This window comes from Lipophrys pholis (genome assembly GCF_963383615.2).
Source record: "Lipophrys pholis genome assembly, chromosome: 4".
Taxonomy (NCBI): Eukaryota; Metazoa; Chordata; class Actinopteri; order Blenniiformes; family Blenniidae; genus Lipophrys; species Lipophrys pholis.
The window spans coordinates 2,384,422-2,520,909 of record NC_137637.1 but is presented as its reverse complement, the minus strand read 5'-3'; the positions used below and the strand labels follow the sequence as shown (position 1 = coordinate 2,520,909).

Here is a 136,488-nt window from a genome sequence, read left to right as displayed (position 1 = left end):
AGCCTGGCTGAAAGCTCCGATAATGAATATTTAATCAATAATGACTCAAACGAGTGGTTGTAATGTGGAGAAAAAAAGAAGAAGAAAAAAAAAGTCGCCGGTGATAATGAATTCATCAGAAATGATCTGTCCCTCTTTTTTTCGGCAGGCTGATTGAAAACTGTTCAAACAATGAAACTCTGATCACATCCAAACTGCCGACACAAACAATAGAAATCTGCTGCTTGATTGCAATCACACCTCAGTTTATTGTTTCTACTAAACCCCTGTAGAAACATTGAACACGGCTGTGTGACGGTGCTGACGGTGTCAACAGTCCTTTCAAATTCTTAGTGGGGGGAAGATGCTCTATAATCTGGATGTCAGGTGAAGTTAGCAGCACTGCTGTTTTAGTGTGAAAGTAAACGGTAATGAGTTCCTAGAAACTTTAGTTACTATAACATCGTAGCAATACAGTAATTTCAGGACTATTGAATATAAGTCGCACCCACCAAATTTAAAAAGAAAAAAAAAGAAAGGTCGGAGTTACATGATGCACCTGAACGCATCACTGATGTATCAGAGGCATGAAGCTTGTTAACCCGTAAAAATCTATAAATTATTGTCATAATAATTTCAATAATATTGAAACCTCTACAAATACGTTGTCATGCTCCAATGAATACTCAAACGTGTCTAATTACTTTTATTGAATATTAAAAACAGCCTTTTGAAAAGCAGGAACCTGTGAATGTTAATAACTTTTCAGTATTTTTTCCTTTAAAAAAAAAAAAAAAAAAAAGATTAATCCATTATGGAAATAGCCGTCTGAGAGCTTTCTTTTCCCCTTTGTTTTTCTTCCACTTCACTGCTCAGCCAGACTTTTATTTCATTTTTATTTCCTTTATTGATTCAAAGCCAGACTGCTGTCTGGGGCTGCTTTTAATGTTTAAACCAAAACAAATATTTAACCTTTATATTCTCGGTTATTCAAAAACTCTCCCCGAAGTGTTAATGCGGCGCTCAGTGAGTCGCCGATTGGACGAGACGGTTCATTAAAGTCTTTATGTGAGGACGAGCTGGACGCCACAAGATCACGGTCTGGATCTATAAAGTCACAGGAAACCGCAAAGGATCCGCTTTTCATTTCTCCAGGACAATATGAGGTCAAAAAGGTGTGACAGTCTCCTGGAAAATCCTTAAACAAAAGAAGCACCTGAGGACAAAGAAGTCCTAACTACCTGTTTGGCGCGCTCACAAGTCGCCGTTGTTATAACGCCGTCAGGCATGAACACTTTAATGCCTCCGCTTTATCGTTCGGCAGCGAGTTGTTGTAGCCCTGCCTTCCTCCTGCAGGGCGGCGGCGTCACGCTCAAACCTCCAGGAGTCTGAGAAGCTTTGTTCTTTGTCGGTTCGGATCTGCTCCGATCCTCACTGTGTCCTCTGCATGAATCAACTCGCTTCGTGCCTTTGTGTGTGTGTGCGTGCGTGCGTGCGTGCGTGTGTGTGTGTGTGTGTGTGTGTGTGTGTGTGTGTGTGTGTGTGTGTGTGTGTGTGTGTGTGTGTGTGTGTGTGTGTGTGTGTGTGTGTGTGTGTGTGTGTGTGTGTGTGTGTGTGTGTGTGTGTGTGTGTGTGTGTGTGTGTGTGTGTGTGTGTGTGTGTGCGTGCCTGTGTGTGTGAGACAGAGATAACCTCTCCTTCAGACAAAACAAATACATGCAGGAACCCAAACACCGGCAGTGGAACAAAGCGACTGAAATGAAGCAAAGACGAAACTAAAACAAACTAGAGCTACACTCGGTAGAGCGCAGACCTTCACCAACGCCACATTCGTTTGCGGAACCGAGTGAGCATCACTAGCATGATAGCCATTAGCTCATATCGATGCTAACTATGTAGGTCAGGTAGCAACATCACTGTGAAACACTGAGCAGGAAACGTCTCCATGGCAACAGACGCTGATCTCCTTTGATCTCCTCGATGAGGTGCCTCTCTCATCCGCTTTTATGGGACTTTTTTTTTTGCAATTTCTGGGGAATGTATTTGGAAAGGGTTTGTTGTTAAAGTCCCAAAAGCGAATCGATTGGTCCTTAGATGATGACAAATCATCCCTGAAAATTTCATGCAATTAGGGTGAGTAGTTTTTCCGAAAAGTTGCTAAAATACATACAGTAGAACTTCTGATGAGGGGACCCGGTAAGAGTGACACCCTGTACTGAGCGGACACATCGCTGTGCACCGACACACATTTAACTGTTAACACACCGTGATGAGGGGACACCTGCCTGACGCGGACAACAGACAGGTTTTCAAGGTGGATGACGAGTTTGACTTTCACCTAACAGCAGAGAACAGCGGGGGCCAAAACCCACCCGGAGGCTCCAATCGAGTCTCACCAAGCAAGGAGGTTTTAAAGGATTTATACAAGTTTGTTTTTGACATTTCATTGTATTTTGCACCAGAATGTTTCATTAAATTTGACTTTATGTTGAGATTGTAATCATTTTCAGTACTAACTGTTTGATGTTAAAAATATAGACAATTTCATTACATACACTGTGACCACAACAAAGAAAAACTTTGAAGTGTAAATTTAAAGGTTATTATATCAATATTTTACCAGTCTGGTCCACCCAAGATGAAACTGGACTGTATGTGGTCCCTGAAGTAAATTAAATCTCATAATTATCTTGTATACATCTTATATACATACAGTATATATGTATACGTATATATTGTATACATCTTGTATTGGTTCAGTTATGTGCTTTTAAATAATCATAACATATTTGGTGTTTGGTTCCTTTAATATCAACTGGTCCTACAATTTGTCCTCGTGACCCTCCGAAGAGGGGACACCTGTCTTCAGGGGACACTTGCCCTTGGATTGTAGGGCGTCCTTACATCAGAGGTTTTACTGTATATACAAACCAATAAATAAATACACACCGACGAAAACATAACCTATTCAGTGGAATAATGAAAGAAAGTAGAGTGAAAAATATTTGGACTTGCAGTCGATGTGAACTTAGTTTAGGAAATAGTTGTTCTGCACATGCTCAGTAGATGTACAAAGTTTCCTCCATGGTGTCATGACTCCCAGTCCATATTCTCCTGGGACTTGGGACTTTTATTTTCACCGTCACCGTAATAACAATCCAACTTGGTCGTCTGTCCACTAGAATGTCCGTGTTCTCTTATTGTTAATGCTTAGAGCCCATTGTTCTTTGCTTCGTGTGTGTGTGGTTTCATTACAAAAACAAACAGCAGCACCCGCTAGAGGCCAAATATGAAAACTACATTGTGCAACTGGGTCTAATTTTCAATTCATTATGTTTCCATGACCCTGTCCTCACAGTGAAGTCGGAATCATAAAGAACAAAAATTCAGGAGTAACTGCAGAATGGAATAAAGTCACGCAAACTCCTCTTCTGAAACACTGACGTACATGTGAGGGATAAAAAAAGATTTGTTCAAGACAAACAAATCCCAGAGCATATGGAACTAAGTAATCATATCGGGATCGCACAACTCACCATTATCACATGTTAGCCCATCAATCAATACAATTGATACAACGTCCTGAGTTTGCATGATCAAACTGTGTTTAATAACCGACTGAACGATCAACTTCTCACTCATTTCAATAATGTATCTGTGTGGGAAGCCTTCTGTTCTCCGATTCCCCAAAACGTCTCTGTGTGAGAATTGTTTACCATTTGACGGTTCAACGGACGGGAAACAAGCTGGGAATCTGGCTCCGCGCCCTCGGAGCACAAAACGATATCCGGGCCTCACGTATGAGCGGCGATGCCAGCTGGCAGCGCCGAGCGTCTCTTCGCTCAACGAGGTGTGGGAGGTTGTCGGGCACAATGCGAGCGGCGACTGCGATTCGGATGCAGCCAGAAATCTGTCAAGTGCTCAGGTGCGACGGGAGGTTTTGTTTCAGGAAACGAGCCGTTGGAAGTTTCACTTCCTGTCTGACGACTCTATGTACAAGTTGGGGGGGAAAACGGTCTTGAAACGACCTCCTTGTCTTCAGACTCACCTGTGAGCGTGGCGACGTTCCGTCCAGAAGCTCTTACTGGGAGATGAAAGAGAAATGACTTCCAACCTTGAGGAGACACCTGCATCTGATCAAGGTTGTGCGGCTGAGTCCTCGTGGTTCTCATGCGCACTTACGCCACACATTCAAGGCCAACGACAGACAAATGCTCTCCAGGTGCCCCTCACTCATTCGGCCAATGAATCATTGATGGTAGATTCTATAGACGGAGTCAACGTCTCAGCTCTTGAACATGTAACGTCCGGAGCTTCAAAGCAAACCACCCCGTCAGCGTTATCGACAAACAGTGACACAACCAGCGCAGATATGATAAGACCAGCCTGGTGTCTCAGTTTGCTCAGTGTAACTGTCAAACATGATATAGAGCACAAACATGGTTCAATAAGTGATCACAGCCACCAGTCGCTATCGAACCGGAGCAACACAACGATTGGCTGGAATCCTGCAACCCGTCACTGAAGCTCCACCCCTTTGGCAAAAACACATTATCAACTACACAATGGAGGAGCTCCTGTCTCTCTCTGTTAGCATTAGCATTATCTGAAGCTCTGGTACCATTTCACTGAACTTCTGTTTGCTGGAGCTTTTATTTAAAAAAAACACTCCGATCCTTCTGAACATGAAACAAGTCCGGCCATAAGTGACATTGTATCCAGAGTAACATCCAGATTATGTAGCATCTTCCTCGTCTAACATCCAGATTATAGAGCATCTTCCTCCTAACATCCACATTATAGAGCACCGTCCTCCCGTAACATCCATATTATAGAGCACCTTCCCACTCTGATATCCAGATTACAGAGCATCTTCCTCATCTAACAACAGATTATAGAGCATCTCTTGGCAGATTGTTAATACACTGGTCTGCGGGTTGCATGTACTTCACTTGGAGCAGAGTGTCTAAAGTGTCTTTGTGGATGAATCCTTCTGAAGTGTTGTGTTGCGGCTGGAAAGCAGACTGCAGAGCAGCACACTGTCAGCTTCCCACCTCGTGTTGCATGACTTTCCTTTTCCTCCTGGAGCTCCATTCTGCTATTTTCTCAGTCAACACTGTGTTGCACACCGAGCCAACATTTGCACACCGACTCTGCAGACACTGAAACTTTTCTTTTTTTGGTGGTGGTGGTGGGGGTTGGGGGGGGGGGGGGGTGAAAACACAAGCAGCTGGTGTGAACGAAAGGTCAAAGTGAATGATTTTAGTCGCATCCAGCTTGTTGTGGATGCCGTCGAGTGAATAATCAGAAGTATGATAACTTTGACTAACAGCATGATCGAGCCATATTGCTAAATAATTTTGTTTTATCTGCACAGAGGCTTTTATTTACTCACCTCTGCTGAACCGAAACCATTAGAATCATATCTTTAATGTGCATGCTAAATGCAATACAGTGTCTGTGTGCTTTTCTAGCCCGTTGCTCTGTCTAGACACGCTGTAATCTAGTTGCTGTGTGTACATGTGTGTTTGTGTGTGTGTGCATGTGTGTTTTTGATAGATGGAGAAGGAAATAAGAATGGCTCATGCATTGTGCCTGAATAGTTGAATATGTGATGATAATTATGAGGAATACAAACATGAAGGAGCAATCAGAGTGGTGTGTGTGTGTGTGTGTGTGTGTGTGTGTGTGTGTGTGTGTGTGTGTGTGTGTGTGTGTGTGTGTGTGCGTGCGTGTACGTGCGTGTACGTGCGTGTGTGTGCATGCAAATGATGTGGTCCCAGCTGTTTCCTATGAGCCAGAGGGCAAAAGGAGGCAGACACAGTCCTCCCTGCATCTCTGAGTGCCCTTGTGTGTGTGTGTGTGTGTGTGTGTGTGTGTGTGTGTGTGTGTGTGTGTGTGTGTGTGTGTGTGTGTGTGTGTGTGTGTGTGTGTGTGTGTGTGTGTTTGTAGGGGTCAAGCCCACGGTCATGAGCGTCTGTGTGTGTGTGTGCAGACTGAAGTGTCCATTGTCTAGACTGTGTCTCGCAGTCAGGACCAGCTGACTTGTTAACGACTCGGCCGTCTCGTAGCGGACCTTGTGGGAAAACTACGTCACACCACACACACACACACACACACACACACACACACACACACACACACACACACACACACACACACACACACACACACACACACACACACACACACAGTCGTAGACACAAAAATTGCAGAACGCATTCAGAATGCAGAAACAGGATAAAGTCTCCAGTGACATCAGCACATTTGGCATCAGACCTGAGATAATGCCGACCAGCCGCCACTTTCTCATACATGAGGAATCATGTACGCTGTGTTTACAAGCAGGCAAATGCATCCAAGAAAACTCCATTTTGAAGTTGTTTGCTTTGCATTCACACTGATACTGATACAAGATTTTGCATACGAGATGCTGAACTGTCAAATATCATGCATCAGGGCTTTTTGCAATGGCTCTTTTAAAGGTGAGCGTATTCTGTGTTTGCAGCTTCTGTTGTGTTGAGCGAAATGGCACCAGTCAGCTGTTTTCCAAACGTTTCTGTTTTCAGTGGCTCTGAGCACCGTTGTGTCAACGAGGCCTCGACCTCGTTTACCCAGAGACATTGGGATTGGTGTGAGGAGAAGATGCAGCAACAATAACAATAATTTAGAACAATGTGCTGAAATTGCATTGATTTTTTGTCATAGATCTGAAGAAGAAAAAACATATATATTACCTAAACTTACACATTTCTGACATTTTTTTTCTCTGCCTTTTTTAGTGCCTCACACACAATTAGAATAAAAAACTTTATTCATCCCTTTATTTATATATATATATATATATATATATATATATATATATATATATATAGAGAGAGAGAGAGAGAGAGAGAGAGAGAGAGAGAGAGAGAGAGAGAGAGAGAGCGTATGGAACATGCATTTGTGGGATGTGCAGTGCACAGCTATACTAAACAGTGAGGAATATTACGAAACAAGGCAGATTCAGAACCAGCCCCCACTACTGTGACAATGAACCTTTCACTCCTCCCCTCCCCCCTCCTCCCTCCATCTCTTTTCCTGACCTGCCCTTTGACCTCTGGCCTCCCAGACAGGGGGTGAGGGAGCCTGTCTCGCTCACCCCCGCCCTTTCCCGCAGATGCACAGCAGCATTGGTTTCATATGCAAAAGAAAAACACCATCAGCCAACCTGCATTTGCATGTTCATCTGAATATCTGAATCCAAAATGAAGGTGACGTCGTGCACGTTTGCAAAATGCAAATCTGTTTGGCACATCGGACATAAATAAGAAACTAACATCACATCAGTTTAACTCATTAACTGATTGTTACGTTTTTGTTAGTTGAGGTTATTAATAAATACAAATGGTCCATAAAGAGCATCATGAACCTTCTCAGGACTCGTTTACACGACGTTTCAAGTGAAATCACATCGTTTTTGCCTTTTTTTGTTTAAGAAAAGCTTCAGGTTAACACTGCAACATTTTGAAAATGATATCTTGTTACACTGAAAGCGATGTAGTTAGCATGTTGGGCCACTAGTTGGTGCTGTTGGTTGTTGTAATGAAACCACACACACAAGCGCGCAGAGGACAATACACTTTAACAACGTCAACAATGTGAGTACGCAGACATTCTCAGACGGAGACCGAGCGTTTCCAGAAAGTTGTGTTTCTCCCGTTTCTAAGACGACGGAGTCTGAGCATTTCCACAATGTACTGCGTTGGGCGTCGTTTTCAGAAACTTGTGTTTTCAATGGCACCGTAAGATTAAACAAAACTTTTTTGTTTACACGTAAATGGAGTTTGAATTAAACACGTCAAAGTTTCATTGTGCAGCCGGATCATTTCTGCATCTGAAGCCTTTAAAGAAAAACACCTAGAATTAGTTTTTCACAAACGGTTGAAAAAAAGACGAAAATACAGAAAAAAGTTTCCTGACATTAGTTTTGTAAAGATAAATGAAATATGGGAACATACTGCTTTAATGGTGGTTTTCCAACCATTTATTGGGAAGCTGTGACCCATTAAGGTAAATTAGCAATAAAAAAGTTGCAAAAATGGACATTTTGAAGCCAAAAATATGTTCGGTAGTTAGTCAGTCAGTTTTTTACAAAGAAAATCCTCCACGATGTATATCTATTTCTACGGTCTTTAAAACATTATAAAAATCCTGAATTATTAACATGATTTGGTTGAAATGTTCAATTTCATCGAGCGACATATAAAGAGTTAAATTCCAAAAAGCATCAAATAACACCTTCATGTGCCATTTCTCTCTCATAATTTCAAAACAAACTGTTTAAGATCACACACACTGGTGAAGCCAGGCTACACGCTCATATTCTCACTTCATAATTTACCTCCAATGCATGTCTTGGGCCTCAAACCGGGGATTTCTCCCCTTGAGGTCAGAGTGCTAACCACCACACCAACTTTTATCTAATATACAAAAGCTTCTCCAGTGTTTTCCAAAAACAGCAAACTTTGCTGCCGTCTAATGTAATTTAAAAGGCATTTTTTTCAGCCTAATGTGCTCCAAATCAGCAGCTGATTCTGAGCTCTTAAAAGTCTAGACATCCAACTCGTGACTCAGACTAATTAACAAAAGCCAAGAGAGCCTTTAATTTCTCTTTAACACGTGCGTCCGATGTTAATGTGAGCGTTTAGAGGACGAGACAGTCCTGCCTCGACTTCCCCCGACCCAGACCAATTAATACAGGACAAGACAGCAGCGTTTTCCAAACTACACAAACAGACAACAATTCAAGTGTTTTGAAGACCAGACGGCTCGACGGGGGGATTTTTATTATTTTTTTTCTTCCTGAGACTAATTAATGAAAAACAAGAGGCCATCTCTTCCACTTTTGCCACATGACAGTCTCTGCCTATAGCAGGCAGACATTCATTGCTTTTATTTATAGAGCCAGCCTCTCGGTCCTCAGACGGTCTCTGTATGGATTTATTCACACAGCGAGACAGACATATAGAGCCAGCTCCGACTTGAGACTAATTAATGGGACAATATGGACCCAGCAGACTGCGAGGGCCTCAGCTGAACGCTGTCGTCTATGCAGATCATATGCAGAGAGCACACACACACACACACACACACACACACACACACTCTCACACACACAACCCCCTTTGCCAGAGTGTCAATGACCTTGACCCCCAGACGCACCCGCCGCATGCATCTACATATATGCATGATGAGAAAACGCTGGGTGACGTTTGCTTTCGTTGTCTAGACCAGAAAACAAAGAACAGCTGAGAGGACATACAAGATGCAATAAGAAAGCTGAGAGAAAATAAAGGCAGAGCTGCAACTTAAAACTATTTAATCGGCTTGTTTAAACTGTCTTGAAACGTATCGACGTTGCGTGTTGTGAAGTGTGTTTACACTTTGGTTTGAAAGAACTTGCTCCGCCACACAAGCAGACGCGCTGCAGAAACAGGTTTGGTGCAGTTAAGTGCCGGTTAAAGACGTCTGTCGGGATGTCTGCGCGCCTCTGAAGTGAAACTGAAAAGTGCTCACATGCTTTACCAATACTTTGCTTAAATTGAATGTAGATTCAACTCGTTTTATAGATCTTAGTCAGACTGCTTTCTAAATATCAGCCTGGCAAAAGCTTATAGAAAGAGGAGAAAATGCCAGCAAACTGATATAAATGTAATTTGTTCATGTTTTCTGGCTTCAGTCTGTAGTTGATCCATTCATCTGGTTCATATTGAGCCGTTTTCTCATGAAGCAACTAAAAGTTTAGATCTGGCAGACCTGCACCGCACCGATGCCCGTTTCAAGTTTAAATGAATTATTTTTGTGTTTTTGTTCCAGGGAGGTTTCTGAAAAAGATGTAGTTAGCATGCCAGGCCACTAGGGGATAGTGTTGTTTGTTTTTGTGATGAAACCACACACACATGCAGCAGAGAACAATACGCTATAATGCAAGAACATGGACTTTCTAGTGGACAAATTTCCAAGTTGGATTGTTATTAGGGTGACTGTCAAAATAAAAGTACCAAGTCCTAGGAGAATATGGACTGGACATCTACTGAGCATGTGCAGAACCACTAGTTACTACAGCCATGGTGAGCATGTGCAGTAGAGTTGTGTTTTCAGTGGCTCCGAGACACCATTATTGTGGAAAAACTTCTTAATAATGAAACAGGAAATTAAGACGAAATATATTTTTTAAATTTGGTATATCTTGACTCTATGTGACTATGTACAGTGCCTTTGAGTATTTTGTAAACAAATTAAATGTATAATCATCATTATTACTATTATTATTATTTTTATTATCATCATCATCTTGTATTCAAAACAGACGAAAGGCAACACATTTAATGCAATACACGACCTTATTATCAATATTTTGAGTGGTATCATTTATTGTATATAAGACAGTAGATAAAACACCCTAAACGCATTAAAAGTTTTGCATTTTGAAAACGTTGCCATGGCAACGGGGCCTGAGCTTCCCACCTTTTCTCTTCATATATTAATGCAAACCTCTAAACCGCATCTCTCCCCTGTAGCCTTTGCTCCCTGGCGTCTCTCTGAACCTTCCTCCAGGACCTCCGGCTTTGCAACCAGAAGTTTTCCGTCTGTGCGTCCTTGTCCCGTCATTCTTCCTGCAGCGAAACGCCGCCGCCGCCTCGGAGCCTTTCTGCCTGCTAACTCTCTCCTCTCCGCCGTCTGCTGTGCTCGCTCATGTGGGAATGTTTGTCTTTGACGTGGTGCTTTATAAATAAAACTGATTTAAAGTGAGTTTCTCGTCAGTCGGCAGATCGATTAATCGGCTCCAGCTAAGATCAACAGCGATGAAGTGGATCGGCGAGGAACGAAGGGGAGGACGCAGGTTATCACTTGTCAGACTTCTGTCGACATGCCCTGCGGCAAAAGCATTAAACCCAGTTATTCAAATAGGACTGTGGTTACTGCCGTGCAGCTTCCAATGTCATGTGTCATCTCAAACCGGGGAAACAAAGAGGAAGCAGCTGAGAGGACTTTCTACATCCCAGACAAATTACTGTGTACGTCGTACACAACGATTAAAGTGTTTTGTGTTTTTGGGACGATGCCAGCTGTCAATCACACAGACCAAAAAATAATAACAATATTAATAAAAAAGGAAACAGGATGAGATTGCAGCAGGCTCCAAATCCACATCAAATTGAGCTCCTTCTCCACCACGAGGAAACCAAATGGAGGAAAGATGTTATTGATAGAAACTTTATCAATCCTCCCTCAGCTGACTATCACAAGACCACACGTACACACTCAGAAGCACACACTGGCACAGAGGAAATTAATAGACAAACGGAAGCTCACACGTGCGTGCCTGCACGCACGCACGCACGCACGCACGCGCACGCACACACACACACACACACACACACACACACACACACACGCTCACGCTCACGCTCACACTGAGACAGCCAGACAGAGAGGTTTACATAATAAGTCTAGGAGGCCAGCCAGAACAGACTCAATCATTTAATTTCCATGAATCACTGAGTGAGAGCGAAAGAGAGAGGAAGGCGGAAAGCGAGAGAAAGAAAAGCAATCGTTGAGAAGTTAAAAGCAGAGAAAAGAAAAACGCTCCCTCGTAACTTTAAGCTGTGTTGGAAAACATGGTGAGAATTTACTGGTATGAGGGAAAATGCCACATGATTCTAAATACACACGTGTATAAAAATGTGTTGTCGACATTAAAGTTGTTGTCTTTTTCCCATTTTTTCAATTATACAACATACTTTTACTCCACGAGCAGTCAAAGAACTGGACAATTAAAGGAGGTCTCATTAAGTAAAATCCACTTTCTGCTGGTTCTCCAACAGTACTAATCGTCCCCATAGCTGGAATGACGTCCAGACGTCTGTCCTCTCTCTCCCTGGCTTGTTTCAGGTTTTAAAAAGTGTATTGCTCCAACCAGCCAATCAGAAATCAAACCCTATATAGTGTCATCGGGGGTTTAGCCAATACCAATCAAAGTAGACCCTTCCTTTGACTCCTCCCACAATTAGGCAGCTCTGCTCTGGCACATGGCACCACGAGAGGAAGTACTTCCTCCTCTTCCCAAGATGGGCATGTGTGGGTGAAGCCAGTCCAGCTCACACAGACACAGCAGATTCTGAATGCAGCTCCTATGATCCAATATTCAAATGAGGAAAATCAAGGAGGAGCTAGAAACTTAGAATACTGAAGGTTTCTGGACCGACCAGACCAGGAGGAGGAGGTGAACAGCTGGATTATATGAGTCCTTGAAGCAAAGTAACTCAATTAAACAATCAGGTTTGCAGTACTTCTGTCCAATTCGATTGAACCGATCGGAATGCATTCAAGTCTGAGGAGGCGGCACAACTGATCAATACGAGAGGCTCTTAAAACATGATATTGTCTTTTCCTGATCACGCTCTGTTTCTTTGGTGTCGCAGTTTTAAAAGACACAGAACAAATTCCATATTTGTTGCACATACCAATCTGATCACTTCTGTCAGAACTGATGTCGTCATTAAAGAAGATTTGACCAGAAAATGAAAACCACCCTGGAATCGGAGCTTGTGAGAAAGTAAAAGACAAAACCGACCGAACTCCTGAATCTAGTTGGTGTGGGCTTGTGCAATCCGAAGGCAGACTCAGCTTGTCGCCGGCACACGTCGGTTCTTATTAACTTAATGTTTTGCATTATTACTAAACTCGCTCATGCTGTGCTTCGTTTGTCTCACAACATTTTGAGTGACATTTGGATTTTTCTATCTTGAAAATAAATATTTGCCAACACCACATCCTGAGGCTCAAAGTGACATTTATGAGCATGTAAACGCTACAGTGACTTCCTGCAACTTTTGCTCCTGTAATCATTTATTCTTGCACTTTATGCATATTTTCTCAGGCAAAGACAAAGTTTCTTGGCACCACAAACACAAACTGCAAATCCTTTTCCTGTTTTCTCTTAAAATAAACATCATCTGAGTCTCATGGGAGCTTCAACAGGAAGTGACAGAGTGACACATGACAGTCACCGAATGACACAATGACACCGACACGGATGATCTTCACATTTCAGATTGATATTTTTGTGAAGCGATAAACACAGACGTGTCGTTTGCCCCTTCTGACAACCTTTGTGTAAGAGCTGTATGCAGATGATCCCGATGTAGAGATAAGAAGTCCTAACAGGCGACATAGAGACGCTCAGGAATATTGATGGCATTGACAGTATATTATACCGTTTTATGCCCAGTTGTTCTTCATATTTTTGTTTTGAAAACTTAGAAAAAAACTTTTAAAAGTGCGTTTCTCAAACCCGGGATTGAAAAAGCACGCAATTAATACTTCAGAGCTCCAGTATTTATGAGAAATCCAACTGCACTGGGTAACAAGTACCTACTATTACGTAATCTGACGAGCCGCTAATTGACATACCGAGCTAACCCAAGCTCACAAAGCCTGAGGTATCCTACAATTAAACTATTATATGTGTAATAAAGAACATGCCATAAACACACAAACGCACCAAATAAACAAAGTTAAAAGGTAAGCTAGTTTGGCTCCCTAATAGGGGGATACTTGCCAAATCTGGCAACGCAGGTCAACGTGAAGATCCATTTTCAAATGGTTGTTAAATACGAGCGACAGAATCAGAATTGGTACCACACATGTTTGGACCACGGGTCTGGTGTGAAAAACATCAGAACTGCAGCTTTCAAAACAGGTTGGATTTGAGCCACTATGAGCATAAAATCTGAATTGGGTCCCATTTCCCTGCAGTGTGAACGAGGCCTAACCGAACCTGAAATACTGAGCTTATTTAACCAGACCTGAGCTAACTTTAAAAAAAATGGAGGTTCCCTATCTAGACACTAAATAACCTTATTGATTAGAAGACGAACGCAAACTGAACTAACGTAACACACTGAGCTAATCCAACCAATCCAACTTGAGCTCAAACCTAACCCTAGCTTTCCTAAATGAAACCTAAACAAAACCTGAATCAGTTATCAAAGGTAATATAAATGGTATTTTCATATTAGTTAAAAAAGAATAAAGAAAAGACGATCATCAGACTCCAACCCCAACCTTGAGTCAATAAATTGTCCAACTCCAAGTTCAATCAGTAGTTGGGTTCCACATCTGGCCCTGCCCAATGGTGAGTAAGAAAAGGTAAATGTGCACTGAGTACAAACGAGTCATCAAACTGAAGTCAGGAGGAAGAATCCCTGTGTTAATCATTAAAGAGCAAATGTTCGAGGTTCAGAATAGAATCAATCATGTGGCTGAGCGTTCGCTTTGCCTTTTGGCCAAATTCAGCGCGAAGCCCACACCGCCGTCACCTCCTGCCCACTCAGGAACACTGCGGTTCCTTTCCTCGAATTCAAGAACCAAAATAAACAGCGCTACCCTCCAGCTGAACTCACACACACTCAGCCGTGCGTTGTAGGAACATTTATGTCGGCCATTAAGGCCCACTGCCGACGTGCTGATGTTCGGACCTCCAGACATGTAGCGGCAAACGTACAGAGAAAGACCCGAGCTGCCGGTAAGAAAGGATTCGTACGAGCTGATAGCGGCAATGACTCCACCACACACACACATATACACACTAACACACACACACTAACACACGGCAGTCTGTGAGTAATGCTGATGTCATGTGCTTTGACTAGCAATGTCTGCTGCTCTGAACAGATGTGGTTTTGCATTTTGTGTGTGTGTGTGTGTGTGTGTGTGTGTGTGTGTGTGTGTGTGTGTGTGTGTGTGTGTGTGTGTGTGTGTGTGTGTGTGTGTGTGTGTGTGTGTGTGTGTGTGTGTGTGTGTGTGTGTGTGCGCTCTCGTATGCCAGAGGGGTGTAACAGGTACATGAAACCCTACAATTACAACGTGTGAGACCCAGATGAAGGAAGGATGTGCAGTAGAGCCGTAGAGGAAGAGAAGTGATAGTCTGAAGTGAGTCAGGGGCTCGCGGCTCCTTTCACAAGTCTGGGAAGTTTCAATTCAAATCAATTCATCTCGAATCAGGGACATAGAAGTATGTGAAGACTTTAAAGTCAGCTGAGAGAGGACTTGATCCTCCCCGTGACTGATTCCATGTCTTCCTTATTCAGTCAAAACTCTCAGCTGAGTCGCTGTGTCTTTTTAATAGTTTGGTTCTTTTAGCTTCTTGACTTGAAAATAGACATTATATTTAATTGAACCTGCACTAAATGATATTGTACAAGTATTTACAGTCTGTTTTTGGTCGAGTCTTTACTCTATAAACCACACCGAGGTGATTGTTCTTACATTATACGATCTGTTTAGCTTTTTCTTTGTTTCTTTAGTCGGTCAGTTTCGCTCTTCAGTTATTCATTTCTTTGTAATCAAAGGCTTAAAATCTGGCTGCAATGTGGTAAAATGATGGGATGCTGCATTATTTAAGTGCTCTGTTTTGTCTACTAGCGATTCAGTCAGAAATTGGCCGTGTTATTAAGATAATTGGCTTGTTAGCCGTCCGTTACCTTGTCTGCCTTTCATTGCTGGTTAAAAAAAAAGCTTGCCACAATTTTTTATTTTTTTTTTGCCATCTGTGTTTCTTTATCGGCACACTTATTTCCAGGTGGCTCTAACGGGGCACGAATGTCTGACAAGTGGTTGTTTGAAGCTCGGTGAAATGGGGGCAGTTGGTTTTTGGCAGTTGGTGCGTCGGCCAAATGGAGCATCATGCACCTGTTTAATTTCACTTTTCCATCGCCTTTTGTTGGCGTGCTTGTGAGAGACGCTTCTAATTATTGGCAGATTTCGATTACAATTACAGATGTGCACAATCTGATATTTAAATTTTTGTAACTGGAGCCGATGTTTTATTGTCAATTATACCTCTGAAACATGCAAACGACATAAGAGGTACTACATGAAGCATGTCGGTGGAGGAACTAAGCCTTTAATGCAGCTTCTAAAAAACGAGGTTAAGTGAATGAACTTTGAATGAAGTTCGCAAAGGTTTGAAACATCTTATATCTCACTGTCTCATGCAAACAAACAGCTGTAGAGATGACGAAGCTGATGTCAAATTACACGCTCCTGGTGTTGCAATTGGCCATGCAGATCACACAAGTTGTGCAATTAACTTGTACATTGCATGTTTCCGGACGAGACTCGAGGTCATACTGAAAAGGTAAACCGATAAACGAAGCACGGGAAGGTGCTGAGGCTGGTGTCAAATTACAAGCCATTGATGCCGCTAACATTTTAAACTCTTTCGTTGCTTTGATTGGCTTGTTTCAGACACACAAAGAGCTTTGAGTACGGTACAAGTGAAACAGACCATGAATAAAGGAATACAGATGTTTCCATTGAGAAACAATTTGCCTGCCAGATCTATTTTTAAGATCTTTGTAGGAAAAAAAGAAAAGAAAAGAAAAACCAAGAGAAACCCCTTCTCTTCTTATCACGTCTACATCGTCCTTTGATCACAACTTGAGGATTATCCTGTTTTTTACTTTGTTCTCCAGCGTCTTTCATCTCTCCTGTCACACTCCAGTGCAGACTGCCCAGCACAGCTGAGACGTAATCTTGTTTTGTTTTTTTTTTAATAAAGGACAACGCATCATTAGTTTCAGTCTGTCAACTCCCACACAATCTTCAATTCTGCAGAAACTCTGGTGTTTTTTGCTGCCATGCCTCTCCTTCTCTTCCTCCTGACACCTTGTTCGCTTTCTCCAAAGTTTTGACATATTTTTCTTCCTCCCTCCTCTCGTCTCCGCTTCCCTCTTTGGTCTCGCTGTTTCCCTCCTTCTGTCTTCCAGACTAAACATCAAGTCTGTTTTCAGACAGAGGAATTGTGTGTGTGTGTGTGTATGTGTGTGTGTGTGTGTGTGTGTGTGTGTGTGTGTGTGTGTGTGTGTGTGTGTGTGTGTGTGTGTGTGTGTGTGTGTGTGTGTGTGTGTGTGTGTGTGTGTGTGTGTGTGTGTGTGTGTGTGTGTGTGTGTGTGTGTGTGTGTGTGTGCATTCTTATCTCTTCTTTCTCTTACAAGTCCAGGCAGTCATCTCTGCTACACGGAACACTTGCAATACGTGGCCATCGATAATATTACATTATTAGTTACATGGTATTTTAGTGTATTTCAATGTGACTCACAAAGAAAAGCTTGAAACGAAAAAAGAATAAAATCCGGTTGTTTGATTTAAGATGCAAAAATGTGTGTGTATTAAAATAACTAGAAGTGATGAGATGATTAAGATCTAATAAGAAACGTCGGAACAACAATGTGAAATCTTACTAAATACTTCATGTTTGACGAAATGATTCAGGTCCAGTAAAACTGTGAGTACCATCCAGCCAACCATCAATTCATCCATTCACACCTTCCCTTTATGTTTGTCTTTGGAACATTTGTTTTAACGTTTGTTTTGAAATTAAGCCATTCAACCATTTATTCAGCCATCCAGGCATGCAGTCATAATTCCTTGTTATTTCATCATTCCAAGGATTCAGCAATCATCCATCCATCAATCTGTCTTGCCTCCATCCATACATCCATCCATCTATTGCACAACTTTCTAGCTGTCCATATATCCATCCATCCATCCATCCATGCAGCCATCTATAAATATATCATCCATCCATCCATCCATCCATCCATCCATCAATCATCCATCCATCTATCCAACTTTCTAGCCATCCATCCATCCATCCATCCATTCATTCAGCCATCCATCCAGGCTGTATGTATCATGTGCACATGTGGCAGTGTACAGTCCAGTCATTTCTGATTTACATAAAACAAGTTCATTTCACTCTTCCAGTGGCTTCCAGTAGTTTGCAACTAAGTGGAAATGATTGTGCAGAAATCTTTGTTCTCCTCAGGAAAAAAAGTGCAAAACAGTTGAACAATCAGCCTATTGAACATCAGTAAAATAAATCCATTAGTTCGTCAAGCAGCTGCAGTAAAACATCTGCAGCGAGTGGTATCACTTCTCCTGCATGCTCTGCCACAACACTCATTATTGTTACAATCACTCTATTAAACTACTTTTTTGCCCCCGACTTCTTCAGTGCATATGTGGCTTGATTGAGGCAGCAAATCTTCAGTCATTACTCCCATTTAAATTGGTTTGGCAGCACTCAAAGAGCATCTGCTTGGAAAGGCGTGTGAAGCCGCGAAGGCAGTATGGAAAATAAAGGACTGACGACACCAGCATGAACCCTTCCTACACATGATTAGGCAAACGCATTACTCACTGGCTTCTCAATTATCTGTGCTTCCAAATTTAAAGCTGGAAAGCCATGAAAACTCTTGTCAGAATATCTCCTGCACCATCCAAGAAAATACACAGATGAAATAGGAATTGATTTTTTTTTTTTTTTCATAGAGGGTGAAGGAAAGACTATGGAGTCGTTGAATCACGCTTCTTTTTTTAAGTCTGTAACAAATTGGTTTTCAAAGAGCATCGGGAGTTTTCAAGAGGCGGCGAGTCGCGTCATCATCTGAACTCTATTTTGGATTAATCTCTGAGGCTTGAGCTTTTGGGTCAGGCCATAAAAAGATTATGTCCTGTTTTGCTTTTTGTTTTTTGGACTATTTTGTGTTAGTTTATGATGAAGACATTCAAAACCGTCATATTAATTGATAATTAGATGACTTGTAAATTGATTTGCACAGACGATGGCAGAACATCCTCACAGATATGAAGCCGGGACTCTGATCTGTTAACTCATTCAAATTGCTTTTTTTTTTAAATTTTTTATTTTTTTCAAAACTCTGAGCTTTGTGACTCAGAAGAAGTCGAATCCAAGAGAAATTGTTGTGATATTGAATTTTTCATCATTGAAGCAGTAGATTTTGACTTTGAAAAAAAGAAAAGCAAAAAAGCAATAATAATAATTTGAAATACTGAACTGCTACAACACCTCACCTGTCTGTTAAAAATGAATCAAAGTTATGAGAAATACCAGATAAAACAGACAGAATCATCCATCTGTAATGAAAATGATTGTTTACTGCAAATTTAACATGACTTCACTTTTAAGAAAATCCTGCTCCGAGGTGTTAGTGAGAGAAAGAAATGGAGCTGTAAGGTTATATGAAGGATATCCAAACCAGTGAATGAGAGTTCTACATTATCATATTTGTTTTAAACTGACCAAATGTTACACGACGTATTTCTTTAAACTGTATCTTTCACTTCTGAGAAGAGTTTGAACATCCTGCTTTCACATCCTGTATGTTGCAGGTGTTAAACATTTTCACTGATGTCATGAAAAAGTGCCCTTGGTGTGAGAAACAGAATTACAACATATCAGCATACAGCATCTCTTTTCTGTGGAAATGATCAAATATCGTGAGCGTGTTTCACAGCTTGCGCAATTATATGTCTATAATGAAAGGTTTCCACTTCTGAGCCTTAGAAGGTATTAACTGTTCAATATAGCCAACAAATGCTGAGTCACATGAGATGGACAAAAAAATAAAATAAAATAAAAAAAACAGACAAAAAAACCCCAGCTGGCATCAGTTTGGGGCAAGAGAAAGAGCACTGTTATACTATGACGTCATCGACTCGAATGTTTGTCGCAAATATTCCAGGACATAATCTTACAATGTGTGGGCCTTATGGAAACAGTTTGGACACACACACACACACACACACACACACACACACACACACACACACACACACCCGTGCAGACAGACGTCTGGCTTTGCTCGAATTACGAAACCCCCCCCCCCCTTCTTCCTCTTCCTTCTCCTCCTCTTCCTCCTCCGGTTTCCACCGAGCAGACCCACCGTTTCCTCCCGTGCCCAGCTCCCGGTGCCCTCCCCGGTAACCGTCCGAACACTTTCACGCTGCTTTTCGCCGTTTCTCAGCTTCACTTCTTCAATCCGCCGGAGCCGAGCGTAAAGTTGAGCCGAGCGCAGCCCGCAGCGGCTCCGCGGCTCCGCGGCTCCCCAGACAGACAAATCAACCCTAGAATGACTTCAGGTCACATTGAAAGGCGAGAAAACCAGCCTGGGGGTCGTGGAATTTCACTAAACCGAGAGGAGGGCTCGGGATTTCAACCCGGTCAGGGCAGATGAGAAACGTTCAAGTTCAAAATCAAAGCGCAGAGACGCGTTTTCCTCCAAAATGCCACAAAGTAACTGTAACGTAGCGCCAGAAAGTAACATCAACCGAGTCGTTCCGTGAGGTCAGAAGCTTCATAAGTGTCACACGAAGACAAAAACCCGACAAACAAGCCCTGGAGTGTGAAGTTGGAATAGAAATAAAAAAAAAAAAGGTTTTCTCTCTCTCTGCATTTTGTCCCCGCGGAGCAGCACGAGCTCCACCAACACGATTTCAAGGTGGGAAACATGAACGTTGAGTGATAAAAAACACACGGAGACACAGAGAAAAGACATTAAATGCAAAGTTACTCACTGATTTCCATGGTCTGGAGGGACGTGTAGCGCTTGCAGTTACAAGTACAGGAGACATTGGCGGCGGTGGCGTTTAAAACACCCATCAAGTTCAACATCTAAAGTCTCCCAGAATCAGACATAAAGGCTCCCGCAAGGAAAGGAAAACACGCAGGAGTCGAGGAGGAGGAAGGAGGAGAGGAGAGCGAGGAAAAGCGCAGCAAACTCCCCCTATCAGCCAAAAAATCCTCCCTTTTTCTGCGCTCTCGCTCTCTCTCTCTCTCTCTCTCTCCCTCTGCAGCCTCCTCTCCGTCTGTTTCTGCTCTTCTTCCTCCTCTATCTATCTATCTATCTATCTATCTATCTATCTATCTATCTATCTATCTATCTATCTATCTATCTATCTATCTATCTATCTATCTATCTGGATCTGCACTTCAGCTAGTTTCGATGTCCGATCCCTTCCTTCAGGAATCAGCTTTTACGCATCCGTCTTTTCCGCCGAGTGACCGGCGACTAAACTACCGGGGGGGGAGTCTGTCTGCTCCTGTCCCCCCCCACCCCCCACCCCACCCCCTCTCTCTCTCTCTCGCTCTCTCTCTCTCTCTTTCATTTCCAATTTCCACTGGCTCTTTAGGCGCATCACACGTCTGCCAACGCAGCCTGACGCAAAGGAGATCAGAGGGGAAAAAGAAAAAAAATCACATGTGTAACAGAAAGAACATTTTTATTTGACATGGATGTGATGTCTGAGTTCAAACATTAGAAACATGTTTCAAAACTGTTTTCGCCCACTGCTGGCATGTTGTGTGCACATTGAAGTGTTGATATGTTGAAAAGTATCCTCACAAATGATGTGAATATAATCTCAGAGATTAAAATGCTTCACACCAACAGAACCGGGCCCTTCAGATCCGCCGCTGACATGCGTTTCGGGTTATCAGATTACCTGTGGTGAGCCCTGAGACTGTTTACACTTCTTCGTATCATGCGCTTTGGACTAACAACTTGAGATGGGATTGAGTTACTACTTCTGCGTCATTTCCGCTAAATGACCCGGTGCTCAGTTATGAGGCACCGTGTTGCTGCAAACTTCCCGGTGTGGACGTCCATGTTCTTTCCCATAGTCTCTTTGGAAAGTTTTTAAGACGATACAACTCAGACCGGCGCAGTCTCTTAAACGAAAACACAGCGCAAATTGATGACGTCTGAGGCCCCGTCCACACGAGACAAACAATCGGTTTTCTCCCCGTCGTTCTTAAAAAGTTTCCTGTCCACACGGGACACAGCTGTGTCCAGGCAACAGCATGGAAACTACACAAAATGATGATTTTCTTGCTTCTGTGGGTTCTTTTTTTACTGTTTTTAGTGCTGTAAAGCACCTTGTGACTCATGTCTGTGAAAGGTGCAATATAAATGAAGCTCTTTTCTATTCTATTCTAGTACATATGCCAGGCCTATAGGTGGCACTGTAACACTGCCACAAAAACACACCAAAAGTGGAAAAGAAGACACAGAGGAGGCAAAAATGGAGAAATCAACAACTCGAATATCTGGCCTGATTGAAGCAAATATTGTCAGTATCTTCTGCAGCGCCCCCTGGAGCAGGTCGTCCGCCATTGTTGTCATTGTTAAGTGATGCTGCGGAGAGGGTCGTGGGGTCGAGAGGCGGGGCGATGACATCATTGTTTTCAGCAAATGTGCATCTTGCCCATCCACATGTCAAAGCTGAGCGTTGCACATCAAATGTCTCCACTCTGGAACCCGTTTTCAAAACAAAAAACGTTTTCAGGCTCCGAAAACGCTGCGCCGTGTGGAGGACCTGACAAAAACGATGCGGTTAGTAGTAGTAGTAGTAGTAGTTTTTTTGGTCAACCAAATACAAAATGCAGCAACAAAGAAAAAGCAGAAAAATAAACAGGAAGACCGAAGGGTTTGGGCTGAAGATGAACATATTTTGTCCAACCCTGTACATCAGCGGTCTCTAACCCTGGTCCTCCAAGTCCTCCAGGTCCTCCAAGTCCTCCAGGTCCTCCAGGTCCTCCAGGTCCCCTCTCCTGCAGGGTGTAGCTCTCTCCCAGATGTAACACAGCTGATTGCAATGAGGACCTTGTTATTGGGCTTTTTCACCACCTAAGTGATGACATCATCATTAGATTCAGGTATGCTGAAGCAGGGAGAACTAAACATGCAGGACAGGGGTCCTCCAGGACCGGGGTCTGAGACCTCTGCTGTACATAATATACAGAAAGCTTCTGCTGTTGAAGTAACAGAAACAAAAACAACAAAAACTTGCTTCTTTTTTTTTTGCCATTCCAGAGAAACCAAACATAAACTGTCCTCTAAGGATCACAGTTACTTTTAATCTCATCCTTCCTCGATAGTTTTCAAAAGTGGTGAGCTTTAACTGCCTATTAAATATTTTAAGATTATCCAATTCTTTTAAGTTATCGTCCAGGTTCTTCCAAAAACTAAACCCTCCTTTGGAAACACATCTACTTGTTTTATTTGCTCTTGCCATATTTTTAACAAAAAACCCAGTGACCCCCGAGGCTGTATCGACTCGCTCTATGCTTGAATACTTCTGGATATGAGGTGGAAGATTATAATTTTGCGCCTTATACATGACAGCTAGTGTGTTAAGGTCGACGATATCGTGTATTTTTAGCATCTTTGGTTTGGCAAACAGGAATTGTTGAATCACAAGAGTCCTCTGAAGTAAAAAACTAAGATCAATACTTGTTTTATAATTATTTCCTCATATTTCCACACCATAATGCACATATGGAAGAATGAGGGCGTTATAGAATAAATTGAGTGAATTTTGATTCAGTACGGATCTGATTTTACACATGATGCCAGGATGTTTTGTTAATTTATATGCGGCTTCCAACTGAAATTTTCATCAAAAGTAATTCCTAAGCGTTTATTTACATGCACTTCTTGAATTTGTTTGCGGGTCATTTTAATGTGGGTTTCATGAAACAGTGTTGTCATGTGGACGAGGCCTCAGAATTCAGTACCGTCCTGAAAAGCATTGGTGACGCATGCTGTTCACGCTACAAAGCCTCTGGGGCACTTTGGTGCCTGTTCACACTTGTCTTTACCTCTGTTGTCATGAACCATCAGGCACTTTATTTTTTTTAAAGTTAAAAATTGTAGTATAGGAAAGTCGCAAAAGTGATTCTTTTGGCCATAAAGGTTGCAGAGACCTGAACCATACCAATAAATCACAGTGCATTAAACACCATCCAGATATGGAGGTTGGTAACAATTAATTTGGGAAATAGCCCAAATTATCGAAATGAACAAGATATTTTTGATTGATTATTTATCCAATGCAATCGGTTGGTCGGGCCAGTCACCCAAATACCCCATGTCACAAATGGTTTTGCTTTTTGGTCCAACAGAGATATGACAAGATCACAAAATAAAATGTAAAAACGACCCTACAAATCTCCTGCTATTACCTTCACAAATCAATTTAAATTTTCTAATTGTACTTAAAAGTGCTCATCAATTAGAAAAAATAAAATGCAAAAAGTCTTACTTGTGTAAACGGGGTACAATGCAACTTTCTGAAAATGCTTGAGCTCTGTCTCCGTGCAGACTGCAGAAATACTACGATGATGGAAACACTGCCACAGTGCAGATGCACCATGGCCACACCCACCAGTGGCCCGACATGAAAACAAAACGTTGTGTTTAGCGTTTCTGCAGCTGCCGTGTTTACGGACATCGTTTTCAGAAAAGCTTTCTGAAATGAAAACGCAAAAGCGATTTGTTTTCCCTCGAAACGTTGTCGTGTAAACGGGGCCAGAGGCGGAGCTTGTCAACAGGCAAGACAAGCCAGCTGCTTGAGGCCCCCAGGCCACTAGGGGGCCCCCGAGGGCTGACCAACTTTCAGTTTGTGACCATTTTGATTTGATGTGTGTGTGTGTGTGTGTGTGTGTGTGTGTGTGTGTGTGTGTGTGTGTGTGTGTGTCCTCTGGGGGCCAGACAGCGTTCCGTCAGCAGTGTGATTGACGGGCTCCGAGGACCAACGGGGCCCGACTGTAGCAGCTCGTCTCATCTGAGTCAACTTTCTAATGAGGTCTTCTGAAGTTTCCCGCCGCACCTTAAGGCCGTTTTATTGCCCAGCTGGACTCTCCCAAGCTCTAATCATGTAGACAGAAACAAGTTCATCAAAATCAAAATCCATCGCTGGGAGGGCGTGAAGGGAGACGTCGGTTAAGAAAAGAAGGAGATTACAAGGTTTTCCTGCATGTCTGCTCTGGAAAACAAACGCTGTCTGAAGATTCAGGAGAGACTGGATTCAATCGCTTCAACCAAATGACAAAATGTCCTCAAAAACATGTAGAGAAGATGTGTAGGAGAGGATGAAGTGGGTGGAGACCAGTGTCAGAGCTGATGTGTGACGGAGGTTTGCAGGGATGATGAATAGGAAGGTTTAGCAGACAGTGGAGATGTTTGGTTTGGAGGCGGTGGAGAAGACGGGAGGCTGAGCTGGAGGTGGATCATATCGTCATCCAGAGCGACCAGGATGGATTCGACATGAGCAGATAGCAGCTGAGCTTCAGATCAAGTTTCCCACAGTCACATCCGGGATTGCTTTTCTTTGCTCAAACAAATCCTCAGTTTTCACCTTTTTTCCCACCAAATAAAATTTGTCTGGAGCCGTTAAACATGTTAAATATCTGCAATGAGGAAAACAAAACGCGACACATACAAAAACAGGTTGTATTCATCAGGCATCACTGGTACAAATTAGACATACTTTATTACATTTTGTGGGTGTTTGGGTTATTTTTGAGGATTTTTCTTGTTCATGGATTTTCCCACTTTTACCATTTCATGTATTTTAGCTATTTATGGTGGTTCTGTGTTTCCTGATGTTTAAAGCAGTTTTAGCTGAAGTAGCAGCTTTTCTTAACTTTTCCACTTCCTTTCCTTTTTTCCCATTTATTTATTTTCCTCCCCAAAAAAGTGTTCCAGCCATTTTAATCATTTTAGTTTGACTGATTTCTCAAATTTTTTAAAGCGTGATTTAATTTATTCTATCAATGATTAGCAATTGAAGCTATTCTGGATATTTGAGCTGTTTTCCCTTTTTTAGCTGCTTTTATCCTGGAGATTAGACCATTTTGGACCCATTCCTGAAGCTTCTTGGAGCCGCTGCAGAGGAGCTGAGGAGCCACATGTGGCTGCAGAGCTGCAGGTTGACCTCTGGTCTAGTAGATTCATCAGTCCGGTCAATCCCAAAGTTCGTACCTCATTTGGTCGCTTCTTTTTTCAATTTTCTGCTGCAAGTCACCTTCAAACTTTCTCCATTCATTCCATAAAAAAACCAATAATGAAGGATCACTGCGCTCGCCTTTAGCTCTTATGGATTTGTTTCTTGACATATACTGTGAAAACAGTAAATATTTATTTTTGGATCGTGTGACACTGTTCAATTATGCGTACGTTTGAATTTGGCCAGCAAGTCATTGTAAGTGAGAACTGGTTCTCGATTGACCTACCTGGTAAAATCAAAATAATGGTGCTTTCAGGTTTTCTCTTTTGTGTGGAACCAGTTGAGTAACAGAGTACTTTTGGTAAAAGGACAAGACATTCACAAAATGTCTTCCAAAACCAATAACTGAGTCTATTTGACTGGTTTCAACTGTTTTGAGACAGACTTCTTAGTGCGGGTCACATTTTTGGATATTATTGTTATTTAAGCGACTATAAATTGGAGCTTCCAGGGAACCAAGTCTGCCCGAAAATACACATCAACCACAATGTGTTTGGGCTTTCACTGCCCCCTGCTGGTCACCATCAGAAAGCCTGAAAGGTTCAGTCAAAGAGGATGTTTTCTATTGACCAGTTAATAAATTATACATGAAACATTGTTTTCAATATTGAAATGAAAAAAAGAAGAAAGACAGTAAGTAGCTCCTATATTCCTTTAAAGGGATGGCATAATGGGTTATTACAATTTAATTAAATTTGATTTCTGAAAAAAATCACCTTCAATATAATTATATTAAAAGTAATTATTACTTTTAACTCTTGAAATGGAAAAACTTACATTGTTTTGGAAGTTAATCAATGTCCAATTGATGTTACTGCAAATGATAATACCAGATCAGTTGTCTTTCATATAGTAATTTTGTTATATTATTATTATTATTATTTTGTTGTATATAAGAATTTCATAGTGGAAATGTGGCGTTATAATGTGCAAACTGTGTTTATTTAAATTGTTTGATGTTGATGTATGTATTACTATTATGATTTCACTTATTTTGAGGATTTTGATTTTGTGGTATCTGTATTATATTTCACAGTTTTATCTATCTATAGTTGGGTGATATGCTATCTCATATACTAAAGACATTGGTATAAACAACTGAATATAACTAAGATAAATCTTTAAAGATAAAGATAAATCTGAGGAGGAGTAAATTTACCTTAATTGAATCTGTGAAATAAAGATTAAAAATAAAGTTAATGTCTCCACACAAAGACACACCCTATTGAAGTCAAAAATATTTGTTGAAATCACAAGACTCTGTGATTTCTTTTGTTTTTGGGAGGGGACACAAATAATCTAAGTAATGTGAGCCAATGTTTTGAAATTCATCCACATAAAAAACCAACAATCTTATCTTTATTGTATTTGAAAACACAAAATACTACAGTACCCATACGCCATCAGCGTTCCCACTAAGCTCACTTGACTAGGATTTTTTTTTTCATGTAAAAAAAAAGAAAAAAAAAAGTTGTTTAAAGCCGTCATATCATCCATCTTTTCTCCTCCTCCTCCTGGTCTGGTCGGTCCAGAAACCTTCAGTATTCACAGTTTCTAGCTCCTCCTTGATTTTCCTCATTTGAATATTGGATCATAGGAGCTGCATTCACAATCTGCTGTGTCTGTGTGAGCTGGACTGGCTCCGCCCACACATGCCCATCTTGGGAAGAGGAGGAAGTACTTCCTCTCGTGGTGCCATGTGCCAGAGCAGAGCTGCCTAATTGTGGGAGGAGTCAAAGGGAGGGCCTACCTTGATTGGGATTGGCTAAACCCCCGATGACACTATATAGGGTTTGAGTTCTGATTGGCTGGTTGGAGCAACACACTTTTTAAAACCTGAAACAAGCCAGGGAGAGAGAGGACAGACTGTCTTCACTTCTGGGGTGTCAGTCCAGGTATGGGGACGATTAGTACTGTTAGAAAACCTTTAGGAAGTGAATTTTGCATGATATGACCCCCTTAAACAAAGAAGAATCTGACTTGATCATCATAAATATATTTTGCAAAACGTTGCCTAATATTTTCTAAGTAGATCTAGTAGAATATCAATGTTTTCCATTTCTTTTATAATCCTCCTCCCCTTGATGAAGCACCACTACATCACGTCCTGATGTCTGTCCCATTAATAAAAGACAACAATGTCCTTTCAGACGGACTGGAGCAGTCAGAGCCTCTGTGGCCGTCGCCTCTTTATCCGCGTAACGTAAGACCAGAGACAAAGAGCGTCTCAATCCGTCGCTGTTGTCTGCCGAGGGGTTTGGCTCCGGCATGAGGCTGATAATCAAACTGGCAATGAGTCAATTTACCGTCTGAGGAGGTCTGAGTCACCCGAATGGACAACCAGGTGTGGTCATCCATTGTGTCTCTGCCTCTTTCTCACTTCTCTTCCTTTGAAGACTGAAGTGGGTGAATCATCGGGTTGAGGACTTGCTCTTTCTCTGCCCGCCTGACTCCGTCTGAGAGCGAGCCCATCAATTTATCACCGTCTTTTCTGAGGCTCAGACAGAAAATGGCACTGTAGTGAAAAGTGGGGAAGAGGGGGAGTCCGTGTTTTCAGGATCTGGTGAGAAGATGAAACACAATCCACCAAGGTCAGTTTGAGTAATAGATCCTTGAGTTTGGCTCATAGTGGCACAGCTTGTTGTTTTGTTTTTTTTAGTGTGAGACATCAGAACCACGCAGTTGTACGTTGAGAAGTAACTGCAGCCTGCACAAAGCAGAGGTGTTACATGGAAGCCATGAGGCGGGAGGTCATGGTAATCCAAAGAAGTACAAATTATAAGACATTTCTCTTTCTCTGTGAGTATAATGGCGTCTTGAGGCAGATTGCTAAACCCTCGCTGCACATGGCGAAGACCAATAAAAGAGCAAAGGCTTCATCCTGTCATGAATGTGGTTTCTTACAAAGAGAATACAATTGTTTTTGAGGGAAAGGACATTTCAGAACGCCACTCAAACGCCACAGACGATCACGACATGATAGAACAAACCTGAATAATGTCCTCAGTTTCAAAAGGTTTGGAATCAACAAGAAGAGATTCAGTAGCACCGGCCGATAGTACTCGATAAGTTAGAGTACTATGGAGGAAATGTTGTGTTGCTAGTATGTCCTCCATACTGCCACTCCGAAGCAAATACAGATAGATAGATAGATAGATAGATAGATAGATAGATAGATAGATAGAGAGAGAGAGAGAGAGAGAGAGAGAGAGAGAGAGAGAGACTAATGATAATGTAATAATAACATGTAAGCATGATATAAACAATAATAGTTAAAAAGCATCAATAAAGTACCAATATATTGATAAAGTAACAATTAAGTACCAGTAAAAGTGGAAACGTGTCAATAAAGTAGCAGTAAAAGTAGAAAGAGTATCAATAAAGTAGCAGTAAAAGTATCTGTCTCTAACTGATCCCCGGTGGTGTTGCCAGGTTACTGGTCGAGGGAAACGTTTGGCTCCAGTTCATCACCACATGAACCAACATCCAGACACGGGGTGTGACACCGTCTGCTCTGACGTTTCTTTGTTTTTAAATGCATGTTTTCATTATCTTGCTGTTTTCATCTATTTATTGATTGGTGTTTTAAGTTGCTGTGTTTTCTACCTTAAGCATGAATTGAAGCTCTGAGATTTTATTTATTTATTTGCCTGCAGTGTTTTTATCCCCCGTTGCCCCTGAAGAGACAAAAGACACACGGATCAAACCCCCAGTGTCAATCAATCGCCAGCGAGCAACAAGTACAACAGGCAAGAGGAGAAAAGGAGGAAAGCGGAAGCCAGAAAGTGAAAACGCAAGATTTTTGTTGCATTTGTGGTGTCAGTGCTCGGAGTCACTGGCAATGCAACTTTTTGAGAACGGCTCCCAAAGTGGAACTTTCTGAAAACACACCAAAATCCTCATTCTCCATATTGACGGCAGAAACGCTGCTGCTACGCATGTGCACCACATAATAAGTAAATAGTTCTTCTGCACATGCTCAGTAGCAGGACAATAGGCACAATGTGGTGTCATGACTCCCAGTCCATATTCTCCTGGGACTTTTATTTTGACAGTCACCGTAGTAACAATCCAACTGGGTCGTCTGTCCACAAGAATGTCAGTGAACTCCTGTTATTATTAATGTTTATTTGCGTATTGTTCTGTCCGGTTTCGTCACCAAAACAAACAACAGCACCCACTAGTGACCCAACATGAAAACTGCAAAATGTGAAGAAACTTTTCTGCATAAATGCTGCGTTTTCACTTGAAAATTTATAAACTGTCTGTGAGATGACCTGTAGAAAAACTCAACGCAGAATCCTAAAGGAAACCAGAGTTTGTACCATTGTACCATCTTATTGAGATGCAAAAAATACCCAAATAGATTTGTAATGATGACTAAAAAGCCTGCATGTAGAGAATTAAACTTAAATAAATTGATAAAATTGCAAATTAATTATACTTTTGTAATTTCCTGCCTTTTCCACTTCTGAAGTGAACTTTTCATCACACAACGTGTCCCTGAACTCACCATCCAGTCGCTTATCTCATTTATTTTCTGTTGTTTGGTGCTGAGCAGGTCGAGTACAGAGCTGCCGACTTTTTTTGTTTATTTTTTTTTTCAATATCTTTTCCACTGAAAATAGCAACGTGAAAACAATCCTCCGGGGCTCAACATTGTGCTGAAACCCACACACATCCCCGGTTGCAGATCCCAGTGACGAGGCCCCCTGCAGAGGGAACCGTTCTTATCACGTCGTCACTTAATTCATCAGGAAAACAAGTTGAACCGACTTCCCTCCAACTCGTCACCAGGCTGGCAACAAACATTTCATTATTTTCTTCATAAATAAGCATTTCTTAGAAAGCACATCACAAGAGTCACAAGAGAGTGAGAATAATAATGGGCTGACTGCTCGCTGGCACAATATGTGCATGTTGTTGTGTATGATGTAAAAATAGGACTGAAACAGTAAATGATCCATGTATATTTTGCACTTTGTGATAAAAGCAGAAGGAAAAATAAAGAATTGACAAAAGAGAAATTTTCTGAAAATGTTTCATATTAAATAGAGGAAATGAAAGCAGGAGAAAAAAACCCAGCATGCTTTTTGGACTTTTCATTGTATTTTGCTCCAGAAACTTTCTTAAAAACAACAGGATGTTAAAATGGTTTAAGTGAGACTTTTCCAAAAAGTACTTTATTTACACGCCAACACTTCAGGTGAGAAGGCAACGTTTTTGTGTTTTCCTTTCAGGAAGGATGTTCGTTTCCACGGAAATGGCAAAAACAATGTAGTTTTCACGTTGGGCCTCTAGTGGGTGCTGTTGTTTGTTTTTGTAATGAAATTATTACACAATACACTATAAAAGTTAACAATGGAAAAACTATATACTAGGGCCGTGGTGTTCAAGTGCAGCAGCAGCATTTGTGGGATTTGATTGGACTTTTTTAGAATTGGTATTGTTTTGGGTTTTGTTTGGTTTTTTCATTTTTTTTTTCATTTCTCTTGTAAATTGACAAATAAAAACTCTTAAAAATCTCTTGTTTTCATAAAGTTTACTGTTGAATGTTAGATGATGTTTGTATCGAATCTGTCCAGTAGGGACTTTTTACAATATTTTCACCTTTTTGTGATCGATTAGATTTCCTCTCAAAGTGGAAGAATCTGTGTAGTTTCCATCTCCATGTTTTTTTGTTTAAGAATATTTGTTCAAAACGATGAGTAGAAAAAGGGTTTCTCTCCTTTACCACTGTGGACTTTTTGACATGGACACAAAGGTAAAGCTGATAACGTTACAAATGGCCGCATTCCACTTCGGTGAGCCAGCGGCAGGGTCTCTGGTTTTGTCTGCTTGCTTCCTGCAGAGACAGATTCATTAAATGAGTTAAATATGTTAAAACTCTCATTTCAATGGATCATTTCGGTGTGTGTTGATTTTTCGAGATTTCTCACTACGTGGACTCGTTCATATTTCATGTTTACGTCAAAACTGAGTGGGATTCTTTGTTTGCAGCAGGATGATTTCTTCTCATGAGGGTTCTGTTCTCGTACACGTATCCCATGACAGTGTGACAGACTCGCATGTTTCGGCTTGTCGCAGCGGGAAAAAAGCATCTGATAACACGAAATCTGCTGCATTCCATTTCCTAACAATCTCATTCTTCATTGTGCTTCTTCTTGGTGTTTTTCTTGCAAACGTTCATCTTTCTTATTTTACCTCTCATGTTACTGCCTTCGCGGCATAGTGGTGTAGTGATTCGCTCTCCACCCTCACAGTGGAAAATATCTGGTTTGAGGCCCCGTTTTCACAGCAACGTTTTCAAGTTAAATTTCAAAATGTTTGTGGTCCGTTTACATAACTCGTTCTTCTGCACATGCTCAGTGGAGACAGTCAGAACAAAGTTCCTTCCATGGTGTCACATGAAAACGATGCGTTTGCTGTGAAATGTTGTGTAAGCACGGTCTCAGAGATACAAAAAAACAATAACAAAAAACACACAACCCATTAACAGATCATGTAGTTTAGGGGCGAGAGAAACAGCACTGTTATTGGAATTTGAAAGTTATTTGAAAGAACAAAGCACCATTTGTATGACAAATCATATCGCAAATAATGGCATATGGCGCATTTCACCTGGCATCACGTCGCCGTACTGCTGACCTCTAGTGGCTGGAAAGTGTATCCTGGAAAAATAGGACCTGTGATTATCTTGATGGATGGATAGATAGACAGATAGACAGATAGATAGATAGATAGATAGATAGATAGATAGATAGATAGATAGATAGATAGATAGATAGATAGATAGATAGATAGATAGATAGATAGATAGATAGATAGATAGATAGATAGATAGATGAGGGATGGATGGATGGATGGGTTCCGTCTTTTCTCACACTGCACCTCTCTTCGTGAGTGTTTTCTTTCTCATCCCCCACTTTACAGATTTCGTTCCACTCGTCCTCCTGCCTCTCCGCTTCTCCCTAAATTTAATTCGATAAGCAGGGAGAGACGCAGAATCGCCAAGACGAAGGCGAACAACAAACTCCCTCTGTTTGTCTGAGTCCAGGTGTGCAGCAGTGTGTGTCTGATGTGTGTGTTCTGGGTAATAGCCGTCACAGTCTTAGGTGGCGGCCAATCCCGTTGCAGGTGGGATTAAAGAGGGATTAAACGTGTTTCTCCATGAAAGCAGACAGACAGACGAGCACTAATCTGACTTTAGCCCTGCACCGAAAAACGGCAAGCTTGAGCAACCACGCTCTCCCGCGACTGTGTGTTGTGTGTTCTTAGATGTGTGTGTGTGTGTGTGTGTGTGTGTGTGTGTGTGTGTGTGTGTGTGTGTGTGTGTGTGTGTGTGTGTGTGTGTGTGTGTGTGTGTGTGTGTGTGTGTGTGTGTGTGTGTGTGTGCGCGTGCGTGCGTGCGTGCGTGCGTGCAAAGGAACCAAACGTGCTCAAACAACAGAAAAAAAGAAAAATGTTATGTATGTATGGGTTGTCAGGATTAGGGTTCAGGGTTAATACCACACTATAGATTAGGGTACAGGGTTAATACCACTCTAAGGATTAGGGTAGAGGGTTAATACCACACTACAGATTAGGGTACAGATTAAGTTTTACTGTTAGGGATTAACAGGTAGAAACCAATTAAAAATAAAAGTTCCACTATTACTAACATTAGCATCAGCCTGTATTCACCAGTAGATGAAGTAGCATAAACACACAAACTGCCTTTTACTGCTACTATGTGCATGTTGGGAGTTGATCCAGTCATTTTGTTGCAATAACATCCAGATTACAGTGTTTTCATCTCACTGGGGTAACTTCAGATAAATCCAGACTATAGAGCACCTTCCTCCTTCAACATCCAGATTATAGAGCATCTTCCTCCTTCAACATCCACATTATAGAGCATCTTCCTCCAATGACATCCAGATTATAGAGCACCTTCCTCTAACGTCCAGATTATAGAACATCTTCCTCCACTATCATCCAGATTATAGAGGATCTTCCTCCTCTAACCTCCAGATTATAGTGTTTTCATCACACTAATTGATGTAACGTCAACTAACATGTGATTTTGTGATTTAAATATTTCAAATTGAAAAGAAGGTATCAGATTGAACGTACGCGTGCCATACATCAGCTACACTTAACCAATATGTACTCTGGCGAAATTCTAGTCGAATATTTTCTGTGAGAGTTTCTGAATATGAAGTGTGACACGTGAAGCTGATTGGATTATTTTTTCCCTTGTGTTTTGCTGGCGTCCAAATTAATACCTCACCTCAGACGATGTTACACACTGAGACACTTTGTGGAAAAACAACATTCACATTCTTCTAATAAATTATCTTCATGTCTCGGTGATCAGACCTCAAGCTGCCCTGCGAATAATGACTGCGGTCTCCTGGATGCCAGGTGGGAAGGAAATGATAAATAGACTGATATATTCTAATTATTTTCCACATTACCAGACAACATTTGCTTTTCATTAACCACAATGTTCAAAAAAAAAAAAATAACCCACTTCATACTGTGAACAAGAGGATCTGGAAATGAGAGGAATGGCAGCAGTGCGTGAGCTGCAGCCGTCAGACAACATAAACGCAGACCTATTAAAGCTGTTTTAATCCGGGTGGACACGTCTGGCGTTGACATGTGGTTTTTATTCCATTTCCTACCGACAGCCAGTTAAAAATCTTTGAACTTTTGACCACAAGCTTTTCCCGTGTAGGCTTCTGAATAGAAACCCACCAAAGCTGACGCGAACGTCTGATTGGAATATGATTTCTGTCGACTTTCCGAGGCGTCCGCGCACTTATTTCTTTCACCCGAGCATCTGCGACTTGAAGGGCTCCAGCCTGGTTTTTTTTTTGTTCCATTTTTATTCGCTCCACGCTAAAGAGCAGGTGCCCTCCATCCAGGCTCGGATCCTGTTTCACTGCAGACGAATGAAGACTCTGCAGGTGCACGAGTGTTTATCAGTCACGAGGACGAGGCAAAGGTAGACGGCGCTTTGAGGATCTGAATTCGTCCCCAGAATAACCTCGAGGGTTTATCAGGTGCATCCGTCACACTTTTTAAATTGCTCCGTAATCCTAAATTTGCACGTACGAGTGTTGGGAAGCTTTCAAAAGAGGCTCGTATAGAATATATATTTACATTTCTGTGAGTTTCATCTCTTCAATGTTATATTCTCTTCTTTTTTTTTTTGTAATGCAGAAGTGACACAGGACTGAGGACAGAGCGGTGTGGAGTGCATTCATGTGAAACAGGGACATGGACTCAACCTGACAGACCGACCGACGCAACACAGCAGTGCTCTGGTGTGAGTGGAGGCAGACGGGACACAACAACACACAGAGGGAGAGGAAACACAGACAACGCCACCGCTGTCGAGTATGTTCTTACGTAAAGGTGGAGTCGACTCAGCTGCTCCTCCAGACGGGGTGAAATATAAACCACATCTTCAAACTGTTTGATCTTATAAACCAGATTAAAACTTTTGACAAGCGTATGAAATTCTCTATGATATCAAGAACATTTTCGCAGCTCCCCAGCTCCTGACTTATTTTTCTCATCCAATTAAACAAACAAAGCAACAGTTATTAGAATGCAAATGACAGAAAGTTGAGTATTAAGTGAAATCATTGTCCTATTGTCTCTATTCGCGATGCTTCTTTTCATTGCGTTTTCTATGATGCTGGGTTTTTTTAGTTGGGAGGGGTCACATGAGCACATGAATGTGTGACTTCGAGTCGTTGAGTATGTTGATGATCAATCTGAGGATGGCAGCATGTAACCGAAGCCATGTGAGTCGAAATCATCAGGTGAAGAGAAAACCTCAAACAGGAAAGTTACGAGTCTAAATTTGATCCAAAACTCTCTTTGAATCTGAGGTGCTGCAAGAGACACACACACACACACACACACACACACACACACACACACACACACACACACACACACACACACACACACACACACACACACACACACACACACACACACACACGCATGTTTGAGTCAGAAACTAAAGTCATTTTCAGATAAATAAACAGAGATAATAACCTCGAGAAGAAGTCTTGGTATTTGAAGATTATAGTTGTTTAAGTTGTTCACCTTCTGCAGCCTCAGTGTGAATAAATGTTCCCTGTAACTCATGGAGAAGTTGAGATAAAGAGCGAGCAGAAGATGCAACTTTATCAACACAGGATGCAAAACAGACTTTAAAACCTTGTTAACACAACTTTTCAAGTGAAAAATGCATCGTCATTCATCCATCGCACACTAACTTTATAATTTAATACAAGCACAAACTTTGGTTTTCTTCATATTATTGAGTCACTTTTGGTTTGTCTGCTTTTTTTTTTTTTTTTTAAATAAGGAAAAATACAGGGTACATTTGAGATTGTTCGGCACAGAGAGGAAACGGGACGAAGCCGTGAAAAATAGGAAGTTGTGTTGAAATAAGCCGGAACATTCTGCTGCTTCTGTTCTCTGAGAATAAACTCTGCGATAAAGGGTTGACATTTGACGAAAAATCTGTGTGCTTCAGGATATTATAAACAGGTTCCCGCCTGGCTGCACACACACACACACACACACACACACACACACACACACACACACACACACACACACACACACACACACACACACACACACACACACACACACACACACACTGTCACCCTCTCGCTGCAGCAGCTCCGTGAGGTAATGTCTGTCTGTGTCTGTGTCTGTGCAACACCCTGCAAGAATAACAAATCCACTTCTCCCTCTCTCATCCTTTTTCTATCTCATTATCTCACCCTCTGTCTGTCTTTCTGTCTGCCCCCCCCCCCCCCCCCCCCACCTTTACCTCCCTCACTCTCCCCTCCGTCTGCACTCCACCCCCTCTCTCCCCCACCTCCGTTTGAGGCTAGACACAGCAGACTATTAAAAATGTCCTCTGTCGAGAAGAGATTGTGTTGTAAACAAAGAGAGGGAGAGGATGAGGGAGTCGGGAGGGAGAGGCGGGGAGGCTGCGGAGAAATCACACAAAAACCAACAAACCAGGAAGCAGATCATACTCAGTTACATCCTCAGTCTAAACACCGAGGTTTGCATTGACCTTGCCTCCAGACATCCTCCAGCATGTCAGCAGTGCTGCGTGACAGTTTCTTTCATAACACCCGACGGTGGCGAGAGACGGAGAGTCAAGTCCGAACGGGGTCAAATGGATGTCAAGTCGGCGTCTGGGCTGACTCCTTGAGGCTGGAGACCAACTACAAAAACATCATCCATTATTCCTCCTGTGTGAGAATCAGCTGATAAAACTGTAATCACACGCCTTTGAAATGCTGTGGAAGATAAACAAATAAAGTGGGTACAAATTTGTCTCCTTGAAATCCATTAATGAAAAGTTAAGATCACAGGCTGCACATGGGAGAAGGTAGGATACATCCTGGACAAGCCACCAGTCCAGTCAAATCAGAAATCTTTAAACGAGTCATATCATCCATCCTTTCACTTCCTCCTGGTCTGGTTGGTCCACAAACCTTCAGTCTTCAAAGTTTCTAGCTCCTCCCTGATTTTCCTGCATTTGAATATTGGATCATAGGAGCTGCATTCAGAATCTGCTGTGTCTGTGTGAGCTGGACTGGCTCCGCACACACATGCCCATCTTGGGAAGAGGAGGAAGTACTTCCTCTCGTGTTCTCCCATTGACAATGTTGAGAGCGGATTGTTCTCTGCTGCATATGTGTGTAGTTTCATTACAAAAACAAAGAACAGCACCCACTAGTGGCTCCACATGAAAACTACATTGTTTTTATATTGTTGTCGTGTGAACAGAATACTTTTCAGAAATGAAAACTATGCATTTTCACTTGACTCGTTATTGTTTAAACAGGGCCTCACAACTAAATAGAGCAATCCCAGAGTTTAACTTCTGTAGCGACCTTAATATGACCAGTACTTTCAGTAACAAGTAATCCAACGCGTTACTATTTCCAAACCAGAGATCAGATTAAAGTTATTATCCAAGTCACTGTGCTATTGTATTGCCATCACTATTGCAGCGTCCAGCAGGACGAGTTTCTTGTCTGTAAAGCCGCTTTATTACTGAACAGAACAGACAGAGATTAATCGGGCTGCTCCATTCCCTGTACTCCAACCGGGCACACACACACACACACACACACACACACACACACACACACACACACACACACACACACACACACACACACACACACACACACACACACACACACACACACACACACACACACACACACACACACACACACGTAGTCTGGCTCCCGCACCTTGCCCGCCCCCCCTTCTCTATTCTCAGCCAATCACAGGCCAACTCGCTCTAACGATGCGTTCAAGTAACATATAAGAATAGGAACCAACACAACATCATCATTCAATCGTTGCAACAATAAAATAACTGCAGAGATGTTACACTATTTATTAATGGATTTTTTCTAAGTAAAAATATATATTGGTAGGAAGTCCCCTCCCCACACACACACACACACGCACACACACCAAAACCACCGGGTGGGGTAGAGTTCAAGAGTTTTGTGGAATAACTGGGTGTCATTTTTATGTTGCGATGTTGGGGCAGGATGTCGGCACACTTTCAAGGTGACTGTGTCAACACTGGCCGGGGCTGCTCAGGGGGAATTTTGTGGCTGAACCAACTACAATATAGAAACGTTAAGCGAGGGGCCTCCCTGAGGCTTTGAAGAAGAATTGTGCTTCATTAATCCCCTTGAGGGACCACAAACACACACACACACACACACACACACACACACACACACACACACACACACACACACACACACACACACACACACACACACACACACAGGGGAAAACATGCAAACTCCACACAGAAAGGCCCTGGGCTGTACTTGAACGTACAACCTTATCGCTGTGAGGCGAGCGCGTTAACCACTGCGCCTGAGCCCCCGTCACATCCGTTCAGTAACCCCACCTCCATGACTGAAGCAGAGAATTATCACCTCAATCTGCAGCTTCACCCGGTTGTATTGTGAGGTTTTCAGCTCATTGTTTGGCTGTCTGGCCTGCAACTTTATTTTGTTTCACTGTTTTCAGCCCAGCAGGCAGCTGCTCGCAGTTAAAAGGATCTAAAAAGCCACTCTGTCTTACCTGCTCGGCAGCAGACTGCAGGCAGACGATAACTGGGAGCTTTTAACTGCAAAAGGCACAGATTTCTCCCAGGAGTTGGTTAAAAAAAAAAAAACACCACAAGCTGCTGAAATGAAGGTGGATAATGAGCTTGCATTTATCAGGGGGACTAAAACATGATTCAGCCGCACAATAACTGCAGCTTGTTCATTCGTACAGGAACATGATCCTTTATTCAGGTGAAAGGATAAGAGTTCTTCTTCTGCCACTAATATTGGTCCCATGCTTCAGCTGCAATGCCCCCTAGTGGTTCCTGCAAACCGGCGGTGAACTGAATCAGACACGTCAGCACTCCTTCATTTAAGCCTCTTTCTCACTCGGCTGCATCAAACGGCGAGCGGAATTCAGGAAAGAGTTTCCAGTGTATCTGGAAACGTTTGCAATTTTTCTCGTTGATTGAAGTTGTTCAAAAAGTTTGCAGGAGTTTTGGTGATTGCAGATACCTGGAATAAGATTTATGAGCCTCCGTCATGAGACCGTGGTCTTTACCCGGTTAGCAGTGTTGGGAAAGTTCAGTTTCTATAATGAACTAGTTAAGGTTCAGTTCACAAATTTTAAAAATGAACTAGTTCAGTTCATAGTTCATAATTCAAAATTTTGAAATAAATTCACAGTTCCAAAAATGAACTAGTTCTTCGTTCTTTTTTTTTCTTTTTCAATATGTTGCTGCGAGCTATTACCCTCAGAATACTGGCATTTCTCCATTCAGTCCACATTAGCAGCCAGCTGCAGCTTCCCACCCGTACACTTTAAGCACCGTGTTTCCCGGACTATTGACTATAAGCGGCACCCACCAAATTTAAAAAGGAAAAAAAGAATAAGAAATGTCGGAGTTACGTGATGCACCTGAACACATCACCTACCTATCAGCTGCGTGACGTCGTTAACCCTTATAAAGCAGAGTCGTCTGCTGCAGATATCAAAGCATGTAAAAAAAAAGAAAAAGTAGTGGCTTATCATCCAGAAAGTACGGTAACCATATGAAGATGCAGTATTAATGGTGGAGGCAGAGTCTGAGGTAGTGCTGCTGTCTTCCATTTGTTTTTGCCGCGATGCTTCTCATTTTGATGACGCATGCTGCGGTGCGACTCTGTGGCTGCTGTTGCCAGATTGGCTGTTTTCCCCCTACATGTTAAGGCCCGTTTACGGTGAGCTTTAGACGGGTTTTGGACTGGAAGGCTCTATCTATGGAAATCTGGCAACTCTGTTAAACAACGTTGGACTGTGAGAGCGCCGTTCACAAACGCCAGAATGAGCGCCGCTCACAGTGACGTCCATCAGGCAGAAATAGATACATTCAGTTCACGTTCACGTTCACGTTCACGTTCACGTTCACGTTCACGTTCACGTTCACGTTCACGTTCACGTTCACCTGGAATATGAACTCGTTCATTGACTGAGGGTTCATTGAACTCGTTCAGGCACAACAGTGCCGGTTGGTGGTCGTCTTCCTTCTCGATTTCTCGAGGGACACAGTGAAGAATTCTTTGTTTTGTTTAAAAGACCAAACTCCTATCTGGTGATTTCCATGAATGTTGCCGAGGATCCATGCAACATTTGGGTGAAATGTGTGAAAAGTACAAATTACACAATATTCCAAGTAAAAACGGTTGCTAATTTGTGCATTTTATCACTTTTTTGTCTCAAACTGGTGGCACAGTTGTTATGCACGATATCTGAAGTTTTTATTTCGAACATGTAAAAAAAGCAAAAACTAACAAAACATTCATTTACATAAACAATATAGAAGGGTCAACACCATATGTGCCCGTGTCTTTAACAACATATACATACATGTTGGGTATGTGCAGATATTTGATATGCCGATATTTTAAAAACATATATTTTTTTGCCAATGCTGATACAGATATTCTGCTGCAGCACTTTATACTGACAACATTAGGGGTAGGGACGTTTACCCAGAAGCGCCAAAAAGCACAACGTGACAGCAAAAAGATAAAAAGTTGTTGTGTTGTGGCATTTTGCAGTTGGCCCTTCTGGGCCACCATACCCTTCACACTTGAACCGATACAGTAGTGATACCCCATACCTGGGAATTGATACCATTACTCAACGAAACCAATTTTTGGTACGTTTGTTTGTTTATGTGGTATGAAATTGTTTAAGAATAAAATCATAAAAAGTTTCAATTTAATATTTTTCAATATGTAAAATTTTGCAAATACATCTAAGTCCAACTATTTGTATTGTAATGACGCAGTTGTTTCACAAATTGTTTCAACATGAAAACCCTCAACTACAACTATGCAATGTTTTTTCTTAACAATGCACAAATTAAAGCCCATCTCCACGTCCTGGACGAGGCTCCATGGAGGCAAATAAGTTTAAAACAAATGAGAATCTCTTCAGCCTTGAGAAAAATCTAGTGTTCACCAGGAGTATTTCCTCCGCTACCCTTGTACTTTGAGTCACAAATATATACAGCGAGCGTAAACTGCATTGCATTTCGAAAAGTGGAGCCGTACTTTTGAGCGCTTTCTCTCCGCCACACTTCCTCCGTTCACTGCTGCTGCTAATGACATCGCAATGGCACCGACGGAATTCGGTCGGTACCTTTAAAAGTATTGAATTCAGTACCCATCCCTAATTAAGGCCCCTGCTCACTTTAAGGCTTCACATTTTTTCAGTCCCCATATAATGAGGTTTTGGCTGAAAAATGTGGAAATGTCCTCTAAATATGTTCGGTTTATGGTGGAATATCCCTTTAACAGAGGCAAAGCAGGGATGGAGCGGAGGGAAAGAGCAGGCGACACAAATTAAAAGAAAAAAACGACATCGTTGGGCTGCACACACACGCACGCATGCACGCACGCACACACACACACACACACACACACACACAAAATGGATGTTTTATTTGATCCACGAAAATTAAAACCAGCAGGTAAGCTGGTAAAATACACACTTGCATTCAGATATGAGCTCAGAGACACAGAGATGAACACAAGGTTTGGACAGAGATGTTTTACACACACACACACACACACACACACACACACACACACACACACACACACACACACACACACACACACACACACACACACACACACACACACACACACACACACACACACACACACACACACACACACACAGTCTGGTGGGCTGTTTTCATCTCAGCATGCGGATGTGTCAGAGCTGGAGTGTGTGGTGGATTTCATGATGTCATTGTATAATCAGACTAATCTGATTACACTGTGACAGATCTGATGCCTCTCAATTTCCTGTCTGTCTAAGATCGTACATCTGTCTTGCCGCCCGGAGCCCCGGTTTCCTCCTGAGTGTCAGATCTCCGCCGCTGGCAGGCGTGTAGGTTATGTATCCTACGCAGAGCGCTGTGCACCTTTTCCATGTAACCACACCGAGCTGTGATTGGTGGCGCTGGATTTCCTCTTGTTGCTGCACTGCTTTCTGCTCTCCGTCTCTTTCCTTCTTACTTTTGAGTTACAAACGTTTCACTTAAAGCAACTGTACTTCAAAATGGAGTATTAGCTGGAGGTAATTCACCAACGATTCGCCACACAAGCAAACCGTCACCGACTATAATCTGCCCTCTTGCTGCTGTTGTACTTCTCTCAGTTCTCTCTGTTTCTGGTTGTTTCGGTGTGGAGTTTGCATGTTCTCCCTGCACCTGCATGGGTTTTCTTCCATTCCTTCCACCATCCACAGACATGCTTGTTAGTTTATTTGCTGACTACCTCGACAAATTTTTGTTTAGGTGACCACTTTGGCTTTCGCCCTCGTAACTTTGACGACTGAAAGTTAAGACCTGTTTACACGACAACGTTTTGGAAAAGTTTTGCTGCGTTTTGCGTCCATTTACACGACAACCGGGCTCGGAGAAACTGAAAAACGCAACTTCTCAAAGTGGTGGACCTGCACTCTTAACAAAACCCAGACTGATGTTAGATGTTTATTAATGTATATATTTAGGTTTTTATTATTTTGCTTATCTGGGAGAGAAAGTTCCACGCAAAGCTAAAAGGACGTTATATAAATAGTCTTTGATTTTAAACGTAGTCTCTCTGTGTTGAGTCGACATTAGTTCTGTGGTTTTCCCTGAATAAATATCCATTACAAGCTTCAGTCTTCAGTAGAAAAACAATGCGATTAATCGCAATTAATTACAGAAAATTGTGCAATTAATTAGTTCTTTTTTTTTAAATCGATTGACAGCACTAGAAAAAATCCAACTTTTTGAAAACGCTCCAACTCTGTCTGCGTGGAAATGGGAGGCACAACATTTCTGAAAGACTCATGCAAATATACAGTAAAGCACCTGGCAGGTGTGTGTCTCCTCAAGCGTTTGATCCACTAGTTTGTAAATGCATTTGCACCGCAATGCGACAAAAGTTGAGCCCCGTTCAACACTTTTGATAGACGTCTTGCATGATTTGCCCTCTGCACTGCAATCCCCGCTGCATCACGAAAGACACTCCTTTCAGATGAAGAAGGGAGTGGATTTCTTTTGGGGGTTTTCAAACGATGTGGTTGTGACCTCAAAGAGAAAAGCCCAGTTCATCCTGTCTGCCCCAACAGCTGATTGACCTAAACACCTGTCTGTCCGTGGCGTGGTAAGTGCACGTCTCGCTCACGTCTGTCTTCTGGTGGTTTCCGTTCTGTGGATACAGACTAAATGAAAACGCACACACAAACACACTCGAGCACACACAAGCGTAGGAAGGCTCCTTTGGAAGTCAATATTGTTTTAGCAGATAGAGAATATTCTTTCATCCTAAACTGCAAAGAAAAAAAAAGAAAAGTCCCAGTTTAAAGGCTGAAACTGCAGTGCTGGATAAGCCTATTACTGTGTGTGTGTGTGTGTGTGTGTGTGTGTGTGTGTGTGTGTGTGTGTGTGTGTGTGTGTGTGTGTGTGTGTGTGTGTGTGTGTGTGTGTGTGTGTGTGTGTGTGTGTGTGTGTGTGTGTGTCTTACCTCAACGATGAGTAATCAACGTGTCCAAAAACCTCCCAGACACACACACACACACACACACCCACACACACACACACACACACACACACACACACACACACACACACACACACACTAAACACCACTGAGCCAGAACAGAGACATAGTCTGATCTGCTGTGTTAGGAAACCCAATCAGTCACACAGGCTTTACTCACTATGTGTGTGTGTGTGTGTGTGTGTGTGTGTGTGTGTGTGTGTGTGTGTGTGTGTGTGTGTGTGTGTGTGTGTGTGTGTGTGTGTGTGTGTGTGTGTGTGTGTGTGTGTGTGTGTGTGTGTGTGTGTGTGTGTGTGTGTGTGTGTATTCCTAGCATTGCGGGGACTTGTCATCTTTTCGGGGACATGAGGCTTCATTGCAGCATAAATCTTAAAATTTTAAAAGTTAATTATAAACTAAGTTTCAGGTTTAGTTAAGTCATAGATTCACTAACTTACTAGTCGTTGTAATCCCTCTAAAGTCATTAAAACAGGAGAGCGTGACGATAAATTGCCTTTATCATCTTTTGCATGTTTTTAATGTCTTTTCATATTTTGTTTCTTTTATTCTTGTCTTTCTATTCTCGCCTCCTTTGATTTTATTTGAACTGTTTGATCAGTTCAACTAATATTTCGACACTTCTAATGCAAACCTCGTTTGTTTCTCATTTCCTTCTTTTTTCATCTCTTCTTCTCATCTCTAATCCCTCGCCCGTCGGTTTTCCTCCCACTTTTCCCTCTTCTTTACACCTCTCTGCCTCTCCTCCCCCCTTTCTTCTGTCTGACACTGCACCTCTCTTTATCCTCACATCTCCTCCTCCTCCCCCTCCTCCTCCTCCTCCTCCCTCGCTCTCCCTTTTAATGCTCCGTCTATCCCTCCTCCTCTGCCTCATTATTCGGTATAATCGGTTGTCTAGACAGTGACTCCCCACACAGATCACACCTGAGAGAGCGAGATGGAGGGAGAGAAAGAGAGAGTGAGAGAGCGCAGTGGAAGAAAGAAGACAAAAAATGAAATTAGACAGACGAGAGAGAGAGGTGATAAAATGATTTGCCTTTCCTGAAATTCTCCAAAAAGCTGTCTGAACCCAGTGACTGGCGAGAGAGAGAGAGAGAGAGAGAGAGAGAGAGGGAGAGAGAGAGAGAGAGAGAGAGAGAGAGGGAGAGAGAGAGAGAGGGAGAGAGAGAGAGAGAGAGAGAGAGAGAGAGAGAGAGAGAGAGAGAGAGAGAGAGAGAGAGAGAGAGAGAGAGAGAGAGAGAGAGAGGGAGAGAGAGAGAGAGGGAGAGAGAGAGAGAGAGAGAGAGAGAGAGAGAGAGAGAGAGAGAGAGAGAGAGAGAGAGAGAGGAGAGAGATGGAAAAAGGGAAGAAAAGAAGTGATAAAAATACTGACGTATTTAAAAACCCACACAGACACTTGAGGAATCTGCAGAGGAATCGTACAGTCATTAGTTTGGTCCACTACAGTCTAGACTGCTTGATTTACTCAGGAGTGTGTTTCGACTTTCAATTCACTTTGATTTTCAAAGTTTCACTCAACTGTAACATGCAGACTTTAGAGTAGAACCACTGTATATCTTTATTTATTTATCCTGCCCCTCAGATCAACACCAACCAGCCTTTTCAGATGACATCATGTCTGCGCCTTTCAGAAAATAATTAAATAAATCTCTATTATGATGCGACTGCATGTGGTTAAACTTTGGTCAGTTTAAGGTGATTATGTTTAGGAAAGGTTTCAATCTGGAGTGGCTCCGGGGGTTCGGGTGAGTTTTGTCTTCACGGTTACCATGGAAACCGCAAAGTTAAACTTGGTATCGGAAAGGGAAAATCCTGGTGGGGGTTTCGGTCTGACCTGCTTTCTGCATTATGAAAACAGAGCTGAGACATTGTTTACAAGCAGAAGAAACACGCCGTCTGGAAACGTTCAGATGAGAAGATTGATGCCACTTTATGTGGTAAACCTGATTCATTTTATTTATACTGACTAAAGTGACCTGATTCACTGCGGTGAGAATCCATCGGTCGTTTACAGAAAATAGAGTGTGATTACAGAAACGCAAACATGAAGAGTAAACGGTGCTAACATACATGTTTTATTATAAATTATTGTTGTTATTATTATTGTTATTATTGTTAATAAGGATAAGAATTAGACACAACAAGGTTTTCAAGTGAAAATGCAAAACTCTCGTGTTTTCGGTGTCCGTTTCCCCAAACGGTGCTCGGAGTCACTGAAAACACAACTTTTTGAAAACGGCTCCCATGGTGGAACTTTTCAAAAACCTTTTGGAAATGCTCAGGCTCCATCCTTCATGCAGACGACACAAATACAAACATAAACAACAGCACAGACTAGTGGCCCAACATGCTAACTACATCATTTTGAGTGTTTCTGCCTCGTCCGTTGCTGTGTAAACTTTTCCAAAATATAAATCCACAACGGGGCGTTTTCACTTGAAACACTGTCGTGTAATACGGGCCTAAAAGGAATCCGCCACATAACCAACATCACTGTCTTCAAAGAAACTCAACTCAAGCCTGTATATTCCTGTCTTAATAGGTGTCACATTTGTAAGATGCATGCATTTGTGGGATGAGCAACAGAACGATGTGGATTGTGCCTGTACAGAATAATGCTGATGTTATCTCATAATACCAAACATATTTTCTTTACAGCTGACTGCTGTGTGGTGGATTAGAGGAACAATTTATTCATGTAACCAACAGGAGAAGAACCACACAGACTCGTCCTCCTCCTCACAGTGGGATGGATCCCATTCTTCAATTAGCATCGGTTACAAGTCAGCAAAAATGGTTGTGTTGGTCAGTCAACATCAACAGCAACATCAACATCAACATCAACAGCAACATCAACATCAACATCAACATCAACATCAACATCAACATCAACATCAACATCAACATCAACATCAACATCAACATCAACATCAACAGCAACAAGCTGATCCCACAAGATTTCATCAGGCCTGCTGGAGGAATACAATAGAATACAACTTTATTTATATTGACACCGTTTGGTCTCAGACTGTGAAGATATGAGGATGTAACTGCGATGAAAAGTCCCAATCAGGCATCTTAATGTACAACCAACCACAACCTCAAAGCTGTCTGGCATTTGCCTGGTTATTTTTCCACATACTCAGCCCTGCTGCTCATCCCACAAATGTATGGGTTGGTCACATGGTCAGGCAACCTCCAGACAATGAAGCAATGAAATGATAGTTTGTGATCAACTCAAAATAACTAGGGGTGAACTGTTATGTGCAATATGAATAAATTCAAATGTATGATGTGGTGATATGAGTGAGAAATATTCCAATAAATCTGATGCGTGAGCGATCAAGAAAAAAAGTGTATAAATTGTGAGAACTAAATCGCATGGTATCCATCTAAATAGTTATTTATCTCTCAGAAATAGAATACTTACACAGAAGTGTGTTTGTATGAATAAAAATAAAAGCTGTGTTTTACATTTTGGTATCAAACCTGCAGCTTTTCTGACTTTCATAATATATTTTGGGTCCACACTGCTCTCTAGTGGATTTTAGCTGTAACTACATCAACATCTCCTAATAACGGCTTCTGATGTTCACAGCACAGGTCTTAGAAATGCTGGTCCTGATTCTTCTAGAATTATGGGGGAAAACGGTTCAATACCTTGGATTTTTTGACTTATAATGACTTGTAATTAAACATGTGCAGAACGGATTGTTTAAGTTTGGTCACTTTTATCTCACTTAGCAATTTTATTTGAGCAGATTCCTCAGAGCCAACAGACAGAACAAAACTAGATGATGATGATGATGATGATGATGATGATGATGATGATGATGATGATGATGATGATAATGATGATGATGATGATGACGATGACGACGATGATGATGATGATAATATCAGGAAACACCTGCCGTTTTCATGATCGACTCTAAATGAAGCTGAGCAGTTTAACAAGAACAAATAATGACCTGCAGGAAGCCGTCTGTGTTTTATATTAACTGTGGCTGAATAAAGAAGAAAGGAAAAATATAGAGATTATCAAAAAACAGACTGCATATTAGAGAAAGGGACAATTTATAGGCTTCTGTGGCTCAAAGTCTATTATCTGGATGTTCACTGACGTTACATCAGTTAGTGGAGGAGGATGCTCTATAGTCTGGACGTTAGAGGAAGATGTTGTGTGATGTAATCCAGGCTTCCTCTAGTCTATAACATGCATCATTAATACAGTGGAAATGAGATTAACACTAGATAATCTCTGGGCTGCCATGATGATGACTACAGATCTTTGTTGTCTGGCTGGTTGTTTCGGTTTTCATGTTTTTAAGACATCTTTAAACATAGATGCTGCCTTTTACAACTAATCCTGTGTATATGAGCACAAATTAAATCATTAGCGGCATCAGAGGCAAAACTTAGCCTCCATAAGTAATTACCAAATAACCGAGTAGAGCCCGATCTAGTCATTTGCAAGCGGTTATTTAGTGATTTGTGTGCACAATTTTCCAAATGATGCCACTTGACTCTGTTGATGCATGCAGCCCACAATTTCCCTCAGTTTGCATGAACAAACTACTGAACCGAGTGCAGGAAGTGTAACAGGGGGCAAAATCTAGAAATACATTAGTTTCAATTAGTGTTCTTTTTTTTGTGTTCAGTTTAAAACAAACAAAAAAGAAGAGGATAATACTGATATAATGAAACAGTGCAGGGAGTGGCAGAAAGCACACAGTGATTTGAAGTCACTCCCTAATAGTGATAATTACTTTACACATAAAGCAATGAATGTGATCAGGGATCAATTAAACCTTTTTTCTAGTCGGTCAGATTTTCTATGTTTTCCATTCATGTTTTCAAAAAAAGAGGTTTTTTTTAAATTCATTGTTAATTTCTTCCAGTTGTGTAAAAACAGACACATACAAATACATACATAATAGTAAAACATATTTTTGCATTATAAGAATTACACAAACACGTATACTTTACATGTACACACACATATACTTACACACATACTCTCACATATAAAACTCCTTGTAAATAAATTTATATAGAAAATTGTATCTATATTTTACAAATATACATACACACTAAATAAATATATCTATACACAATGCACACACACCTATCTGCACATGCATACTTATCATACATACACATAGAAATACACATAACACAAAGCTACAGCTAGTTTAAAATGAGGGATAGGAAAAACATATTTAGTTAGCACTTGATTACAGTGAATAGGTGGCTAAGGAAAATTAATTCTCAAGGTTTTATATATTCATATAAAAGGAAAATGCATGTTAAACATATCTATCTGTGACGAGTTGGAGCTCCTGCTTTTCCTTTCCTGACTTTCTCTGCTAATGCTGAATTATCTGACAGTGAAATGCGAGCGAACAGACTGTGAATGACACTTTGACACGACGAAGACGTTTCTTTCTCTCTCTTTTTCTCGGGATGAGGCCGTTTCCCCTGCATCTTACAGCTTCTCTGCACGCCTGTGAGCTTTGTCGAGATCGTCACATCACATTCAGCACTCGACTCCTGCAGGAGGTTTGTGTGATTACGAGGAGGTGGTGCGAGCTCCACAGCAGGAAAAGAACACGAGACGTGAAGTCAGAACTGAAAGTTAAAAGCTGAGATATGAAAAATTAATATAAAACTCAAAATGAGTGGCTTTTTCATTATACTGTTGTTTGTTGGTGAATTAACGTTTACTGTTACTGCAAATATGGTGAGATAGAAACATCTGGACGTGTTTATCTGATTGGCAAAGAAGATATAAGTGATGCTGGAATATTTTAACCATTTTTTAGAAAATGTTGATTCATAGAACAATACATAAAGTAAGTCATATTCAGATCCATCCAGATAATTCCTTATGTTATAGGACTCAATAGAGTGCAAATAATAATCTACAACATCTCAATGGAGTACAGGAAAAGTGAGTAAGTCATCAAATCTGCTTGAATAATAATACAGGGTGCATAACCCATTTTAAAGTAACCCAATAAGTGTCCCAAAAATTATTATTATTATCATCATCATCATCATCATCATCATCATCATCATCATCATTATTATTATCATCATCGTTATTATTATTATCATTATTATTATTATTATTATTATTATTATTATACTGGTTGTTGTTATTAGAATCAATACAGATCTGAACTAAACAAGGTGGCAAATTGAAAAGTTATTTAATATATTTTCTGGTGCTTATTTAGCTCCCGGTTTGTTTTGAGGTTGTTTTTCGTACGTGGCCGTCATATTAAGAGAGTAGTTCTAATACTTTATTCACGGCATTAGAATACATGAGGAGGGCAAAATACCGAGCCATGACTGCGATCGTTGTGTGTTTTCATGATAAAACTTTCTGTCAATTTCTGTATTCAGTTGTGCTGAAATACAAATAAAATGAAAATACTAGATGTACTTCTGATCTCTTGGGTATACAGTCATGTTGTAGTACTCGAGAATGGCTGTGGTCTCAGGTTTAGTTTTGGGACCGGTCTTTCAAGGTCCTGCTGTTGACTGGTCTCGGACCATTAAAGTCTTGGTCTTAAGCAGTAAGTAGTAAAGTTGAAACAAGTCAATCAAACATCGTAAAACAGACAAACTACAGAAATCTGGGACCGTAGGACCGATTCTATTGATGGAGCTGATTTTGTGGAAATGTCTCCACCTCTCATCGGGACGCATTCTTTATGCTTCTTTGCTATAATTTTGTCTTTTTGGTGATTTTGTGAATTGTGCATTGCCTCATACTCGAACTGAAAAATAACCTAGCAGGCTTGGATGAACCGATGGCACTTTTCATTTATTCATCAAGTATCCTGGTTGTGGATTTAATTAAATGCCTAATCCATCTTTTAATAAAGAATCATTTAAATTAAATTTATATCCGCTGAACTCCCCATATGTGTTATTTAGGAACAAATCTTTATTTTACAGGAATTGGCTGGATGGAGGTATATGATCGGTGATGCATATTCTTGATGAAAATGGAAATGTTCTGCCTTTTGAAATCTTTTGTTCTAAATTCAGGATAAATAATAGAAAACAATATAACACTTTAATCAAAGCGCTTCATCAGCCTTTGATCATAATGTCATATCATTTACTCCTCAACCATGTCAATCAAAAGCGTCCTTCTCTCTTTGTTAATGGACAGTCTGTCACTGATCCCAGTCTGCACAACACTTTCATACGTTGTTTGTTTGTCAGAGAACTCTATCCTATTTCACTTTACAGAACCCAAATTTCTAAGCACTTTCCCAAAGAGGAAGTGAACAAATTAAGGAGAAAATATATACAATTTCCTAATGCTCCAAAAGTAAAGGAAGTTCATTTCAAATTGATCAATGGCAAATACACTTCCAAGGAGTTTCTAAGACTTCGTTTTGGTTTTGAAGAGAATTCTTGCACCTTTTGTGACTGTGATATTGAGACTGTTGATCACTTGCTCTTTGAATGTATATTTGTGAGTACTTTCTGGGAAGACTTGGAGTTCATCTAAATTTGCATCCCCATCTCATCTGGACAAAGACAATGTTTTATTTGGAATAGTTATAGCCGACAGCCTGCAAGACCTAACTTTGAATGTTTTACTGATGATGGGGAAGCTTTTCATTCTCAAAAACAAATATATGAAGACCAAGCCAAATTTCAATATTTTTCACAAAGAGCTTTGTCTGTACTTTAAATCTCTTAATTCATGTAGAAGAAAAATAGTATAAGATTATATCATTTTGTAAAAGAATGGAAACTCAATGAAAACCCCTCGTGTATGTTCTTTTTTTATTATCATTTCTTTTTGGTTCCTTTTTGTTTTCAGTTTTATCTTGTGGTTGTTTAGTTGATGTGTGTATGTCTTTAATGTTGGATTGTATTATCAAAGTTATTATCATTGCCTGGAATGTTTGTTAAAGTTTAATAAAAAAAAAATCTGAAAAACCTGCAGAAGTAATTGAGGAGTCTCATCGTTTACCGTCCCCCGTTCCACTTCCGGTCTCTCTTCCGTTCCATAACACGCATGTAAACAGAGTGTCGCTTCAGTTTAGAAGTTTTCTTCAAACTTTGACAACATGAGTGCTGACAGCAGTGCTGGAAACGTTTCTGTGCCTCTACGAAATCTACTGAACTCCACCGAGTGTATCAGAGACCGAGTAAGAGGTAAATTTTGCGCATTTATCTGCGTCGCAGCACGAATAATTAACCCGTTAGCCACTGCTAGCTTGTCATGCTAACGTTAGCAATAACGCTTTAAATTTTAATTATTTATCTAATAGCTAGTTTCAAAAATGTTGCTGTCGTATATTGATGAAAAATGTTAGGTTTCTATCTAAAAACCGCTTGAAATAAAAGCGCTTATCCAGTATACGAGCAGCTCTGTCCAGTTAGAGTAGCTAAATAGCAGGAGGTGTGACGTCATGTTTTACACTTTTTCTAGTTATTCTGATGTGGCAGCGAAGCCGTGGAAACATACAGATACAATACACACGAAGGTTTTTGAAGTTGAAACACTTCACCACCTGTTTTTGTATGTGATGACCATTTTTTAGTGATTGAAATACATCAGATGTGTTTAACTCACTACAAAGAATGTGCTTCTCAATGTGCTCAGGAATCCTTCAACTTGAAAACAAATGAACTCAAAGTGTAAAACACAACAATCCAGAGTAGCACTTACTAATAATCTGGAAATAAAAGCACTATATGTTGCAGGAAAGACAGACAGAACAGTAACCTGACATAATTTCACAAGTTGCCACCTATACCGCTTAATACTGTTCAGGGTCGCCGGAGCCAATCGCAGGGTAAACACTGGACAATCCATCACAGGACAACCACACTCACAGTTAACCTCAAATGCTTGTTTTTGTACTGTGGGAGGAAGCAAGAGTACCCTTAGGAAACACACGGGGAGAACATGCATAGTCCACATACAAAAGCCCGGCTGTGAGGGGAGAGCACTCGCCACTGCTCCACCATGCATCCATCCATCCATTTTCTCCCGCTTATCCGTTTCCGTGTCGTCGGGGTGGCAGATCACTGAGCACTGTCACCCAGATCACATTGCACCGATTAAGAACCTTTCCTCCGGTGATGAGCCCACGGGAAGGTGGCGCCCGGCGTGGGACATGAACCCACTACCTTGAGAGTTCAAGTCTCATGCTCTACCAACTGAGCTAGCCGACCCAAAACATACGTATGGAAAATAAAAAGCTGAGATAAACATTTTAAAATATTCAGTTTTGTCAAATTAAAGTTGTTTGTCCTTATTTAAAAGCTAGATTATATCAGATTATATAAATTTACAGACTTTTGTTTATCAAAATGGCAATTTTTTCATTTAGGAAATGTCCCATCATCCTTGTCATCTTTTAGCTTTGAGTCCAGTATGTGTTCATAACCTTCAGGGTGCTATTGGGCTATTTCTCAACTACATGCTTAATTCCCACTACAGATGGGGAACCAAACGAGTCCGATGGAGCATTTAACCTCTCCAACTTCTGGGACACTTTGAGTTGAGTATCACCTCTGTCATTTCTTATCACCCTCTTGTTGATATCGACATCTCACTGATTATTTCTTGTAGTCTTTGTAATATCATCTCTCAGAGTGTAAATCATCCTCATGATACAGTTTTATCAGATGCAGTCACTTAAAGTTGTTTATTTAAACTGAGTTGTTGTCTTTTATCCAGACCAGGCAGCGAAGGCAGTGTCCCAAGAGGCAACAAAGCTCAGCCTGGGCTTCTCTAAAGCCCCCGTGCCTTCACAGCAGGTCAGTTTACGATTAGATTATCTCAACTAATGGAGCAAAATGATTTCAGGCAGCTCTTACAGCGTATCTGTTACAGATAAATGGAAGTGCCAACCATCTGATCGGGACATTGTGTCTTGATGCACTGATGCTGCAGACAACAATAAAAGCCCATCATATAGTCTCACTTTAGTCCAGAGGCCACATGCAACACAATTAGATCTTGACTACATCAGTGCAGCAACATATTTATATTTTGAATAATACCATCTTTTTAAAAAAAATTTTTTTACAATTCAAGTGTTTTGTTTTATTGCCCAGACGGTATAAATACAGCATGAAAAGCTAATATTCTGTTTCAACAAAACCTTAATAAAATAATTTTTTTTCATTAAATTCTCTAAATTTTAAAAAGAAAAATAAGTGTTATTTCAAAGGTATAAAATGCAGTGAACATCAATAAGATGTATCAGCTTGGGTCTCAGTGCTGTCTGATGTCTGCTATGTTTGCTCAGAAACTATATTTCCCGGCACATAAAATTGCCTCCAGTCAGTTTATATACCCCCAGGCCGTATTTTCCCTTGTGACCAGCCAGTTTTTTGCCCTGGGTTGCATGTTTGACACCAATGTGCCTTACAATGGATAGGATTGATGCATTGAAATGAACAAGATGTATTTCTGTTTTGAAAATTGTCTCTTTTTTCTCTCACTGTCTGCAGGATGCAGAGAAGTTGTCAGAGTCGACCCTGAAGAGTGTTCTCGCTTTGTCCACAGTTTATTACTGGCTGCCAAAGAGTCAAGGTAACGTCGGGTTAGGAGCGTCCCTGTCCTGCAGCTTCGCACTATTGTTGGTTTAACATCCAGGTGTGTCTCACTGTTTCTCTCCTCTCGTCTGCTCAGGCTTGACTCTGCGCCGGCAGATCAGAGACGCCACAGTGGAAGTCCTGGAGGGAGTCATGCAGCTGCTGGAGACGATACTCAGCTCTCCTCTACAGACGTAAAGACCACTCAGACTTGTATACGGCCACAGATTGTGTCATATATTTCACATGCTATGCTAAACCAATAAACTTGCTCCTTGTATAACAAGTGGCAGAGTAAATTAAACAGTGATTGATAATAAAAATACATTCACAAGGGCACAAAGCTCAGAACTGCAGGCAGTTCTCCCACCTCCAAAACAAAAACAAAAATACTAATCAATCAATAGGTAAATAACTGAGATGTAGTACAATATAGTAAAATAAAAAAATGTGTCCTCCATCAAGTGAAAACACATCAATTTTGTGTTTTCATTTCAGAGACGTTTTGTGTTTACACGGCAACGTTTTGAAGACATTGTCCGTTTACATGGAAAATGGTGTCGTTTCAAGGTTGGGCCACTAGTGGGTGCTGTTGTTTGTTTTTGTAATGAAACCAAACACAAATCCAGCAGAGAACAATGGGCTATAAACATAAACAATGGGAGAACACAGACATTTTAGTCGACAGATGACCAAGTTGGATTGTTATTACGGTGACTGTCAAAATAAAAGTACCAAGTCCCAGGACAATATGGACTAAGAGTCATGACACCACAGTGACCGTCTACTACCTGTACGTGTGCAGTAGGTTTGCTCCCGTTGGAACGTATTCAAAAGGTTCAGCGACACTGAGCACCATTGTCATGTAAACACAGACACCCAGAACACAACAAAGGTTTTGTGTTTTTCACGTTGTTGTGTAAACGGTGCTTTCATACTTAATATGCTTAATAAAAAAAGCTTCCAGATTCTCTCAAAATTCTGCTGTTTAGCCTCTAATATGATCTTACCCTGTCTAATGGTAAGCTTGACCAGGTTTTCCTCTTCCGTTGTTCAGCAGTTGGTCTATAATTTGATTTCCATAAACATTTTTTTTGCGTTGATCAACCTGACATCAAGTGAGCCTCTCATTTTTATTGTAAGTCATTTTTTCTCAGTGTAACCCCAGTAAGAAAAAAATTGAAATCCAATCTTTACATTTTGTACATATATCTGTGGTGTTTTTGTTATATTTATTCAATTCTACCGGGGTCACATAAGTCTATATTAAACATTTATATTGGATCATTTTTAGAGATGTGTTGCTGAGTAAAAGTGAGACTCCGTCAAGGTATCTGAATGGCTTCCAGGCTCCAAACATCCATCTGATGCATGTAAATAATCGCTTTCAATGGGGTGCTCTCGGTTTTCTTTTACATACAGCACTTATACCCTCTGTTGTGTTTTTGTTCTCTCTCTTCTTCCCCTTCTGTCCTTTCCTTTTCCTTCAGTCTGAGCCAGGAGCAGCTGACTTCCACAGGCGGAGTGTGGGCTGCATGCGACCAGTTCGTCCACCTTCCGCAGGGTGAGTTCATCACAGACAAATAGAAGTCAATTTTCCAGCCTCGACTTATCCAAACGCACTCTTTTGCTCAGAGGCAGTACTTTTGTTTGTAAGCAGCTGTGTTGCTCCAGGCAGCCTGCAGGTGGTGATGTTCCACTCCAGTTTGCTTCTGTGGATTTTAGCTCATCAAATCCTGAAGCTGGACTCATGAATTTGACTCAGGATAAAGTTCTCTGCTTATTCAGAGTGACGAGATTATTTTCAGTGTTTCTGTCGTTTCCGTGGAAATGGACGTCGTTTTTGGATCGTTGCCGTGGAAACACGAAGGAGCAAAACGGCTAAAATGAGGGAAAAAGGCTGAAAATCTAATGGAATATTCACCATCCTAACTATTAATGGAAACTTTATAAAAAATGCAACGAAAGATACAGTTTTATATCAAAACTGTCTGAAAGTTTCAAAGCTGTGTTAACCTCCTTTTAATTTCAAGGTTAAAATTGATCTGGTGGAAAGTCACAAAATAAGCGCGTTTCCTTCACAGGGAGCAGAGTACATGAACTTCCCCAACTCAATGTGTGTTTTCTGGTGATGGAGGCAAACAGGAAGTCCGAGCTGTGTGTTGGATTTGATCCCACAATGAGGTTTTTGCAGAGTTTTGATGGGAGCAGCTTTATAGATGTACCAGAGGAGAGTCAACCATCCGACGCTACAGAGTTCAGTGACGAGTGAGAGACTTACAGCCGGTTTTGGAACTTTTAAGATTCTATACCGCCATTCACAGACGGTACATCACCGGAGTGGATGAAAGGCTTAAAGACAGAGGCAACAAGTCATCTCCACTCCTCTATTCTCACTTTAGCCGGGTGAAGGTCATTGATCATCCCTCCACCCTGGCTGGAGCTGAACCACAGTTTTCGGGGCCTCGTGTTAATCCTCAATCAAAGTTCAGGTCCGGCCCAGATACCGACACATGACGTGATGTTTAAAAAAAAGAAATCACAACAAAAACACAAGGTTGTGTCGTCATATGTCTTCTTATAATCCAGACTGATGGAATCTTAGCAGACATGGATTTAGTGTGAAACCTCTCGCAGTGAATCACACTATTTTGGGATTGTTTACATATTTACAGGGCGAGACGTGTGTGAAGCTGCACAGACAGTTTGTCATCCACTGCTGTGGTTTTTGTCTTTTGTTCAGGATGACCTTTGGTTTCAGACGACCTTCGGCTCGCCAGACGTTTTATTTCATGCTGTACATGTGACGCATTTCTGGCTCCTTATTCATTAAACATGATATCAAATTTTACGTTACAATCATCTGTGTGAACTCGTATCGAGGTGCTTCTCATTCCCATCACCTTTTTCTTTGTTACTTGTATTTGTAGTTTTTTGAAGAATAAGATTTAACAAAATATCCCCGTTTTGTGTTTCTATCTATACATTATCTTTCCTTTTTTTTAATGCGACATCCCTGTGATCAATCAATTACACCTTTATAATATTTCTCCGGTTTCACAAGACTTCACTAACAGATGATAAACTGTTTCCTCCACAGACAATAAAACCGCAGTGCTGGCGGCTCTGTCCGCTCAGATCGGAGTCGTAAAAGACGCCATAGAGGAAATGGAACAGGTGAACAGAAAATGATCCTTTTTGTTAATCTCCGACGCAAAGAGATCTTCTCCTCTTTCACCTTTCCTCTGCCATGTTGAACTCGAGCTTGAAAAATTAATTGTTAACCAAACAAATAACGCATCAAAAGAATTATTAACCTGGCTGCATGTTGGGTCTATTGTTTGTCTTGAAAAGGAGTTTGAAGCTGGTCAGACTGTGAAGAGGCAGATTACAGTCTAAATACACACATTTGCTCTCTTTCGTGTTTTGTTGTAACGTTACAACCTTTATATTCCCATCATGTGGCCTCTGGCAGTTGTTGGCATCTTTACTTCTTCTGACCATAAAACCGGCTTTCTTATCGAGCTTTGTTTTCATTCCAGTGGCACAAAAGAGATATGATCCGATCACATATGAAACTAGTCAAAAACACGCTGTGTTAATAAAGACCTAAAGGTGATCTTAGGCTTCTTTTACACGACATGGTTGTGTTGCAGTTAATTATACCGAGTGTGGAACTTCAACAGGCGTTATCCGAGGCTCAGGATCCGTTCAACGATGTCCTCCACGACGACCAAGAGGACGACGATCCTGAAGACCGCGAGGCGTCGTGGACAGACAAGGACCGGCGGGTGATCGGCCCGTGTCAGGGGCTCATGAAGGCGTCCCTGGCCTGCATGAGGAAACTGACGTCGGCCATCAAAGCCAACGGAGACGTCGGCACGCCTCACAGTGTGGCTCAGCTCGATGACCTGACGGACCCCATCAGGGAAATCAGTCCTGGGTGGGTACACACACACACACACACACACACACACACACACACACACACACACACACCCCACACCCCACACCCCACACCCCACACCCCACACACACCACACACCACACACCACACACCACACACCACACACCACACACCACACACACCACACACCACACACCACACACCACACACACAGTGAATCACAGTGAAAGCACTCGCAGCGTTTCCCTTTTTCCACATTTTGTTATGTTACAGCCTTATTCTTAAATGGATGAAATAAATTTTTTTCCTCAAAACTCTACACACAACACCCCATGATGACGACATGAATAAAGACTGATGCGACGGTGCAAACATCCCCCCAAAAATAAAAGCTTTTTTCATGTTATTATTATGGGGTGTTGTGTGTAGAGTTTTGAGGAAAAAACTCATTTAATCCAGTTTGGAATAAGGCTGTAACATAACAAAATGTGGAAAAAGGGAAGCGCTGTGCTTTGCAATGCAATGTAGGAGAGTTTTGAAATTCTAGTTTAACAAGATTAGAACAGGAAAGATGACATGAGATAAAGCCAGATCCATAAAAAGCTCCAAAACTGGGGTGTTAAACATAAGACCCGTGGGCCATAATCAGCCCGCAAGAGGCTCCAATCTGGCCAAACATCCAAGCAAATTGTAAAAATTCAAAGAAAATAAATCTTTTTAACAGATTTCTTAAGAGTAGTGGACACGACACAACATTGAGACCCGAGCTGAGATCTCAGTGACGCTGCCTTGAAAGATAGCCGCCTGGTTGCTAAGAAACTGGTGTCAAGGCCACGCTGTCGGGGGTTGGTTTGTAAAAAACATGCATCATGCAACAGGTTTTGTGGACATTTCACTGTATTCTGCGTCATTAAAATTGGCTTTAAAAAAAGTAAGGGCAATGGTTCTATTGTGAGCTCCTGGAGCCGCCACGACGTCTCACTCTGCCTCACTCTGCCTCACTCTGCCTCGTTCTTTCCTGCTCAGCATCGACGACCTGGCTCTGTGTCTCTACCCTCCCATGGACTACAGCGGAGTGGAGAACCACGTAAGACACACACACACACACACACACACACACACACACACACACACACACACACACACACACACACACACACACACACACACACACACACACACACACACACACACACACACACACACACACACACACACACACACACACAGTCGTGACTATTAAAGAGTTTTTAAATCTCCATTGAAAAGTCCCTGATCTTGTCCTCGAGCCTGTTGTTGGCCAGAGTTTCCGTCTCACACATGCTTCTCGCGCTCCAGCGTGTTAAATAACCGCAGAGGAGCTCGACCTGATCTTCAGTTCTGCTTCATTCCTGTGAGGATGTAGGTTCGAAACAATGAAGGTTAAATATGCGATAAGTTTATGTCCTGTATGATCGTTGTAGATGCAGCCGAAGCTGAAATTACACATCAATATCTTATTTTTAAGTGAAATTACAATAATGTCTTTCCCTATTTCAAGAGTTTTTCTGCACAGATTTTCTTCATCATGATAATAGATTAGATTAGATTTATTTATTAAACATTTTTAATTAAATGTTGTATCATGGCTCTACTTTGTGGGGATGCACCCATACCAGTAGTACTGTGTGTGGAAAACAAGCACATTATGACTAAACGTGAATGAATAAAAGCACTTCTATGAAGACGATTCAAGTGAAAACGCATCGTTTTTCTGATCTTGTTTTAGAAAAGTTTTTCCGCGGCAACGTTCTGAAATCGATGTCTGTTTCCACAGTAAATGCAGAAACTCTGAAAATGATGTAGTTAACATGTCGGGACACAAGAACAAGCTTGAAACTAAAATATTCAAACTGATATCTTTAAATCATCAAAGAACGAGGATCGACAAATCAGTGTTCTTGTTTTTTACAGCGAATGAACGCACCTTAAAATTCTATTGCGCTTTATTCTAATCTGCCTTAAAGAAAATCTACATTCTGTCATTTGTCTTTCTCATTTTAACTCTTGCTAATTCTTTGTTAATTTTGTAAAATCAGTTTTATATGCTTTTAAATCTGAGGATGTGAGGTGTCACCTCTTGGCCAGGTCACCTTTGTAAAAGAGATCTTGATGGGTTTTCTTTTTCTGGGTAAATAAAGGTTTTCCTTATTAACACTGGGAGAACACGGACATTCTGGTGGACAGACCACCAGGTTAGATTGTTATTACTGTGACTGTCATAATAAAACTACCAAGTTAGATTGTTATTACTGTGACTGTCATAATAAAACTACCAAGTTAGATTGTTATTACTGTGACTGTCATAATAAAACTACCAAGTTAGATTGTTATTACTGTGACTGTCATAATAAAACTACCAAGTTAGATTGTTATTACTGTGACTGTCATAATAAAACTACCAAGTTAGATTGTTATTACTGTGACTGTCATAATAAAACTACCAAGTTAGATTGTTATTACTGTGACTGTCATAATAAAACTACCAGGTTAGATTGTTATTACTGTGACCGTCATAATAAAACTACCAAGTTAGATTGTTATTACTGTGACCGTCATAATAAAACTACCAGGTTAGATTGTTATTACTGTGACCGTCATAATAAAACTACCAAGTTGGATTGTTTTTACGGTGACTGTCAAAATAAAACTACCAAGTTGGATTGTTATTACTGCGACTGTCAAAATAAAACTACCAAGTTGGATTGTTATTACTGTGACTGTCAAAATAAAACTACCACGTTGGATTGTTATTACTGCGACTGTCAAAATAAAACTACCAAGTTGGATTGTTATTACTGCGACTGTCAAAATAAAACTACCAAGATGGATTGTTATTACTGCGACTGTCAAAATAAAACTACCAAGTCCCAGTAGAATATGGACTGAGTCTGGAGGACAACATTGTTTTTATTGTCCATCTACTGAGCACGTGCAGAAGAAGTGTTTACCACAGCCGCGGTGTGCAGGACAGTAGCAGCGTTTCCGGCGTCTAAACAGAGACGGAGCCGAAGCTTTGTAAAAGAATGTTGGTCCCCCCTCTGTTTCCACCGAGCTGGATCGTTTTCAAAAAAGTTCTGCCTTCGGAGTCGTTTTCAAAAAGTTGCGAGAAAAACTTTTACTTGAAAGCATTGTCATATCAGAAAACGCAGCTCTGAGATGATAAAAGCCTCATTTCTCTTTTTAAATAAGAGTTTTTAATTTGTGTAAATGTAGAGAGCAAAGTAGAACCTGCTCACCGCCCTCGTGGAAGGGTTATTAGTTGTGAAATCCAGGATTCCGTCAGGATAAAGTAGTTCCACTGACGTCTTTTACATTCCTCTAAACGAGCCGTGACGCCAGAGCCGGCTGAGGTCAGCAGCTGCCTCGACCTTTGACCTCTGAGTCAGTGCAGGAGTGGGAGTGAACCTGTCCAACTGGAGCAGAAAGGTGACGCTGGTGAGTCAGGTTAGTTTTACCTGAATGACCTCTCACACACTTCGTGTTTCACCAGCGCCGTCTGGCTTTCAGGAGGGATTAGCATCAGTCTGTACTTCCCAAAATCATTCCTCAGATGTTCTCTGTGGGTTTGTGTTCGAATTATAGTCACAATGCAGTTTAATGATTCGTTTGCAGCTGAATATTACTGAAACGTTGAACTCTGTGTACTTTCAGTTTTGATTTCAGTCTTGATCAAAACAGACCAGAAAATCATATTTCTTTATTTCTATGTTTTTGTGGCTCGGTTAAGAAGTTGTGGAAAACAGGTTGTAGATGTTGTTACTGTTTTACACAAATGTCCACTTTGTACAAACTATCTTGATATGTTGGAAGAACATGATTTACAGTCCGTCTCATTTTGTCATTCACATTAATATTGACTGCGGACATCGATCGTACTCAGAACAATAGCGCCGTGTCGCGCTAAGCCTCGAAAACGTGTATGATGGCCGTCACTACTTGTCACCGCCTAATTTGGCTTAAATTCATATTTTTTCGCCAAAATATAGCGAATTCTCGGGTCGTGTACACAATTCGCAACTGACTTCCGGTTTGTATTACACCCAGTAACGAGCAACGTGATTGGTCAATTGATACCATTTTGAAAGGCGATCTCTGAAGCAGAGAGGAGGAATTTTATTTCCAAGATGCTGACGTTTGATATCTGCAGAATAAATATGGACCAGTGATCGATCTAATTTTCCCTTTCCAAAATGGTGACACATGTTTGGATAACTGCACATCATTCAAGCTTTTCATTGAAGATAAAATTTTCTTTGCTCTGAAAATGCTGATTTTGATATAAGTATTGACAATCATAACCCCTCCCCCATCCACCCCGGTCGCTGATCAAAACATTTTGGACACCCAGATTTTGGGGCTGGACACCCAAAACACGAATTTCTGCCTAAAGCCTTGCTCTCCGGTCTACCTGCTGCCGACGCATAACGTCATGTAATACTTGTAATACTTGCATATCGGTGCATCCCTAATAAAAGAGCCTTTTCTTTAAAACTTGCATTGCAGGTAGTTGCTGAAGAAAAATGGTTAAAAATGAGAAACTATACCTGATGAGTCGAGGTGTCTCTAATCGGGTTGTGTTTTAACTTCTCTACCTTCTGAGCGAAGACATCGGGAGACATTTTACTCTTCAATGTTGTAACACATGAACATTGATTAAAAAACATCTTCTCTGCTCCTCAGGTGTCTAAACTGGCTGCTCTTTTAAAGAAAGTTCTGGAGATTATCAGGTAAGAAGGATTCACCCGCAGGAAGCGGCTAAGGTCGAACCGGGTGAGAGGAGTGGGGGAGGGGGCCTGGGGGAGAGGAAGAAGGGGGTGGGGGCTGCTCTATGATTGAACGAAAAGTCGGGAACGCGAAATGTCCTCAGGTGAAGAAACGTTGTGTGTGTCTGAGAAGGTTTTAGAAACATGTACAGTGGGGCAAAAAAGTATTTAGTCAGCCACCGATTGTGCAAGTTCTCTCACTTAAAATGATGACAGAGGTCTGTAATTTTCATCATAGGTACACTTAAACTGTGAGAGACAGAATGTGAAAAAAAAATCCAGGAATTCACATTGTAGGAATTTTAAAGAATTTATTTGTAAATTATGGTGGAAAATAAGTATTTGGTCAATAACAAAAATTCAACTCAATACTTTGTAATATAACCTTTGTTGGCAATAACAGAGGTCAAACGATTACTATAGGTCTTTACCAGGTTTGCACACACAGTAGCTGGTATTTTGGCCCATTCCTCCAGGCAGATCTTCTCGAGAGCAGTGATGTTTTGGGGCTGTCGCCGAGCAACACGGACTTTCAACTCCCTCCACAGATTTTCTATGGGGTTGAGGTCTGGAGACTGGCTAGGCCTCTCCAGGACTTTCAAATGCTTCTTACGGAGCCACTCCTTCGTTGCCCGGGCGGTGTGTTTGGGATCATTGTCATGCTGGAAGACCCAGCCACGTTTCATCTTCAAAGCTCTCACTGATGGAAGGAGGTTTTGGCTCAAAATCTCACGATACATGGCCCCATTCATTCTTTCCTTAACACGGATCAGTCGTCCTGTCCCCTTAGCAGAAAAACAGCCCCAAAGCATGATGTTTCCACCCCCATGCTTCACAGTAGGTATGGTGTTCTTGGGATGCAACTCAGTATTCTTCTTCCTCCAAACACGACGAGTTGTGTTTATACCAAAAAGTTCTATTTTGGTTTCATCTGACCACATGACATTCTCCCAATCCTCTGCTGTATCATCCATGTGCTCTCTGGCAAACTTCAGACGGGCCTGGACATGCACTGGCTTAAGCAGGGGGACACGTCTGGCACTGCAGGATTTGATTCCCTGTCGGCGTAGTGTGTTACTGATGGTAACCTTTGTTACTTTGGTCCCAGCTCTCTGCAGGTCATTCACCAGGTCCCCCCGTGTGGTTCTGGGATTTTTGCTCACCGTTCTCATGATCATTTTGACCCCACGGGATGAGATCTTGCGTGGAGCCCCAGATCGAGGGAGATTATCAGTGGTCTTGTATGTCTTCCATTTTCTGATAATTGCTCCCACAGTTGATTTTTTCACACCAAGCTGCTTGCCTATTGTAGATTCACTCTTCCAAGTCTGGTGCAGGTCTACAATCCTTTTCCTGGTGTCCTTCGACAGCTCTTTGGTCTTGGCCATAGTGGAGTTTGGAGTCTGACTGTTTGAGGTTGTGGACAGGTGTCTTTTATACAGATAACGAGTTCAAACAGGTGCCATGAATACAGGTAACGAGTGGAGGACAGAAGAGCTTCTTAAAGAAGAAGTTACAGGTCTGTGAGAGCCAGAGAGCTTTCTTGTTTGAAGTGACCAAATACTTATTTTCCACCATAATTTACAAATAAATTCTTTAAAATTCCTACAATGTGAATTCCTGGATCTTTTTTCACATTCTGTCTCTAACAGTTGAAGTGTACCTATGATGAAAATTACAGACCTCTGTCATCATTTTAAGTGGGAGAACTTGCACAATCGATGGCTGACTAAATACTTTTTTGCCCCACTGTAAGTTTGTAGGCAGTGACTGAGAGAAATGATGACAGGTTCATGTGACCCCCTTCCTCGGTTCTCCCCTTCCCTGGTCCTGTCTTTCTCATCCGGTTCTCTCCGTCTCTGGTCCTGTCTTTCTCATCTGGTTCTCTCCGTCCTGCAGGTCCAGCCACGTGTGCGGAGAGCCTGAGCTGACCTGGATCCAGTTCTTAGACGGAGCCGTCGACCACAACCAGCAGAAAGCCAGAGACCTGATCCAGGAGGACAGTTAGTGTGTGTGTGTGTGTGTGTGTGTGTGTGTGTGTGTGTGTGTGTGTGTGTGTGTGTGTGTGTGTGTGTGTGTGTGTGTGTGTGTGTGTGTGTGTGTGTGTACAAAGAAATGTGTTTGTCTAAGAGAATATCAGTGTGTACACAAATACATGCAGATAATAAAACCAGCATTCATGTCTTGACATGAGCGCGAATCATCACTCATCATGTAACTGGTTACTTTGACCGCCGATTCATGTTTTTCTGATACAGTTTAGCTGCATTGGTCTTCCTGCCAATTCCACCTGCAGCCTTTCATAGGAGAACATGTATAAGAGCACTTCCTGTGATATTAATCAAAACGACACGTCAGTGGAAATACCTGTTAACCTGTTCGTACGTTTTGTGGAATTTGCTCCTGGGCCTTGGTATCCTGCAACGGCGGTGCTCAGGTCAGACCTGCGACGTCTGTACATCACTCAGATCAAACTCTGGGAGACGAATCACTCCTGCAATTTAAAGCCTGCTGTTATAGATTATAGAGCATCTTCCTCCTCTAACACCCAGATTATAGAGCATCTTTCTCCACTAACATCCAGATTATAGAGCACCGTCCTCCTCTAACACCCAAATTATAGAGCATCATCCTCCACTAACATCCAGACTATAGAGCATCTTCCTCCACTAACACCCAGATTATAGAGCATCGTCCTCTAACACCCAGATTATAGAGTATCGACCTCCACGAACACCCAGATTATAAAGGCGTCTTCCTCCACTAACATCCAGATTATAGAGCATCTTCCTCCTCTAAAACCCAGATTATAGAGCATCGACCTCCACGAACACCCAGATTATAAAGGCGTCTTCCTCCACTAACACCCAGATTATAGAGCATCTTCCTTCTCTTACATCCATATTATAGAGCATCTTCCTCCTCTAACACCCAGATTATAGAGCATCGTCCCCCATGAACACCCAGACTATAGAGCATCCCCCACGAACACCCAGATTATAGAGCATCTTCCTCCACTAACATCCAGATTATAGAGCATCGTTGTCCTCTAACACCCAGATCATAGAGCATCGACCTCCACGAACGCCCAGATTATAGAGCATCTTCCTCCTCTAACGCACAGATTATAGAGCATCGTCCTCCACGAACAACCAGATTATAGAGCATCTTCCCCCTCTAATACCCAGATTATAGAGCAACTTCCTCCTCTAACAACCAGATTATAGAGCATCTTCCTCCTCGAACATCCAGATTATAGAGCGTCTTCTTCCAACTAACTGATGTAACTTCAGCTAACTTGACCTTTTGGTCAGTTTTCTGAATATAATTAATTTCGATCTATTTTTTCTGACCTTTAATGAGCCGCTGAAGTGAAGAAAACATAAAAAAAGTCTTTAGATATTCAGTCAGATGATTACACTATGAAGGATTGAATGAAAGCCAAGATTAACATTCCCAGTTGAATAATCAGTAATTATCGGTCCTTTGCACACCTTTGCAGACCTCTCAAACACAGAAATTAAATCTTTCCTCTGTCTGCTGGTTTTTAATGATTCATTCAGAATTATCTGTCATTTTTAACCCGCCAATATCTGATAAGTTTACTTCCCTTTCAGCTGTTTTGACCTTTAATAAAACATCCAGGTGCTAATCGGTGCCCTCCCACACATGTCTGAGTCGTAAATCTAAAATCTCAACGCAGGCTGACATGATTTATGATCAGAGAATCACCACTGGGCACTTCATTTCACTTTAATGTCCCGTTAACAATTCAATCTCATTCAGTTTTTTCCTCCCATCATGTACAATGATTCTCCTGAATATAGATAAAAATTTGAATAATGAAAGTTGTGCCACTTCTCAAGACAGTGACCATGTCTCCTCTCACAAGCAATGAGAAATTAATGCTTTACTATATTAAAATCACACAAAAATAGTGGAATAGAAAATGAATGCCACATACAACCTCAGTAGAGCTCAGCTGGACTGGACTGGTAACGTGAGAATAATAATGAACAAATACATATGCATCGAGTATTTTCCTTTAATTTTATTGCAAAAAATAAATAAAAATGTTAATCCTGAAAATGTTGAATGTACTTTGTTTTCCAAACTTCATTTTTTTTTTCCTGTTAATGTGTTTCTGGTGACGATCTGATGGATTCAGACAGACGAGCCGACTCACACCTGCAGTAGCTTTCCTCAGACACTTCCTGCACAGCCCGAACCTAAAAGCAGACCAGCAAGTCGGGCAGCATGAAACACGTTGCATAACAAAAACAGGGCGAATCCGCCGTCGCGGATTCTTCTGGTCCAACATTCAAACTCTCCAGCCAGGATTATTGAAATAATCTGCAAAAGAGTTCAACTGAGAGGTGAAACTGATTTATAAGTTGAACACTACTACAGTCAAAGTGAAGAATTCTCATGTGAAACTGAAGAAAATGGAACAATTTGGAGAGAAACTGAGCCAGTCTGGTACTATTTCAGTAAACTCCTGATTCCTGTAAGAAGAGAGACACTTTAACTAATGTTAACTTTAACAAGAGCTCAAAGAGTTCTCATTAAAGGCTGAAGAGAGCTTCTCTTTCTCTCCTCCCTAATGTTCTCCAACACAGAGGCTCAGATTCCTCACTTGTTCACTAAACTCCTGTTTACTGGAGGAAGTCACTGCGTCATATGGTTGCTCGGGGCCACGCTTACGCGACAACGTTTCGGGTGAAAACGCATCGTTTTTGCATTTTCGTTTGAGAAAATTCCCGTTTACACGGCCACGTTTTGAAAACGGTGTCCGTTTACTTGAATTCGACCGAAACTCTAAAACCCACAGACGTTTTTGTGGACAGACGACCAAGTTGGATCGTAATCAAAATAAAACATGGACTGGGAGTCATGACACCACGGCTTTGTTCTGATTGTTCATCGACTGAGCGTGTGCACGACAACTAGTTACGGACCGTTTTTAAAAAAGTTCCAACTTGGGAGCCATTTTAGAAAAGTTGCGTTTTCATTAGCTCCGAGCACCGTGGGCGTATAAACAGACACCCAACAGAACTTTAGTGTTTTTACTTGAAAACGTTTTCACTTGGAAACGCGGCCCAGAAGTCATGACTTCAGTCAAGTGTTCACTTCATGAGTATCTAATGAAGTGGTAGAATGTGATGTGTGTGTGTGTGTGTGTGTGTGTGTGTGTGTGTGTGTGTGTGTGTGTGTGTGCGTGTGTGTGTGCGTGTGTGCGTGCGTGCGTGCGTGCGTGCGTGCGTGCGTGCGTGCGTGCGTGCGTGCGTGCGTGCGTGCGTGCGTGCGAGCGTGCGTGCGTGTGTGTGTTCATTGATACCGTGCGTCTGTTTATGGATTTGTCGTAACATGAGCAGCATTCTTACTGGGGTTTATTCTTACCTTGTCCGGCCTGTAAAGCTCTCCCCACATCTCCCCCTGTCAGTGAGTATGTGTCTGTTTATCGACGGATTTTGTATCTTTTCCTGACATAACGCATATTGAAGTGGAAGTTTCATTGCCTTCGGGTTCAACCAGGTCCTGTGACATCATGTTTGAAATCGAGGTTGAGAGTGCACCTTCCAGTCTATGCTGAGGGCCACAAGACCCTGGTTTAGGTCCTATGGTAGTTGAATTACAAAATCACTATTTAAAAGAACAAAACCCAAATTTCAGTATATTTGATAAGGTAATTACACACTAATAAACCTCATAGTAGACACAAATATCAGTACAAACATCTTTACCAAGCAAAATGATTAAGAAACAATATTTGAAACCACCCAGTTACAGACTCCACTGTATTAAGTGTGATCAGCAAAGAGGAACATGCTCTAAAATTGTTTAAATAGCTAGGAAACAGTTTTGATTTAGGAGAGGAAACAGAAATCTGTGTTAATTACCCACTAATCAGCCTCATTACAGATATAAATATCAGTACAAACACACCTCTGCCAATCAAAACATTACTTCAATCAAAAGAATACTTTAAACAAACACGTTGCTGTTTTGTGCAGCAAAAAGTCATAAAAACGTTTATTTTCTGTGCGACTCCACTGCATCGTGTGATCAATAAGGAGGAACATGCTCAAGAATTGCAATTACGCCTCAGTTTGGAAAGTATACTTTTCAAGTGACACATGAAGGATATACCAGCCGGCCTGATACTGGGCTGGTGAGCTGTTGCCTCGGTTTGGCTCCTACAAAGGAACTTTAAGGGCCAGTGAGGAAAGGGTTAATGCTGGATGCGTTCCTGTGGCTGGGTTGGGCCTGACAGGCTGTTAACAGGTGATCAGCCTGGTGGAGTCAGCCTGGTGGAGTCCTCTGAGGTTGAAGCTGGGAGCTGGTCGGACACACTGCTTCTCCCTGTGAGACAAGAAGCCTGCGAAGATGGAAACGGAACCCAAACCAGCCTGTGAGTACGCAACTTTTAGAAAAACCTACAGATCAGGTGGGACTGACTCACCTGTATGAATGGAAGCGCCATTTCTGACTGAAGTATCCTACAAGTTCACTATTTCTGTGATTTCTTCAATTAGACTTCAATTATTTAAGGATGTTTAGTTTATTTTGTAAGAGAGTGAAAAGCTAATCCAGGTCAGCTGGAGTGTGAGATCACATGGTCCCAGTGGCTTTTCAGGTTTTTCCTCAATGAAGCTTTGATGGCCGCTTCCAAGAGGAAATAATGCAAATAAATAGAAGTATTCATTTTACACAGAATGAGCGCAAACACCACATACAGAAAATTAAAGATTTCTTGACGTTGTGAAACGTAATGACACGCTATTTAATTATCTACTTCAAAAAGAGGAAACGATCTGCAGCTTTAAACTCATTTTGAAAATAACTGATTGTGGCAGATTTGAGCATTTTACATCTGGGAAGCGTGACTTAAGCAAGACACACCAAAGTTTGAGTCACTTTAAATTGTGTGTAAATGTACTTTTTGCCGCCTCTGTTGATGTGAAGGAAGATTCAAGTGACGACACCAAACAAGCCCCAGCACGCCAGGGGAGATTCGCAATTTCTAGTAGCTTCCTTGGCAGCATGTTATCACACACACACACACACACACACACACACACACACACACACACACACACACACACACACACACACACACACACACACACACACACACACACACACACACGCACACGCGCTTTAGAGTTCTACACACAGAAAAAAATTAATCCGTTTTGACGCATTCGTCAACAACAAAATGCCTGACTGAAGACAGAAGCACCCGAAACAAAAGTACCAATGAAAGGAAAACAAAGGTATTAAGTGCAGTATAGCGCAGTATTGAAATCACAGATATATGAAATAGATGAATGATTTAACCATGAATTACTGATAAACTTGAAAACTAATACAGAAACATCATGTTATCAAACACACACATATATATGTAGTGTATATATATATATATATATATATATATATATATATGCATCTTTTCACATTTCTTATTGTGTTATACGTTGGAATAATAGTTGGTTGTATGTAATTTCTTGAAACTAATTATTTAAGAAATAATTGTTTGCTTCTTTACCCTCAGAAATGATCTTTATTTTGTAGTTGTTGCACCAGATTGACACTTCGGAAGAAAAACAAGATAAAGTTTGATTCCATATTTGCTCAATGCCACTCTACATCTAACAGTAGTACCCATATTGTAAGGCATTTTTAACCATTTTATTTTAAGATAAACCTTTTGCAGAAAACCAAAGTGAAGTTTCAAAGCTACAAATCACAGAATATGAAACACTGGTTAGATTATCTGAGTTTTGTTCTGAGTTATGTGGAACATTAAAGTTTTAAATTGACTTAAAAAGCCACAAATGTAGCCAAAAATATTCATCATCTTAGTATTTCAATCTGTGAAAGGTTACTTAGAGTAACTGGAAATTTGCGTGCAGCCTTGTATGTTTAATACATTCCTGGTCATAATCTTAACACCAGTTACAAAATTGTAAGAATTTGTATTTTGCAGTTTTGGATCTTAAGAAGGTTCCAAGCCGAGCTTAAAAATATGCAAAAAGAAGAAATGAGAACAGGAGAACAAATAAATCTGAGCAGGCAATTGAACTGATTTAGGTTTTTTAATGACGTCCTCCTGGCTGACCATTGTGGCGATTACGCGCTTCTTGTTCTGCTGGACTTAACTGCTGCTATCGTCACAATGGATCATCTTGATCTCCTGCTTGTTTCATCAGCGGTCATGAAGCTGCGTGTTTTAGGTCCAACCGGGCCCTGAATCCTCCTCCGTTTCACTTTAAAACGGGGTTCCACAGGGCTCAACTCTGGGGCCCCTGCCAGATTGACGTCTCGTTAAAGAAGAACGATGCGTTCTCACTGACGCCTCTGTTGCTATGTCTTGATGACATTGAAACCTGGATGGCCTTTGAACCTTCAACCAATAGAATTGCAGTATGAAATTAAGTACTAACGCTAGTACTTCCCTTTCTGATCCACGACTGCGACCATATTCTCGTCCATATTTTGGGGAATTTCTCTCCAAACTCCGAAATTCCACAAGACCTAGGGCTCCGTTCTTTGGTAGTTTCTTTATCGTGATTCTGCGATTCAGCTTGTTTTCATTGAGCGATCTGCTCAAACTTCACGTCGTGACCAAAGTTTATTACTTGCGTACAATGTCGCTCGCTGTGAACTTAGAAGATTGTTGAAATCGTACAGTTTGTCTAAATTATGGAACGAGCCACCACTCTGCGTCAGACAAGCCCCTTCACGCTCCATTTTTTAAAATGAATTTTAAAACCCATTTATTTCTTAGCTTTAAACCCAGCTTGAGACTCTGCCCCTTTAATAAGTTGCCTTTTAATTGTATTTTTTTTAATTAGTATTCTTTTTATTGTTTGTACCTATGTCTCTTTATCTGCAGCACTTTGTTTCAGCTGTCTGGTTTTTTTTTTCCTTCTTTTTGGAAACTGGTTACCAGGGGTAGACTTTCTGCCTCATGTTTGCTCAATGTGGTGGTCAGTAGGTTGCTGGTTCGAATCTGAAGGTTCTGCATCTCATTCAGTTGCAGCTCGTGCAGGTCTCGCGTCTGTCGTGGAGTTTGCTTGTTCTTAAATAACGATTCTGTTCTGAAATACTGGATATGTGACCTACATAAAAGCAGCAGATAGAAAGAGGTAGTGTACGCTGGTTATACAACAGCTATATACCCGCAACAACATCAAAGTATTTGAGTTTTTCTCATGCACACAAAAGCCCTGAAGGAAACACACCCAGCAATGAAAACACTATCCAGGATCGCTGCTTCTGTCTGTTAAAACTGAAACACACACACACACACACACACACACACACACACACACACACACACACACACACACACACACACACACACACACACACACACACACACACACACACACACTTAATAAAGAATACTTAACAGAATCAATAAAGAAAAACATACAATACACATATGACTGGCGTGTAATGAAGACGTAAATGAAGTGTAGTACATATTTACAGATACTTTTCTCAACAGCCTTGTCTCAACCTTATTGAAATGTGTTGCTGCCATCAAATTTATTAGAAGAAAAAAAAAGCAAACATCGTCCAACTTTAAATATCTGATAAAAATATGTAAATGATATTTTCCTATTTAACACAGCATCGCAATTCTTTTGAAAACATCAATACAAATTAAAGCAAAACTTTGCCTGCCTGCAAAACCGAATTCTTCATGATTAAAGCATCAGTTTATCTTTTAATCAGACTGTTTGGTCACGTTCAAAATGCTGAATTAGTTTCTATCACATCTGCTTCACACAATCTGATAATCTGCACCGTGCACGTAAATCTAATACAAGTTAATGTAAGTTCATTTACTGTCTGTTTGCTGGTTCGATTCCTGCAGGCGACAGGTTACCACTTCCTCGTCTCGCTCGCTCCCCGAGCTCAGATTTTCCTTTGAGAAACGTTTTGCGTTTACACTGCAGAGTTTTGAAAATTAAACGATGTAGTTAGCATGTAGGGCCACTAGTTGGTGTTGTTTGTTTTTGTAATGAAACCAGACACACATGCAGCAGAGAACAATACACTATAAACATCAACAATGGGAGAACGCAGACATTCGAGTACACAGACCACCAAGTTGGATTGTTATTATGGTGACTGTCAAAATAAAAGTACCAAGTCCCAGGAGAATATGGACTGGGAGTCATGACACTGCGGAGGAAACTTTGTTCTGATTGTCTCTACTGAGCATGTGCAGAAAAACTACAGTATTTACTATGGCCGTGGTACACAAGCGCAGTAGCAGTATTTCCAATGTCTTCACAGAGAAGGAGCTCAGGCATTTTCAGAAAGTTGTGTTCCACCTTGGGAGCCAGCTCCGAGCACCTGAATGCTCTCCCAAAAGACAATGAAAGCTTTGCTATTTTTCTTTAAATCATTGTGTAAACGGGACCTCAGGCTTCCTGAGAGGAGAGGGAGGGAATGAGTCCCTGACGCATTACCTCCCTCCCACATATACCCGCGGTTGATTTAGGCTGGGGGCCGACCGGCCTAACCGACTTCCACAGGTCAAACTTGTTGTGTAAGTTGGGTGAATTAGTGCATTTGCTCACCCTTTGCTCCGGGAACACAAAGCAGACCTTTGAGGTTTCCATCCATCTGATTCACACACGTCCTCCTTGACGTCGTAACTCCACTCCAGTTATTTTTCCACTCCATCAAGCGTGTTTACACCCTTCCACCGCCTCGCCCTCACCTACTTTCTGCACCTGCTGTGCCAACTGCCCCGCATCCAACATGCCGAGGCAGGTTCCACCCAATCCAGCTGTCTGGTTGTTTACTTTGGCATTACAAGAGCTGGATTTACGGATCGAGAGTCTAACTTGCAGGGCAAACTATATTCAAACTGAATATCCAGGCTTGGAAAATGCCATATAAATGTTGTCATTGTAGTGTTTCTTCTTAGAGCCCTTGTAAACGGTGCAACATGGCCTCTTGTGCGCATGCTCAGTAGAGCCAATCAGAACACTTTTTCTTCCAAAGTGTCATGACTCCCAGTCTATAGTCTCCTTGGACTTGATCCTTTTATTTTGACAGTCACCGTAATAACAGTCCAACTTGGTCCTTTCTCCACGGGAATGTCCGTGTTCTCCCATCGCTCATGTTTATGTGTGTGTGGTTTCACTACAAAAACAACCAAGAGCACCCACTGGTGGCCCAACGTGAAAAATACACCGTTTTGAGCATTTCTGTGTAAACAGATATCATTTTCAAAATTTTGCAGTGTAAATGTAAAACCTTGCTGAAACTAAAACTGCAAAACCAATGTGTTTTCACTTGAAACATTATCACGTCAAGGGGGACTTAACCCTAACTTTATGTCACTGTATGACAACAGAAAGCTTCTATAGTACCACGGAAAACCTCCATCACTACTGTATTTGGCAGAGCAAGAAACAATTTTGCCAAAAAAGAAAACTGTTCACAGCAGAATTTAAAGCAAAATGATAAAATGTGCAGAAGGAGAGCAGCAGAAAGAATTCAGAGAGTGTGACAAGAAGAGAATACAAAGAATCACGGGCTAATATCACAAGGGGAACAAATTCACAAATGTTGTTTAAAAAAACTGACCTTGTGTGTGCATTCTTGATGTTTTTCTTCCAGTTTTGAAGGGAGTGTATCTCTTCTGTGGGTCCAACAACATGGCCCACCACACGGATAATATCACATTCAGTAAGCTGATCGTCCGCCGAGGCCAGCACTTCATCATTTCCATCAAACTCAACGAGGCCTTCAACCCCCACATCAACCCGCTCACCATCACGGCACAGACCGGTAAGCTCACTCTCCAGAAACCTCACCTTTTCATTGCTTCTGCACAAATTCTACCCACAAAATACATAAAAATGTTTTTTATATATTCGGGCAAATGGCTTGAATGAGTTTTCTCCAGTGTTTCTTCCATTGCTGTGTAAAGGCAAAACCTTTCTGAAACCAAAATGTTGTGGTTCAATTATTTATGATCTACAAGAAGAAATGTTGGAAAAGAGCTTGAAAGTGGAAGTTAGTTTTTTTTAGTAGCATAAATACTTGTATATTTTTACATTAACATTTTAATATTTCGACTTTGATAGAGTTTGTGATTTAAAGAGGAAATACATGAAGCGTGATACAGGAAATCATAGTTTTTTCTGACTTAGAAATTTGCAGCAACTCATTTCTAGCTTTGTTTTTTAATCGCACTATTGAAATAAGTTGTTCCTCTGTTGTACATTTGGGGGCAGTGTTGAGTCCACTCCTTGTTGCTAGCTTCAGTAAAAGGAGTCCAGTGGCTGTGGGTTAAACCTGTTTATCACCAACACTGTGTCCTCTCATTCAGGTGACTTAAATTAATTGCCCCAAGGAAACTATTCCAATAAAAATACCTTCTAATGAGCTTGGTGCACGAGTAAAATGTATGGCACAGAGTATAATTAGTACTCTTGGTATTTTTTTGGGCATGCACCTGTACCTTTAACATTCTCCTGTCATTTTTATAAAAGCCCTAAAGGCCTTACGGCATGTTTGTGTACAGTATATTATTACTACCTTAAATCTAGCCGACCCATTAAACAAACTATCAGACACTGTCTCATTGTTGTGAGATCCGGCTTTTCTGGGTCCATCGTCCCATCGTTCTCCTCATAAACACAATGCACCTGAACACACCTCATTCTAGCGACACCACACCCATTTCTGCATAATGGTGAATGTATTTGTGATTTGAACGGTGTATCTGGTCGATGTGAAATTTATACCAGGGTTTGAGAGAAATTAGTGCAAAAGCCCCTCGTGTGGTTAATTAATGCAGCGCTTTATTAAAAAACATTTTATAGGACATATAGAACATATCCAAGGACGAAGCCAAGGACTTCCCATTTTGATGAGTATTAAAGTGGTTGGGTGGCTAAAACTATGACTTTTTGCAGATGACCCTGTCATTTAAGTCTGAGTCATAAAAGCTAAAATGATTACAGTGGCTGTTTTGTTTTTTTTCAATAAAAGACAGGAAGGGAATGTCAGGCTTACAAAGAAAAAGGTTGCATAATGTATAACCAGTCAAGGTGAGTAAATATCAAGGTGGAGTCAAGTATTTATTGGGTGGGGACTAGTAGACGTCTGGAAAAAAACAATGTTCACAGACGAGCTGTTTGGTCTGTTTAGGATTTTGAAATAAGACTTTTAGCGAGCCCCTCCCACTGCTGGCATTTTTCAGTTGATAATTAAAGGGGTCATATTTTGCAAAATTCACTTTCTAAAGGTTTTCCAACAATACTAATCGTCCCCATACCTGGACTGACGCCCCAGAAGTGAAGACAGTCTGTCCTCTCTCTCCCTGGCTTGTTTCAGGTTTTAAAAAGTGTGTTGCTCCAACCAGCCAATCAGAAATCAAACCCTATATAGTGTCATCGGGGGTTTAGCCAATCCCAATCAAGGTAGTCCCTCCCTTTGCCTCCTCCCACAATTAGGCAGCTCTGCTCTGGCACATGGCACCACGAGAGGAAGTACTTCCTCCTCTTTCCAAGATAGGCATGTGTGGGCGGAGCCAGTCCAGCTCACACAGACACAGCAGATTGTGAATGCAGCTCCTATGATCCAATATTCAAATGAAAAGCAATAAACTTTGAAACATTATTGGACCAATGAGACCATGTGGAAGAGTTGATATCAAAAAAATCAAATCTTCCTTTACCACACGTTTCTGTAAATATTGATATTTACATGGTAGTTACTGACCTTCATGTTTGGAGCTGAGATAAAGTTTGGTTTTTTGAAAGAAAGTACCCTGAACTCTTATTTTCTTTCCTCATGAAACATTTAGCTTTATTTTTTCTATATAAACTATTATTGGTATTGTAAGATTATGTCTGACAGGAGCTATGGTTCTATGGATGATTGACTCCTCCGGTGGCTTCATTCTCCAGGAGAACATCCGAGCGAAGCCCTGGGGACCATGTCGTCTTTCAGTATCCCGGCCGTCGTGGGAGCAACATCGTCAGAAAAGGTAGCGTGGAAGGGAGACCTCAGGCTTCACTCCTCGATAAGAAGGGGCAACTTGACTATCTTCATTACCCCTCCCGCCAACTGCCCCATCGGCAAGTACAAGCTGCTCGTCAAATACAAGGGGGAGGAGGCTCATCTGGCAGACCTGGTGGTCCTCTTCAACCCATGGTCTCCTGGTAGGTTTCTCATCTCCTGTCAAGTTATCTGTTAGCATTATTTCATGGGATCCCAGGTTTAATTAACCTGGGAGAGAAACACAGTGTCTGAGTCGCAGAGAACTCGATCCATTGAAATGATACGATTCACTCTCTTTGTAGAGGACGCCGTGTATTTGGCCTTCGAGAAGAAGACGAAAGAGTACGTGCTGAATGAACAGGGAGTGATTTATGAAGGGAGTACCAACTACATCATGTCATTGGACTGGGACTTTGGACAGGTACGCACACAAACACGCACACAAACACACACACACACACACACACACACACACACACACACACACACACACACACACACACACACACACACACACACACACACACACACACGCACACACACACACACACACACACACACACACACACACACACACACACACACACACACACACACATTTAACAGGACTGGAGGACCAACTTCTCTTTTCCTTTTCTCCCGAGTCCAGTTTGAGGAGGACATGGTGGACATCTGTATGATGATCTTGGACAGGAGCCTGAACTACAAGGAAGACCCGGCTGGTGACGTCGCTAAGCGCGGTGACCCCGTCTACGTGAGCCGCGTGATCAGCGCCATGGTAGGACATATAAAGAATCCTACTGACCTCCAACTGAACCTCAGGTTTTCTTTCTTTAAACTCTTCTGAATTGTCGTTTTCCAACAATCTGGTGAAGAAAACGGGAATCTTTCAGAACTGATGTCACAGCCTCGGTTTCACTGTGTTGGCTGAAGGTCTCTGTTTCATTCTAGGTCAATAGTCAAGACGATCAGGGCATTGTGAGAGGCAACTGGAGTGGCTACTTTGAAGGTGGTTATGCGCCGACTCACTGGAACGGCAGCCATGCCATTTTGAGCAAGTGGTACAAGAGCGAGTTTGAACCAGTCAACTATGGACAGTGTTGGGTGTTTGCCGGTGTCATGTGCTCAGGTAAGGTGCCCCTCCCCTGCTTGCACACTGAACAACATGGAGACGGATGTTCAATCGATTGATCTGCAGGCTGGCTGACTGGATGGCCAGCTGTTGATTGATTGACTGATTGATTGCAGTGATGCGCCTGTTGGGAATCCCCTGCCGTGTGATCACCAACTTCTCATCTGCTCACGACGTGGACAGGAATCTGACCATCGATACGTTCTACTCTGCCAACGGGATAGAGGAGAGGCAGAGTCCTGACAGCATCTGGTGAGAATTAAATAGGTTTTCATCATCAACCCGTCAGCCAGAATTTAAATAGATAGAATATTTATATATGAAGAATGAAATAACCATAGTGCCATAATAACCTTTACATTTCAACTTTAAGCATAGTACATGTGATGAAAATGTCAACATTTTTCTGAAAAGAGAACCAACTACTACATAAACTATAATAATCTCAACATAAAGTGAATTTTAATGAAACATTCTGGTGCTATAAGATACAGTGACACTACCCCAAAAACCTAGAGCCGTTGCATCACGCACGTCTTTAAGAAGTTTGAGCATCGAAGGAGCTTTCATGTCAACATCTGAGCTCGGCTCTCAGCATTGTGTTGTGTGCACTGCTAATATTTTTACTATTATTCTTCCACTGTTATTTATGTTAATTGTGACCATTAAAAAAGCTGCTTGTTTTATTGTTTGTTTCTTTTGAAAGGAATTACCATGTTTGGGTGGAGGGATGGTTCAGAAGACCAGATCTGTCAGAAAAAGGCGAGTACGACGGCTGGCAGGTTCTGGATCCAACACCTCAGGAGACCAGTGAAGGTACAGTTTTTTTTTGTTTTGCTTTTTTTCATTATGGAAATAAATTATGTATGGATTCATATAATCTCCATATATCATTATGAATAGGTTTCCTTTCTGATATCTACAATTCACAAAAACTTACTAAAATGTTTAATGCACATATCAGCTAAATGGTTCTTCCAACAAAAGTTTAATAAACGTGATTTTAACAGATATTTGTGTTTGTTTCATGCATGTTGTTGTTTCTTGCTCGTCTTGCAGGGGTTTTTCGCTGTGGCCCAGCCTCTGTGAAAGCCATCAAGACAGGAGGAACGGAGCTGGACTTCGACGTCCCGTTCGTGTATGCCGAGGTGAACGCAGACTGCGTCGACTGGCTGGTGAGTGAGCAGAGCTGCAGCTTCACTTTCTCATTTCGAGATGAAATGCGACGAGACTCAACCAGTCGTTGACAGTTTCCTGCGTCTCTTCTCGCCCCCTCAGGTCATCGGCGAAGATGAGACTGCAATAATGAAGATCATCTCCGACACCAAGAGAGTCGGACAGAACATCTCCACCAAGGCGGTCGGATCCAAACACAGGAGAGACATCACGAACAATTACAAGTTCAAGGAGGGTGTGTAGCATTATGTGCTAATGGTGCAATATGAAATAATGTCATATATTTTCACCTCATTGTGTAATAAACCCGCATTTTGTAATGACTTGTTACATATTGCAACAGTTATTACAGAATATGTTTGTTCCACTTTTCTTTTTTTGTAAATGTAATAATTTGGTGCATTATGTAATGAAAGTTGCCCTTTACCTGTATACATGGTTCTATGTTAAATAATGAAACAATTAAGATTCAGTTGGACTAGAATTCTATGTCACTCTTTGCTTTTGCTGATGTCCTGCCAACAGAGCGATGGTAGAATCAGGATCTAAATCGGGATGAACTTTTTAGATCAGCTGCCATTGTGGCTGGTAGATTTTTAAAGTTACAAGCCAATCAGTATTTCCACCAGCCATTTCTTTTTTCTTGAAGACTTGAAACCAGATTATAAGTCCCAGTGAGTACATTTCATCCTTTTACCCGCATTTTGTACTGTTGCAATATGTAAGTTTATTAGAAAATGCGTTCCAAGATTTTTTTTTTATAAAATGCGGCATTATTAGATAATGAGTTGAAACTGTATTAAATTATTACATATTGCACCATTATTACATAATGCAGTGCGACGGATGAAACACGCCGTGTGACTGCTGGAATTCACCTTCCTTCGCTAACCGCTGTATGTGGCGTTGTTTACATTGCAACGCCTTCAAGTGAGTTTCAATTGAGTTACTTAAGGGTTAATGAGTCACTCTTCTCCTTGTAAACAGGAGTTTAGTAGAGTAGTAACCTTCAGAGGAACGGTGCTAATGCTAATTGGACCTCTCCAGAGGCGGGTGTGGATGAATGGGAAGGTTCAGCAGTGCAGAGTAGGAAGTCGTCCCGATAGAGAATCTGGTGAAACGGCATCTGTTGATGGTTTTCAGGAGATGAGATGGAGTTGGACCATTTGCTCATAGACAAAAAGACAAAAAACATCCCCCAAAAAACAGTAGCAAGGTCATGAAAATCCATCTCCTCCACAGGAACAACGGAGGAGAGGCTTGTCTTCAAGTATGCCATAAGTAGAGACTACACCCGAGCGGAACAGATGGAAAGTGACGAAGAAGAAAATAGTGAAGATGATGAAATCGATTACCCAATCGACACCCCGGTTGATGTGACTCCAACACCGGAAGTGTCTATCCGATTTGAAGAGGTACGTCTCGCCAATCCCACACTTTCTCGATTTCTTCATTCTTCCTGTCTGGATCGTCGTCGTGCTGGGTGTTTCAGGCGGCGCAGCCGGTGAACGGGAAAGATGTGAGCATGATCCTGGTGCTGCAGAGTGAGAGCACCGTCCCCAGAGACCTGACCATCAACATCAACGTCCAGGCCATGAGGTACAACGGCGTGCCGTCCGCAAACATCCAGAGCGAGAAGATGTCCAAAACTCTGCTGCCTGGACAAGGTGACTCTTCTGTTCCATTTTGTTATTGAGAAGCAAGTTGGCTCCAAACCTTCACTGAGGCCTGTGAACCAACCCGACATTGTCCTTGTTTCTGTCGTCTCTTCCAGAAATGTCCATCCCCATCGTGGTCCCGTACTCGGTCTACCACAAGCACATGGTGAGGAGTGAGAGCATGAAGATCAACGGCGTGGTGTCGGAGAAAGACGTGCCAGACCACACGTACCTGGCTGAGTGTGACGTGGTGCTGCTGGAACCCGAGGTCACAGTCAGCGTGAGTAGACCACCACCAGAGGGCGGCCTGGATCGGTGGAATGGCAGGTCTGGCTTGGCTGCATGTGGTGCAGCAGTTAGTGCTCCTGCTGCCCCTACTGGCGGCATCGGTAGAGCGGTCGTCTCCCAATGGGAGGCTTGCAGGTTTGATTCCCATCTCCACCTGTCCACATGCCCAAGTGCCCTTGAGCAAGACACTGAACCCCAAATTCCTCCCAAATTTGGAGTGACGCAGCCTTGTAGCCTCCATTGGTGTGTGAACGCGTGTGTGAATGGGTGAATGTGATTGAAAAGGGAGGTAGGTACAGTATAATAGAGGTAGGTACAGTATAATAGAGGTAGGTAGGTACAGTATAATAGAGGTAGGTACAGTATAATAGCAGTAGGTAGGTACAGTATAATAGAGGTAGGTAGGTACAGTATAATAGAAGTAGGTAGGTACAGTATAATAGAGGTAGGTAGGTACAGTATAATAGAAGTAGGTAGGTACAGTATAATAGAGGTAGGTACAGTATAATAGAAGTAGGTACAGTATAATAGAAGTAGGTACGGTATAATAGAATTAGGTAGGTACAGTATAATAGAGGTAGGTACAGTATAATAGCAGTAGGTATAGTATAATAGAAGTAGGTAGGTACAGTATAATAGAGGTAGGTAGGTACAGTATAATAGAAGTAGGTAGGTACAGTATAATAGAGGTAGGTACAGTATAATAGCAGTAGGTAGGTACAGTATAATAGAGGTAGGTAGGTACGGTATAATAGAATTAGGTAGGTACAGTATAATAGAGGTAGGTACAGTATAATAGCAGTAGGTAGGTACAGTATAATAGAGGTAGGTAGGTACAGTATAATAGAAGTAGGTAGGTACAGTATAATAGAAGTAGGTACGGTGTAATAGAATTAGGTAGGTACAGTATAATAGAGGTAGGTAGGTACAGTATAATAGAAGTAGGTAGGTACAGTATAATAGAAGTAGGTACAGTATAATAGAAGTAGGTACAGTATAATAGAAGTAGGTAGGTACAGTATAATAGAAGTAGGTACAGTATAATAGAGGTAGGTACAGTATAATAGAAGTAGGTAGGTACAGTATAATATAAGTAGGTACAGTATAATATAAGTAGGTACGTACAGTATCATAGAAGTAGGTAGGTACAGTATAATATAAGTAGGTACAGTATAATAGAAGTAGGTACGTACAGTATAATAGAAGTAGGTAGGTACAGTATAATAGAGGTAGGTACAGTATAATAGAAGTAGATACAGTATAATAGAAGTAGGTACAGTATAATAGAGGTAGGTACAGTATAATAGAAGTAGATACAGTATAATAGAAGTAGGTACAGTATAATAGAGGTAGGTACAGTATAATAGAAGTAGGTACAATATAATAGAAGTAGGTACAGTATAATAGGATTAGGTACAATATAATAGAAGTAGGTACGTACAGTATAATAGAGGTAGGTAGGTACAGTATAATAGAGGTAGGTACAGTATAATAGCGGTAGGTAGGTACAGTATAATAGAGGTAGGTACAGTATAATAGAAGTAGGTACAGTATAATATAATTAGGTACAATATAATAGAAGTAGGTACGTACAGTATAATAGAGGTAGGTAGGTACAGTATAATAGAAGTAGGTACAGTATAATAGAGGTAGGTACAGTATAATAGAAGTAGGTAGGTACAGTATAATAGCAGTAGGTACAGTATAATAGACGTAGGTACGTACAGTATAATAGAGGTAGGTATAGTATAATAGAAGTAGGTATAGTATAATAGAAGTAGGTACGTACAGTATAATAGAGGTAGGTATAGTATAATAGAAGTAGGTACAGTATAATATAAGTAGGTACAGTATAATAGAAGTAGGTACGTACAGTATAATAGAAGTAGGTAGGTACAGTATAATAGAGGTAGGTACAGTATAATAGAAGTAGGTAGGTACAGTATAATAGAAGTAGGTACAGTATAATAGAGGTAGGTACAGTATAATAGAAGTAGGTAGGTACAGTATAATAGCAGTAGGTACAGTATAATAGAGGTACGTACAGTATAATAGAGGTAGGTATAGTATAATAGAAGTAGGTACAGTATAATATAAGTAGGTACAGTATAATAGAAGTAGGTACGTACAGTATAATAGAAGTAGGTAGGTACAGTATAATAGAGGTAGGTACAGTATAATAGAAGTAGGTAGGTACAGTATAATAGAAGTAGGTACAGTATAATAGAAGTAGGTAGGTACAGTATAATAGAAGTAGGTACAGTATAATATAAGTAGGTACAGTATAATATAATTAGGTACAATATAATAGAAGTAGGTACAGTATAATAGGATTAGGTACAATATAATAGAAGTAGGTACAGTATAATAGAAGTAGGTACAGTATAATAGAAGTAGGTAGGTACAGTATAATACTGTATAGGACTGATTCTGCAAGCTTAGTAGATAAAGTCAATGTATAGTATTGTTAGATATGTCCAGTATTAGTAATTTGGTATAGTAAGTAGTCAGATATAGTCTCGGGGGGCAGGTGACTTTACATCATTGTGTTGACTGGTCCATGTATAAAGTGTGAATTGTGTGTTTCAGATTTCTGAGGAGGTCAAGCTGAACCGCAGGGCGATGGTGGAGGTCGTCTTTGAGAACCCGGTGGAGGAGAGGCTGACCAACTGCACTCTGACCGTCAGCGGGAGCGGCCTGATGAAAGACGAATTCGAATGCAAGTGAGTGTGATTTTAACCTTTACTCACCAAAATGGACCCATTTTATACACGTGACACCAGTGAAAAGTAAAGCAAGGCGTCTTACTGTGTCACAACAGATGTTTTTCCTGCTTTAGAGAAGATTCATTTGGATTTATCATGAATGTATTAATGGCAGAGATGCGATTTTCACATTCAGATCATTTCAACGCATCGTTTTTGTTTCATAAAAGTTTTGAAAATGATGTCCGTTTGCACGGAAAACAGCTGAAACGCTGACAATGATGGAGTTAGTATGAATGGCCATTAGTGGGGGCTGCTGTTTGTTTTTGTAATGAAACCACACACACACACACACACACACACACACACACACACACACACACACACACACACACACACACACACACACACACACACACACACACACACACACACACACACACACACACACACACACACACACACACGCAAAGAACAATGAGCTCTAAAGAGGAACACTGGGAGAACACGGACATTGTAGTGGACAGACCACCAAGTTGGATTGTTATTACAGTGACTGTCAAAATAAAACTACCAAGTTCCAGGAGACTATGTACTGAGAGTCATGAAACTTTGTTGTGATTGTCTCTACTGAGCATGTGCAGAACTACTGTGCAGAACTACTAGTTACTATGACTGAGGTGCGTAGGACCAGTGGCAGCGTTTCTTCCGTTTACAAGGAGCCTGAAAGTTTTTCAAATAGTTGCGTTTTCAGCAGTTTCCACAGAGAAAAGTTGCGTCTTGGGAGCCATTCTCAAAAAGTTTCATTCTCAGTGGCTCGGAGCACTGTTGCTGTGTGAACAGACACACAAAACTCAACAATACTTTTGCGTCTTCACTTCAAAGCTTCATCTAAAGGCCCCGGAGGCATTCCGTAACGTTAATTCCACATGATGGTTTCACACTTATTATCAAACTGTACCTGAGCTGCTCTTTGTTTGTGTCGCCCGCAGACTTCCAGATCTCAGGTCGGAAAACCGGATCCGTGTCAAGGTGTACTTTATCCCCTACAAGACGGGAGAGAAGAATCTCCTGGTTGACTTTGACTGCTCTGAATTCAGAGACATCAAGGCCAGCGCCCCCATCACCGTCATCCCCTGAGCGCTGCCACGTCTCACTGCTCCTCCTGCTTCGTGTTTCACTCCTTCTCTGAAAACTTTTCTTCTTCTGGGAGAGTATAACGTGTTGATTGCCCGCTGTGTGAACGTAGGAAGGCCGGAGCTGTGGGTGTGTTTTCCCGCTGTAATGTTTTGGTGTTTTCCAACACTGTGGATGAGGGCTTTTCTTGTGCGCTGTGTCTTGCTGCTGCTGCTGCTGCTGCTGCTGCTGCTGCTGCTGCTGCTGCTGCTGCTGCTGCTGCTGCTGCTGCTGCTGCTGCTGCTGCTGCTGCTGCTGCTGCTGCTGCTGCTGCTGCTGCTGCTGCTTTCCAACCACGCCAATGAAAGGGAGCCCATAAACGTTTTCTCTTTTTAAAAGTTCAACTTAGCGTGCCCGCCAATGAAGGACACAGAAAATCCTCGAAAGGTGCTTTCCACTTGGTTTTTTTCTTTGTTTTGTTTTTTAAAGTTGTTATTCTAATTCAATGTACAGCTGCTTTCGTCCAACAGACTTTAAAGTTCAGGTCTCCGTTTACACAACGTTTCAACGGAACACGCATCGTTTTACTTTCACTAAAGTTTTGAAAACAATGTAATTAGCACGGTGGGCCACTAGTGGGCGTCTGTTGGTTGTTTCTGGAATGAAACAACACACACTGGTGCGTGACAGAACAATACGCTATAAACATTAACAATGGGAGTCAATGAAGAAGAACTATTTACTTTGGCTGTAGGGCGCATGCGAGTGGCGTCGTTTTCTCGTTTCCACAAAGACGTTTTCAAAAACTTGTGTTTTCAGTGACTCCGAGCGCCGCTGTCACGTAAGCGGACGCCCAAAACACAATGAAAGTTTTGCGTTTTCACTTAAAAACGTTGTAAACCTAAAAGGCAGTAGCGTAGTATGAGTTCAGCCAAAAGTAATCAAACTACTGAAGTGGAAGCACCTAAAGAGTAAAAATAACGACCATCTAAATCTTGATATGTGGTTGTCCTTCTTTACATGCTCGGTCTGGCTTTATGAGACACATGCCCACATTCCTGATCCTCTGGCAGTGTGTGAGACTGTAAGTTGACGTTTTACCACCTTGTGAGAAAGTGTGAACACCAGTTTAACCACGTAGGAGAGAACGAACTCGGACCAAGTTTACGTCACAGAGGAAAGCAGCCAAACCTGGAAGAAGACGACACACACCTGCTTTATCTCTGTACATACACCTGCAGCTTTATCCGAACACACACACACACACACACACACACACACACACACACACACACACACACACACACACACACACACACACACACACACACACACACACACACACACACACACACACACACACACACACACACACACACACACACACACACACACACCTCCTAACAAGAGGTTGAATGGTGCTTATCAGTGAATATTTTTTACACAACCTCGTGGAGTGTGCAGCTGTGAGCGGGATGGTGTTAAAGTGCCTCCTAGTGGTTAAAACAGTGTATTTTCTCAGGTTACTCTGTACTTCTAAATGGACTGGGATCGCAAATAAAAAGCTTCACGGAGAGTCGAGGGATGCTTGTGTCTTTCCTAAGAACGGTGAACACCCGAGGGTCTTTGGATCTTTTCTATAATTTATATGTAAAATAGATCATTTGTGCATGTATTGATTTCATCTAAGTCCTTTTATAGCCCAGCATAGTAATACAGGACACACATACACATGAAAACATGCATACATGTGGTTCCTTGTTTTTTTTTTATTGTGTGTAGAATTTTAATGAAGAAAAAAATGAATTTAAAGATTTATCAGATCTCTAGAGTTTAAAAGCTCAAACTCACTGCAGATGATTCTCTTTATCTTCTTTATTCTCTTTGTAAAAAGGTTGAAACCAAATCTGATGTAATTTTCCATTTATCTTATACAAACCCTCAAATCCTCAACTCGAGTGACCCCATTAAGGGTTAAAAATATTTTCCACCAAAGTATTGAAAGTTATCCAAACTTTCAACATATCAACTACCAACTGAAAATTTCAGATTTTATTTTGTATAGATATAGCTATATTCAAATAAAATAAAAATAAATACTGCATTACAACCAGGAAAGATAACCTACAAGTCAACAAATGATCTAAATCCATTTAAGGTACTTCTAAATTCATATTTGTTATATTGTATTGAGTTTTGGGGAAATCAACAAAAACTTTCTATTCTAACATTTTTTTCCACTGAGAAAAGGAAAGTCAAGACCTAAAAACTTTTGAAAAAGGCAATCTAAAAACAAAAGTGAAATACAGACGTGTAAATTATAAATTGTTGAGATTATTTTAAATCAAACATATTTGAGGGTTAATAATTGAAATTATTTCAATATAAAACATCCATACAATTATCTATTTGATGAGGTTTTTTTTTTTTAATGGATTGTAGGGTAAAGGCTGAAATAAGCCCATTTTAAAACAAAACGTCTAGGACTTAAACGTTTTGTTTAAAAATATACAGAGGGCTTATTCAAATAATCTGCTGTTTCATGCTCCAATTCACTTGAATTTTAAGTAAATTAGAGCATGAAACAGCAGTTTATTTGAATCAACGCGAGAGTTTGAAAACCTAAAATAGAAACTGAACTGACCCGCTCCTGCGAGTGGTGCGTTTAGGGCTGTGGTACAAGTGAGCCATCATTCCAAAGTGTAGCCTCAAGAACAAATGATAAACAAAACGAGTTAATATTATATAATGCTTTCAGAATAATTTTTGTCGTTTCTAGATTCAATAACATTCGTTTTATGCCATTTTGGCGGCAGAGATTTTGCTGTGAGTTGTCAAAAACCCACACTTCTGGTGGTCCTTGAACGCAGCGTTCAGCCGAAGCGAAACCGATACGTTCGAGCGGAGTCGGAGAAGTTCGGAGAATCACCGGGAGAGTTCCAAGCGTCTCTTCGCGTCCAGAGCCGGTCAACAGACACACGACGAGCCGGGGAAGCACACCGAGTGATGAACACACTGACGGCGCTCACTCAGGGTACAGACAGCAAACGGAGCCGGTAGTCGTCCCGGTGTGTGGAGGAGAAGAAGAAGCAAACAGCCGGTAAGAAGCGCTGCTAACGTTAGCCTAGCATGCTTAGGCGGTTAGCACCGGGTGTTTCGGATTAACTGGTTCCCCTGTTAACTTGTAACCGACGTACTTTAATGTCCGTTATTGCCGCTATAGTGGGCAGATGTTTAAAAACCCGACAGAAATCCCTAGCTGTCCCGTTCAGTTATATTAAAATTTCGAAGTGTCGTACATTTTGTGAGTCGTATTTTAACATCCGCTGGTACGAGTAGCAACAACGTTGGTCACCAGTTAGCTGGGAAACCAGTTAATGAGAAACACCAGCGTGGTTCACCTCGCTGGTCTGTATGATAATTTAAATGTCGCTTATGAGCAAATAAAATGTCATAGATGACCGTTGTTGCTTGCTGTCGACCTAATGTCACAAGAAAAACCTGTACCAGCTACCAGCAGCCATCTAACCTGCACTACCAACTAATTGGTTTGTAAACAGTTATAATAATAATCGATCATTTATTACATTAAGTTCTTTTCTTTGCTAAAGTGTACAGGACATTTGAACATGGTTAAATTCATTATAAATGCTCACTAATGCACAACATTTCAACAGCTACACACACATTACATCCCCGTTAACAATAATACAAGTCAGATTAAGACAAAATTTGATTTTATCACCAAAGTGACCATTGAAATAAACTCAGGCCCCCTTTTTTTGTTTATGTTTTTGTTTTGTTCTGTTCTGTTTTCTTTCCATGCCGTGATAAAAGATGATTACTCGTGTTTGATTTGTTCCCAGTTCAGAAGAAGACATGCCTCAGAAACACAAGTCCCGGTCCTGGTCCGAGCTGAAACAAGCCGGTAACGAATGTTTCAAGACGGGTCAGTATGGAGACGCCACCAACTTCTACAGCCAGGCCATCAAGGAGCTGGAGAAGTCCAGTGAGTGTTCACACTGTCAGCTGAGACCTTGTTCACGCCACCACGTTTTCAAGTGGGAACGCTTCGTTCCAGAAAACAGACCTCAGACAAATCACTACGATGGCGTCACAATGTCTTGTTAATGAAAGAATTTTATTGGTTATTTTCTTGATGTTTTGTGATTTTGAGTCTGTCTTTGTTAGGTGATTATTCTTGTTTCAATACACTTGAATCGTTCTGTGTTGAGATGATTTGGATGTTGTGGTTTTTATCCTTCCAAGATAAGAAGAACCCGGATGATTTGGCCATCCTGTACTCGAACCGCGCAGCCAGCTACCTGAAGGACGGAAACTGTGGGGAATGTATTAAAGACTGCAACGCGTGAGTGTCTTGATTGTAGTTTGCCTATTTTATATAGTAGTTTTATTCTGTGATATTTCTCTTGTGCCATTAAGATTTAATCTGTCAGCCTCTAGGGCAATGAAACGATTCCAGACGTGTATTTAAATACGAATTGACCATGAAAATGTGAAGAATGGGAGTGATCAGATGGTTGTAATAATCACTTCAGATGTATTTAAATTGATGCTGTTGAAAATAACGCGTTAATTTATTTATTTAAAATGTTTAACTTGTAAAAAAAACCCAAAACATTTCAACATAATTAATGCAGTTTTGTCCCGGTGTGTTTGTATTAATACCGAGCAATGAGGGAATAATATTAAGTCAAAGTTTCACTTCAAAAGGTACCTGACAGCTCATTGTAGAAAACAAAAGTGAAAGTCACAAGCACGCTTTGTAAAGCCGAATTTCAGGACCACTGGATTAATTCTGTAGGTTGTCATGGCGATTGACCAGTAGCCAAACTGCTAAAGCTGCATAAAATACTTGCAGGTAAATTATTTATATCTTAACATCTCTCGCTCTTCTGTATATGTCAGATCAACTGGTATGTATGCACAGTCGTCTGATTATTTGGGGAAAATACACTATTGGATCAGATTAAAGTGTTAGATTAAAGATTAGAGTCGTCTAATTTGTGTGAAAGGTTCTTCATTGTCTGGATTGTGACGGTGTGTGTTCGGTCTCAGGTCTCTGGAGTTGATTCCCTTCAATGTGAAGTCTCTGCTGCGTCGTGCTGCGGCATACGAAGCTCTGGAGCGTTACAGGCTGGCGTACATCGACTACAAGACAGCCCTGCAGATCGAATGCAACATCGCTGCTGCGCAGGACGGCACCAACAGGTGAAGGATGAATAATCTGTAATAAAATATGATGGAAATGTCTCGGTACTGACTCGGTTTGTTTCAGGATGACGAAGGCGCTGACAGAGGCAGACGGCCCCTCGTGGAGGGAAAAGCTTCCTCCCATCCCCACCGTGCCTCTGTCCGTCAAGGAGAAACTTTCTCAGACCGCAGCGAACGCCACACAGCCAACGACACAGCAGCAGAACGGCACCACGCAACCAAACAAACCAGGTACAACCACCTGCTGACATCTTCCGACCTTCTGCCGTAAAGAAAAAAAACCTAACGGGACTCATCAGTTTAATTTAAAAGGTCATATTATGCAAAATTCACTTCCTAAAGGGTTTCCATCAGTACTAATCGTCCCCATACCTGGACTGATGCCCCAGAAGTGAAGACAGTCTGTCCTCTCTCTTCCTGGCTTGTTTGAGGTTTTAAAAAGTGTGTTGCTCCAACCAGCCAATCAGAAATCAAACCCTATATAGTGTCATCGGGGGTTTAGCCAATCCCAATCAAGGTAGGCCCTCCCTTTGACTCCTCCCACAATTAGGCAGCTCTGCTCTGGCACATGGCACCACGAGAGGAAGTACTTCCTCCTCTTCCCAAGATGGGCATGTGTGGGCGGAGCCAGTCCAGCTCACACAGACACAGCAGATTCTGAATGCAGCTCCTATGATCCAACCAATATTCAAATGGAGGAAAAACAAGAAACTTTGAATACTTTCAAAAACTTTGAATTCTGGACCAACCAGACCAAGTAAAGTGTTGAAAAGTTGGATGATATGACTCCTTTAAGCGGATGTCAGTGTTTTATTTTCCTGATCCTTCTTTCTCTTCAGCTCCCAGCGATAAAGACATAAAGAAAGCTCAGACCATGAAAGAGGAAGGAAACGCCCTGGTGAAGAAAAACGAGCATAAGAAGGCCATCGAGAAGTACAGTCAGAGCCTGAAACACAACCCCACAGAGGTGACGACCTACACCAACCGGTGAGGAGCGAGCGCAGGAGAAAGAGCACTGTTAAGACTCAATAGATGTCTCAAAATAACTCTGTGTGTGTGTGTGTGTGTGTGTGTGTGTGTGTGTGTGTGTGTGTGTGTGTGTGTGTGTGTGTGTGTGTGTGTGTGTGTGTGTGTGTGTGTGTGTGTGTGTGTGTGTGTGTGTGTGTGTGTGTGTGTGTGTGTGTGTGTGTGTGTGTGTGTGTGTGTGTGTGTGTGTGTGTGTGTGTGTGTGTGTGTGTGTGTGTGTGTGTGTGTGTGTGTGTGTGTGTGTGTGTGTGTGTGTGTGTGTGTGTGTGTGTGTGTGTGTGACTGTGTGTGTGTGACTGTGTGACTGTGTCAGGGCGCTGTGCTACCTGTCGGTGAAGCAGTACAGAGACGCCGTCAGAGACTGCGACGAGGCTCTGATGATGGACGGCAGGAATGTGAAGGCGCTCTACAGGAGAGCTCAGGCTCACTACGAGCTCCAGGTAACGATCTGCACGTCCAGACGGGAGGGGGAGTCTCCAGTCTTCACTCGGGTCCAGTTTTTAAAGCTTCACTTCCAAAGTTCCTGAAGCTTCCTAAAGTACGACGCCACCATCAAGGAACTTCTCCAGGTCGCTCCTGAACAGAGCCACCAAACCGCTTCAAAATACAGACGTCAGGCTAGGTGGTCATCATGTTACCATGGCAACATGCCTCAGTTAAAGGTAGTAGTTTTAAAAACCCAGAACTCACCCCATAATATCCTCGTTAGGATGAATTGTACTCTAGTACAGGCCCAGGCTCCATTTACGCCACGTTTTCACGTGAAAATGGAAAACTTTCATCGTGTTTTGGGTGTTTACACGACAGCGCTCGGAAAACACAACTTCTTGAGAATGGTTTCCAAGGTGGAACTTTTTCATGCCATTCATTTCTTAGTTTATTTGGACGGGACAGTGCATATTAATGAACAACCTTCTCTTCACCAGGTTACTGTAAATATGCTGGATTAGCAGAAGGTTTAATTTCCACCCGTTGTCCCACATAAAACCATAAAAGGTTACAAACATATAAAAACAATATGGTAAATCAAAGACAAAGATGGTAAAATAATTCTTCCTAAAGTGTTTACTCAGTAGTCTGACATAGTGAAGTGCCATTTGTAAAACTTTATATATTTTAAAGTACATGGTTTTCCTAATGATCACAAGTTTGGTTGTTGATCAGCCATATCTTGGACTGTCCGAAAGTTCCCTTCTATCTCCTTATCTATGGACTTTACCTTAATCCCTGGATGACGTCACGGGGTTAAGGAAAGGTGTTAGGAGGCTTCCTAAAGGAGTTAGTGAAAGGTGTTAGGAGGCTTCCTAAAGGAGTTAGTGAAAGGAGATCACGTTAGTGTGGCAGTCAGACCGCACTTTCACTTAGTGATGTCATAAAAATGCGACGGCGTTAGTTAGTGACGTCTGCCATGGTGGGGAAAGAACTACGTACGAAACTAAGTTTCTGAAAATGGACGAAATCATATAAAACCCAAATTCACTTTTTTTTTTTAAAGTTGTTCAAGGCAGATTATTACTTTGGTAATTTACATGGTCTGCTCTCTTTTACCGACATCCTGAGTTTCCCTGAACGCTTAGATGAGCGGGTTCCTTTAAATGTTGTCGCCGCAAGGAATTGTGGGGCAGCATGAGCTGGTGTCCTTTGTGAAAGGAAGCATCAGTGGTTCCTAGGCTAAAGGAGGTTCTAAAGGAAGCATCAGTGGTTCCTAGGCTAAAGGAGGTTCTAAAGGAAGCATCAGTGGTTCCTAGGCTAAAGGAGGTTCTAAAGGAAGCATCAGTGGTTCCTAGGCTAAAGGAGGTTCTAAAGGAAGCATCGGTGGTTCCTAGGCTAAAGGAGGTTCTAAAGAAAGCACTGAGCCTCCTTTCCGTTGCTTATTGAGAATTCAGACAGTCCTTATCATGGCCGCCACACCAAAAACTTAAGGAAAAGTCGATAGTTAAGGAGATAGGAGGGACAATTCGGACGTACCCATAGTCTTCTAGTTTCTGCAACCTTTAACAGAGAAAGGCAATCTAGGTCATTTGTAAAAGTCATTTCAGAATCACCCCTGGTGGTTGACCTGGTATTAGTAAGACTATTTCATTTTTAGATAAAATCCCCCCGGGACAGTGGGGTCATTCCATATTTTTTGAAAATGCTCATTCTCCGTGGAAACGCAACTTTTTGAAAACCCTTTGCCTTTCAACAATGTTGCTATGTAAACGCAAAACTTTTCTTGATACGAGAACGGAAAAAAACTACAGAGTTTTCACTCGAGGCTTTACTCTGGAAATGGATTTCTACCCAAATGCAGAGTTCCTGTGTTGGTTCGTGGTACTTGGGGAAAGTTTCTCGTCGGTTCCTCCACCGCCGGGTCGTTTCAGCCTCCTAAAGTTCTGCTTCCTGTCGTTCCACAGAACCTCCAGGCCTGCGTGAACGATCTGCACTGCCTCCTGCAGGAGGAACCAAAGAACGGTGCCGCCCTCAAGCTGCTGCAGGACGTGCAGAAGAAGCAGTGAGGAGGTCTGTTCCCCCAGAAGCTCCTACACACACACACACACACACACACACACACACACACACACACACACACACACACACACACACACACACACACACACACACACACACACACACACACACACACACACACACACACACACAGCGACTTCTGACAACTGAGCGTGTGTACAGGAAAAAATTAGGTTTGTCAAATTTCAACTCATTCGGTATTTAAAGTTATTTATATGAACAGAACTTAAACTGTCTTTAGGTTTACATGGAGAATAAACTTTTACCTTCGTCGATCGTAATCGGTTGTCGCACCGTCGGCTTTTGGTGTGTGTGTGTGTTTGTGCGTATGTAGAACACATGCAGGTTTAATAGAAAACCAATTTGAAAGCAGTGAAAAATCCCCCCAATGTTTTGATTTAATCCCTGAATGATTGAACTCGTCTCCGGTGAAGGTTTAATTCACTCTGTGAGCTTCTCCTCGTGTTGTCCTCTCAGGTAGTCGACTTAATATTCTGCTTCTCAGAGGTTTGACTACATGGAAACGTTTGTGGATAACGTGAAGATTCTGTAACCTGATGCATTGTCACCAATAAAGAACCGACCTTGTGTTCAATGTGAGGTGAGGCGACGTCGAGGGGAAGCTTCACCTCCAAACACCCAAACATGGACTCCGTCAGCTTCACTGGACCTTTTCCGTGGAAACCGTGTCTCGTTCAGGAAAACCTGTCCTCTTCTCGTGTGACTGACAGTCTTGAGTTTCAATCAACGGACTTCTCCTCGCTTCTGAGCTGAATCCTGAACCCCGGCGACGGTTCGGTTTCCCCTCGCCGATCAAAGTGTTCTTACTCTTCGTCCTGCTCAGTTTGTCATGTGATCGTCAGGATTCATGTGTGCCCAGTCGGCTCTCGTCCTCCTCATGGTGTCATTGACCTGCAGTCGCTCTCCATCCTGCCTGAAGCTCCACCTGAGCGTCCACACCCCGACTGCGTTTGTTTTCACTGATTCATTTCATCCTCTTGACTTTTATTTGTTACATTCTGTCACCTGCTTCTGTTTTAACAGCAAATAAAAATGAGAAATCTTCATGACTAGTCTTTTATACGTTGGTGAAAAATTGATGCCACAGCTGCTGATCTCCAACACAATGTGCTCCTGAATGAGCCTGGTTTACTGTGTAGATCAGGAGTCTACATAAACCAGCCCACCATGTCAGGCAGCAGAGTCCAACTCCCCACATGCAGCCCACTATCATCTGGAATGGGCTGGACCTCTGAAACAGCCAGAATAACCTTAAAATTTTTACTTTTAAATGTTCGTTTTTTTGTGGCACCGTGTATACGTGATGAAAATGTCATCACTGATATCTCAGCTCGGGTTTCAGGCCAGGTTTACACGTACCCAGATGTTCTCTGGAAACTCACAGCTGGTTTATGTATAAATGCAGACGATGAGTCCTTAAAACTCCCCCACAGTGGAGGTTCAGGAAAAACTCTGTCTCTCTGTTTGCATCTAAAGGGGGGAGCTGGAGATTTACAATTCGTAACATTTTTTTTTACAGGACTCTTGATTGGCTATCATGGCTTCATGCTTCTCGCTACACTGCCCCCTACAGGTTCGGCTGCCCGTTGTAGCTCTGAACCAGGTGAACATGCGGGTCTGTAAATAAAGATTTTATTTTTGTAAATGTAGAGGGGGAAATATGTTTGTCTGTAAAACTTGGTACGTGTAAACTTGGTGTTGCTACTCCTGAGTCCTTGGGAGGATTTTGTCGAGCTGCCACGTGACTTTTACGAAGACGTGTCGCCCATCTGGTCACTCTACCATCCAGGCTTCTGGTTGGTTGACGGAAGAGACGGTCGATCCTCTGGAAGCTCCGTCTCTCCCGACGGCTCGGTTTAGACGTCCAGTTCTAGAAGAGTCCTGGCGCTTCTGAGCTTCTTCCATTTACAGATGATGGAGGTCACGGAGCTCAATGAGATCTTCAAAGCGTCCAGTACCCTTTCCCAGGTTGGTGTTGGGAGACTGTCGTGTCTCGGAGGTCTACAGATCGTTTGACTCCATGTCTGGTTCACCACGGGACCTTTTACATACCGTTTGTCCAATCACCTGAATTTACCACAGGTGGACTCCAGTGAAGGGGCAGGAACGTCTCATTGATGATCTGTGGAAACGGGAAGAACCTGAGCTTCAAGTGTTGTGACCCTCACATCATTATTATGAAGCTGTAACTGAATATTATCCAGACGAAGGACAACTCGGAGTTCACCTTAAAGTTACCTCACAAAGCTGAAATGTCTCGGCTTGGTTGGTCAAGTTTCCAGCGTAACATTCCTCGATAAAAAGCTGTACCGAAAACCAAAGACTGAGCCTGAAGCCACCCAGTGAACCGAAATCCATGGCAAAGTACCTCAACGAGAAGGTAACCGCCACCACGTTAATGGAAGACACATTCTTTTTGCTTTAATTTACTTGGCATTTATTCGCCTCCAGGACAGGTTACTATGGACAATCGAAGTTTAACCCTCAAGTTACACCAGAGAGCTGAACTACTGCTCTGTTGTACAGGCCCCCCCGAGTGTTCAGCATAACGTTTAATAGTAATATACCCTGGAGAAAAATTAAAGTGGTCATATAATCCAGCTTTTTAACTCCTCCACTTGGTCTCGTTGGTCCAAAACTTTGGATTCAAAGTTTAGTTTTTCTTTGATTTTCCTCCATTTGAATATTGGATCGTAGGAGCTGCTTTCAGAATCTGCTGTAGCTTTTCCACTGGAAAGAACCAGGTTCTAGTTCTGGTCCAGGGCCAGACTTAGCCCCAGTTCTTTGTCTTTCCACTGCCAAAGCTGCGGCCTATCAGGTGCTAAGCTGGCTCCACTTCGTTGCAGGGCCAGAACGGAGCCAGACCGGGGTCTGACACGTCATCGGGTGGGGGCGGAGTTATCGCTACCAAGAAGGCGGGTTGAACGGGCATTCTGACAACTACGGCGAACACGGAGCCCCGGAGCGGTGATAGAGAAAATAACGCGTGGGAACGAGATTCTTTAATCAGCGATTGCGGAGCCGTGGTTCTGGAGCTGCAGAGCTCCTCCGCTGTCAGTCGGCTACGTCGGATTTAATTTAGAAGCAGTTTTTCATTGATTTTTTTTCAGGCTTTTGGTGTTAACATGATTGGAAGTAACTTCACTTTCATGTCTTGTATGGCGTGGTGACTGCAGGCTGAGGTCTGCATGAGGCTGCATTGCGCTCTGCTAAGAAACATTATTATTTTCTAACTACAGAACTTCTTTATAATGAAGCCAGACTTTTGGTTCATCAGCAACTTAAAAACAAACTACATACTACTGTAAATGAAAGCTTGGAGTTTATAGGCATAAAATGAGCCGTTTAATGGCTTCATGTGAAGTGTTTATTGTGTCATTGGAATCAGCTTTTAGAGCTGCGTTCTCTCACTATACACCTCTGTTCTCCTCCGAAGTTGAAGCATTTGATTCAGACACATCCAGAAACAAAGTGAAAGGAGCAGAAATTCACAATGTAATGCTGAAATGTTAAAAAATAAGGCCCAAACTCATCCACGATCGCGGCTCCGGACTAAAACAAGACGGACGTGAAATAAACACCAGCAGAGATACGAAGAGACGAAATGTTTTCTGGCTCTTTGGTGCATCTCAGGTTCAGCTCGGACTAGATGGAGCGACCCGGACTAAACCAATGAATAATGTCCGTCTCCTGGTTCTTGTATGAGCGCTGTCAGCGTGAAATCGGTGAAATCAGTGACGTCTCACGCTTTGGAGTGACGCAATGACGTGGCTCTCTTTTGGCTCTGTTGATGGGAAAAATACCGGTTCTTTGGCGGTGCTCATTTAAGAACCGGCCCTGAACTAGAACCTGGTTCTTGTTGGTGGGAAAGCGCTGAAGGTGAGCTCCACTGGCTCCGCCCACACATGCCCATCTTGGGAAGAGGAGGAAGTACTTCCTGTCGTGGTGCCATGTGCCAGAGCAGAGCTGCCTTATTGTGGGAGGAGTCAAAGGGAGGGCCTACCTTGAAGGGGATTGGCTAAACCCCTGATGACACTATATAGGGTTTGAGTTCTGATTGGCTGGTTGGAGCAACACACTTTTTAAAACCTGAAACAAGCCAGGGACAGAGAGGACAGACTGTCTTCACTTCTGGGACGTCAGTCCAGGTATGGGGACGATGAGTACTGCTGGAAAACCTTTAGAAAGTGAATTTTGCATAGTATGACCTTTTTAACAGTAGTTTTGTTAGTACTATGACAGATTTCACCTTCAAAAAGGAAACATTCTTTGTAGTATGGCCTAAGTCAAAGACTTTAAGAAAACTTGCTACTATTATAGTACCATAAACCAAAGTTTGACCATTAAGTTTCCTCGTTAAGCAGAAATCCAATTTCGCTGTTCAGGTGTTCGGTATCAGCGTTCATCACGAGTTACTATAGTAACGCACCTCAATGAAAAGTTAACTACCGAAAATCAACCCACAAGTCACTCTGCCAAGTCGATTGCAGCTTTTTAATACAAACCTCAGGTTAGCTGGTCAGCCTGTTGCCATGGCAACATACCTCAAAAAGTTAACCACTGCAGTAGTTCTGAAAATGCAGAATCAATGCTAAAATATCATTGAGATGAAATGAGCTTTGTAGGAACAGGCCTCTGCTCAGTTTTCATGTTTGCAACGTGAAAACAAACCTTTTTTTTTGCGTTTACACGACAACGGTGCTCAGAGCCACTGAAAACTTTAAAGCCAGAGAGTCCAACTCCAGTGAATCTGGAGAAAACGCAACTTTTCTGAAATGCTGCTCCCGCACATGCTCAGTAGAGCCAATCAGAACAACGTGTCACGACTCCCAGTCCATATTCTCCTGGACTTGGTACTTATATTTTGACAGCCACCTTAATAACAATCCAACTTGGTTGTCTGTCCACTAGAATGTCTGTGTTCTCCCGTTAATGTTTGCCGTGCGTTGCACAAAAAGCCACCAACAGCACCTACTTGTGGCGTGGCATGCCAACTACATCCTTTTCAGCATTTCTGCCTTTTCCATGTAAATTTGAAACTTCTCCAAGACGAGACCACACGGGGCCCAAGGCAGGCACACCAAAAAGCTGTTTACACTAAAGTCCCGTCGCGAAGCTAAAATCCTGCTTCGAGCAGACGAGTTTGTTCACATCGTGTTTTCCTCTTGTGGAAAGCAGATAAAAATAAAACTTATTCGGCCTCAAATTCTTTTAAACACCCCCCCATAACGCTGTGCAGCTTCAGGAACTCCTATAGCGTCAGAGCACATGCAGACCGACGAGGCTAGTGGCAGCAATAAACAGAAGAGCGCTGATTCGGAACTGATAAAACCTTTATTTCACTTTAAATTGTCTTTTACATTTTGTCCTGTTAACATGTAAGGTGAAACTAGAGTTGGAATAGTTGTTTTTTTTGTTTTTTTTTTTAAAAGACATACACAAATCTAGTATTACGTCAATAACCAGAGAGGGGGAGGGGCAGTATCGAAGAAGGGACGGGAGCTTTTTTTTTTTGTCATTTTCTCATTTTTATCGGTGTCCTTAAGCTACTCTAAATTTTCACAACCACGTGCGCGCTAAGCAATAAAATCCGTCACAGAAGCAAACTTTTTTTTTGGGTTATCTTTTTTTTTTAAATTCCTTTTTCTTTATTTTAAGCAGAATACTGGTCAGTAAAAACAAAATGATTTCAGATACCAGATATACAGACAGGCTCGGTGCCACATTCACTACTGCATGGGATCATTTTTTTTCCTTAGAATGCGAAGAATAACTGCCTTTTTTTGTTCAGCTAACGAGAAAAAAGCGGCAGGGAGGTGTCTTTTTTTTTTGAAAACCTTTTTAAACGTCAGTGCATGAAAACATTTTGTCCCCAGCAAAAAAAAAATGAATCAAAAAAAATCAAAACATTGAGACACATGATTCTTCTACACCTACAGGGTGGAATGTTGAGATGGTTCATGACAAGGTTATTGTGACACTGAGTAGAAAAAGTTGAAAAAAAAAAAAAAAAAGACTCAAGAAATATTTTGCAACAATCTTCCTGCAGGTCTGGGCCTCGGTACAGTGCGGTGTGACTGGCAGTGTGCGGTGAGCGCAACGCGACAAACTGCAAGGAGACTTTCATTTTTGCCAGTTGCAGTTTAAATAAAATAGACATCAGATCTGGAGGGGAAAAAAAAAATGAAGTACCGTTTGGTCTGCGGATCGTAGCCTCGATATGAAAACCGCCGTGTGAACCACAGGTACTCACTGTGGCTGATCGGCTGTGGTCGGGATCCGTTGACACGCCGACGCCACTGAGGTCACTGCTTTGGATTTTTTGGTTTAAAAAGGTTCACATTAACTCTTTCCTGCCAGGATTGGACAAATTCTGCTTTTGTTTCTGGATTGGACTAAAAAGGCTTTTCTTCCCTTCAGATGAACCACATCTCACACTTATTGCACCCAAGTTAAGCCAATCAGCTCCTCTTTCTCTTAATATTTCAGGATTGAACACCAGTTCAGCCTTTCTTCCTTCCAATTGGTTTATTCTCGCAGTAGAATTGGACAACAGTTATTTTTCATTTCTCAGTCATTTTTTCCTCCCGATTCATAATTTTAAGAGCCAAACTGAGGTGATCTTGTCCGGGGCGGATGTCTGGGCGTTGAACCGTTGCAGCAGTGAAAATGAAGGCATGCATTCTCGTTGGTCGATCGAACCGTTCAGCGGAGAGTGAAAACTTTTGGGGGACGTCCCTGAACTCGTCGGCACGAGTACGAGGAGGCGGGGTGAAAAAAAAAAAAAAAAAAAGTACCCAGAAAAAGAAATAAAAATATTGAAACAGCAGCTGACTTAACCTTTTTTTGTTTGTTTCTTCTGCAAGCGGGTGTTCACGGACAACATCGACGAACCGTTTTCCAAAAAGACAGATTTACAGTTAAACTCTAAAAATGTTTTACAATTTTACAGTTTTCAAAAAACCCAGAAGTTTGATTTGTTATAGAAACACACACAGAATAAAATAAAATAAAAAAAGCAACTGCAAAAAAAGTAGGGAGGGGGGGGGGGGGGGGGGTGAACGTGTGAAGGAGTTTCTCTGCAGGGGACAGTTTGACACGAGGCGGACTGGGCCGGACCGGACCTGTCTGGGTGGAGAACCGTGTCAGAGGTGAAGGTGGAATGTATTTTTAATACTTCTCCAAATCTTTGTGGGGGCGTGTCAAATGAAACGGGGGTCCTGATGTTCGATCACACGGCTGCTTGGTTGTTTTTAATTTGTCAGTGTCACAATACAGCCTTGTAGGAGGACCCTTCTGTATAAACCTCAGCAGAACAGCACTGCTGCGTCCAACACACACACATACAAGCACACACACACACCCATACACACACACACACACACACCCCCCCTCTCCCGGATCGCTCCACGCTCGGCCTTCTCTTTAGTTTTAAGTCACCAAACAACAATCTGGAGGAAAAACTAAACATCACAGTGTTTGTTGAAAATAAACGGACAGTTTAATAACCTTTTTTTGTTTTTGTTTAAAGTGGAATAAAACCAGCCATTTTTTTTTTTTTTGCCAGTACACTAAGAAAAGCCAAAAAGAGAAGGGATGGACGACTATATAAATGCATTAAATCACTAGAGAGGGGAGGAGTGGGTGGGGTAAGAAGCGTACTGAGATGTAAGGGGGGGTGGGGAGGGGGGGGGTGAAGATGAGGAGAATCGTTTCTTCGGTGGTCGGGGATAAAAAACCCTCACTGCGTGCTCAAAGACGAGTCGGAGCCGTCCGCTGGAGTGCCATGATTAAAGGGAGGGTGGAAACAAAGGGAGGAGGGGGTGATGGAGTACTCCACTCCCCCCACACACACTCATCAGTTTATTGATTTTTTTTCATTTTATTTAATTATCTTTTTTTTTTTTTAAATATGGGTGTTTGGAGGTCAGGTACTATTCATGCTGTAGGTTATACAGAAGGGAAGTCGGGAGGCTGGGCTTGAAAAAGTGGGACGAGGGAATGAAACGGGCTGTTTATGTGTACGAAGAGAGGAAGAAGAGGAGGAGGAGGAAGAGAGATAAAAGGAGGAGGAAGAGTGTGGGGATGGGTCAACAGTGAAGTGCGCTCTAGTTTTCTCCATCGCCGGTTTCACCCTCGTCTCCCTGGTTTTCTGATGTCCACAGCTGGAAGACAGAAAAACAAAAACACGTCAGTCAACAGAAACATTTCTTTTACAGCTTGACTTCTGTTCTTTCAAAAACAAAAACATGTAAAACGCTATAGTTTTGGAAAGAAACTAATCAAACAGTGTGAAGAAACGTGACCTATACAGCTTCCTGCCTCCAGGGGGCAGTGGAGGTCATTCAGCTTCATTGTGCTAGAATGAAGAAGGAAAAAGCGCCTATCTGAACAGAAATATACAAAGGATTAACTGGATCTCGTGTTTTAAAGTTTCAATAACCTGCAACAACAACTGATTCCTGCACGTCTGATGTCATTTATGTTTTCTTAGTATCAGATCTGAGTGGTAAACACATGAATGTGGATGAAACGTGAGCCTGCTGGAAGGTTTTCTGAAGCGCCGCCGCCGGTGGGCTCGCTCCCGGCCACAGACGGTAGGTGGCGCTGTGGCTCGGTGTGTGCACTCACGGTGAGGTTGTCCCTTAGTAGCTGCATGATCAGCGTGCTGTCTTTGTAGGAGTCCTCGTTCAAGGTGTCGAGCTCGGCGATCGCCTCGTCGAAAGCCTGGAAAAGTGAAGTGAAGCTAAAGCCATTTCATACGAGGCATTTTGTCGTCGTTCATCCTGCAGAAACTTGACCGGCCCAATGATTTTCTCAATCTGAAAGTGAATAATAATAAACAGTGACCCGACCTGCTTGGCCAGGGCGCAGGCCTGGTCGGGCGAGTTGAGGATTTCATAGAAGAAGACGGAGAAGTTGAGGGCCAGGCCCAGCCGGATGGGGTGTGTTGGCTGCATGTCCTTCTTGCTGATGTCGAAGGCGTTCTGGTAGGCCTGCTGAGAGTTCTCCACCGTGTCTGCGCCACAAACAGTCACATGTTAAACCAGGTGGAACCTCAACACGCCACGTCTGCTCTCCACACACTGAACTCTTCTGTGATTGGTAGGACATTCATATTTATTTGTGTGGCTAATGTGAGAAGTGAATGTACCACCTACTCCCCCCCGTTTTCTGTGATAGAATGTGACTCAGACACAATTTTATTCTTGAGACAATGAACTAATTTCTCTGAAGCCTTTTCATCCAGAAGTTCTGAAGATGTGTGGCTCTTTAACAAACAGCAGAAATGTCAGACCTTACAGGAGCAGAAGAAAAGCAGTTTCTTCCTCCCATGTGAAAGAATGATTAAAAATCTCCTCTGGAGTAATCCTATACGGACGGTTATCAGGGTGAGAGTGCCGATCAAATGAAAAGCTGTGATGTCAGTGGAGGGGCCGAGTCAGTGTAGCTTCGGTTCATCGCCATGACAATCGGAGGAGGAAAGATTAATAACCTGGCAACAAACTCCACGGGTTACAATCTCCTGGCAACAGTCTGAATGACCTGCTCCACCCATTAACAGCAGCAGCGTAAGCAAGGGGGCAGAAACAGACAACAAAAGGCCGGCGCCGTCGGACCACTCCCCGTGTGCAACGTTTGAAGTTCTGGAAGATTATTTGAATAAAACCTACGTTTTAAAACAGTATTAATATACTGAAAACATTAACCCCTCGTACATTTTTTTAATCTTTATGACACATTTGAACATGAATTACTCACATTTCTTTTACCTAAGGTTGATCATTGTAACTCTTTATTAATCACTAATCAAATATTCACCAACTTATAGAAAAGCATTTTAAAGGATACCTACAGGGTCCAGCCCAGTGGTGTCAAACAAGACAAGACAGAATTAGTCATTTGGATTTGAAATAAATCTACAAATGGCTCTTGAAAGGTTAAAGAAAACTACATTTATCCTCAGACACGTTTTAGTTCAGGAGCCACATCGAGCCCAGTTTGGTTTTTCTTTCAGAGTTTACGTGATGGAAATCTCTATTTTCACAAAACCAAACAATGATGACAGAAAACGACTACAATCTGAAAATGAAGCCAATTAAAACCTTCTGGTACAAAATACAGTGAAATAAAAAGAAACCTTCTACAGCCGTTGCATTCTGGGTATTTTTACACCCTGACAGGGTGGCTTTAAAGCTCGTTAGATAGCAGCGAGGTCGCTGGCTTTCATGGCAGCGTCACAACGTCTCAGTGTCGCATCTCTAATTCTTTGTTGAAAAATCAACGGTTTCTTTGAAATCCTGATCATTTTCTCGGTGGTTTGGCCGGTTTTGGCTCCTGGACCTTGTGTTTGACACCGGCGGTCTAGCTGGAGATAATGTTCATCTTTAGAGTCTCAGAAATAGACTAATTTCTGAAAACATCCTTCATCCTCTTCAGTAGCTGTTGTAGAGCTTTAAGTAAAGTTTTTTTTAGCAGGAATTCCAACATTAACATCAGCAGCGTTATATAACGTAGCTTCAACCTGAACCCATCAGAGCTGACCGCTAATTTCAAAAACAATCGATTTCCATCATGGACGAAGGAAAGTCACCTTATCATTTCAGTGTGGTTCACTATTGTTTTTTCACATTCATTTTGCTCCATCACAGTTTCGTAGTAAATACATTTATGTTTGACGAGCTCCTGCTTTTTCTTTCGCCACTATTATTATGACAACTTATATTTTTCCTGATTGCATCAAATCAAACTCTTAAAACCAAATGCAGAGGAAAAGGCTCCAACATCTCTAATCAACACGTCACAACTGAAGGCTGGCCTACGCTTTCCATAGGGAATTAAAAGTCTCTTGGAAAAGAATAAAAACACATTGAAGAAGTATTTATTGTCCAAAACACAGCAAACTATTGATTTTTGTTAAGGGAGCTAAAGAAGGCACCGATTAGCAGACTGGCAAACAGGAAACCCATGTCTTGTTAACGGAGTTCACACCCTGAGTCAACAAACATAACTCTGCTCAATCGTCTTTTAATCCCTTAAGACCTGGAGCAACACGTACGCAGTTCTGCCTTCAGGACGGGCCGTGGTGTCAGAGTGCTTCTACCTGCTGTGGAGGAAATATGAACACTCACCCTTCTTTGAGTCTCCGGAGGCCACCTCCGACAGGTATCTGTAGTAGTCCCCTTTCATTTTGAGGTAGAACACCTTGCTCTCCGCCTGAGATGCGTTCTCGATGAGGAATTTGTCGAGCAGATTCTGGAACAGACAGACGAGCAGAAGGGTTTGTGAACAGAAACAAGGTGGGAGATGAATTTCCAAGCAGTGGGAGAGAGACACCCAGGACAAAACAGAGGTTAGTGAGACTCAGACCTGAAAGGGAACACCGGCCGCCAAAAACAACCCAAACACTCTTCTTCCCACATTCTAGTTACTATTACGGTAATTGTCAAAATAAAACTACCAAGTTCCAGGAGTCGTGACGCGACGGAGTAAACATTTGTTCTGATTGCCCAGCATGTGCAGAAGAACTAATTACTACGTCAATGTTGCGCATGCACTGTACCAGCTTTCTTCCACCTGCAAGGACCAGAAGCTTTTTAAAAAAAAGTTGCTATTTCAGTGGCTCCGTGCAGCTTTTCTCTTTGTTACCATGGCAACAGGCCCCAATAAAGGTCTTTTGTGTGTGTCAGTATCCATGAGGGAAACACCCAGTGACGTCAGCCTGTTGCAGGTCATTGATGAGCAAACAGAGACTCCATGCAGACCAGAGGAAGAGTTTCTGCAGCGTGGGCTCGTCCTTCCACACTGGAGGTTAGATTCCAGGCCAGGGGTGTCAAACATGAGGCCTATGGGCCAAAACCAGACCGCATGAGGCTCCACCCCGGCCAAACCACCAAGGAAATGGGAAAATAAAATATTCTTAAAAGGTAGTGGATAAAACACCGAGACCTGAGCCAAGATAAAAGCTGGTTGCTATCGAAATAGCTTCAAAGCCCCGCTGAAGGAAGGAGCTTGTAAAAACTCCCATAATGCAACAGCTACAGGAGAAGATTTCTGGACATTTCACTTGTTTCCATATTATTTGTTTAATTTTTAAAAAAATATTCAACGATTCTTTCACATTTTCTCTCCGACACAACAAAGCAAACCTTTAAAGTTTAAATTTAAAGGATACTAAGGTTCTACTTTACCGGTCCACTCGGGATGAACTAAAATCAGTTGGACACCTCTAGTCTCGGTCAATGTGTTGCTCATTTAAAATGCACTAAAACATCAAATCTGACAGAATGAGAAGGTTTACATTCACCACCAGGAACATTTTCTTAATCAAAACGGGGAGAAGTTAGTTTGCTTCTTGAAGCATGTTTGTCATTCTTGTTGAAGCATCTGATCACTGAAGGGAGGGTTTTACCCCGATCATGTGATCAGCACCGCCTTTACCCCAGAGCTTCTCCTCACTGAGACGAGCTTTGTTTCATCGGTCTGAATTGAAACCCGGAGCCGTGGAGAAGTCTGCTTCAGCCAGCTCAATCCAGTAACCTGCCCCACGGGTACTGAGAAAGAAGCCTTGAACCTTGAACCAGTAACCGGTCCTGGGAATGTCAAACAAAGTCTGAGCAGAATTAAGAGGAACATTTTTTCCTTCTGTGATTCGATTGTCAAGCAGTTTTATGACTCAAATAAATCATGAAGCGACAGAGGCTGGATTGGACGATTAAAGTGGACATGGAATCAGTCCAAATGAGTCAACCATCAGAATGTCATCCATATTTGCAGTAGTAGCCAATTCATATTTTCCAAAAGAAAAGTGGAACTATTTAGGCTTGAGATCATTGAATTGGAATCAGTTCCGAGTTAAACTTTTTAATATACAAAACAACCATGATTTACCAACCTCGCATCACTGAAGATTATTTGTTCATCTAATTATTTCTATCTCACCCTTATTATTCATAAAGAACTCCTAAAATAGAAGCAGTGTGTTTGGATAAGGTTGAGATTAAAGGCTTCGATGAGGAATCCACAGTAGAAACCGCTCATTTATCATCATCTATAAGTTAGTTAATGGTTGTAGATTATTTTAATCATTCAAATCAGATTAATAGCTGAGAAAGTAGCTGTAACATGTTTCCAATGACTCAACTTTGGTTCTTTTGAATTTTGCTGATATGAAGCTTTAACCAGTCACTTATCGTGGTCTGGACTCAGGCCCTGTTGACACCAAAATGTTTCAAATGGAAATACACGGATATTTGTGTGGATGTCGACATGAGCAGGTGGAGAAGAACTATTTACTACAGCCGTCGTGTGCATGCGCAGTGGCAGTGCTTCAGCTCTCTACTCAGGATAGAACCCAAGCGTTCGCAGGGAGTGTTTTTCCTCATTTACAAATTGACGGAGCCAGAGAATTTTCAAAAAGTCTAGGGGAACAGTTTTCAAAAGCTTTTGTTTTTAGTGGCTCTGAGCACCGGTGTCACGTAAACGGACACCCATAATGCATCTGAAGTTTTGCGTTTTCATTATAAATCACAGCGGTGTAACCCAGAGCCACATTATTTATCCAGATTACACCGGTAAATCGTTTGTGATCAATATCAACTTCATGGGTTTCGATTGGTCAGTTCGCTAAAACTGGTGTGAGGGTTAAAGGTCACGAGTGTAGGGTGAGGGTTCATAGAATACAGGTGTTGAGCAATTTAAAAATAAGCCGATCAGTTCGGTACATTTTTCTCATATTGTTAAAACTCATTATGAAAGTAGCTTTACATAATATGTAATTGAATGTCATTTTATTTTTTATATGTAGCCTTTTACAGTGCAGAGAGTCACTGAAAAATATTAGTTTGACTTGACTTATTCGGAAAGGATAGTCTCCCAATTGTACAGTTGGTAGTTCGATTCCCTCATCTCATTAAAGTGTCCCCCAGGCAAGACACTGAAGCTTGCAGTGGAGGTGGAACCTCTTGAAGGTTGATGATCGCCGTTCGTGTGTGTGTATATGTATGAATGTGACCTACAATAAAGTCCATTAACATTGATATGAATCTTCAAATTAGTGCAGGCAGAACTGCAACATGATGCAGATTATGTGGAGAAAACAGAACTTTCTTTACCACACTGATCAGATAGAAATGCCTGAGAGTGCGAGTGTGTGTCAATGTGTGCGCTGAGGCATGTGAACCCACAGAAATTAAACACTATAAAGAAAAAAATGGGGTTAAAAAAAAAACCCAACCGATTCTTCATAAATCGCTCTCCCTTGAAGAGCTGATGACAATCATGAGAAAACCAATTTCCCCACACACTGTTGGTACTGAGGAGGAGGAGGAGGAGGAGGCTGTAGTAGACAGATATTAATATAAAAGACTTGACCTGAAGAATTTCAGCTGACTGAAGAGTCTCTCACAATGACTCCACTCATTGGTTTGGGTTTGAGCGCCCAGAGAGGCGATCCGATTCACACAGTGGAGGAAAATAAAGGCCATTGTTCTCCTTTGGCTGCCATCACTTGCCGAGTTCTTCTAGGTCAACGTCACTGACACATTTTTCTGTTCTGCAGATGCATCAAAGCTTTCCCCATCCGAGCTCCCTGCTGCTTTAAGGACAGCTCGTCTCCACCCATCCTCTCCTCCCTTCACACTTAGAGCAACACATCACTGCAGAGGCTTCCCGTTTGACCTTCAAGATATTATTAGACGTCTGCTCATGCGCTAAAAAATTGGAGTCTGTATGACCTTGAGCGATTTCTTCTCCCCCCTTCATCAGGACCTGACAGTTGCTCGTGAGGCCTAAATCACAGCCGTGGCATTTGTAACCGTTTAAAAATGGCAGACTGGGTCAATTCCTCCGACGCTGCTTCTTTTGAGGCCACGTTTCAGGCGCCGAGTTTGAATTTCAGCTCAGCGGAGCTCCAGGTACAGTTTACTCGACGACGTTTCAAGTGATCACATTATTTTTTAGCTTTTTTCCCCCAGAAAAGTTTCACGTTTACATGGCAACGTGCTGAAAACCACAGAGTCCACCTTTTGTATCGATAACATTTAAAGACAGTTATTTATGGGTAACAATAACCAGAAAACAAATGTACATCCAGGACAGGACTCTTCCTTTGAATTGTGTGTAACTAAGAAACCATCAGATCTGTGAGTGACGCTCCCACTCAAGAGGCCTTTTGCTTTCTAACGTGGCTCTATTTCTGTCCTGAACAAGCGAGGCCACTCCAGAAGAAAATGCAACACACACACGCACGCACGCACGCAAAAGTAAAAAATAGTGGAGCCGAGAAGCCCAAGTGGGGAGAAAACAGTAAAATGTAAGCTTTGTTTGACAGCTCTTCTAAGGGCTTCAAGCTCCACAGCGAGCTGCGTTATTAGCGTCTCCACAAGTTCCACCATGTGACTGTTCCTTCCTTGCCCAGGAGGAATCAGCCACAGCGCGCTTCCTTCTTCCACCATCTTTCTCTCCTTTCTCTGCTGGCCCTTCTATACCGTCTGTCCCACTCCTCTCCCACCCCCTCACTCCCTGCCGGCCCTTCCCCGTTCCCGTCCATACCAGCACGTCGTTGCAGATTTCTTGGAGTTCAGCCTCGATCTTCATGCGGTAATCGCGGGCCATCTGCTGCTTCTTCTCGTTCCCCTCCGTCTTCTGCTCGATGCTGGAGATGACGCGCCAGGATGAACGGCGGGCTCCCACCTAAAGTCCACAACAGAGCGGAGAAAATATAAGATCTTAGATACATGATTGGATAAACGCAGCTCAAATTATACATGTCAAGGTTCAACATTGAAAAAAAGAATCACATCCACAGATCAGAATCATAAATGCAATATTTGCAGTTGGTAGTTAATTAAAATATGTCCGAACAGAAGACTAACATTCAAACTACCAAAGAATACAGACAGACACTAGAAATGTTCAAACCACTGCTAAATGTACTTTATTAAACCAATATGATGTTGATTAATCCTGCTTGACAATATTAGGCAAAGCCAAAAAAGAAATCTTAAGGTGGCGACACTTTGGTCATCTCAGCTTAAAGACGTGATTTAATCTTTGATTTAACATCTGCGGTCAAACACTGTGAGGAGTTCACAGGGTGCTGGTACTGTTTATAAAAAAATTTATTAAAAATCACTTTACGCAGTGTAGCGGCATGAATCAACTAAAGAACCCTGTTTACACAACATTCAATTGAAAATGCATCTATATGCGTTTTCATTTCAGAAGTTTTGTGCTTACGTGACAATGGCAGAAATGCTGAAAAGATGTAGTTCTCATAAAATACCACTAGTGGCTGTTATTTGTCTTTGTAATGAAACCACAGACAACAATACACTCTAAACATTAACAGTGGGAGAAAACGGACATTCTAATGTACAGACGACCAAGTTGGATTATTATTACAGTGACTGTCAAAATAAAACTACCAAGTCGAGGAGAATATGGACTGGGAGTCATGACACCACGGAGGAAACATTGTTCCTACTGTCCATCTACTGAGCATGTGCAGAACATCTATTTACTACAGCCGTGGGGCAGATGACTAGTAGCAACTAGTCTACAGGGAGACGGAGCCCAAGCGTTTCCAGAAAGTAATTTTCGCCTGTTTCCATGGAGACAGAGCGATTTCTGAAAGTTCCACTTTGGGAACCATTTTCAGTGACTCTGAGCGTCACTGTTGTGTATACAGACAGCCAAAGCTCAATGAAAGATTTGTGTTTTAATTGAAATCGTTGACATATAAACGGGCCCCAAGACTGCTTGAAACACCCGCAGCAGCCTTTAAGGTATGTATAACTATATCCCATCCCAGAGTGACTTGTATGAAATTCTTCCTATGTGCATCTTGTAATGAAACAAGCCACAAAATAAACCGAGGATACTCAATGTTCGCAAGCCTGGATAAAAAAAAAAGAGAAACCTCAATGATAAATAGAGCAGCAGTGCTGGAAAACCTGAGGCTACTCTTACATAATTTGTGCCTCAAAAGTTTGACTATAAAATCGTCCAAACAGCACAACTGGCCACAGCCTCTGCAATGCAACACTGAGTGAGTGATGGTTGCCAGGATGAGATAAAGTTAGAGGGCGTCGTCCAATCCTGCAACCTGCACATTACGTACTGAATAAATGTTTGTGTTTGGAAAAAAGGTAGGGTTTAAAAATACGTTTTCAGCTTTCACTGCTGTGATAACTAGACGGAGACCAAAAAACACAACAACTCATACAACTCCAGTCAATCTGTTCAACGTGATCACTGAGTTTAGGGACTATGGGAAAATAGCCAAGGCATCTTTTTGTTTCATCTACTGTAAGGGAATTATGCTCATATTTGAGTGACATGGTTTATTATAGCATATGAAGGCCGAGTAGAGTTGATATAAAGAGTTAAAAACCTGCCCTAGATAGAGATTTACCTTAAAAATAGGCTGGTGTAATTCAGCATCTGACTCAAATAAAACCCCAGGCAGATTTCTCAACTTCCGAGCACGCTCATAATGGCACGACGTCCTGAGCAGCAACAAACGAAGATTTTCAACGTTCCATTTTTCTCAACTTTGTCGAGGCTCTGCTCTGTTCCTGTCGTATTTATTCATGGAGTCATAACATTCAGACTGGACATGATGCAGACGTCTCACTTCTCTTGGCGCCGTGCCACAGCAGAATATTGTTTCACGATATGAATTTGATTCAGAACATACATCTTTAATGAGAAAACCAAGTAGTTTTATTTTTATTATAATTATTAAATGTGTTGATTTAACTAGGGATGTTTGACAGATTTGTCGACTACACAAAATCTTTTTCAGAGCTTCTATAAGGAAAATTCTGTCAGTAATTTCAGGATTGTCCCTGAAAACATTGTGCATATTCAAAGGCCTTTAATTAAAATCTTCAACAACCACATCTGACTTAAATGCAGTTCTGGAGGTTACCACTTTGGGCCCAGACAGTGCTGTTAAAACTAAGAGGAAGCAGATCTAGTTGTGAGTAGTTGCGTTAGCTCCTCAGGTGGGGTGAGATCTGTGTCTCTGGGTAAATGATGCTAAGCTAACCTGACTGTGGCTAGCTACCGATGCAACAATCATTCTGTGCAGGTTGATATAAAAAAGCTCAAGTTAAATGTGGTTGCTTGTTGTTCCAGTGGGATGATCATAGTGGCTTAACAGTTTGATGGCCTTAAACATGAAAAAAGCAAAAAAACAAACCACCAATCAAATTGCTTTAACTAATTTCTAGTCGACCAATAGTAAGAAGTTACGTTTGGGAACCTTTAATGCTCCTACTATTTACATGTTGTATTAGAAATCAATCATTTTGAAAAACTACTACAAAAGTTGAATGTTTCGTCTGACGTTATATTTCAAGCAAACTGATCCTGAAAAACAGTATCTACATCATCACTACACATTTCTCGTTGGGAAAAACAAAAACCCCCAGACAGTTGATGGATGCCATACCACGTTCTTGTAGGCGACAGAAAGCAGGTTGCGCTCCTCGTTGCTGAGCTCGATGCCCTGCTCCGTCACCGACTTCATGGCAGCCGCCATGTCGTCGTAGCGCTCGGCCTGCTCTGCCAGCTTGGCTTTCTGCACCAGGTCGTTCTTATCCATCTTTTAGGCTGCAAGAAGCAGAGAGTTGGGAGAGAGTTAGAACTTGTCGGGGAGAGTCAGAACTTTACTGCAGAGGCTGCGTGTGCGCCAGCTAAACCAGGCAATCGGAATAAAAAAACATAAGGCAAGAGGCGGCATCAGAACACAGAGGCGACACCAAAGGTAGAAAAACAAGTGTAAGAAATGGAGGTGTGGAAACCTGGAGGGCCCAAGATATTAAGGACAACATGTTACAGAACCAGGAGGAAGAAACAGTGATGATAAGCCAGTAGAAGGAGACAAGCCAGAAGTACCAGAGTTGGGAGAACCACTTTGTTAAAATGTGTGTAAACACAAATCGTACCTTGGTTTAAAAAAAGAAAAGAGTAGCAGTAAAATGGAAGCAAAAGATGATCAAAAAACATCACGTATAAAAAAAGTAGCAGTGACTTAACGGCTCATCATAAAATGTCAAAAACTCAATTCCAGTGAAATGGCTGCTCCCTGTTACTTCATCCCCGAGGGCTTTCTGCTCTCCAGATGAATCTGTTGGTCTAAGTAGGCCACAGCCTTGCCTTCATCTCTTTCACATCGCACTATCAACTCCTCAGCGAGCTTTAAGCAGGATTTCGTGCGATGTAACCTCAAAGATTGTACATTTGAACGCCTTCATTTGCCATGCCTTCGGAATGGCACAGTTCACCTTAAATCACGGTCCTACACCCACTCCAGAAACCAGCCTCACTGCTGCCAAGTGAGACGACAGCACACATTAGATGTTTAGTTCGCTGACCAGCCTTCCACCAGACGGACATGACACCCCCCCCCCCTCAAAAAAAACACCTGAGTTTGTGCATCTATGATGCTTACCTGACCTTTGACCTCCATGTGGTAGCATGGGGTGAGAAAGACGTTTCCCTATGGAGGGTAAAAGAGGTTATAGGCTACAATAAATACTGTAAAAAGACTATTGTAAGACCACGCTGCCCTTTCAACATGAGGCATCCAGTGGAATAAACCGAGGACTTTTCCTTTAAGTTCAAGCAGCTGATTCCCTTCAAATTGGAGTTAACCAATCTTGATCCATTTATTAATTGTTATCAGGAGAAAGAAGCAAATAAGAGATGGAACAAAGAAATCAATGAGTATTAAATGTTGAAGGGAAATCTAATTTTTGTAGTCATCCATGTGGGCTTTCTGCAGACAATCTCATTATCTTGAGCTGTTTATCTCCTCTTGCTATCAGAACACACCTATTTGAGCCCTATTGTTCTTTGCAGTGTCTTCCAGCTCTGTTGCACTTCAGTCCACACAACATTTAAACTATAAGCTCACATATTTGTCAAAAAGATTGTTTCATTGGCAACCATTGTGGCAGTTAGTTACACCAGGTAGTGCGTTTATTCCTGAAGCACAAAGTGAAACGTCAGCCTTCGCACAGGAAACCATCAGCTTCTTGAAAGCTGCGGTTGGTCTTTTTGTAGCCTCGCTCACTCATCTTTTTCACATGGGGAGAAAACCTGGACCAAAATACCAACACTGCGATAAGAGAGTTGATTTGAGTTTAAATGCAGCTTGAGAGTAGTTATCCTGGCATCGACTGGTATTTTAAGGTTTCCTGTAGTTTCTTTATGATGGGTGCCATTTGAAGATTTAGCAGCATTTATCGGTCTTCACTTGAGTGCTAATAAAACTAATCTACACATCTTGTCTTCAGACATTGGCACTGCTGTTATGTGTATGAATAACACATAATGGAAGTTTATTTCAGCGCCACCAGATGGCATCAAAAAATCCATGGCAACTGATCAGATGCCCATTTAACGGCAGCGTATCCAGGAGCTACAATTTAGATTTATTAGGAGGTTGTTTGACTGAGGCTTTAATACAAGTATTGCATTTTATTGATGGTGTCAGATCAGTGCACAGATTCTTTTTCATGCTCAGTCAGTTTAATTGCGGATGCAAGTGAGCTGCTGAAAAATCACTGTTCAATCAATTCTAGTGGTTTAAGCCTCACCCACAATCACTTTTCACAAGAGGGAGGAGGCAAAAAGACAACCAAGAGACCGTTTCAAACTCTTTTTGGTTATATGAGGCAGATATGTTTAATTGTGTAAAGCCGTAGTAATTTCAGAAGCTCGTTGAAATGCTAGAATATCCTCAATATGATTCCTGTTTGGGTGTTTTCTCCACAAAGAGAACAAATTAACATTATATTTTGACATTTACAGAATAAGGCCTTAAAAATACATGCCATCCTTCATGCCAATGACAAATCTGTTAAATGCAAATAACAAATGTAATGAATCTTATCTGATGGTAAACAAATGCCAACTTTGTTATATTTCTAAAAAGCATTCCATCAAAGTCTGCTAATCGAACAAATGAATAGCATCCTATCTATTCCTACACACAGAGGTTGCTGTAGGAATTGTTTTTATTAAATTGACCTGAAGAAGGTGAAAAGACAACCCGACAAGTCTTAAAAATTGTCAGCTACAAATGAACTACATGTGATGATTATACTGCCATCCTGATGCACCTCCTAGGGCTCTGCCCAGTAATTAATAGCCTCTCAGTGGGGAGTGCACCAATAGCATGCCGAGTGCTGATTCAAGGGCTGAAAAGTAGAAATCAATTATTGTCCGATATTGAGCGCGGTTCCATTAGTTTTCCAAAACCCAAAATGGTAAGCCCATTAGGCTACAGGGTCATTATGAATTCAGAAACCCATTCCGTCCATTATCAGTACACTCAAAGGGGGGAAAAAAAACAATCCCTTAAGAGTCACAAGTGCAGCATAAGGGAAGTTAAATTGCCTGAAACGGTGTCTACATTTCCCCCATCGACAAGACGGCGATGACCCTTAATATGTCATTTGTGTCTCAACATATGCACAAAACACACATTATTCTGTGGAAATATAATAATTAAACTGGAGTTAATCAAAATATGGTCTTCACTTTTAAGTGAAACTGACAGAACCAAATCAAAAATTGGGCTCTTTTTGTTATGAGTAATTAGTACAATGGGGTGATTGGATCACATGTATGGGCGTTAGGATTATTAAAGAGCATATCAAACAGTCGGTATTGGGGCCAGTAAAACCATTAAAATTTTGCGTTTAATCACAAAATGGTTAAAAATATACATTGAAAGTAACACATTGAAGGCAAATCATTTATATTAATGTGCTACTTTTATGATTCCATATAATTTTAAACCAAGAACAATGACACAAATTCCGTAGTAGACTTCTTGCTGTCGTGAAATGACTGCATCAGTGTCCCATTGTGCATTTGCAATATCTGGCTTTATTTTACCTGTTGGTGTCATTTGTACAGTCGTGTTGTGACATTAGCATGTCGTTAGCATTTAGCACGAGGGGGAAAATGCCGCTCCTCACGGTTCCGAGCGCATCCCCGCCCTCGCATACAAACCGATCCGTTTCGACCGAGCCGCGATCGACCCGCACGCCGTAAATCGACTCGATTACATTTACATCCTTCCGAGCTCATTAACGCGGTTCGTCCGCAACGTGGGGAGTAAAACCGGGAGACACCATCTTCAAAACGGCCGAGCTGGGCGCATCCACCCACCGCTTGGAGAAAAAAAAAAAAAGAAAAAAAGAAAAAAAAGAAAAAAAATCCACCGCCCGGGGAAACGTATTTTCCATTTTTTGACGCAAACGCTTAAAAAGTACCCGCATTCAGAGGAATGTTGAGGTCGCAGCGCTGGTGGAGCCGCCAGTGTGCTAACAGCTACGCCCTCTTGTCGCATTCCCCTGCGGAATTTTAAGATGGAGAGATAGATTAGCGCCAGCTAGCTCGGAGCTAACTGGACGTCACGGCGTTAGCGGTTAGCTCCAGCGACGAACGGGACCTGACCCACTTCATCCGAGCCACGCTAATCGCCGCGGCAGCTTCGCGACGGAACTCCAAAATACATTAAAGAACACAGGTCGTACGGGGAAGTAACGGAGCCCATCTTTAAGGAGAAACTCCCGTGGAAAATGGAGGATTTTCGCTTCTGCATCGCCAATACGCCATGACGGAGCTCGGTTGAAGACGACCCCCGCAACCTAGTCCGCAGCTAAATGCGGCGAAACGTGTACTTCGCCACGGCATAGCCTCCACAAAGAAGCACCGTGTGTTTCAATGTGTAATGCGACGTCCTCACCGCGGCCCGGGGCTCAGGTCCCTCAGCTCCCGCTAAGCTGTCAAAATGGCCAAACTTGGCTTCACCCTCCCCTCACGCGAGCACCGCGCAACATGCATCGACGGTAGTCCGGGCCTGCCACGTTAAAACATCCGCGGCCACGCCGCCAGCACATATAAAGCACCGACAATCTGAGAACAAACGGTTTTTGGTTGGGGTTTTTTTTTTTTTCGTGGGTTTTTTCTCGGTTCTGTCTGGTCACTTTCACGGCCTAAATCCTCGCACCCAGCCCCAAACCACAATAGGCACCTTCCGCCGCAGAGGCCGCCACCAGGGCTGCCGAAAAACACCCCGCTCGACGCGGAGATGGAACAATACTCGAGCGATCTGCTGGTTGACTCACATTCGGAGCGTACTAGGAGTCCGGTTCGGTCCGGGTTCGGTTCTGTGAACGATGAGTTTGTCCAGCCGTCCTCCGCTCGCTGCTCGGGCTATTCAGGGCAGTACCACTTCCGCCTAGTCTGACACTTCCGCTTCCTCTAAGCCCCACCCCTCCCCCCGCCAGTATCCGCGGCAACCGCGCCGCGGGGTTTTCTAAGCACCTTGCAAGGGGCTTTGACGTCAGGAGGACCATGGCAACCGCTACAGGATGACGTGCGCCGCTCTCCATGGCAACTGTCTCCACGAGGCGGCTGCCGTCGTATCTGAGTTCACCCTCGTGTCAGCTGACACAGCTCTGTGTGGGTTACACTGATTTTTTTTCCCTCTTTACAAGCCTTTATACTTGATAACAAGCAGGACTGTTTCTCCCACCACACCACCTACACAGCCACTGCAAACCATGAAGCATGCAGCCCATCAACAGTATCTTTACAGGTCATCTTATGCAGTTTTGACCTGTTTCAGCAATCTAGATATTGCAATAATAAACAATTTCTCTGAGACATTAGTGTGGATAAAGCAGTTGCTGGTGATTCACTATCTCAATCATCAGACCAGCAGGTAATGCTGTGATTTGATGCCTGTATGCTGGTGGCGTACTGCACAGTGAGACAGCACTTCACGTTCACTTCAGTTCACTTCAGTTCAATTAAGTTCCTTCATCCATCCATCCATCCATCCATCCATCCATCCATCCATCCATCCATCCATCCATTTGATCCCAGGGAACTTACACCACGGACAGGTCACCAGACAGTCCGTCACAGGACAAACACAGAGACAAACAACCGATACACACTCACATTCACACACAGGGGAATTTCAGGGTCACCAAATAACGTCAAATGCATGATTTTGGACTGTGGGAGGAAACAAGAGTACCCGGAGAAAACGTGAAAACTCCACACAGAAAGGGCCTGGTCGGTATTTAAACCCACGACCTTGTCGCTGTGAAGCAACAGCGCTAACCACTGGGCCAACGTGCAGCCCACAATAAGACCCCGTTTACATGACAACATTTCTAGTGAAAACACATAGTTTTTGAGTTTCTGCTTCAGAAAAGCTTAGCGTTTACATGGCAACGCGTTGAAGACGATGTCCATTTATTTGGAAAAGGGCCACTAGTGGGAGCTGTTGTTAGTTTTTGGAATGAAACCACACACACATGCGCTCACAGATCAATACACTACAAACAATAACAATGGTGAGTTATGCGAACATTCCTTTGGACAGATCGTGAAGTTGGTTTGCTATTGTGGGTTATTCTTAACTATGAAACTATCAAGTCAATATGGACTGGGTGTCAAGACACTCCGGACGCCGCCATTGTTGTCATTGTCCATCTACTCTCGTGTGTGCAGAGGAACTATTTACTACTACTAGAGATTGAGTGTTTTTAAAATGTGGCATTTTCTTACATTTCTTAAATGGAGACAGAGCATTTTCAAAAAGTTTCAACTTGACATTGATAAAGAACCTTAAAAAAAGTTTTAACTTGGGAGCCGTTTTCTTAAAATTGTGTTTCAGCAGCTCCAAGCAGCGTTGTTATGTAAACAGGCACCCGAAACACAACGGCACTTTTGTGATTTCCATGAAAAGGTTGTTGTGTAGATGGAGCCGAATTTCATTCACCTTTAGTTTGTTAATAAGTATTTTGCTTTCCGCTTTTCAGGCAAGTAGGTTTTTACAACATACTTTATATGTTTCGACGTGTCAGAAACGTCCACACGTTTATACTAACACCGAGAGCAGCTCCAGCCCCTTAAAGCAGTGTAGTACGTGGAGTGATGGCTGGATGGATGGATGGATGGATGGATGGATGGATGGATGGATGGATGGATGGATGGATGGATGGATGGATGGATGGCTGGCTGGATGGATGGATGGATGGATGGATGGATGGATGGATGGATGGATGGATGGATGGATGGATGGATGGATGGATGGATGGATGGATGGAAGGCTGGCTGGATGGATGGATGGATGGATGGATGGATGGATGGATGGATGGATGGATGGATGGATGGATGGCTGGCTGGATGGATGGATGGATGGATGGATGGATGGATGGATGGATGGATGGATGGATGGATGGATGGCTGGCTGGATGGATGGATGGATGGATGGATGGATGGATGGATGGATGGATGGATGGATGGATGGATGGATGGATGGATGGATGTTGGTAGCTATTTGCTTTGGGAACCTGTTGGTGGACTATCAGTGAAAACACCAGCTTTGTATTAGATGGGCAAATCAGGTGAATTTTAAGGACTGATTTGACAATTACATCTTCACCTCCCTTGAGCCATCCATCCATCCATCCATCCATCCATCCATCCATCCATCCATCCATCCATCCTTTTGCCCCCGTGGAGGTGATGGATTTTATGGGAATTTGTTAAAGGGCTTTTTTTAACATAATCAGTTAACAAATTCCTATAAAATGTTATTTCATCCATCTATCGGTTTCCTCATGGGGTCAGGTGGTCTGTTGGCCCGAATGTGTTTTCCCTATTAGCAGCTCTCTTTTCTCACTAGTTGGTTGAGGCCACAAGAATAGCAAATGAACTGGAAGAATTCGCAGCTGCGAGAAATGAACATCACAATGACTTTTCTCAACAATGAAGTAGTTCATCATTTATATATAGAGAGAGATTTCTGAAGTCGTTGGGTTCATTTTGACTAATTTGAAATATTTTTCCCTAAATGCTTTAAAGTGCTGTTTCGATCATGGAAAGGTGACCTCACATGTTTTATGAAGAGAAAGAAAAGCCCGATGCTCAGAAGTGAACTATCTTGGTTTAATTTCTTTTAATGGTTTAAATCTGACAGGCTTTAATGTGTCATGAGATACTTAAGGGTGCATTAGTATTCTACATATGTGCATCAGTCCATCTTTTATGAAGCTTTATCCAACAGTAGGGTTGCAGGCACTGGAGGTGATTAAGTTTTATTATGTTTTATTATGTTTGAAGGAAGGGTACACTGGCAACACACTCATTCCCAACATAATGAAAGGGTCGAGTCATCTATGTCACTTGTTTGGACTTGGACTGTGCAAACTAGAGTACCTGCAGAAAACGTCTTGGTTCTTGTTGTTTTTGTCGAACTTTTAAAAAATTCCTGGACTACAACAGGTTTAAAGTGGAAGTTAACGACCTTGAAGAGGCAGGCTATTTTAGTCACTTGATGAAATATTCTTCATCTATGCAAAGTCATGCAAATGTTCTCCATTCAAGCTTTGGTGTTCCGCTCAAGTACATCTTGACTTTGAGAACGCCTATGATGTTTGAGCATGTAGGATCTATGTTGTAATCGCAATGGAAATTCATAAATTGCTTGTAGTTTGTTTATTTAGCTGCAGGTGACAGGTGAGTCCTCATGTGAACCGACGTGCCATAAAGCAACGATATGTGAATAAACTGAGTTTGAATCGTACGCTCGCCGTAAAGCGACAGACTCCCCCTCGACTGAGTCGTCCAGTTCGTTGTACTTCTTCAGCACGTTGTTCTCAGTGAAAACAAGTTGGGGTACCTCTTAACTGCACACTAAGATTATAATAAGGGAGGTTTCACAGGTTCAGGGTGCTCCTGGGTTGGCGGTTGGATTCCTTATTTTGCCAGACTCATGTTTCCGGCGGTGGTGTGAGAGCACCTTAAGAGTCGCAGCCACCTTCGGGGTAAATGTGACTGATGATGAGGGGCAGTGGGGGATTAAAGATGAGCGAAACAGGCTTGAGTTTGGAGGTTTGAATCCCTGAGCAAGGCTCTCAACCCCCATCAGCTCCTAGTAAGTGTAGTTCAGGTCAATTAAGAACAGGAAGGGTTAATACGTTTTGCAAGGGGATTGATTTAGGGAAAGAAAGTGTTCTTTCTTCAGGGGTGTCACACATAAGATCTGTTGACCAAAACCAGCCTGCAAGAGGCTCCAATCCGGCCCGCCAAACCAAAAGCACATGGTAAAAGTGGCAGACCCAGACTCCTGTTCATGCAAGTTGCACGGTGCTCTTGTGAGGGGAGTCGTATTTGCGTATTGAGATGATGCAGGAACTAAACATCCTTCGTATTTCACGGGCATTTCCCCACCTCTGTTACTTCTCCAAATCTCCTGTCTTCTTTAATGTATTTTGAGCTCAGCCACTTCGGCATTTAATCGTTTTGGTTCAGAGTGAAGCATCTTGTTTCAGCAGCTACATGCGTCAATTAAACAGTTTTCATTGGACAGGTACATGTCAAAAATATTCAATATAATGAAAAAGTGTAATATTTTTTGTCAGAAAGTGAAACCTAAATATTATTCATTACACTTAAAATGAATATTTCATACCTTTATTTCTTGAAGTGAAAACCCCACATTCTCTCTCAGAAAATTAGAATATTATACAAGTTAATTTAAAAAAGGGATATTTTCAGCAGAAATGTCAGACTTCTGATTAGTATGTTTATTTCTATGCATTCAATACTTGGTTGGGCCTCCTTTGGCATTAATTACTGCATCAAATCGGCGCGGTGTGGTTGCGATTAGCCTGTAGCACTGCTCAGGCGTAATGGAAGCCCAGATTACTGTGATAGCAGCCTTCAGGTCACCTGTATTGTTGGTCTGGTGTCTCTCACCGTCCTCTTGACAATAGCCAGAGATTCTCTCTGGGGTTCAGCTCAGGCCAGTTTGCTGGACAATCCAGCACAGTAACACCAAGGTCATTGAACCAGCTTTTGGTACCTTTGGCAGTGTGGGCAGGTGCCAAGTCCTGCTGGAAAATGAAATCAGCATCTCCATAAAGCTTGTCAGCAGAAGGAAGCATGAAGTGCTTCAAAATATCCTGGTAGATGGCTGCGTTGACTGTGGACTTTAGAAAACCCAGTGGCCCGAGGCCATTTCATCTGCTGGTGTTTGTCCACTGTCTTTAAAACATAAATAAACTCTTAGCATCTGTGTGTGTGTGTGTGTGTGTGTGTGTGTGTGTGTGTGTGTGTGTGTGTGTGTGTGTGTGTGTGTGTGTGTGTGTGTGAGTGAGTGTGTGTGTGTGTGTGTGTGTGCGTGTGTGAGTGTGTGAGTGTTTATGTGCGTGTGTGTGTGTGTGTGCGTGCGTGCGTGTCAGTGACGTGCAGTCAGGGGAGGCAGTGCCTCACTTGCCATCATTGAAAGAAAAAAAAAATGTAAAAAGAAAAAAAAGTTAATTAAATTGTTATACGTATCCAGTGATTATACTATAAAGTTATTTTCCATTTAACTTCACCAGTTTTAGATTATTTTTATTCAAAATCGCTGAATTTTCACATTTACCGTTCAAATACTGAGAAGAGACTTGCGGTGAGGCAGCAGCCAGCTGAGCCTCACCATGGATTGCGCAATGACTGGGCTAACTGCTGGCCTGCTGTGCAGTGAGACCGTATTGCTATCTCTCTGTATGTCGCTATTAAAATGTTCAAACACTTTTGCTATATGAATTATATTATAAATTTCCATAGTTTAGTTAACTGAGGTATATAATGTACAGTGTATTTTGTCAACAACTGTATGTGTGTAACGTGTTTCTTGTGCTGAGCAATCATAAAACGGCTGCGAAGACGCACTGGGTGAGGCACGCAGTTCTCCTGCCTCATGGTAGAGGGCGCTAGTGATCCCAGGGATCCTTCTTGCGACTCCTCGGCTGCAGAATAAGTGACAACAAGCGACAGTTAGCAAGGCAAGTGCAGCGGCAGCGATCGTTTATTTTTTCCTCTCGCCTGGACTTACTTGTAACATGGAGGATTACATATCTAAAATAAAACAGTTTTCTAAACTTTTGTTCAGAAGGAGCGACGCATGGACTTCATTTATAAGTAAAGGTAAGACCATAATAACGTTTTTTTTTTTATTAAATGTGCTTTTTTGTGTGCTACAGTTTGTATGTGTAAAGAATGCTGGTATGAGCTTTTAAACATAACCCGTTAACTGCTGCCAATCAAATGGTGAATAAGATTCTCTTTAGGGTTCATATGTTTGTAAATCTGACTGTGATGAAGTCAGTGCCTCACCAGCCATGAACCTCACCGCGCGTCACTGGTGCGTGTGTACGTGCGTGTGTGTGTGTGTGACCACCTATCACACATCGGGTTTGAACTGATAAAAATGAAATAATACATAACTTCTTAATTTATCATATTTTATGTGTTCTAGTATAAATAAATGTATTTTTTTTTCTCAGCGCTGAACTGGAAGCTGCTGCTTTTCTGTGCTGCATGTCACATTACCAACCACTAGGTGGAAGCAAATACCGTTAAAATGGTATTTTCTTTCCTCCTGATCTGACGCTTCTGTGGATTTAGACTCATGGTACTGTATGTGTATTTAACTCAACATGGGGTGAGTTGTTTTCAATGTTCACTTTCAGGTTTTTAAAACTGACCATTATAAGGTAATCACAGTCAATGAGCACACCGTATGATGTGGATGTAACTACATTTCAGTGGCTGTAACCTCATTTAATGTTTGTTTACTGTAAGTTGTAAAATATATAATTTTGTTGATTTTCATACTTTTCACTAGATTTTATTGTCCATATATACATTGTGTAACATTCAGTTAGTTAAGATGGACTGTAAAAGGTGACAAACATGAAAGAAAAAAATATTTAAGAGAAAATACCTTGCAAGTAACCAATCATTGTCTTATTAGGGACAAAATCAAAGCAATAGGTAGGTAGGTAAGTAGATAGATTTATTTACAAAAAACAGAACAAGTAATGCAATGTACATTCAGGTTGTCACTACTGGACACAGAGTAAAAAATAACTTTATCTATATGTAAACGGAAAATAAGGCCTGGGGATCCATTATACCACAAAGTAACTGAGAAAAAGTGATATCTGTGATGAATACACTCCAGGCCTGGTTGTGACGGAGGAGGAGACACTGAACTAGAAATCCAAACCTACTTTGAAGGTATTTATAACGGCGCACCAGTTAACCCGCCACATGAAAGGTTTCTGTGTATTTCTGGAGCAGTGGTTCCTAACTTGAAGACTGGGATACTTTTGGGGGACAGCAGAGATCACAGGGGCCCCGATGCTTTGCCTGAACTGTTCTTCTTAATTAGATTCACACAAGTCAAAGAATAAGACCATTTCTAGACCCGAGAGTGATGCTCTGACTGGGTGTCCAGTTACTCACTATAGATTCACTCAGAGGAGTCAAACACATTTTAGTTCAGGGACCACAAACATCCCAGCTTCATCAGTAAAACAGTGCTACAACAACATTTTGGATTTCAAAGTTTTTTCTTTATTGTGGCGCAGAGTGTATGTGATGAAAAGTTCCATATTTTCATACATTGCCACAAAAAATGACTACAATCCCAGCAAAAGCTTTATTGAAATCTTCTGGTGGAAAACAAAGCTCTGTTGTATTGTTGATTTTGCTATGGGCGAAGTGGGCAACTGCCCAGGGCGCAAACTCAACAGTGGTGCACCGTGCACCGGCTCACATATGGTCTTGTGACGCTGCCCCCTGTCCGCCCCCCGGATCACCTCTTGAGCGCACTGAGAACGATGTAGTTTTCATGTTGGGCCACTCATTGTTGCTGTTGTTGTTGTAATGAAATCACACACACATCCAGCAGAGAACAAAATTACGGTGACTGTCAAAATAAAAGTACCAAGTACCAGGAGAGTATGGGAGTCATGACACTCTGGAGGCCGCCGTATTTGTTGTTGTCCATCGACTGCGCATGTGCAATGAGCAAGTATTTACTATTATTCACTACCGTGGTGTGCATGTGCAGTTGCAGCATCTCCCCTGTTTACACTGAGGTGGAGTTGGAGCATTTTCAAAAAGTTCCACCTGAGGAGCTTTTTGAAAAGGTTTCAGTGTCTCCGAGCACCATAGTCATGCGAATGAACACTCAAAACACAATGAACGTTTGTCATTTTCCCTTGAAATTGTTGCCATAGAAAAGGGGCCTCAGTGTGATGTTGTGTTCGCTACTCCTAAAGCTGTCCTATTATCCATCTTTTCATCACTTTCACGTGGTCCAGAAACCTTGTATTCAAAGTTTCTAGCTTTTGTTTGATTTCCCTCCATTTGAATATTGGATCATAGGAGCTGTATTCAGAATCTGCTGTGTCTGTGTGAGCTGGACTGGCTCCGCCCACACATGCCTATCTTGGAAAGAGGAGGATGTACTTCCTCTCGTGGTGCCATGTGCCAGAGCAGAGCTGCCTAATTGTGGGAGGAGTCAAAGGGAGGTCCTACCTTGATTGGGATTGGCTGAACCCCCGATGACACTATATAGGGTTTGATTTCTGATTGGCTGGTTGGAGCAACACACTTTTTAAAACCTGAAACAAGCCAGGGAGAGAGAGGACAGACTTTCTTCACTTCTGGGGCATCAGTCCAGGTAAGGGGACGAGTTTTACTGTTGGAAAACCAGTAGAAAGTGGATTTTGCATTATATGAGCTCTCTCAGAATTAAAAAAAAAAAAAGTCGATATTCTTTTTGAAATTTTACAATTTGCTTGGTGGTTTGACGGCCGGATTGGAGCCTCTCGTGGGCCAGGTTTGGCCAAAAAGTCTAATATTTGACATTCTTGCTGTAATGTTTTACCAAATCAGAGGTAATCAAGGCAATTTTGGAGGCTCCCAAAAAACAGTTGGCAACCGCTGTTCTGCATAATTACCAAGTCGCAGTAGATGATCAATCTGAACCTGCTGTTCGGATTGATCATCAAGACACTTTGTAGAATCAAGTGCAGATAATGTTTTGTGTTGATCAGATGTCAGTTACTGAGAAAGTAGTTAGAAGATTAAAAATACATAAATTAAAGAAAGAGGGCTCATCTTACTTCACCTATCAAGAAACGTTTGATGCAAACTACCTTAATGGCTTTTATCAACCTAATGACGCATAATTCATGGTGCCATGACTCATTACTGTATTTCTGATGTTTGCATTGCATAACAGAGCAGTGTGTGTGTGTGTGTGTGTGTGTGTGTGTGTGTGTGTGTGTGTGTGTGTGTGTGTGTGTGTATTGCTGATGAAGACGTGGAACAGGACTCTTCTTCAGGTAACCTTGGAGACATGAAATAAGGACATGCTATGCTTAGAATTCTTTCCAGGTCACTAAAGTACTTCAATCATTACTAACAGAAGCACTTCAGTACCTCGACACAGAGATGGGGGGATTCAATCAAACCCCACTGCCGCGCACACACAATATTACCACTGACCGCCGGACATCACATCCAATCTAACAGGCAACAGACGACGGCGCGATATGAGCGACGCAGGAGGGGAATAAGAGACAAAAACAACAAAGTCAAGGACATTATGCACCTTCAAAACATTTTCAGGAGGAAACAAAGCAGAGTTTATTTTTGACGAGAACACAGAGGGAACCAAATGATAACCTATTGCTGGTTTTATTTCTTTATCTTGTTGGCTCAGTTCTTTGCTTTGTGGAGATGCTGTGTTTTTGTTTCAGAAAGGTTTCACGTTTATGCGGCAACGTTCTGAAAACGATGTCCGTTTACACGACAACAGCAGAAACACTGAAAATGATGTAGTTTTCATGTTGGGCCATGAGTGGGTGCTGTTGTTTGTTTTTGTAATGAAACCACACATGGAGCGAGATCAATCCGTTATAAACATGAACAATGGGAGAACACAGACACTCTAGTGGACAGACCACCAAGTTGGATTGTTATTACAGTGACTGTCAAAATAAAAGTACCAAGTTGGATTGCTATTACGGTGACTGCCAAAATAAAAGCACCAAGTACTTGGAGAATACGGACTGGGAGTCATGACACCACGGAGGAAATATTGTTCTGATTGTCCTGCCAGTGAGCATGTGCAGAAGAACTATTTATTACGGCTGTGGTGCCAACGTGCAGTAGGAGCATTTCAAAAATGGTCCCCCCCCCCCCCCCCCCCCCGAGTCCCGTTTTGAATTTTCACTTGAAAACTTTGTCGTAAATGGAGTCTCAGTCTACTAAATATTTTTCACTAATATGATAATACATGTTATAGTTGGACAGTAAACATGAAGCAAAATTTTTGCAGAAATCCCACAAAGAAATGATCCAAATTAAATACTTTTTTCAGCAAGAAATGTATAAATATATGTGCGTTCGATGAGTATAATGCTTTTTAGCATATTTAAAACAAATGTAGAGCACATTAGAGTGTTTTCTATTAATTTTTAAGCATAATCTTTAGATAACACTGGCAGGAGTGATTTTCAAATGGATGCCCAATAAAGGCTTAACTGAAAAATGTCTTGACGTTATTAGGCTTTGCCCATCAACATCAAACAAGTCCAAGGTGTTCCTCAGATTTAACATTTCCATACTAAGAGATGGAGATGCAGAACCAAAACCACAACACAGAAGGTCTCTTTCTGAACTCTGTCGCTGGAACAAAACCTTGAAAGCATCAACAGGTCAAGGTTTACTTTGGCCGCGAGGCGTCACTGATTTGGTCGTCGTCCAGAAACGTGACTGAGCACTGCCTTGTGTTTGATGCAGTGGTCCAATCCCTCAGCACTTCAATCAATGTGACAGAGTTTTAATCAATACGTTATGAAGTACTATAACTCAGGACCGGCCGTGGGGCTCAGAGCAGAAGAAGGATCTACTGAAAATCAATGGGGACTCCATTTCCCATCGCTGCCAGTTGGTTTGAAGGTGACAGCTTTTAAAAATGACACGGGGAGAGATATCTCCAACACTCCCAACACTTCTAACTCTGAAAGCAACTTGCTGATAATAGAACATCCTCTAAACAGTGAGGAGGAGCCCTCAGTACAAGAGGTCTACATCAGAGAGAAGGGTTCATCTAAAAAAAGACAGTTGGAGGATTTGAACCCTTCAGAGTGTGTCAGCAGGTATTTTCCAAACTTTATCCCTCTGAGGATTTGTTGTATTTTGAACAACCAGACTGATATGCAGTGAAAGTAACAATTTTCTGTCTTATCTTGAAAGATCGCCAGGGCAAAATGCCACCAAGGAAAAAACCCCATTGGACAGTGACATGAGTAAGAACATCGATAACAAGACAACCTCTTGGGAAAATCATTGAAAAATGACTTCATCAGTTGGATGGACTTTATTTTACATATAGTTAACTTAGATAGCAGCACTAACCTTGGTTGATGAGATGTTTAACCAGTCTTGTCATTTAATTTTTCAGAATTCAGCACCACCAATTAAGCAGAATATCTTGTCACCTTCCAAATACTGTGGCAGAGAGGGGAACGTTGAAGATGAAGACCTTGAGACATCTTCAGTCAGACACATGGAGGTCTGCAGCAACTGCAGCGTTGATGGAGAGGAAAAGTTCAGCCTTCTTCCTCCAACACCAGCAGCTCTGACAGCAACCATCTGACCAGGAAACATCCTCCGTCTGAGCTGAGCAGTGAGGACCAAGTGAAACAGCTGACGGCCATGATGATAAAAAAAGATTAGAAAATTGAGGAGCTGCTAAGAAAAGTTGATTTCCTTCAGCACGCAAGGATGAACAACCTTGTGATTCTGCGTGGTCGGGTCGGGCTCGACCCGGTACTCTGGTCTCACTGGGATAGTTCTCTGTGTTGTGTTGTGTGAAGGGATGAGACGGGAGACCATATCTTGCCACTGGAGCAGGATTCATTCCAAACCAGCTGTATAAAATAAAACAAAATCAGTACAGGAACCTCTGGGCTTCACACGCACACCTTTAAAAGAAAGAGAGAGACACAGCAGACTTCATTAAAAAATAAATAAATAAATTATATTTATATATATATATATATATATATATATATATATATATATATATATATATATATATATATAAATAAATAAACATGGAATCAGTATGACAAGGTGAAAATAAGAGCTGAGGATGAACTTTTGGTGAATTATAAATCAATTGTTTAAACACATCTGTTACATCTGGACTTGACTTAACCTATCGTACCTCTGTACGGACTACAGCAGGTGACAGGGAGGGTGAGGCTGCTCCAAGAGGTGAACGCCACACACTTAAGCAGCAAGTCATTGGCTTCTTCAGTAGCAAAGACATTCTTATTCACCAGGGGTTCTCAATCAATGGCTTCAGCACACCTCAATCTGATGTTGATGTCATCATCAAGCTTGTGAAAAAGCCAAGTAACGAGGCCTTATGGCATTCAGGTGTGTTGCAACTGGGAGAAACCTGAAACATGCAGCACACCGGCCCTCCAGGACCAGGATTGAAAACCCCTGTTATAGACAGTCCTAATATATTTGTTTGCTACACTGTGCCCCAAAGACAAGACCACAGGTCCAACGTCATCATTCGCTTTGTGAGTAGAAAACACAAAGACGAGGTGTTAAAGCAGTTGAAACAATTGAAGGGTACAGGAGTAAATGCATAAGAGCATCTGACTGAGAGAACCACCAAAATTGCAAGGCAAGCAAGAATCCTGAAAGAAGAAAAGCAGATTTAAGACACTTGGACGAGCAACTGTAACGTAACGATTCGACACAGTCCGAGACCTCAGAGAGCTGGATCCATACAACCGAGAGGATGAATCACATGCCGGTGTCAGGTCTCTGTGTCTGCCCCTGTGTGTCTCACCTCCTGTTTCCTATTAACCAATGATCTTTTCCCTCTGTGTCGACCCATCGTTGAGTTCCACATGTGTGCTTCCCTTACCTGTGTATTTAAACTCCTCTCCCTCAGTTGTCTTGGTCGGATCGTCTCGTCAACATGTCTCGCCTTCAGTCATCATGTCTCGCCTCTCGTCGTGTCGCTCCTGTGTCCCTGCGTTTTCCTCGTGTTCCCTGGACTTTTTTTCAATAAACCAAGTTTTTATGGAACTTCCTGAGTCTGTGTTTGGGTCTACCCTCCATAACTCTGACAGTCGGAGAGGTGGATTAGGATCCGAGCACTGACAGTGCAAGGGATACTATTGAAACCGTGGGTGTAATATGCTGGACTCGGGAGCACCACGTATCAATCTCCAGCAGTGCTAGATATGGATCGCCAGCACTGGCCTGTGCTTTCTTGATCAGATTTTTTACTGTCTGAACAGCTCTCTCCACTTGACCATTTGACTGTGGGAAGGTGGGACATGAGGAGTTGTGTTTTTCAGCATCAGGTTTGAGTCCTTTGTCACTGAGCACATGTTCAATATAACTCTCTTCTGTCATCCTGATTTTACACTAACTTCTGTTCAGTTCTAGGTTGATGCTTCTCAGGCGGTCCAGCAGTTTTCTTAGACATGGATCATGGTGCTCAATGCTCTCTTTACCAGACCAGGATTTCAACGATCACATTGACCACACCCTCCTGCCCTTCGTCTAGCGATCCCAAATGGAAGTCTTTTGAATCTGGAGCTCCCAAACGGTGTATTAAGGTGTTTAGAAGAGAGCTTTCTTCATCCAGTTGGATTTGGACCCATGGTTAGCATCCAAAACTGAAGAAAATCTTGCATTGGGTATTTCAGCTTCGACTTCTGCTATTGTGCGCAGCGGGTAAGGTTCTCTTTTGATGGCTGTATTTAGATCCTGTGGGTCGATGCAGATCCTCACTTTGTTAGGTTTTGTTCCAGTTACCATGCGACTGACCCAGTCTGTCGGCTCCATCTGTTCGGTTATCACATCCAGGTTTTCCAGTCTTTCTCTGTGTCATGTTGCTTTTTCTTGGTGACCTTATTCACGGGTATTTCAACCTCCTCCTGTAGACTTTTCAGCTGCCTCTGACTCAACTCACTGATTCTACAAATGTCCCTTGCTTTACTTAACCTGAGGTCCCGTTCTCTCAGCAGTCGTCCTCTCACCTGGTCATCCGTGATTCCACACACAATTCTGTCTCTGATAAGTGAGTCGGCAATGAGCTCAAATTGGCAATCTTTTGCTTTATTCTTTAAATCGGTGACATATGCATCAACAGGTTCTGCTTTCCCTTGCGCTCGAGTGAAAAAGAGGTGCCTCAGATACGTGACATTTTTCCGTGGTTCATGACATTGGTGAAAAAGCTCCTTCAGTGCATCATTGTCATCCTTGATTTCATCAAAATCAAAGGTGTTATATACCTTGGTTGCTTCGTCTCCGGCAAGATGCAGGAATGTCGCTCTTTTCACTCCGTCAGACTTTTCCCCAAGTCTGCTGGCAACCAGGAACAATTCAAATCTTTGGATCCAGACTCTCCAGTTTTCCGCTAGATTCCCTTCTAGACTTAATGACATCGGAGATTTCATCTGCTCCATCTTCTTCCTCTTTTTCTGTCAAATCATCTTTTCACTTCTGACACCATGTAATATGCCTGACTCGGGAGCACCATGTATCACGATCGACAAACATTTATTTTCTTCTTGAGTCTCCTGACTCCAAATCACAGTCATTATCTTATGGCCATACCGAAAACTCAACAGGAAGTCGGATATTTGGAGGAAAATGGCAGATTTTGGAGAATTTTAGGCCAAATTTACAAATTTTCTAGAGCGAACTCGTCCCGGGGGGGAACTCCAATCTACTTCAAGGGGTTGAAGAACAAAGGTAATCAAAATCTCCTGCAAAAGTTTTAGGGCGTGGCCGTGACCTTACCACAAAGATTGTTTTGCCATGAAACAGGAAGTGCAGTGTAAATCGGCTGACCGTGGTCAGATTTGACACGTTGCATCACAGTCTGGTCTAGATTGCAACCACATGATGACTCTCAGTCGTAACGCCATTTTAGGGCGTGTCAATGGTCAAGAAGAAGTCCGCAATTTGCCTTTCAAAATAAGATTAGCAAACACTATCTCCTCTGAGGGTGAATATCGTATCGGCTTCAAAACACTACTAAATGACAAACACTCTCCTGCTCAATAACTCAGTTCAACTTTTTGTTAAGTTAAGTTAAGTTCCGAACACCAAACTGCGCCTCCCAGTGTCTAAAGTTTACGTCTGACTGCTTCCAAACCCACACAGCCCGAATGACAACATTCATAATTTTATGAAAATTTTTGCCCAAAGAGTTTCTAAAATATGTAGATAAAATCTGTCCTCTCACACACTGTGATGACATCACTAACTGCAGCTGCGTCCATCATTGTTGCATCATTCACACCCAGAATTACGCAATACCATGTCAATCAAACTGTGACCACTTGACCTGCATGCCCTGACTTTCCAAATAAAAGCCCTTGTTTAAAGTACTTGTTTAACGAAACTTACAATGTCGACTTCAAAATGGATATGTTAGAAATGTTTCCCTGTATGGGAGGGTTTAGCTAGGCTCAGGGTGACATGGCTTTCAAAATAAAAGCCACCCATTTTTTCAAAATAAAAATCCTTGTGTATTAAAATGAAAAAAAAGAAAATCTAAATGGATTTTACGTTATCAAGGCCAGAGTACGAGGTCCCGATCAAGGCTGCTTGCAGATTTAAGCCTTTTTTGTAATCTCTTCTTAATGTAATTACATTTACTCTTTATTTAAGTGTTTTCGACTTGTGTTTGTTTTAAATTGTTCTCTTATTTGTTTTTTTCCCCCTCACCACCCTTTTGTGATATATGCTTGCTTAATTTTGCATTATATGGGTTGGTTGTAGTTTTTTGTTGTCTTTTCTTGTTTTTCTACCCTGTAATGTTTAAAAGGTGGTAATTGATGTGTTTCTTGCTCGTTGTTTTTAAATTTAAAAATAATAAAGATATCTTTAAAAAAAAAAAAAGAGAGAGACGCTCTCATCACTCAATGATTGAGCATGTAGTCCTGAAAACACAACTTTTGTATGTCTGAACACATGTTAACTTTTGCTGGAGACCTTTGTGAAAGATGTTTTCTTTGTAGGTGCAAACTGAGAGCCCAATTTACTAAGATACTAAGATGTGCAATTTATTTGAAAGAAAAACAGGCACAAACACAAAAGAGGGAATACCAGAAATAAACATTTTACAATGAAACTAAATGTTTTGCCCTTGCAGAACATCAAGACTTCAGGTAGAAGTTGTTACTTAGGCCCAGTTTTCAAGTGAAAACAGAGAAAACGATTCCCAAGGTGGAACTTTTCGAAAACACTTTGTGGAAACAAGGGAACATGCCTCCAGAGTGTCATGATTTCCAGTCCATATTCTCTTGGGACTTGCGAGGTTCGTAGTTCAGAATCCTGGTAATAGCAATCGACTTTTTCATACGTCCATTCAAATGTCCATTTACTCACTTTATAGCGTATTGTTCTCCACACGCATGTGTGTGATTTCATTCCAAAAACAACCAAGAGCACCCACTAGTGGCCCAACATGCTATCTCCATTGTTTTCAGCAGAAACGCACGTTGTTTTCAAAGCGTTGGCTTGTGAAAAATAAAGTTGCAAAAACGATGCATTTTCAGTTGTAATATTATCACATATATCGGACCTTAGTGATGAAAATGTCAATATTTTTCCAAAAATACTCAAAAACTATGACTGAAAAATTACTCCAATCTCGACATTAAGCCATTTTTAATAAAAACCTTCTGGTGCAAAATACAGAGAAAAGTCCAGAAAACATTTTCTATAGCTGTTGCGTTATGCAGGTTGTTTTCCTCCTCCTCCTGACGACATGGCTTCGAGGCTAATGCTAACTTGCTAGATTTCACGGCAGCAGCACTCCTATCTCAGCGCGGGTCTTGGTGTCGTGTTGTGTCCGCTATACTTAAGAAATTTCTTTAAAATCATTGTTTTCTTTCCTTATTTTTTCCATTTGTTTGGGGGTTTTCTGCTTAACTCAGATGTTGAAATACAATTATTTGACCTTCTATTCTATTCTATTCTATTCTATTCTATTCTATTCTATTCACTGTGCAGATGCTTTTTTTTATCAATTGTGTGATGAAAGTAACTAATCTGAAAGGGGCAAATGTGGACCAGAGGGAGAGAACATCCCTCCATCTCTCAGTTAAATCCATGTTTTTTATATCATATTTATATTCATGTGTGTATTCAATTGTTTTGTTCGGAGAATGGGGCGTTCCCATAAAAAAATAGTTTTATATACAGTACATTGACATAACTGTATGTGCAATATAAAATGTGAACACATGAGATTCATTCAGCTGCAGCACTTCATGCTTGTGATGTTGTGCTGCTGAAAGTGGGCAGAAGCTGCAGTGAAGCAGGAAGTGTCCCTACCAGCAGCCTGCCTCTGTTTTTATGGCTCCCGCTCGCTTCCTCAGATTAACAAGGAGAAAACAGTTATTTATAGAGCATGGAGAACAGGGGATTAGAGCTATTCCTGTGTTGTTTTGGATACTCATTTATACTTGATGACTCAAGGTGTAGAAGTGTGTATTTGAGTATATGATGCATGTTTAGAAAAAAAAAAAAGCAATGAGGAGGCGATGTTTATACTCCTCCACCTTTCTGCACAGTTAGATTTCATGTTGTATGTAGGATCTTGAGCACACTGTGAAATGGCTGCCTGGGTATTTTGATGATGTCCATGCAGACGGCATGTACGCAAACAAACATGCAGAACGTGTTTGAATTCTCCTGCAGTTTTCTGGCTCTGCAACACTTTTATTTTCCGGTGGATGAGTCAAACTAGCAGCAGGTTGCTGTTTATTTTGGGATTGGCTGCATACAGAAACAGGACAGGATATTAAAGTGTCCACAGGAGGACGGTTGTGTCGGTGGTGCAAATGTGCGCATGAGATAATTTCTGCTTCAAATAATGTGTTAATAATATCAATGTGGTTTGGGTTACAGACTCTCTTTTTCTTCACAATATCATTTGAAGCTTAAACTAAGGCTTGATAAGACATAAGTCTATGAAAGGGAATATTTTCGATATATAAAGGTATCCTGTATTCTCTGGGGACGCTTTTACACGACAACGTTTCAACTGAAAACTCATCGCACATGCGCGGGGAGAACGATACGATATAAACATCAACAATGGGAGTACACAGACATTCGTACGCACAGATGAACTAGTTGGATTGTTATTACAGTTTCACCGTTTACGCCATTGTTTCCAAAAAATAGTTTTTCGCTGCTGTTTTCAAAAATTTAGCATTTTCAGTTTCTCCTAGCTCCGTTGTAAACAAACACCCAAAACACAACTATAGTTTTGCATTTTCAATTGAGGTTGTTGCTGTGATATAACGGGCCCCTAAAGCTTGTTGCATTGATACAATTATTAAGAGAGAAAATGTCCTAATTTGAAATTTATTTTATTTTTTTTCCTATTATTTATGATCTTGTTCAGAGAAATTTCCCAAGCATCACACAGTGCAGATTAAAAAAAGCAATAACTGCCCCCAGTCGCGTCTCGGCTCCGCCGGGTCTCCTGGGAAAGCTTCTTAATCTCAGGATGGTGTCAGCGGCCTTCTGGGAAATCTGCAAAAACAGAATCCAGAGCGGCCCCCCGCTGACTCAGCAGAAAACACAATGAGCTCCTGGAGACGAGGAGCAGAAAGGGACGGCGGGACAATCATCCCAGGACTGTCTGCCTGAGCCGAAATGACCACACTGCTTACGGCCTTTTGAGAAGATGCAGCTTCGTCCATTTTACCTGAAATAAACACCAACAAGCAGCAGCAACACAGCATGAAAGAAAATAATAATAATAAAAATACGTTTTCATCAAAGAGGAATCTCAAACATTTATGAAAGATCCTCTACCAGAATCCACACGGGAAAAATGCAAATGATTAGGAGCCAGTTTTAGTTGTTGATGTCCTTCTCTAATACGTTGTCAAAACCTTCCTGAAGGAAATTCCTCGTTACACTCATACGAACACGTATTTCGAGCGTTTAAAATTTGCATAACATACCGGGTTTTTTGACGTCTCAACGCCACGGAAACTCCCGAACATTCCCGAGGCAAGATCTTGCTTGTCCACTCGATCTCACGAAATCTCAATTTGCAACTGGAAAAACGATCGAGGAAGAGTTTCACAACATTTCAGACTTTTCTCGTGGTTTGGAGACTCTTTCTTTGAGAACGTCTGGATTTTTGTCACCATGAATCGGTCAAATGTTGATGTTTTTGCTTGAGCTGCCGCGACTCCATCTTTTATTTCCCAGAAATCCTTGCGGCAGGTTTCCCAAGATGACGTCAGTCAGGAAAACCAAAACAGAGTTTGATGGCTGCGGATTCAGGTTTGTTTGTAAAGATATCGACTTTGGCCTGATCAATTTGTGAAAGTGTAGGTCTGAGAATGAGCGGAAATGAGTCGTGATGGTCTTGTTTTGGTTTATTCTCTGTGCAGAAGTGATACTTTATGGGAAGA

The 136,488-nt window shown here is 41.8% G+C and overlaps 5 protein-coding genes across 9 annotated transcripts in view; 3 read left to right on the top strand and 2 right to left on the bottom strand.

Annotated features, from left to right (window-relative positions):
• The window catches only part of pmepa1 (prostate transmembrane protein, androgen induced 1), a 40,152-nt gene extending 19,247 nt beyond the window's left edge, over positions 1-20,905 (bottom strand). The window contains exon 1 of the mRNA XM_080460714.1: positions 20,410-20,905. Coding sequence (XP_080316840.1) covers positions 20,410-20,506 — 97 coding nt within the window. The 5' untranslated portion in view covers positions 20,507-20,905. The remainder of the gene's footprint in view (positions 1-20,409) is intronic.
• Positions 20,906-51,890: 30,985 nt separating this feature from the next.
• On the top strand, positions 51,891-65,382 carry ccndbp1 (cyclin D-type binding-protein 1). Its single transcript, XM_080460644.1, has 11 exons — positions 51,891-52,064; positions 53,359-53,418; positions 53,599-53,678; positions 54,378-54,459; positions 54,559-54,655; positions 55,952-56,025; positions 57,562-57,638; positions 58,148-58,404; positions 59,395-59,455; positions 63,091-63,137; positions 65,073-65,382. The coding sequence occupies exons 1-11, from the start codon at positions 51,977-51,979 to the stop codon at positions 65,179-65,181; spliced, it is 1,032 nt and encodes a 343-aa protein (XP_080316770.1). The 5' UTR covers positions 51,891-51,976; the 3' UTR covers positions 65,182-65,382.
• A 4,078-nt stretch (positions 65,383-69,460) lies between these two features.
• tgm8 (transglutaminase 8) lies at positions 69,461-86,873 on the top strand. Its single transcript, XM_080462592.1, has 15 exons — positions 69,461-69,585; positions 74,829-74,999; positions 77,129-77,383; positions 77,525-77,643; positions 77,872-78,000; positions 78,174-78,351; positions 78,471-78,606; positions 79,061-79,170; positions 79,414-79,529; positions 79,633-79,765; positions 80,773-80,945; positions 81,023-81,197; positions 81,305-81,468; positions 84,066-84,199; positions 85,174-86,873. The coding sequence occupies exons 1-15, from the start codon at positions 69,561-69,563 to the stop codon at positions 85,319-85,321; spliced, it is 2,166 nt and encodes a 721-aa protein (XP_080318718.1). The 5' UTR covers positions 69,461-69,560; the 3' UTR covers positions 85,322-86,873.
• A 1,134-nt stretch (positions 86,874-88,007) lies between these two features.
• On the top strand, positions 88,008-95,134 carry tomm34 (translocase of outer mitochondrial membrane 34). Of its 5 annotated transcripts, none has more exons than XM_080461258.1 (9): positions 88,008-88,397; positions 89,164-89,306; positions 89,567-89,666; positions 90,377-90,529; positions 90,597-90,763; positions 91,372-91,519; positions 91,872-91,998; positions 93,955-94,060; positions 94,671-95,134. In XM_080461258.1, the coding sequence occupies exons 2-8, from the start codon at positions 89,177-89,179 to the stop codon at positions 94,054-94,056; spliced, it is 927 nt and encodes a 308-aa protein (XP_080317384.1). In that variant the 5' UTR covers positions 88,008-88,397; positions 89,164-89,176; the 3' UTR covers positions 94,057-94,060; positions 94,671-95,134. The 5 variants fall into 5 exon arrangements, with proteins under 5 accessions (XP_080317384.1, XP_080317383.1, XP_080317381.1 ...); XM_080461257.1 differs by having other exon boundaries at positions 94,647-95,134; XM_080461255.1 differs by having other exon boundaries at positions 94,575-95,134.
• Positions 95,135-100,695: 5,561 nt separating this feature from the next.
• ywhaba (tyrosine 3-monooxygenase/tryptophan 5-monooxygenase activation protein, beta polypeptide a) lies at positions 100,696-117,412 on the bottom strand. Its single transcript, XM_080461715.1, has 7 exons — positions 117,247-117,412; positions 112,551-112,711; positions 109,643-109,783; positions 105,223-105,346; positions 102,946-103,109; positions 102,722-102,817; positions 100,696-102,255 (listed from the first exon to the last, which is right to left on the bottom strand). The coding sequence occupies exons 2-7, from the start codon at positions 112,701-112,703 to the stop codon at positions 102,199-102,201; spliced, it is 735 nt and encodes a 244-aa protein (XP_080317841.1). The 5' UTR covers positions 112,704-112,711; positions 117,247-117,412; the 3' UTR covers positions 100,696-102,198.
• Positions 117,413-136,488: the final 19,076 nt, after the last annotated feature.

What these genes read in the sequence shown, in the direction of transcription:
- ywhaba (XM_080461715.1), bottom strand. Translation starts at nt 112,703, where the DNA reads ATGGATAAGAACGACCTGGTGCAGAAAGCCAAGCTGGCAGAGCAGGCC. An exon ending in CTCCGGAGACTCAAAGAAGG is followed by an intron (nt 103,110 to 105,222) that starts GTGAGTGTTCAT and finishes TTTGTGGCGCAG; the next exon opens with ACACGGTGGAGAACTCTCAG. An exon ending in TACTAAGGGACAACCTCACC is followed by an intron (nt 102,256 to 102,721) that starts GTGAGTGCACAC and finishes TCTGTCTTCCAG; the next exon opens with CTGTGGACATCAGAAAACCA.
- tgm8 (XM_080462592.1), top strand. Translation starts at nt 69,561, where the DNA reads ATGGAAACGGAACCCAAACCAGCCT. An exon ending in CACCATCACGGCACAGACCG is followed by an intron (nt 75,000 to 77,128) that starts GTAAGCTCACTC and finishes TTCATTCTCCAG; the next exon opens with GAGAACATCCGAGCGAAGCC. An exon ending in CAGACTGCGTCGACTGGCTG is followed by an intron (nt 79,530 to 79,632) that starts GTGAGTGAGCAG and finishes TCGCCCCCTCAG; the next exon opens with GTCATCGGCGAAGATGAGAC.
- tomm34 (XM_080461258.1), top strand. Translation starts at nt 89,177, where the DNA reads ATGCCTCAGAAACACAAGTCCCGGTCCTGGTCCGAGCTGAAACAAGCC. An exon ending in GCGCAGGACGGCACCAACAG is followed by an intron (nt 90,530 to 90,596) that starts GTGAAGGATGAA and finishes GGTTTGTTTCAG; the next exon opens with GATGACGAAGGCGCTGACAG. An exon ending in AGGCTCACTACGAGCTCCAG is followed by an intron (nt 91,999 to 93,954) that starts GTAACGATCTGC and finishes GTCGTTCCACAG; the next exon opens with AACCTCCAGGCCTGCGTGAA.
- ccndbp1 (XM_080460644.1), top strand. Translation starts at nt 51,977, where the DNA reads ATGAGTGCTGACAGCAGTGCTGGAAACGTTTCTGTGCCTCTACGAAAT. An exon ending in CAACTTCTGGGACACTTTGA is followed by an intron (nt 53,419 to 53,598) that starts GTTGAGTATCAC and finishes TCTTTTATCCAG; the next exon opens with ACCAGGCAGCGAAGGCAGTG. An exon ending in ATCAGGGAAATCAGTCCTGG is followed by an intron (nt 58,405 to 59,394) that starts GTGGGTACACAC and finishes TTTCCTGCTCAG; the next exon opens with CATCGACGACCTGGCTCTGT.